General features: G+C 37.1%; 2 protein-coding genes across 4 annotated transcripts; both read right to left on the reverse strand.

Annotated features, from left to right (window-relative positions):
- Nucleotides 1–3848: 3848 nt before the first annotated feature.
- BDH2 (3-hydroxybutyrate dehydrogenase 2) lies at nt 3849–28076 on the reverse strand. 2 transcript variants are annotated; one of them, XM_060012832.1, is made up of 11 exons: nt 27982–28076; nt 24835–24952; nt 24362–24453; nt 23463–23541; nt 21827–21923; nt 20026–20134; nt 14081–14141; nt 12776–12889; nt 8770–8828; nt 8087–8179; nt 3849–5389 (listed from the first exon to the last, which is right to left on the reverse strand). In XM_060012832.1, the coding sequence occupies exons 3-11, from the start codon at nt 24431–24433 to the stop codon at nt 5336–5338; spliced, it is 738 nt and encodes a 245-aa protein (XP_059868815.1). In that variant the 5' UTR covers nt 24434–24453; nt 24835–24952; nt 27982–28076; the 3' UTR covers nt 3849–5335. The 2 variants fall into 2 exon arrangements, with proteins under 2 accessions (XP_059868815.1, XP_059868816.1); XM_060012833.1 differs by lacking the exon at nt 24835–24952 and having other exon boundaries at nt 27982–28052.
- A 4325-nt stretch (nt 28077–32401) lies between these two features.
- On the reverse strand, nt 32402–106132 carry CENPE (centromere protein E). Of its 2 annotated transcripts, XM_060011818.1 has the most exons (49): nt 106071–106132; nt 104480–104571; nt 102333–102422; nt 102098–102216; nt 100621–100740; nt 100108–100189; nt 99883–99950; nt 99743–99805; nt 94055–94106; nt 92477–92564; nt 92002–92131; nt 90931–91050; nt 89895–90053; nt 85498–85642; nt 84745–84833; nt 83973–84140; nt 80126–80200; nt 79782–79901; nt 77778–77900; nt 77531–77696; nt 76988–77142; nt 76178–76492; nt 75792–76064; nt 75479–75637; nt 72225–72428; nt 70110–70268; nt 67969–68259; nt 67685–67843; nt 66492–66782; nt 64970–65254; nt 64662–64820; nt 64149–64436; nt 63430–63717; nt 62701–62859; nt 61435–61593; nt 60462–60752; nt 59691–59849; nt 59203–59494; nt 57114–57217; nt 54923–55141; nt 52548–52745; nt 51677–51880; nt 49363–49581; nt 47083–47268; nt 41217–41329; nt 39680–39777; nt 37561–37744; nt 35641–35927; nt 32402–32893 (listed from the first exon to the last, which is right to left on the reverse strand). In XM_060011818.1, the coding sequence occupies exons 1-49, from the start codon at nt 106130–106132 to the stop codon at nt 32799–32801; spliced, it is 8124 nt and encodes a 2707-aa protein (XP_059867801.1). In that variant the 3' UTR covers nt 32402–32798. The 2 variants fall into 2 exon arrangements, with proteins under 2 accessions (XP_059867801.1, XP_059867802.1); XM_060011819.1 differs by lacking the exons at nt 59203–59494; nt 80126–80200 and having other exon boundaries at nt 57114–57221.
- Between the last annotated feature and the right edge of the window lie 38047 nt (nt 106133–144179).

Raw genomic sequence — 144179 nt, forward strand, 5'->3', positions numbered from 1 at the left:
CCCAATTACCAACAGGACTCACGAACAGTTAGTCATGAACCAGATAGTCAACGATCTCTTGTGATATACTCTGAGAATGCTTTAAATGAAGAAATGTTTTACATTACACTTGTAGAGCAAGAGACTTCAGGGGTAATCTAGTGTATGGGTAACAAACTCAAATACCTTCAGGGGCCAACTCAAATGTAGGAGTCTGTAGCAACTAGAGAGGGCAGAGCCCAAGTGAAGGCATTCAACTCACTGCCAGGCCCTGGATCTAATCGCATGGTTTCATTTCCCATCTAAAGAAACTGAAGAGATTAGCTTCAGGTGACTTTTAGAGGCTATACAGCAAACATATTACGCAGAGTCAATGCAGAAAACAGACACCATGCCAAATATTTTAAGCAGAAAGAGATTTTATACAGAGAATTAAGTGAATTGTTGAAAGGCTAGAGATTGTTGAAAGGGCTACAAGTGCAGGGTCTTGGCTGGGCCTCTAGGAATGACTTCCAGAACACTACTAGATGAGCCACCAGGGAATATACTATTTTTGCCACAATCAGGAGGCCTACAAGAACCAAGGAGTTCAAGAACATACTGTACCTGTGACCCTGAGAAGCTGGGATCTGGAAGCTGTCTGGACAGGGAACTCAGAGTATGTTCACTATCTCCCTCAGCTGCCTCTTGACAGCCAGAGGGCTGGTGATTCAATATGGCATGCTGAGTCTGGTTGCTGTAAGTCCCTCCCAACACCCACAGTTCTAGAGCCTGGACACTGGCACCTCGTGCACCTTCCGTGCTAACAGAAAACAGCCAAAAACATCAGGGAGGAGCAGGGAGTCTTCTGCCTTATCTCTGCCTTTGAAATCTCAGGCAAGTCATCCAGAACTCTAATTTACACCCAGAACTCTAACTGGAAGGGAGTCTGGGAAATGTTTTTAGCGTTCCTGTTTCTCCTGTACAAGAAGGCACACTAGCCACAGGTAGGAATGAGGGTGAGTTGCCCTCCTGGGGCAACTTTGTGTGTAGGCCCCAGGATTCAGACCTACATCACTGATTTTCCCTACTTATTCTATCATGCCTTCTATGGAAACCCTAAAAAGGCAAAAATCTAGTCAATAGGACTGTAATTCTAAAGACCTTAATATGCTAGAAAATATGTGAACCGGTCATTTTGCTCACATCATTAGTATAGGGTAAATCACACTACCTAATTAATCGTTAGGTATATTCTGATCCATTGGATTTTGAGCTCCTGGAATGTGGAGCTGGAATCCTAAGAATGGAATTGTATTCCATTCTTATTTGTATCTCCTGTCCCCAGGCCTGCTTGGCCCACAGAAGATGCACAGGTATTTGCCGAATTGATATGTTTCACTCTTGACTTAGAGAGAAAGAGTAAACCAGAATTTCATGAGATACTGTATAGCAGCAATAATATTAGGTGGAGGGCCCATTATAGACGAATGGGGAAAGGGGGTTTTAGCCTTTCAGAGAAAACAGAGGTAGATCTGGCAAAGTAAAGCACCTGCTGTCTCTAGCCACTGGTGTCCTGGATTTCTTTTTTTTTTTTAATTAATTAATTAATTTTTTGGCTGTGTTGGGTCTTCGTTTCTGTGCGAGGGCTTTCTCTAGTTGTGGCAAGCAGGGGCCAACTCTTCATCACGGTGCGCGGGCCTCTCACTATCGCAGCCTCTCTAGTTGAGGAGCACAGGCTCTAGACGCACAGGCTCAGTAGCTGTGGCTCATGGGCCTAGTTGCTCCGTGGCACGTGGGATCTTCCCAGACCAGGGCTCGAACCCGTGCCCCCTGCATTGGCAGGCAGATTCTCAACCACTGCGCCACCAAGGAAGCCCATCTTGGATTTCTTGATGGAAGAAAGTTAGTGGTGTCTTCCTGCTATTGATCTTTTGGGCAACAAAAAACACCAGAATCCAGGGTGAGATAACAAGGCTGACATAACAAGCTGATGCCTGGTAAGTAAAATAAAGCCACAGACTCAGCGAGCGCTTTGAGCAGGGGCTTATTTATATTCCCCAATCAGGAGGAATTGATGAGTCTTTGCACATGAGGGGTGCTAACCCAGGCCACAGTAGCAGCAACGTATGGTGGATTTGAGAACTAAAACAAAACGAACAAGAAAAACCTACTCCAATAACAACTAACGACGGGAGATACACACACACCCACACCCACCCACCACTCTGCGTACAACCAGAAGGTGCTGGGCGCTAGCTCCCAGCCTCTGGCCCGGCACTAGAGGATTGACGCCACGGCCGCCGGTTTAATTTACGCTCAGTGCTCTCCGGGGGCTACTCACCTAACGCTCTCTGGCTCAGGCAGCCGGCTCAGCCTCATGGATGCAAAAAGGGGCTCAAAGGCCTGCGGTGGAGCCCGGCGGAGCCGGTTTCCGGGTGGCGCATCGCCCCAGGCAGCGGCGGAGGCTGCAATTATTGCAGATAGCGGGGCGCTGGGCGCGCCGCCGGGTGTCTGCGGCCCCGCCTTCTCCGCGGCGTGGGCGGTTCCGGGAAGGCGGCAGGGCGCGGGCTGTGTGGACCGCTCAGGGAGCCCGGGTGGGTGGGACCCAGTAGCGGCCACCCCACGCGCTCTCCGCGGGTCTGGGGTCTCAGGGGGCGGGCGCGCGGCTTGACTGGGGGTCCGGAGAACCGCAGGTACACTTCCCGGGACCTCGGGGCGGCGCCGCGCGGTGGGCGGCCTCGCCGGCCCCTGGGGACCGGACGAGCGTGTCTCCCCGGGAAGCTACAGGGATGGTTGCCCAGCGCGCGCCGACCCTGGCGCCGTTTCGGCCGGCGATGACGAGCTCCTGGGCGAGGACGCGCAGCACTGCCTCTTGCGGAGCCAGGAGTGCGGCCCGGGCAGCAAATTGCTGGCTTTATCGTTCCCTTCAACATTCTGGATTTTCACTCCACCTTTTTAGTTGTGCTTTTTAGAAGTGTCTTCTCAGGTGGGGCGGGAAGACCTCTCTTCAGGTGACCAATTAAGTGGGATAGAAGACTTGTTCTCCCTTTCATCGCTTAACACTTGCCCTTCTTGCGTTTATGACTTTTTTTTCCATCAGCATTCATTTAATTCTGCCTTCCATTTCTGTGTCTTCCTTTCCTCTATATTTCCCTCCCCCTCCCCTTTCAACTAAGTGTGTGTATATGCGCGTGTGCGCCTTTCGGGGTAATTTCCATTTCCTACAGAAATAAAAATTTTCTTACCTGTTTTTCACTCCTTTAAGCAAGTGCCAATTTTAATCGCCGTTTTGCAGGCAAGAGGTACAATGTCACGTAAATGTCTCCACCAGGCAGAAACCACTCATTCTTCTCTCTTAGGTCCTCCCTTATGGAGAGAATGGATGAACCTAGGTTCCGTCTATTAAGCTTCTTCAGAGCACCTAAAATGATTATTTTCCTAAACAGAACTCTTCCTCTCCTAAAGCTCGCCAAAGTTTCTAGTGACATCCAGCTTCCTCTTATAACAGAAATCAAATATATTTTTCCATTTCTTTCAGTCATATGATCATTGATACATGACTTTGGAGAACATGACTTTGGAGAACATTGAACTTTTTGGCTAGTTTTTACTGTTTATAATGTTTTATAGTTATCTCTGGGAGAACTCACTCTGAGGGAGCATTTGTTAATATTTAGAGTCCATTTTGCAGTGTTCATCATGTGTTTATTTATTTACTTGGCTGTGCCAGGTCTTGGTTGCTGCATGAGAGGTCTTCCATCTTCCTCGTGACACGTGGGATCTTGAGTTGCGGCACGCAGGATCTAGTTCCCTGACCAGGAATCAAACCTGGGCCCACTGCATTGGGAACGCCGAGTCTCAGCCACTGGACCACCAGGGAAGTCCCATCATGTTTATTTATAATTCATTTTTTAATAGCTTACATGTACCTGTATAATGGCTCAGAGCATGAAGTACTTCATAAAAGCTTAAAAGCTTCAGTGTTCCATTACTTCACTTGATAAGAAGTTACAGCCTTTTGATAATGATACATCAAAAGAAACCCAAGTCATTTGGCCCAACTCCTTAATTTTACAAAGCAAAAAACTAAAATGGAAGAGAAATTGGATGACTTAGGTTCTAGGTAACCAACCAAGCTACATGTGGTCCAGTAGTGGAATACCTGGTCCAGAACCCTAAAGCAAATCTTAAAATCAATGGACTCTTCAGGAATGTTAGTCAAAATATCCTTTGCTGTCAGATTTATTTTATTTTGTTTTATTTTTTGCTGTTGGTTTTAACTTACCTTCATCAACTGCATGTTCTTCCTCATACATAAAATTTTAAACTTTCATTGTCCATTTCAAAATTTTCCTTTTTAATATTACAGTTCTGAGATGAAAGATTAACTGTTCATTTACTGAGTATCTACATGTGCATCATACCATTTGGTCTTTTGAGGTAACAACAAATAAAACACAAACATAAAACCCTGAAACTAAAAGAGCAAGAAAAAACTTCTCCCTAGTAATCTGTTATGGAATTATTTTCCATGAATTTAAATTTCTTATTGAAACTTTTATTTTCTTTAATTTTGTTTCCTGTTACATGATTTATTTCTGTTTCTTCATCCGGAGACTATTTCTAAGTTTCATGTTCTCTTGTCTGTTATCTCAGAATTTGGTGAGGAAATCTATACTTAATCTGAAAAATATTCTTCAAACTGACAATACTGTAAGGTAGTTAACTATATGTTTCTTATGTCCATGTCAAATACTGCTTATTTTAACAAAGACTTTTTAGTTAGACTAAAAAAAAAGTATTTACTTATAAGTGATGACATCCATTAAGGATAAACATCTGATGATTATTTTTCTTTTACATAACAGATCAACAATATATAGTCCTGAACCTAAACTCCTTTAAGTGTAAGTTACTGAAGCCAAACTCCTTTATACCTTTGGTGTTCACTTATGACTGTGTAAAATTTTAAAATTAGTACCCACATACAGACCAATGCAGAATCGTACAAAAATATTTGAATACGCAAAACAGAAGTAAAATAGAAATGAATAGCTTTTTTCTTAAAAAAGAAACTTCCTTTTTTCTTCATATTCACATTTTAATTTTATATACTTAGAAATTGAGGTTTATTCTTAAAATGTTCTTTTTGCAGTGAGTTCATTATCTCACCTATCTACAATGATTTCAGAAGAGATTAGAAAGAGATGAATATATTTAAAGAATCAGACTCTTGTGAACAATGACATCATCAAAAAGGTCTTATTTTCATTAATATGCCATTAATAGGAAAGAGAGGATGGGTGAGTTTTCTTCATAAGCAGGTTCACTGTAGACAGGAACGGCCTGCCTTCCCAGCAAGGAGATCCTGAAATCACAAGCTCCAGCCTCCATCAATGATAATAGGATTACCTGTTACATAGGCAGACTGCAGGGATAAACACAAGGAGATAGAACAATTAACCAGGTTGTGTTTCTTCAATTTTCCTGACTGAGATAGCTGAACAGTTTATCCTCATAGAACCAGGAAACCACACTTTTAACAAATAGAAATTAGGAAAATCTGAATTAAACTTCAGATGATTTAAAACTGCTGAGTGTTCTTGTGATCTGGATCTGACTGGCCTCTGGCTGGTGTTTGAGCACATGTCACATCATTCTAAGAGTGTCTGGACTCAGAGTCAGAAAATTAAGAAATTTTGTGATATAGAGCCATTACCCAAATTAGGATAAAGTATAGGCTAAAACGGTACATTTTCATTTTGAATCGCAGAAGTATTCTAACTAGCTGAGTTTTATGCCACTAATAAACCTTTGAACATAATCAAGTGTGTCAGTAACAAAGTAGTAATGTCAATTACCAAACAGAATTTTAAAAAAACGATGTATATTTAGTTAATCAATATACATGGGTAATTCCAGGTACTGAAGCACACTAAATGTCTTTTTAAAATTTATATGAGTAATAATTATTATAATCTATTAACCAAAAAAAAAATTCGATACTAGTTTCAGACATCCAAATCTGTACAAAACTAAAGAAGTTTAAAAATTACTGATATTTTTCCCCATAGAATTTTTCATTTTCCAAAGAATTAAAGCTGAAGTGATTCTTGTGGTAGAGGTTTAAAAATGTTTTGTTTTGTTTTGTTTTGTTTTTTGCGGTACGCAGGCCTCTCACTGTTGTGGCCTCTCCCGTTGCGGGACACAGGCTCCGGACGCGCAGGCGCAGCAGCCATGGCTCACGGGCCCAGACGCTCCGCGGCATGTGGGATCTTCCCGGACCGGGGTACGAACCCGTGTCCCCTGCATCGGCAGGCGGACTCTCAACCACTGTACCACCAGGGGAGCACCCCCCTCTGTTTTATGTCTGTGAATAGTACACGACCAGGGAACTAACTGGAAGAGAGAAGAGAGAAGGAAAGGGGAGTAGGCAGGAGTGAGGTGTGTTACTGATCAGTTAGCCCCTCTTCAGTATAACTTGGTGCACACCAGGTGGTGGTAAATGTGACAGATACAGAGGTTGAAATGTTTTAGTGACAGAGCAGTTACTACTTCTCAGAACTATTAACAACAGTTGTTCATAGCAGAGGAAATGACTAGGCAGATTATGAATGACTGAGTACATTAACCTTTCTGATTTCTTTGAATCTGTATCTTCACAAGAGCTCATTTGATTTGTGGGTACTGCTGATAAGCTAAATTGCCCTGGTTTAGCCAGAGCTTAGGTTACCAAATATTTGGGAATGTTCTGGCTTGAAATGTGCAACAAAAGGACCTTTGTCCTTTTAGAAAGATCTAGAAGAGTCCATATGTAAAACAGAAAGCTTGCCTTTTGAAAAAAACTTGGAGAAATTGGGGGTGTTTCTTGGTAGAGTGTCTAATAACCCCCTAGTTTATCTACTTTATATGATCAGTCTTCATATATTGAATTTTATTTTTTTTTATTGGAGTATAGTTGATTTACAATGTTGTGTTAGTTTCAGGTGTACAGCAAAGTGAATCAGTTATACATATACATATATCCACTCTTTTTTAGATTCTTTTCCCATATAGGCCATTACAGAGTATTGAGTAGAGTTCCCTGTGCTATACAATATATACTGAACTTTAAAACACTCTGTACTCCTGTTATGATGTCTTTCCTTCCAGCCTCTTCCATTGCCTCAGGCTTTAGGTGAATTTAAAACTAGGAACACAAATTTGAGTCTATTATCCATGTTTAAGTTAAAATATTTTTAGGGCTTCCCTGGTGGCGCAGTGGTTGGGAGTCCGCCTGCCGATGCAGGGGACACCAGTTCGTGCTCCGGTCCGGGAAGATCCCACATGCCATGGAGCGGCTGGGCCCGTGAGCCATGGCCACTGAGCCTGCGCGTCCGGAGCCTGTGCTCCTCAACGGGAGAGGCCACAGCAGTGAGAGGCCCGCGTACCGCAAAAACAAACAAACAAACAAACAAAAACAGAGGGGATGCCCTTGTACTTTATACCTTATAAGAAATATCTCTTATGAAAGTTTCTGCTTTCACAGCTGTTTGCCATTAAAAAATATACAGTAGCCGTTAAGGAAAAAACTGATTACTAAATAGGTGCAACGTGGAAAGAGAATTAGGAATTTCCATTCGTGATGATAAATAAGTAAAAATTCATAGGGAGAAAAAAGAGGTACTGGCATTGTTCTAAACAAGTCACCAGTAAAACTGAAAACACCAGATGCTAATTCTGTGTCTCCTGGACGCAAATCTGGTTAACCCTTTCCCCATTTCACCGGAAGCTCTCATAATTTTGGAGGTTCACTGGTTTGATTTACAAATCAAATTTACAAATGGTTCCCAAATTGTAATTTTTGAAAGTAATTATAAAATTGAGCAATTTAATTTTTTTCAATCCTCCACCACTTCATGTGCTATCAGATTCAGTGACATGTAAAGTTGAATGAGGAAGAGTTGGTGGCTCAGATCAATGTGGCCTTTCTATGAGCAAATTAAATCAGAACTTATTCCTATCTTGTAAAAGCAGCATCTTAGCACCTACATGCCATCACTCCCTAAATCATACTATTTTGATGAGCAAATTGTGGCCAAATGTGATTGAGGATAATGAACCCCCTGGGAAGAACAGTGCTTACTTCATCAGAGGCCAGGTACACGCAGAGCAGGGCTATTTCTTCTGCAGTTGCAAATCTTCCTGTTTTCTGTCTCTTTAGGAAATCGCTCAGTGCCTGGAACCAGAAACCATACCGGACATCAGTGATGTGAGCTGAAGTAACTCACCTGCAACACCTTCAGAAGGTCAAAGGCAAGAGGAATCTACAAAGGTACCACTGGCTTGTTGCCTTGATTAATTATACATGACACAAGATACAGGAGAATATCAATATCTTTAATTGTGGACCAAACAGGACTATGGTGACTCCCAATCTACTCAAACTATCTGTTTTATACTAAAACCTACAGAGACTGTGACAGATCAGAAAGATAATATTAAAGAAGAGGGCATTTTCATATTTTTTGAAAATGTGGTAAAATGCACATAATATAAAATTTACCATCTTAACCAATTTGAAGTGTACAGTTCAGTAGTGTTAAGTCCATTCATATTATTGTGCAACAAATCTCCACAATTCTTTTCATCTCGAAAAACTGAAACTCTATCCCCATTAAACAATAACTCCCCACTCCCTCTCCCCCAGCCCCTGGCAACCACCCTTCTACTTTCTGTCTCTATGGATTTGTCTCCTCTAGGTAAGGAAGGAGCATTTTTATTTTTTTTAACCAGAGGATTTAAACACATTTAAAATAGCAGATATACCTCTTCAGGATTTGGTCTGGCTTGTATTCTTTCCTGCAGAGATGGGGTATCAACCGTCCCTAAATCAAAGGAGGGCATTCAGCTTGGTTACTTACTTAGACTGAAAAAGAAATTGGTGATTAAATTTTAAACTTCCTTTCCATATGATACAACGATCAGTGAAAGCCTTCTCCATGACTTGGAGTGACAATTTCACCTCTACCTGCCTGCTTTTTATTTAATAGGCTTATAAATTCTTTAATAAATGTCTATGATTTTCAAAAACACAGACTATACTTCTTTGTGAAGTATATTAGGCAAAAAATGACACCCAGCATTCCCAGGACATACTTTAGTCACATCACATTGATATGATACTTTATGGATTTTAAGCACTGTTATAGGTATTATCTCAGTTAATCCTCGCAACAACCCTGAGATGTATTATAGATAAAATCATACAAGCACTATATCAGTATAAGGACCCAGACTACCTAATGATCTCAAAAACATTTTCTGCTGTCAGGTTCACTCTGGGGGGATTCTCAGGGACAACTCCACACCCATCACAGTCCTCGATAACTTAGGTGGCTCTTAATTTTCCTCATTATCTTGCCTATTTTCGTCGGTTTTAAATTCCTGTTTTAACCATTGTTTCATATTTCTCATCGAAAAAATATAACTTTATTTTACTTAAAAACAAGAAAAATAATAATGACTAAAAAATTTTAAATCCCACTTAGTTCACATTCTTTACAGAGCAAGTTCCCATACATTTCTGTTAACTTCTGTGATCTGCAAATTCTCTTCAGAGGGCTTTCTTCTGCTGACCGTACTCCCGGAGACCACATGATCTTTCTAAGTTCATAGCAAGTGACTTCACTGTCATACTCTCAGCTCCATCCTTAGACCATGCTCCTGGGTGTGCCATAGATTTGATGTTTGCTTGGAAATCATTTCTTTCTTTTTTTTAAAAAAAATTTTATCGGGATATAGTTGATTTACAATGTTGTATTAGTTTCAGGTGTACAGCAAAGTAAGTCTTTATACATATACATATATCTACTCTTTTTTAGATTCTTTTCCCATATAGGCCATTACAGAGTATTGAGTAGAGTTCCCTGTGCTATACAGTAGGTCCTTATTAGTTATCTATTTTATATATAGTAGTGTGTATACGTCAGTCCCAATCTTCCAATTTATTATCCTCCCCGCCTCGGAAACCATTTCTTAATTTTATTATCATTTGCCATTTCTCTGGAGAGACTGGGAATCTTCGAAATCTGCAAATCCTGGCTCCTTTTTGTTTAACAGCCCTTTCCTTAGCTTGTCTCTGTGCTCTCACATTTCACTGTAAGCAGGCGACACTTTCAATAGGCTGGGTGGGAGCTGCCTTGGCTACATCACCTGGTTCATCAGGAACATTTTCTACCCTCCACAGTTACAGCAGGCAATAGTGTTGATGAAATTTCTTAAACCACAAAGCGAAAATCTCTTTGTATCCAATTTCTGGTGATATTTTCCTCACTTGCCTCATCAACAGCCTCCTTAAAGTCCACAATTCTACCAACAGTGTGTTCAAGGCACCTTAAGCATTCACTTAACGCCCTCCTCAAAATCCTTAACAGCTTCCTCCCGCTGAGGCAAATGCTCACCGACTCTTACATATGGCCGGTATTCATGACTATTACATGAAAACTCTGTAGCAAGCCTATGCCTCGCACTTCATTCCACTGTCACCTGACTCTGCTGTGTCCCTGGCACAGACTGACACACCATGCCACTGTCCACACCAGTCTGGTGTTGAAGTGTTGTGACTATATCATCAGCACCAACCCAGACACACTCATTCCTTGTCACATTTTCTTTGTGACTGGCTCAGTGAGTCACAGCTAGTTCCTTGTTCCAGACAGTGGGAGAATATATTTTCCAATCTTCTGAAAAGTCCAGCTTCAAAACAACCACATTTTCCAAATCATTTTGCCATTTATTCCACTGGGAAAATGGCACCAAAAATAGCTAGACTCAAGTATCACCAACGTGTATGTTAAAACCCGGTGAAACTCTCTCTCCTGTAACCTCCTCTTTCTTGGTGTTACCTATGTTTACCGTTCTAGTCCAAGAAAAATTAAACAGAACACCTCAATCATGGAAATTCTGTCCCTTGTAGGTTATTTAGTAGTCTCCCCCTTTCCTAAGTCAGTGGGTTTCAACCTGAGGGGAGACCATGATGAATTACATCAGAATTTCCAGTGGCACTTTCCAAACTACACACGGTGTTCCCCATCAACTCCTTCTCCAAATGCTGGCATGCCCCTCAGGTTTTGAAAGGTCCCACAGGTAACTGTGAATTGCTTCTCCTCCCCAAAGCCACAATACCAGTTGTGAACTACTAAGAGAAACCTTGATTCTGGACATGCAGTACTGAATTTCTTTTCAGAGAGGAAGTTGATAATTCTTCCTAGGCAGACCTCATTTTACTCTCTTTGGTTTGCTGAGCTTCACAGATACTACATTTTTTACAGATTTCAGGGTTGTGCAATGCTTCTTCGAGCAAGTCTATAGGCACCATTTTTCCAACAGCATTTATCTGCTCACTTCATGTCTCTGTGTCACATTTGGTAATTCTTGCAATATTTCAAACTTTTTCATTATTATATTTGTTATGGGGATGTGTGATCAGTGATCTTTGATGGTACTACTGCAAAATGATTATGACTCACTGAAGGCTCAGATGATGGTGAGAGTTTTTTAGCAATAAAATGTTTTTGAATTAAGGTATATACATTGTATTTTTAGACACAATGCTATTGCACACTTAATCGACTACAGTATAGTGTAAACATAGATGTCCTTTCTACTCATAATAAGTTCTGCTTTCCTCCTTTCCTTTATATGAGGGGCCGGCATACTTTTTGGTCAAAAGCCAGACAGGAAATATTTTTAGCTTTGAGAACCATTTGGTCTGTTATAACTACTCAACTCTGACTGCAGCATGAAAACAAACTTAACCAATATAAAAGCAAACTGGGTGTGGATGTACTCCGATAAAACTGTGTTTACAAAACAGGTGGTAGGCCGGATCTGGCCTGTAGGCCATAGTTTGCTGACCCCCTCTTTACAGCATAAAGGAAGGTATGAATCCCTCCTTTTTGTTTATGGGCCACCCCAGGTGATGGACATGACTCAGTGGCTCCCTATGTCTGGGAGGCTCCTCTTTCTTCCTGCTGTCCTGTGAGCATGGTCTACGTTTCAATTTTCCCCTGACGAGGCCATCCTGGGCTTGCTTCTAAAACACCAAGCCCTGGCCAGTTATGTCTCTCAACCACAGGGTTTGGAATTGTCCCCATCCACACAAGTAGCATTTAAACCTTTTGCATCTGTTAAATCAAAATGGCATCACTTGTGCTAAAGCCCATGATACAAAACCTACATTTAATGCCTAACCTAATTGCAGTTTCAACCTTTACCAGAAATGTAATCTTAATCAACCAGTCTGGAATTTTCTGGTTAGCACCAATGAGGTAATTGGGCCCCTGTGGGTCCTCTCTATCCCCCTAGAGGAAGAAGAGGCAACCTGTAGTATAAAACCTGTGCCATCCCCTCCCCCTTAAAAAAGCAGTCCCAGCCCAGAATAACCTTTTCTTTTCTTTTGCCAATGACCTCCTTGCCCCACCCTTCTTTCTATGAAAACCTTCCATTTTTGTATATGGCTCCCTGGAGCATCCTTCTAGTTGCTAGATGGGATGCCACTTGATTCATGAATCGTTGAATAAAGCCAATTAGATCTTCAAATTACTTGGTTGAATTTTGTCTTTTAACACATCTGTGGGTTATTCCTAATGACTTAGGATCTCTTTCCCAACTTACCATTGGACTGTTATCTTAATAAGCCTGGACTCTTTTTTCTTTGGAGCTTTTCCCAATGACAATACAACATGTGGTAAACAAGCTTACAGATACTTTTCACAGTGGCAGCCGGGAGGTCAGAAAGGACAAGTTCATAGTCCCACAGTGCCCAACTCACCTGGACACACACAGTTGCACCGGATACCCTGCTGGATGAAGTCTGCAGCAACAGACTTTGTGAGACCAATCACAGCTGCCTTGGTTGTGCTGTACACACACCTGTTCACAACTCCTGAGAATGAAGGAAAGTTCAACCGTTGAAGGAATAAAAAAACACAGTCAACTTCAGGAAGCAGGAGACCATTGTCATGCTTCCTCACACTCCACCATTTTTAAGATTTTTTTTTTTGATGTGGACCATTTTAAAAAGTCTTCATTGAATTTGTTACAATATTGCTTCTGTTTTGTGTTTTGGTTGTTTGGCCTCGAGGTATGTGGGATCTGAGCTCCCCGACCAGGGATCGAACCCACACCCCCTGCATTGGAAGGGGAAGTCTTAACCATTGGACCACCAGGGAAGTCCCTGCACCCTTTCTAAAAATCGATATCAGATTTTCTCCTTTAATAGAGCTAGTTTCTGAATCTGGGAAAATAATATCATTATTGGCACAATTCAGTTGAGACTTCGGTGTTGAGATGCTGCACCTAAGTGATAGCAGTGGCTTTAGTTTTTCATCATCAGTTGCTAGAACGAAGAAATTTAGGGTAAAGCAAAGCAAAACAAAACACAACCCAAACAAACCCAGAGGCTTAGGCATTTCTTTGCATTCGTCTCCTGTGCAGGCTTACTGTGTACATCCTTGCTAAGAGAAGGAATGTTATCTCAGCAGTAACTACTTCATTTTCAACTCGAAATCCATCTGTGCCAGACTGTGACACTGTCCATCATCTCCACTTTTGCACTGCAATCTGGCCTTTCAACTTGACTTCTCATTTAGGGCTGGATCAAATGTCTTTGTGAAGCACTCCCCCACTCCACAGGCAGAGTTATGTCCCTGCTATTGTAACAGCACTTTGTACAATGCTCTGTTATGACCCTATCACACTGTAGAAGATGTACATTTGCCTGACTCTCCCCCCTTTTAGACTGTGAATTCTTTGGGGTTAGGGACATCTAGTGGGTGTCTAATACATCTTTTTTGGTTAATTAAATGTATAAAAGTTTCCTTCTCCCCGTTTGATCTTCATTTCCATATCCATTAGAAGGAATAAAAGGTAGAGCAAAGCAAACCAACTTATATTTAACTTTATGACTGGTTCAGACTGGTTCACATCTAAGGCAAAAGGACTGGTACTTAAGAAACTTCAGAGCAATTTATAAAAAAGCAGTTTTATGATCTCTGCTACGCTTGTTCCCCAAACCCTTAGCTCTTGAAGGTGTGTGAGTACGTGTGTCGTGACGCCCAGAGGAAGACACACCTACCTTTGATGCTCGATGCCACAGAGGACATGTTGATAATGTTGCCAGATTTCTGAGCAAGCATCTGCCAAAACAAAACAAAGACCAAAAAAAGATGCTACTCTGCAGGCTAAAACTACTACCTCTTTAAAAGATGCACGTTTACTTATGGTTTGCAGGACCATCATATTAGCTATTAACATTAAGCACTGTTAAGCATGTTAAGCAGTCTTTTTTTTTTTTTTTTTAACGGATTTTATTTTCTTTTTTCTTTTCTTGGCCACGCTACGCAGCTTGTGAGATCTTAGTTCCTTGACCAGGGATTGAACCCGGGCCCTTGGCAGTAAAATCACGGAGTCCCAACCACTGGACCACCAGGGAACTCCCTGTGAAGCAGTCTTAATGGTCTCACCCAATCATTGCTGGGAACTGATGGCTTGTGTACACATTGGCAGGAACATTTCCCAGGGGTTTACTGCCTTCCTGTGGCATAAAAGCATCAGCAAGACCAAGAAGGAACTCTGAGCTAAATGAAAGGCTAATGAATGTTAATGTTACTGTATGTTCCCGATGGAAAACTCTTTCTCCATTCATCACATATTCAACATATAGTTGCATACCTACTGTGGTCAGGTACAGTGGTAGGTCGAGGAGATTCAAAGAGAAATGACTCAGTCCCTGCCTGCCTATAGAGCTGCCAGTCTGATTGAAGTGGCTGGTATAACCTGCATCCAGCAAGAGGAAAGACTGTCACTGGGGAGGGGGCGGACGTGGAAAGAAGGGACCAGGCTGCAGGGCACGCAGAGGAGGTCTGATTTTTTGAAAGCTAGAGCGTTAATCAGAAAAATAAAAGAGAAGGGTATTTTCTTCCCAAGGAAGTGGGAAGAAGGGATGGGTCTGGCTGGAAGACAGAATGTGGGAGGAATAAAGCTGCAGAGGCCAGTGGGGCTAAATTCAGGAATTTTGGCTTTACCCTGAAGGCAATGCGGTAGAGACAATGAGGGGGTTTAATGCAGAGGGCGAGTGGCATGTTCAGATTTGAAGATTACAAAGATTACTATGGCATCTTGTAGAGGAGAGCACTGGAAGCTGATGCAGGGATTTAGGAAAGGAGTAATGAAAGTAGAGAGCAGAAACGTCTGTGGGTAACAGAGGTGGAGACAGCCGAGGTACGTGAGCAGGACTTGGTACATGGTTACATGCAGCGAGGGCTGCTCCCCGTCTAGGGCAGTGTTTCCTAAGAATACGTCCTTCAGAATCCCACACAGAAAGTGTGAAAGTCTTAAGAGGAGGGTCTGTGGCTGTCCTGTCCTCCTAGACAGGGTACACAGCAGCCAGTCAATATGTTTCCGTGAATCAAAATCTCTTGGGGCTTCCCTGGTGGCGCAGTGGTTGAGAGTCCGCCTGCTAATGCAGGGGACACGGGTTCGTGCCCCGGTCCGGGAAGATCCCACATGCCGCGGAGCGGCTGGGCCCATGAGCCATGGCCGCTGAGCCTGCGCGTCCAGAGCCTGTGCTCCGCAACGGGAGAGGCCACAACAGTGAGAGGGCCGCGTACCACAACAAAACAAAACAAAACAAAAAAATCTCTTGAGGTGCTAGGTTAAAGTGCAGATTGCTGAGCTCTGCCCCAGACCTAAACAAATATATCACTGAAAAAAGCTGCTATGAATTAAAAAATGTTTTCAGATGAACTTATATTTAATTAAAAGATGTATGTATGTTTTCAAGATGATATAGGTATATGCGAGGGCATGGGTCTCCACCCATCAATGTTTGGGGGGAAGAAGCAAGAGTTGGAGAGAATGCCTGCCTCGTGGGCACTAACTTACTGAAATCAGAGGCTGCAGGGATGACCATAAAGAACAAGGAGGAGGTGGTGAAGAGTTAAAATAAGTGCTGGGGGAGGTGGAGAACAGAGGAAGGAGAACCAGGATATGCTCTATCATGAAAATCAAGTAAAGAAAGAGCTTCTAAGACAGAGGAGTCTCAGTAGGCAGTGTAAAGGGTCAAAGAAAAAAGTCACTTCTGCTGGGGTAAGTTTATCCAGCAGCTTTCAAGGAGGTGTAGGAATGGAGAAGGTGAATAACTGGATGATCCAGGGATGAGTTTGCCAAGATTCTATTTTTCCTTATAGTATTCTTACTTTCTGTTTTGATACTTAGCTACTAATCGGTACCTAAGAGCAGAAAGTCTAAAACAACCCTAAGGTATTATGTTGAATGGATTAAAAGGATAAAAGGAGAGGCTGAGGTGACCCAGTGAAATCCAGAAGATGGCAGGGAAAGAAAATATTGAACCCAACTTGTTTGTCTATATAATAAAGAGAATCATAATGAAATGGGGTCCTCATAAAAAAAGACCAGGAAAATTAGTAAAATATAACAGTGTTGAAAACGAAGCCTTAAAATTATTCTTTCTTATCCAGTTTAGCAAATAACATAACCCATTTAAATTAATTTATTTTCCCAGTGTCACTGAGGTATAATTGATAATATATACAATCCATTTTTAATACATATGGAATACATGTAGCCCAATTTAATATATAAAGATGGGCTATTAAATAAGTTCAGTCTCTGGTCTTCTGAAATGCAATAAAATCCTCAGGCAGAACTTTAGAAAACAGTCACCTGGGAGATGCTACTGCTGCCCACTAACACTTGGACTGTCCACTCAGCCCAAGTCTAGCCGCTGATTCTAGAGCCCAGTCCTTGCGTCCTTCTGTGCTGCCTTCTCAACACCAGATCAGCACCTGCGGTCATGGTGTGAATGCTCTTCCTGGCTCTGCATGCAACAGCCGTCTCTGGCAGGTACAACAGTAAAGTGAAGTGCCTGGATGTAGTAATGCTGTCTAGGACTGATCTCCCAGAAGCTCAGGCGGATGCTACAAAGAGCTCTGAAGATTCCCTCTAGCTGCATCTAGTTAGTCCTACTGTGACGCAGCTCTTCTGCCCCCACTGACCAGAGCCCAGCTCCTAAACCTGGCAGACCTTGGCTTCTTGGGTCTTCAGTGATTCCATGCCTGACCTCCACCTGGACTGACAACCTAGATTCATTTCTTCATCCAGCAAATGTTTGCTAAGCGGCTCTACGTGCGAGAGACTCTGCTAAGATAGAGCAAAGGAGGAGAACACCCAAATATCCAAGACCTCCCCGAACCCTCGTAATGGATCCTCTCTTCTGGTGGACCTTGGATTCTACACTGACCTCTTTTCACAGTATTTTTAATTTGTTCTCTGCTTTCTGACTGCTCTTCCAGTCTTGGAATGGTTTTCTGTATGCTTATCCATGAACAAAAATTTCCTACAAGTGTTCCTATGTTTTGACCATCTGACTTTTCAAATCTGCCTAGACTCTAAATCCTGGCTTCCCCTGGAAAGTTCTATCTGGTATATGTGCGTCATGGTTAATGAACATAATTAGGGCTGGAAAGGACTGTGTAATCTATCACCCTCATTTTTTTTTTTTTTTTTTTGTGGTACATGGGCCTCTCACTGTTGTGGCCTCTCCCGTTGTGGAGCACAGGCTCCGGATGCGCAGGCTCAGCAGCCATGGCTCACGGGCCCAGCCGCTCCGTGGCATGTGGGATCTTCCCGGACCGGGGCACGAACCTGAGTCCCCTGCATCGGCAGGTGGACTCTCAACCACTGCGCCACCAGGGAAGCCCAATCACCCTCATTTTAAATGAAGAAATAGACACCGAGAGAGCACAGGTGCCATCTCCCAGGTCCCGTGGCGAACTTAGGGGCAGAACTCAGGTTGTTCCTAAGGTCTTCCAATGACAGATTCCAGAATCCCAGGTAAGGTCAGTTGGGGTCATTTTAACAAGTGACACCAACTCATTCTGACTCCCCATCCCAGTCATTAATAACTCTTAGGATTTCTTACAGATGAGTTTCATTGGCTCATATGGATTATTAAGATGCTTTAAATCACAGACAAACTCGCTAATTTGCAAGTTAATGTCTGGTATTTTAAAAGTTAACACTTAACAAGCTTAAATTTCAGCTCCACTGTATCTCACACCTATGTCCTTCCCTGATATTTGTCAAGCATTCAGTACTACAATGAGTCTCATATATGTGTAAGTCTTATTCACTTGACCTGAGCTTTCCTCTTTTACCACAGCCTCTGCTTTTCCTCATATCCTATGCTAAGGATTAGTCTTCAAAAAATACATTTAAGTTCCAAATAACAGATTCTCATGAACTCCAAATAAGGAAAAAAAAAGGCAATTTATATTTAAAAAAAATTTGCTGGTTCAACAGTCCATGAGCCAACCCAAAGATTCCTTCTAGGGGCTAAACAAGAAGATTAAAAAATTTTTAGTTTTTTTTAGTTACTAAGTCAATTTCTCTAATTTTCCTTTTAGCATTCATCTGTATCCTTCTTGACGTTAGGCCCAATGTCCAGAGCAAAGTATCTGCCCTGCCTTGTCATCAAAAAACTCTTCTCCTGGGCTTCCCTGGTGGCGCAGGGGTTGGGAGTCCGCCTGCCGACGCAGGGGACACAGGTTCGTGCCCCGGTCCGGGAAGATCTCACATGCCGCGGAGTGGCTAGGCCCGTGAGCCATGGCCGCTGAGCCTGCGCGTCCGGAGCCTGTGCTCCACAACGGGAGAGGCCACAACAGTGAGAGGCCCGCGTACCACAAAAAACAAAACAAAACAAAACAAAACTCTTCTCCTGCCCTGGGTTGGGCAGCATTCAGTATGTCAGTCATCTAATCCAGCTGGAATGGAAGAGAAGCATGGCTCTTCTGCATTTCACTAAGGTTCAACTTACAACCTTGAACTGAGCCGGTTCTGTACAAAGTCAACCTCGTTCATTGTCTGAGCCTGTGTTGTCTGCTACTACTGGCTTATAAGCTCATTTGAAGTCAGTGTTTTTCATATTTATACGCCCCCTCCCCCAGAGAACCTAGCGTGGTGCTTTCCATCAAAAGGCACTTAATGCTTGTTTGTAAAATAAAATGAGAAACAGTCAGGAGTTGTGTGCAGGCTGGCAAATTCAAGGGTAGCACACTCAGGAGGAATACTGTCTCCTTAGCACACGCTGTCTCTCACCTCTCCAGTACCTCTGTGGCTCAGCTAAAAGCAGGAGTGCAAGGAGAATACTCGGGGTACAGAAAAGCAATGGGGTACATCCACCTGGAGATGGGGGGGCCTAGATGCTGACATTCAAGAAGGGGCCCAACTTCAAGGGTTCAAATCCTGGCGCTAATCACTTGCTAGTTATATGACCTTAGGCGAGTTATCTAACCTCCCGGTTTCATCCTTCTGCACAGTGGCTGTGATAGTACCTACCTCATTTGACTGCTTTGGTCCCACATGCCCCCTTGCTGTTCCAATCCCTGGAACCCTCTTCCCAGATACCTGAACGGACAGCTTGCTCACTTCATCGGGACTTATATGAAAATTTCACCTTATTAATGAGGCCCTCCCACTAGACCTCACTGATAGCCTAGCTTCTTTTTTTTTTTTTTTTTTTTTGGCCACGCTGCGCGGCTTGTGAGATCTTAGTTTCCCAACCAGGGGATTGAACCTGGGCCACCGCAGTGAAAGTGCTAAGTCCTAACCACCGGACTGCCAGGGAATTCCCTAACCTAGCTTCTTTTAAGTTCACTGTACTTATAACCACCACACACGTTAGAGTTTATTTGATTACACATTATCGTATCTCGCCCCTCAAAATAGTACCTCCCTTATAGAAAGGACTTTGTTTAGTTCTCTGATGTGCCTTCTGCACCTGGAAAGCAGCCTGCCACATGGTGCTTAATATTCCTTGAATGAATGAAGTGGAAAGTTAAGTGAGTTAATTTCTATGAAATGCTTTGATATCAATGTTCACTACAGGTTAGTCATTATGTTCACTGTTATCACTCTTCAGAGTAGGGATCCTCTCTGGGTGTCCAGTATGGAGACCTACTTATCCAGCGGTACTCATCCTAGCGGTGGTGGTCACCTTACTTTAGGAAGAAAGGCCTTGATCATCAGGTACATGCTGCGGACGTTGAGATTCATTGAGAAGTCCCAGTCTCTCTCCCCACAGTCCAGGATGGTTCCATGATGGACAAAACTGGAAGTGTGATTAAACCACGGGGAAAAAGATGATCATTGAAAAACATTTCTATTCCATTTCCTTATCCTTTTTATTGTCATTTATTGGCTTAGACCATTGTCCTTTCCCTTAGCAAGATTAACAATTCAAACACAGTATCACTTAGTACCTTAGGTGAGGAAGTATCCCAACAACATAAGCTAAAAAAATTTATTTGAAGACAAAATCCTTCTTTTAAAAGAAGGCAGGAGTTAGAAGCCACCAAACATAAGAAACTCTGTACCTACTGAGCAGGAAACATCGCTGCCATTAAAAACAAAGGAGAACAGGGCGCTTGGCCTAACTCCTATTTCAAGATCAAGAGCGCCTTCAGGTGGCACAGATTAAACATTCTCAAGGGAAATCAAAACTGCAAGGAAAACTCAACATCTCAGGGTAGCAAAGTAATACCCCTACTGTACGGTTCTAACATACTGAGTAAACAACGTACAACAAGACAAAACCTTTAAAATAACCTTCACTCTTTTTGAAGTCACACTTCCTCAAGGAAGCTTTCTAAACATCAGTTAGAGTTAGAGTCCTAACTGATTTCACTGTCCCCTAGACCAAAATTATGTAATTAATTATAAAATATTGTCAGTTGTGATCCCTATGCACCACTGTATTTCTAGTTCAACCGAATGACAGCAAGAATCACATCCTCTATTTCTGTTCCCCTTACATTGCTGAAAATTTAACAGGTGCTCAGAAACTAATTTTGCTAGTTGTTTTTTTCATGGCTCTGGGTATATTCTCATAGGAGGAATGAGCAGGTTATTTATAAACTAGATCATCACAATCGTTACTTTAATTTCCGAACATTGTAACATATGATAAACTATGGATAAACTGAGACTTTTTTTTTTTTTACTCTGAATCATGATTGGGAAGAACCATAGAAATATATTAGAAGGCTCTAGAATTTTTCTACCAATGCGGCAGTACAAATGTAACACTACACAAGAAGAGTGGGATATCGGAGGTATCTACTGAGTTCCTGGTTCCTCACATCTACTGTCATGCCTGAGAAGGGACAGTGGGTACCAGCACTCGTTGTATCTACATGTAGCTGCCCCAGGTCCAGCTTTTCATCATTCATGCATGGTTCAGCAAGCTGGGTACCACCCTAATAAGTTTAATTAAGCCATTCTCTTTGTGCCGTGTATAAAGGTACAACATGAAGCTTCTTTTGCTGGGACTCATTGTCCCAGTAAGAAACACTGAGCTTGGGAGGTATAAAAGACTTACTAGAATATGCCAAAAAATTGGCAACATCTTCATTTCAATAAACTGAGTACTTGGCTTCTGGTGTATATATACTTCCTTTTAAAGGCACTCTACTGGAAAAGAGTTTTTCTTCTTATTTTATAAGTCCTGGTAGAGCACCAGCAACAAGTCCATTGGCATGAGCCTGTTACCAGCCCTGAGGAGAGCAACAGCGTTAGTACTGGTTGCCTTGCGTGACCTTAACGGCCTTTAGGCCCCAAGCCCATGTCAATGTCTATGGCTGCCTTACTTGTAATAAAAATTCTGTCCAAAAATCTAGCCACATTCCCCAAGGAATATATTATGGTTCACAGTGAATAATTTTGCCATATTATCAAAATTCTTTTAGTGAAAGTTGCAGAAAGCTTTCTGTAAGGAGAGTGAAATTAAAGAGCTATGAATTACCCAGCAACATTGAAGAGAACATCAAGTCTCTCAATGTCATTGGCGAACTGATCAATTTGTTTCTTCTTTGTGACATCAAGGACCCGAGTCTGAACACCTGAAAAATAAAACAAAGGACACTATTTGCCTATACTCATAAAGAATGGTTAGCCTTGAAGATTCAGCTGTTTCGAAGTGTGAAGATGGTAATATCTGTCCAGTGGGGCTTTGTAGGACTGTTGATCATTCGTAGGGTCTTCACAGTCTGAAGACTCTCAGTAAAAATCTTGACGTCCTCCCCACTTTGACCACCCAGTAACGTCTCTTTCTCCCTCTCTCTCTCTATTCTCTGAAACGAATGATTCAGGTCTTTCCTGAGTAAAGACTTCACAGTGAAGTATGAATGATCTACAACAGATGCTTCTCAGGAAGCCAGCAGTAATAGCTGAGAGTTGGCTCATTTTAGCCCATTCTTTCCCCCAGAGGTTGAGTCAGTGCTACAGTAGTGCTGAATTCTGTCTGTGTGAAGGGGAAGGGCAGGGGCGGTGGATAAGGGATTGTTTCTACTTGAGCACTTTACCTTTATGTTAATTCTATTATTTTTTAGAAATGACTCTGTTGGCCTAGGGTACCATCACTTACTTCTGGACAAAATTACAAGTAGAAGAAACGAGAAGCCAGAAGAGGGGATGAAATACTTGAAAGCCAGACATGAGAGATCCGGCATGGGGTCTGAGAGATACATACTGCACAGAAACTCCCTGAACATTCTCTAATGAAAGCAGCAGTCATTATTTTTATGCTTTAAATAAAAATATATATAGTTTATTATTCTCTTTTGGATATAGAAAGAAAAGGTTATAAACACAGACAAGACTGAAATTGAGTTTCAGAAAGACTTCTTTTCTTCTGTGCTTTTCTATTCTAACAGTTTGACTTTGACTTATAGGAATTATAATTCAGTTTAAGTCTAATGCAGTTAACTAGGTCAGTGAACTGATTTGTGTTTGATCACGGAACCTGTTCTATTTTGCTGGAATAGTCGACTTCCAGGTAAGTTCTCTTTCTTTCAGCGGTTCTGCTTTCTTTCAGAGTAACTCAAACTGAAGTCCTCTGGTATTGGAGTTAGGTTCAGTGTGGTGCTGTAAGGGGTAATATACACCTAAATAATCTGGGTAATCTCTTAGGGTTTCTGGTCATGATATTGAAACCAATATTCTGAAACTTAATTTTCGCCTGTTTCTTTTAACATTTTAAATGTAAAATTTACTAGATAATTTAAAATTATGCATATGGCTCACATCATGTTTCTCTTGGACAGCGCTGCCCTCAGACGAGGGCGGCACAGTTGTCATCAAAAGGTAACATAACGACTGTTAAATGTTCACATATGACTTTGTCATTAGCTACTGAATCCTCTGACATGTTGGATAAATTAAAAATTTTAAGTATACAGCTTAAATACTTTGTTTACATTTAAGTGTACAGATTTTTGTCTCTAGGTTCACAGAATACAAATTTGATATCAGAGAATCAGGCTCTAAAAAGAAGGCCAGTGGAGCTGAGCAGCTAAGGAATTTTCTTTCAACATGTAAGTACTAATGATTTATAATCCCTTGTAGACTGAATCCCAGATTCAAGCTGCGGAGTTGCTTACCTGGGTACTTTTCCAGTTCCTGAAGTTTGAACTCATTGATATCTGTGGCTATGACTCTGGCACCTTCTCTTGCAAAAGCCTGGTAGACACAATGCACAAATAAATCCTTTGTTTACATGGTTAAACTGCTCTCATGAACTGAAAGTCATTTAGCCTTTCTCTTTTATCTTATTTTCACTGTTGTTTTCCCTATAAGATGGGTGGAATTTCAAACTATCTAGGCTCACCTCATCCTTCCCATTGTTACTATTTTTATCATTAATTAGAACAACGTGACATACATTGTACTTGTCAGCTGACTTTGTCCCTTTAATACCAAATAAAACGTTTTTTTAAAAAAATAGGATTCTGTTATTAAACACCTCTCAAAATACTATTATTTTTTGATTTGATAGCATGCATTCTGTTTCTGAGCAGGTGAGTAAACTCCAAATAGTAAGAGAAAAATGGGTTATAGCAACACTTTTCGTCCTAATAACAGTGCATTATTAGCTCTGGTGGGGGGTTTCATGTGTGAGAAGTTGATATAAATTAGAAGGCAAAGGTAACTTGATAGTCTCAAAACTCTGGAGTCCTATATCTGGACTGACATAATTTCAGAAAGCCATGCACTTCTGTAGGGTCCCTGCAGTAAATTTATTACGGTGCAGAGGAACTGAGGCAGAGAGAGAAGTTTCTCAGGTCAAAGGTTATCAGTGATGTCACATAATAAACATGTGAGGTATTCATTCCTTTATCTGCCTGGAGTTAGGAGTAGCCACTTTTCTTTTTGTAACTTAAGACAACAGAAGCACTAAAGAAAAAAAAAAAAAAGAGCAGAAATAAATACCCATGGAACCCAGCCACATAATTCAATACCTCAAAAGTTAGTAAGCAAACAACAAAAGATAATAACTTACTAAGGTAGCTGCCCGGCCAATCCCCTGAGCAGCTGCTGTCAGGACGATGACCTTCCCATCAAGTCGACCCATAATGGAACCTGTGGTTTAATCTAAAGACGTGTATTTAATGGCTTACCCTGTAGCACATGGCCTTGTGCAGTAATGTCTAGAAGGAACGGTTCAATGCACTCCTTTAAGAACCTGATGACAGCACCTCTGTACAAATACTCCTACCACTTGAGAATATTCCCATCATTCTCCAAGAATGATTACTCTAAATACCTAGCTTTGCATATGAAAAACATTTAGCAAAAACCACTGAAGTGATAACTGGTGACAGACAGACATCGGACTTTAACCCATCTTCAGGTTTTTTCAGTACCCAGAGAAGTCAGCCTCTGATGCTGATACAGCAGCATCCCCTCACTACCGCCCACCCTCCCCGCTGGCCCTCCCTGCACACACTGCTATGGCACTGGGTGGGTCCTTACTACTTGGGGCTGCTTCTTGCTTCCTCTCTTGTAAACTTTTCTTGGGGTCTGCACTATTAATCATCTGTGTTTTTTCCATGTCCCTTGAGAAGATTTCACAGTTGGCCTCAGACAGTCACTGAAAAAAAAGAGTTGGAAAATCAGATCATGTCCAATACCCCCATTTTACAGATGAGGGAACTGATTTGACCTGCTCAAGGTCATAGAACTGGTCAACGGCAGAGCCAGAACCAAACTCAGGTCTCCTGACTCTTTTGCTATGTGAACATTCTACCCAACAACACTGCTGATCCTGTTTTAAAGTTTAAGCATTCATCAGTAACACTTTAACAGACGCAATCAGTAATTTTTAAAAGGGAGGACTGAGAAATTCTGACATAGGGGAAATATGATGTGCAGAAGATATTTGGTCAGTGCTTGGATTGTAGATCTCAGGGTGAGAGGAATGGCTAGTGATGAGGTTGGGGGTCGTGAAGAGTCAAATGATGATTAAATGAGGCTGTCTGCAAGGAACCAAGTCCCTTCTCTTACCCTGCTGTTCTTAGTGTGTGCCTCTGACCACACACCAACCACAAAATGGCTGCTTTCTCCCAAGGCATCGTATCTGCATTCCAGGCAGAAAGAAGGAAAGCCTGAACTCTTTCAGAGGCCTCACCTTTCTATTCAACGAGTAAGCCTTCCTCAGAAATTCTAGCCTGTGTTTTATTGGCCAGCTCTAGCAGTGGAGGCTAAGAATCTGAGTTTGTTTTCCAGGCTTTACAAAGTAAAAAGGTGGGGGTGAGGGCGTGAGTTGGGTGGATGTTGAGTGAACTAACTGAAACAGCACATGCACAAAATGACGTCCACAATCAGTCTGCTCAATTACCTGCCTGATAAAGAGTACAGGTAGCTAGCTAGTCTTGCCTGGAGGGCTCACATGATCCAGTCATTGCTTTTTGAACTTATCTCTGTTCTCTTCAGCCAAACTTGGCTTTCCGCTGTACCCAATGTGCACTCACCGGGATTTCAAGCCTCCACTCTTTGTGCAAGTTCTCCTTTCTGAGGGCTAGTTACTCCTGTGGGCAATGGGCAATGAGGCTTTCAAAAGCATGACATGATCAGATGTGTATTCTAGAAAGCTCACAGTGGAGAACAGACCTGGGGAGGGAGTGAGCAGGCGAGAGCAGGGGGTTTCCTTCGGAGGTGGCGGCAGTGGTGCAGAGACGGTGGAGAAACAGCAGGGACGGAGAGCAGGGGTGGATGAGGGAAGTGTTTAAAAGTTGACACAGGGTCTGGTCATCAGTGCACAGACTTCAAAGACATTACGTGGCTTGCCCAGTGTTTCACGGCTATGAATTCAAACCCAGGCCTCCAGACTGCGGGTCCAAGAGAAGACCTCGTGGTTCTAAATCCCCACGCAGCGCCAGGGGCCTGCGGCTCTGTGGAACAGGTGCCCAGTAACTGACCACGAGGCCGGCGCTGTGCTCTGAAACCCATCGGTGAGTTTGTGCAGAGGCCACCTCCCCCCTGGTCTTTCCCAGCCGATGCCTGAGTGCGGCACGAACGCTAAGGTAGGCCCACTTCTGGGACACATCGAGCTCCTCCCGCCGGCCTCGCGGACCCTCCCGCGCCGTGAAGGATGCGCCCACACGGCCCAGCCCAGCGTCCCTCGCTCCCTCCCTTGCACGCAGACTTCCGTCGTGGTCTGCTGGCTCTCCCAGCCTTACCTAGATCCCTACTCATTTTCTCTCGCACCAGCATTTCCCCTAATAAATCCCGTGCGTGTTGAACTCTCTCGGAGTCAGCTTCTCGGAGGTCTAGACTAACAGCGCGTTTTTATAAGAGCCGACTCCAGGGACTAGCTTACGACTTCACTGATGGTCTCTGATTGACGGAGAGCTGGGCTGTTACAATGCCTGACCTACTCTGATGCAATGAATTTTCAGCTTTTATTTTTCTTCTTACATGAGTGATACGTTTTTACTTAAAACTGGTTAAGAGTCGAAACTCCAATAATCTTTACCCTCCCCCAGTCTCGAGCATGATGTATTAAAAAGTTGCTGTTGTACACTATTGGCATTAGTGACTTCTGGGTCATGGGACTGTGAAGGCACATTGCAAATGTTTCCCTAGGAGGCTCTGACACCCACCGAAGAACTTACTAAACAACTGCTGAAGCACAGGGCAGCCGTTTTGCTCCCTATGAAAACCTCCCCCGAGCTGTCCTCCCTATTTTCTGGGACCAGATTTTCGAACCAAAGCCTTACTACTAGATATAACCGCACTATTATATTAAAACGGATTTGTTTGGAAAAATGAGTGCAAACACGGGCTGAAATGAGGTAACTTTCAAGAAATCCAACGTGAAAACCAGACATGATGGATTTCTTACTCTAAATATTGGAATCAAAGTGTTAAATTTTTTTTGCCGCGCCGTAGGCCTTATGTGCTCTTATTTCCGCCACCAGGGATTGAACCCAGGCCCCAGCAGTGAAAGCACCAAGTCCTAACCACTGGACCACCAGGGAATTCCCTCAAAGTGTTAATTTTTGATTAGCAGAGACACAGAGCATTTTCGGGATCTCTTTCTTCATAAGCCAGGAAAACAATGTCCACTTTGACACTGTAAAATCCTCTCCTTTGGCTATTTTGAAAAACCTACCGGAGTTTCAAACTTGTTAAAAACCCATCCGTATCCTGAACTAACTGCTAAGTTTAATCCTGAAAAAAGGTAATGTGCAAAACTAACATCTGAAAAGAAAACCTCTCCTTTTCCCTGGCCAAAGTTTCATTTAAAATATACTGGGAGAGCTTCCCTGGTGGCGCAGTGGTTAAGAATCCGCCTGCCAATAAAGGAGACACGGGTTCGAGCCCTGGTCCAGGAAGATCCCACATGCCGCGGAGCAACTAAGCCCGTGCGCCACAACTAGTTAGCCTGCGCTCTAGAGCCCACACGCCACCGCTACTGAAGCCTGCGCGCCTAGAGCCCGTGCTCCGCAACAAGAGAGGCCACCGCAATGAGAAGCCCGCGCACCGCAACGAAGAGCAGCCCCCGCTGGCTGCAACTAGAGAAAGTCCGCGGGCAGCAACGAAGACCCAGCGCAGCCAAAAATAAACATATTAATAAATAAATCTATTAAAAATATAAAATATATTGGGAAGTCTTACTTTATTGCAGCAAGTTGATGGCGTCCTCCGGATCACTGCGCGGGCAACAAACTTAAGACCTTTGTTCCAAATCAGGTCAGGTGCCTAATGCATGTTGGGATTTGTAGTTCAGGTTCCTCCAGTTTTTAGAAAATAATTCGCACATTCACATACTTTATATGTAATGTGCTGCCATCTAGTGGAGCTCAGGTAGAACTGTTAACTCCAATTACGTAGAAGGTGAAAAGTAGAACAGCATCTTACTTAGAATGTTGAAACTTAGAATGTTGAAATCATTTCCTTCACTAATTTAACCTAAGTCCTTCTCTCTCTTTTTTTTTTTTTTTGTTCCGGTACGCGGGCCTCTCACCGCCGCGGCCTCTCCCGTTGCGGAGCACAGGCTCCGGACGCGCAGGCTCCGGCGCAGGCTCCGCGGCATGTGTCATCTTCCCTGACTGGGGCAGGGACCCGCGTCCCCTGCATCCGCAAGCGGACTCTCAACCACTGACGCCACCAGGGAAGCCACCCTTTCTCTTTTATTAGCACCTACTATGTGCTGCTCTGGGAGCACTCAAAGATTGAATGAGCCAGGAATTGCATGTGGAAGTTAGCAACAAGATAGAAGGAATGCAGGTCACTGAGGATACTGGAGCCTTCCTTTCTGGACCCTGAACTAGATAGTTCAGAGGGAGGGAAATAAAAATTCTCTTGTGCTTTTTAAGGTATAAGTACAGTTATTTTGGCACACGCAGTCTATTCTAACACTAATATATACTTAGTGGCAGAATGCAGGCATCCTGAGTATACTGAGGGGGTTGAGTCTGGGGAACTTCAAAGTGCATTGTTGGGTAAGAGCAAAAAATCAGGTTTGGCTGAAGAGAACAGAAATATCAGATCAAAAAGAATGGACTAGATCCTGTGAGCCCTCTCTAGAGGATTAGTAACTCATCACTTTATCAGGTGTGTAACTGAGCCGAGACTGTTTAGGCTATTTTGTGTATGTGCTATTTAAGTAGGGCTCGCTCAACTGACTTCCCCTGCCTTTTACTTTGTAAAGGCTGGAAAACAACTATCAAATTCCTAGCCTTCTTTGCTACTAGAGCTGGTCAATGAAACATAGGCTGCAATCTCTGAGGGCTTCCTTCTTGGATAAAAAGATGATGCCTCTCTGAAAGGCTTTTGACTTTTGCTCCTTCCCTTCTTTCTCCTGGAATGCATCTGTGATGCATAGGGACATGGCAGCCATGTTGTGACTTGGTGTGAGGTCAGACGCATAAAGACAGCAGGGTGAGAGAAGGGACCTGGTTCCTTGAAGACAGCCTCAAGACAACAGCCCTAGACTAACTCCTCTGGATTTCCTATGTGAGAAAAATAAACTTCTTTCGATCACTTTTTTGCTCTTGGAGCTAAGTGTATTTACAATAGTCACAGTGGCTCAGAACAAAGACTGTGAAGTCAGAAGGATAAAGGTAAGTCCCACGTCTTTCCCTCACTAGCTAAGTCACTTAACTATAAATCTCAGTTTTCTCATCTTTAAAATAGTCATAGCACTTACCTCAGGGATGTTGTGAGGAAGGACTCGGCATGTAAAACCATCAGTACAATAAGTTACACTTGCACTTAATGATTATTAAGTTATAATGGATAGCAAACATTGCCCTTTAAAAATTAAAAAAAAAAAAACCCAAAAGTACCTTTTGGGGCCTAGACCAATGAGTTCATAGTAGATGGTCTTTTAATATTCACTGAATATGAATGGTAGGCTCTCAGTAATAATTCTGCCAGGCTCAAGAACATGTTTCTTATGAACAGTAAATATATTTTGTCTTCTCTGGTCCTAATTTTGCTTTTCAGATCATTTTAGTATTGTCTGACCATATTACTGCTTTTTAACCTTCTTGCAAGTTTCCATTGCTGATTTTCACTACCATTCCTTCATAAACACTCATCACAATATTGAAACTCAGATCATTAGAGGTTAGCAACATTCCAACATTGATGGAGGAACAGAAGAGCCAGCTCTCTTTCCCCAACAGACACCGAATTAACAACCATATATAGACCGAAATACTTTTGTGAGAACTTCAGAAGCCCATTAAGAAATTGCAGTACCCTGGGTGAGGGCAAAGCTGAGGACAGCCACACTGAAGCGGGTGAGAAGAGCCATTTTTTACTTGCTACTACCCCTCTCCCAGGCTAGCACAGCTTAGCCCCTGGCTCAGTTTCCCCATCATGGGGACTAGGGGGAAAGAGGAGAGTGGAAGATTCACCCAAAGTTCCAGCTTTTCAAGGGCTGCTTGAGTGACTGGTCACGCTCCCCTACTTGGAGTGCTGATGGAACTGGCATGGTTTGGCACCAGAGAGCCTGCCGTGCCATCAGAGGCTGGTGTGGCTCTGCACAGTCAGGACAACGTGCCCAGCTTGAAGCTTCATCCTTGAGAGGGAGGAAGAAGAGTAGAGTGTGTGTCTGGTGTTCCAGCTTCTTGGATGGCTGCACAAGTCACTGGTTTGTGTTTTGCCTGACTTGGGGTGCTGATGTACTTTGGCTGCCTGGGGGCCAATGAGAAAAATGGGCAGTGGGGTGGCTTCCTGCTGTAGCAACAAAGAACCTGCAGTACTGCAGACAGACACCAGGAGGAAGAGGTTATGAGCTCCTGAAGAAGGCGCTGGCAACCCTCTCAACTTGGCAAATCACACACACAAGCCCAGAGAAGTTGCAATCGCACCAAAAGGTTGATTCAGAGGACCCCAGCATCTATAAATGAGCTCACTGATGGTGCTCCCCTGTACGAAGCTAGAAGAGGTGGCTGTTTTTTTCAAATGCATAAAACCCAGCAAAAAGTCAGAAGGCACACAAAGAAACATGGCCCATTCAAAGGAACAAAATAAATCTCCAGAAACCAACTCCAAAGAAATGGCAATCTAAGAATTACCTATCAAAGAATTCAAAATAATAGTTTCAAACAAGCTCAGTGATCTACAAGAGAATGCAGACAACTAAATGAAATCAGGAAAATGATGCACGAGCAAAATGAAAATATTAACAAATAAATAGAAACTATAAAAAAGAACCAAACAAATTCTGGCACTGAAGAATATAATAACTGAATTGAAAAGTTCACTAGAGGGGTTCAACAGCAGACTTGATCAAGCAGAAGAATCAACAAAGTGGAACACAGGTCATTTGAAATTATCCAGTCAGAGAAGCAAAAAGAAAGAAAAAAGTGAAGGGAGCCTAAGGTACTTATGGGACACTAGCAAGTAGACCAGAAGAAGAGAGACGGGGATGAAGAGCTGATTTGAAGAAATCAATAATGGCCCCAAATTTCCCAAATCCAAGGAAGGAAATGGACATCCAAATTCAGAGTTAAGCAACGTTCTGCTAGACTGGAAACCTGACGACTGATTATATTTTTAATGGCCTTTAAACTAGTTTTATTATTCAGGTGAACGTACCTACTAGAAGTCGTAAAGAATCAAACCTGCAGTGCTGTTATAGCGTTCTGTTTGGGTAAGGGTGAAAAGGAGAAACAGGCCCAGGGGAAATTATAGGAGAGGACACTTTCCCCTCAGCCCTAGTGAATCCCTGTGACAGTATGTTAAGATAAGGGAAAATATCCAATCCAGACTTTAGAATGATGGCTGTGATGCAATTCATAATCTCTTCCTTTGAATAAATATTCTTACCAAAGAGCTTAAGAATGCCTTGAAATCACTAACTCTGTTCTGAACCTTAAGCATCTTGCTGTTCTATGTGGTTTTTCAAAGTTATATGCTATAAAATATCAAATACTCTCTAAAACGTAGTTCATAACCTCTTGTAGGGTCAGAGACCCCTCTGGGAGTATGATAAAAGCAAGTATGGACCTTAGTACCCTAGAAAAATGAATCCACACACAAAAGTTAACATTAAATTTCAGAGGTTTTACAGCCTACATGAAGAAGTCCACCTTAGAACGCCTTACGTATCTGTGGGGACCCCAGGTTTAGAAAACTTCGATGGAAACTCTGGTTGCTGTTTCCCCATGTCTAAAGTGAAAGGGTAAAATAAATCTATGTGGTTCTTCCACTTGGGAATAAATGTGCAATCGGGTACAAAGTCTAATAACAAACCAACCAATTCAGAGTGCTTGCATAGGGAGTGGGGTGGTTGGTAAAACACTGAAAAGTGAGGAACAACTTTTGTAGCTTATCACAGCAAAAGGAAGATTAAAACTAGAAAATGAAGAGGTCGTATCACTTGCTATTCCTTAACAACCTAAGTGTGGAATGCATGTATGTATTTTTACAGCAAAATTCTGAAAGTCAACAAACAAGAAGAGAAGAGAGCCAAACATACCCTGAGTACCCCACCGAGAAACCATCAGTTAATATTACATGGTGCCGTCATTCAGAACTAAGCAAACATTTATTGAATGTTCAAGGTACTAAAAAGGGAGTCTGTAATTTTGTTAATTAAATGATGTTTCATATTAATTTATGAATCATGCTTTGGAATTCTCTAAGTCACATGTGGATAACTTTACATTAATGAAAAAGTATACATTTTATGTATACGTGGAAAGATTGGAAATTTCCTTCCAATAACTTTATTCTTTACAAAACATATAAATAAATAAAACTATTCAACTTCTAAAGGATTACCACATTCAAGAAGAAGGTATTGCTATCACCATTCTAAATAACGGGAATGAATCCCGTTCCTTCACCTTCCAATTCTACCGGCAAAGTGAAAACTGAACTGAAATTAAGTTGGACTGTGACATCATTGCCAGGGATAAACGCAGGCATTTCCAAACATGGAACGCTGGGCCCCCAGAAAAGTGACAGAGAGTAATCTACTGAGTCTTGCACTCGGGCACATCTTTTCCAGAGGAGGCATGCCAAGGACCTGGCTGGGGATCCACAGTCTCTGCTCCAGCAATTTGTTCTACTGAGAGGGGAAAAAAAATAAAATCAACAACAAAAGTAATCTTAGTAAAAACATACACAAATCCCAAATACAACTAAAGTGAAAAGGATGTTTGGAGTAGAGATATAAGAAGAGATGTAAGAAGAATGGAACACAGCACTTAAACATGGTTCATTATTTTGCTTGTTAAAAAACTATATTTCACTTCAGCAGAGTTGAAGGTTTTTTTTTTTAATAGAACTTTATTGGAGTATGATTGCTTCACAATAGTGTGTTAGTTTCAGAGTTGAAGAAGTTTATTCCCCATTTTCTCGTAAGATGAATTGTTAGAAAAACCATATTGTACATAAAACCAAGAAGTAATAAAGTCTTATTTGGAATTCATCAATTTGAGATTCAAAGTGAACCAAACACAGATTAACTCAGTTAGATTTTCTTTTGTCCTATTTTTAGGGGGAAAAAAAAAATGGTGAGCTGTACAAATACTATGTATTTTAGAGAATATTTAGCCATCTTTAAAAAGTTTTCTTTGAGCCTTTAAAAAGCACTTCAACTGCATCTGTTTATAAACAATATCTATTTTCAAATTATTATATTCATGAAGGTAAATCTAGAACAACTGGTCTTGGAAATTATCTTAGGTGTTGAGATAATATAAATTTCCTTTTATAATTAAAATTTTTTTAGACTGACATTTTACTAATTCAAGCTGAGACTATGTCCTTTAATTCTGAATTGGTCAGTTCTTGATTTATATATCCCCCCAGACTATTCTTTTATTTTACTTAAAAACTGTACCAGAGAGACCCATGTATTGATTAAAAAACGTAAGCATTTTTATTTGAGGTTGGATTACTTCATATTATGCATGTGCCTTTGGCACTGTCAGATAAAAATCAATAGGTGATTATAAAACTTTATCAGTGTTCGAATAGACCCTTCTAAAATGGTGTGTGTGTGTGTGTGTGTGTGTGTGTGTGTGTGTGTGTGTGTGTGTGTGTGTGTATACAGCAAAAGTTCTATAGAAGTGTTAGCTAATGGAAGGTCCTCAAATGTTTGTTACATACTGTTCAATGAAGTGAATAGTTCAAAATTTTTCCCAAATTGCCTTGTTCCTTCCTATATCTCTAACAGCACTGTCAGAGCGCTGACGTGATCCAGTTTTGACGTGTAGTTGACGAGAACAGACTGATTCCTTCTTTGTCACAAAGTAGAGTTCTCATAAACCCTGGTAACCTTTGCTCAGAGTTTTAAATGATCTCTGGCAGCTGCCTCTCTTAATGTACAGTTTTGTTGCTTAGGTTTCTACAAGGGTGTTTCTGAGAGGCAGATGCACTGTCACAAAGGGCCGTGGCCATACACACGTGGGCACATGATAAATGCTATGTGGTGACAAAGACTGAGAAACGCCATATTACAGAGCTTCTCCGGACATGTTCCCCACCTCTGTGTATAGCACCTCCGCAGAGCTGGGGGCGATCCCCGACTCCACTCCAGTCCATCCGATCAGGTACCTAGCACTGCTCATTTTGCCCCCAAATCTCTCCCATCTGTCCACGTCTCTCCATCTCCATTGCACCTGCCCAGGTTCATGCTGTCACCCTTGCCCAGGCAACTGTCAAACTCTTGCTCCTATGATTTGTTGGTTACCTAACATCTGAGGTAATGTTTTCAAAATTTACAAGTCATCACGTTCCCCTGCTATTGTTTAAAGTCTTCCGACAGCTTCCTCTATATGCCTACAGGATCAGGTTTAAATTCCTTTACACTACCTACAAAGTCCTGCATGTCTGGCTCTGAGCTCTCTCTTTGGCTTCACTGACTACATCCACAGAAGCCTGTGTTCCTTGTGCTCTGGTCACAGCATATTTCTTTCAATCCTTCCCCTGACTGTGGTTCCTCCTACCCTGACGGCGGCTGTCACTGTCCCATCTGCCTGAAATGCTTTTCCCTCCCCGCTTTGTTAAGCTAACTCACATTAACCTCCTAGATCTCAGTTCCCTTTTTCAAGGCAGACTTCTGTAATATTTAACAAACAACAACCTATTATAAGTCTCATAGCCTTTTGCACTCTAGAATTTTACTTTTTTTGGTCACTTGATTACTGTCTATACCTGTTAGACTGTAAGCTCTAAGAGGGCAGGGACCATATCTGGTTTTGCTTATTAATGTACCATTAGGGTCTAATGTGTGACACAGAGTTGAAATAAAAAAATTCTGATCGATTAAATGAATAAGTAAATGATACAAGTCTATGATCTGGCTTGTGTAAAATGAATATAATACTATTGGAAATACTGGCCCATTGAATTGATAAGAAAATCTTTTTCAGTAAAACTGGTTTTGTTTATAAGGTAGTATCTTTATGGCCTTGGGAGAGTTGCTTGTCCATTCCAGGGGAAAGCTGAGGGTTTAAGAGGCAACCTTCACTTGGGGTTGTTTTCTTGCATTTCTAAAGAAATAATATCTTATTTTCAGATTTGATTTGCTAAGCAATGACTCACAAGTAGAATTTTTACATACCAAAGGGAAGAAAAAAAAAAAAGGCTTCACTTGGGGTAAAAAGTGACTACTGCACTTCAGAGCTGTGCTTTGGAGAAACTTTCTCCCACAGACACAGCAATGAAGTCTGTGCGCTGTGAGCCTGATCAACGCCATCCTCTCTTGTCTACACTAGCCCTGTGGGGATCACACATTAAAGAGAGGTTCCAACCGTTATCCGCCCCCCACCCCCGCCCCATTTCCAAGCAACCAGTATTTTTACCTACCTGGGCAAAGGCCTAAACTTGAGTTATCAAAATAGTGAACCGGAGAAGGTACTGGCAAAGACTTTGACCGGCTATCAAAAAACCAAGACTTTGGCGACTCCTTTGGCACAGGATCTTGTAAATTCCTTTCCTTGCACTGAGATGACATATGTTGTCTCTTTTTAGAGGCTGTTCCAGTCACTTTAGGAGACTTTGGAGAATTCTCACAAGTTACTTCTTTGTGAGCCTCTCTTTTAAGGGTTCTCTCCTTCCACGTTTTGACCTCATTGTAAAGATGCTGATTATTGCTTAAATGTGAGCGGTCAGGGCGGGGCGGGTGGGGTGGAGGTGGAGAAAAAAGGAGAACATAAGACTGCAATTCCTGCAACGTACTCATGTTTAAGTTAAAAAAAAAACTGCTTTAAATTGTGGTAAAATATACATAACCTATAATTTACCATTTAATCATATTTATAGTTAAGTTTCAACCTAATGCTTCCTGTTTGGACTGTTTCCACAGTTCAGAAAATGAAATGAGGTCAGTATAGTTTAAGTAATTGTAATAAACCTCCGAAATCATGGAGTTTTGAAAAGAAAGCTCAGAGCATGACATCAGGTTTTTAAACAAATCAGTGATATCGTCCAGGTTTATCTGTTGATAATTTGTGGCCATAATTCGATAAATCAGTCTGGGTAGATGATTCTAATGTACCTTTGTTATTTTAAAAGAAATAATTCACGGTACTTTTCTGGATTAGTTACAGTCTTGCTTCTCATAGGAAATGCCACCAGCATTTATCCAGTTTCTCCAGACAGAAACCTGGGCAACCATCCTAGAGGCCTTTCTCTCCTTTACGTGAGCCAAGTCTGTTGATACAACCTCATACTTACTTCTCAAATTCGTTTCCTTATTTTTATCGGCATTGGCACCATTCCAGTCCATGCCAAAATTATCTTTTGCTTGGACAACAATAAACAGATTCCTAAATTGGGGCCTCCTATACTGTGGTGCTATCTGATCTCAGCAGGCCTTGGCTTAAAATCCTCCAGTGGAATGAATCCTTCCATTGCGTTTTAGGATACCACCCAAACGTCCTCCCAATGACCTTTGGGGCCTGTGTAACCTGGACCAGTTACCTCTGGCATCTCATCTTGCACTTCACTGTCTCAGTCTCTATGCCCTGGCCACAGTGGATGTCTTTCAGTTCCACCAGCTGGTCACCCTTCCTGACTCAAAGCCTGTGCACATGCTGTCCCCTCAGCCTGGAAGGCTTACCCATCTCTCCTTTCACCTGGCCTAATTTCTACTCATTTTTCACATCCAGTCTTAAAGGTCCGTCTCTTGATCACCACCCCTCCCCATACCTAGAAAAGGTTTGATCCCTCTGTGTTATACTCTTTCATAATGTCCTATTTTTCGTTGTTGCTGTTTGCTTGATAGCACTCATTACAAAGGATTAGTTATTTGTGGAATTATTTGTTTAATGCCTATTTTTTCCCTCGTCTCATTGGTAGAGGTTAGCACAAGTTTCTAGTCATTGGTAGAAGCCAAATAATTAAATTTGCCAGAACTGTTTTTAAAGTAAAACTAAGTAGGCTACGATAATGGACCTAAGGGGTTCCTCCTTGAGTAAGAGCCTCATTAGCTTGGGTATACGGACTTGTGGTGTATTTAAGCTGCTCCCTCAAAGATCCTGCTTTACTTCCTAGTTCTTGGCTTAGTTAAAAATAGGTCAACTGACAGACAGCCAACATCTGGAATGGTGCTACCATATTCTTATGCCTTTTAAAAAAGACATATTTTATGTAACTTAAAAATTACTTTCTCCGTATGTGTGAAGCATTGCCAACTGCAAAAAACTATTTATGTATGGGTCTATATCATCCTCCCCGACACGTGAGACGTAAGTATAATTTCTATATCGTGTGAGCAGATCTTACCTTAACAGCTCATTCTTTTGCTTTATTAGCTGTTCATTTTGCTGCTTTAACTTGGAAACTTCCTTTTCCAGCCGTATATACTCACTCTTCAGGATAAGAGCTTTCGTGCTTTGTACAATGCCACTGCCACCTCCACAGGTGAAGGGTTTATTTGAAGGCTGAGGATCAGCATGTTCTGATACCACTGTGGGAGGCAAAAATACAGACAGGTGATAATTTTAGTAGTTCCAAATAAAGAAATAAAGAAAACATTATGAAAGGTAGTAAGTCACTATAAAAACCAATACACCACCATCTCCCTGGAAGTCATCCTTGCCCACCTCCTTCTCCCTTAACCTCACACGGCTATTTGGTCATCAGTTCTAAACAGCTCTCGAATCCTCCTGCTTCTCTCCACCCACCAATTCCACTCTCATACTCCTGCTGAGATCGTTCACCATCACTGTAGTAGTGGCAATCCTCCCCAGAGCTATCCTCCATTGATCTATCTTCTAGAGCAGTAGAATCACCTGGCGAGTTTCTTCCTACAGTGTGTGTGGGGTCCACCCCTGTCATTCAGTGCATCACAAGTATTCAACACATACCTGTTCACAAGATAAACCTTAGAATGATATTAGAGCATATATTATTAAGTATTCTACACTGTGTGTGTAAAAGTAACGTAAGGAACTGTTCTGTAAATTTTAGATAAAACTGCATACAAGTGTGAGGTGCTTATGAAATAGAATAATCCACTGGGTCATTGACGATTTATAAAAGGGGGGGAAGGTGTGTGTGGGGAAGATACTCAATGTCCATTTCCTTTTGAATTATTCTGAATTCAGGGACAATATGTACCTGAAAGTCACTTACAAATCAAGAGTAATTATCCTGACCCTTCTGTAACAACGAGGAATCCTCAGTTCTATTTTTATCCCTTGAAGTTTTCCAGATAGGAGCTATGATCATCTTTAACACTATCTCTAATTCTTTTTTTTAAATGAGTGGACAATACTACACACAAATATCATCTTACACTTGCTTGACCTTTAGAATTATCAGTGTGCTTTGTACACACAACTTTTAGTTTGATCCTTATTATATACATTGCCTTCAGGATTTCACACAGCCCTTAAGTGAGAGCAATCAGTTCAGAGGCCTGGCCCTGACTGCTAGTTCAATGCTTGTCTTACCGTACAAAGCTGCCCCAAGTACTGTTCAGCATTTTCTCTTTTCAAATGAAATATAAGAGATAGAAATACAGAAGAAGGTATAATTTGAGAGATATATATGCATAAATTTGATCATTAAACTTGAAGACTGTTCCTAAGATAAATTTCAAAAAGTTTGCAAGTATGCATCAACTATATTTTCAGTATCAAGAACAAATAGGATAATATTTAGTTATTTTTACTGTGAACTGATAATATTTTTACTGTGCACATGGTTACAATCTATTAAGACATGTGCTTGTATTTTTATTTGGAAGTGTACTTCTACCCTGACAGTTAAGTCATTCTTTTACAGTGCTGAAGATATCTTCACCAATAGGTAAAGATCTGATTATGCAAAAGTAAAATTTGTATTTTCTAAAAATCTATAATGGACAGACAGTTAAGATTACAGTAAACTAAGGAGATGTCACAGGATAAATATGAGCCCAATGAATTCATTTTAAAAAGAGTTTTTTCTTGGGGCTTCCTTGGTGGCACAGTGGTTAAGAATCCGCCTGCCAATGCAGGGGACACGGGTTCAAGACCTCGTCTGGGAAGATCCCACATGCTGCGGAGCAACTAAGCCTGTGCACCACAACTACTGAGCCTGCGCTCTAGAGCCTGTGAGTCACAGCTACTGAGCCCACGTGCCACAACTACTGAAGCCCGTGCGCCTAGAGCCTGTGCTCCACAGCAAGAGAAACCACTGCAATGAGTAGCCTGCGTACTGCAACCAGAGAAAAACCTGCATGCAGCAACAAAGACCCAACGCAGCCAAAAAACTAAAAAAATAAAAAGTTCTTTCTAAATCAGTGATTAACTTAGCTTTATTTTTGACTATCATACCTGTAATAGCAGTCTTCAAAATATGTAAGTGTATTGAAGTAAAATGGAAAGATCGGGAAATATCAGCATTTTCTACTTACTTGAGGTATCTTGGGCCTGTTGATTTCTTCTAAGATTTTCTCTCAATAGCCTTATAACTTCTTTTTGATATTCCACGGTGGCTTTTGTCGAAGCGATTCTATTAAGAACAATAGAAATATGTAAAAGCCCAGAAACTAATTTTTAATGAAGGAATAAACACAACTGCTGTCAAGAATTTTCTAATAAGACACATCACATAAACACAATGTCCTGGTAGCAGTAGATGAGCCCTCATGATACCCTCCTGGTATCATGCACCTCACAGCTATAACACCACCAAATTGGAAGTATTCTGTTTGGTTGCAGCAGCAATTTTTTTTTAACATTGAGAAATCAATTCTTTTAAAATTTCTGGAAGCCCAATAGCTATTAACCGGATATTGTGTAAAATTATATCTGGGGGCACCATAAAATAAATAATTGGTCTGTTACCATGAGGTCCTAGAAATACCTTGAAGGTACAACAATTACCAGAGCATGAAAGCAAAAAGCAGCTTCCTTTCTACATTGTCAGGAAAGCAAACCCTGGCTGCAGCTCTGGTCTAAGGTGATACAGTCAAAGGTCAAATTCTACTCATTGTTCCCTGGTAGAGACATTTTGTGAACTGTTTGCTTAAGGATTAATCAGCAATGATAAATCAGCAATGATACTCTGCTTTTCTTAGAGGCTGACAGTATCTGCTGATTCGATTCTGTAAGTAGAATTGCTTTTTATAATGAAGATCTTAATAGACCTAAGTTTCACTTCTTATCACCAGAAGCCTGGTTAGAACGAATGAAGATTCAGAGTGCTACATTTTAGGCAAAATTAGATATCATCATTAAATATTTATTAAAGATTTATAGGAAGAATTAAAAGTGTTAGGAGCCAGAAGGGATCTTAAGAAATCCTTTAATATAAACCTATCCTTTTATTGATTATGAATGTGAGGCCCAGAGAGATTAAACAGCTTGTGTAAGGTGATATATTCATTAGAGGCAACACATTTCTAATTTAGTTTCCCTGACACTGGCTAATGTCCTTTTCATTATGCTATACCACAAAGAACTTGAGGCACGTTATTACATATATAGTACTATATATAAATAAATCAATAAAAAGAGGCTATGCTCTTGGGCATTAGGTATTATAATTTAAAAGGAAATACAACTTTTTCATAAAAATACAATGGGAAGAACAAATAAAATTAAGAGAACCAACAGAGACCTTAGTCAAACTGCTAAATACACCACAGGTTCTTAACATTTACTTTCAAGCATAAAAAGGATATTTTAAAGCTATTTAAATATGATTGAGCAAGAAGCATCCAAAGACATAGTGTGATAGTAATCAGAATTGTGCTTATTTTAAAAACTTTGCATATGTAATGAGAATTTAATAGATTTAAAATCTGTGAATGTTTGTATTTATTTTTTTAAAAAGCAATAACAATATTTTCACATATTTAAAAAAGTTAACTAATGCAAAGAAAGTTATATAGTTTTGAAAGGAAATTTAAGCTTTTAAAGTCATGTTCAATTGAGGCAAAGACATACTCCTTTTCAAAATCCTTGGCGTTTTTCATCTTCTCTAGGTCTATTTTCACCAGCTTAGTTTTGAGCTCCTCAATTTCTTCTTTATAGGGCTTAGCTCCTAAAGCAACTTTGTCCTAAATTTTTTAGAGAAAAGAAAAATAAAATAATTTTAGAGCAGTTCTGAAGAGTTGTTAACTGCCTTGATCTGGTAGAAACATTTTAAAACAGCAATCTTCAAATATATAAAAAGCAGGGAAGGCACAAATGAACACTGAAATGAATAACAAATAGATATATGATGTGAAGTATAATCTGAAGCTCTTGGAAGCTAATACATACTTAGAGAACATATGACTTTTGTTTCTTAGAACAATTTTTTTCCCAATTTAAAAACAATCTACCTAAACAAATGAAACAAAGGTTGAAAACAATGAAATGGGCAGACGAAGGTTAATCAGGAAAATGAAAGAAAACGATGTCAGAACAGCAATATAAATATCAAACTGGAACTGAATTTAAGGCACAAAGTATTATGTAGCATAGTTGAGGATATTTTGTAGTCAAAGATGGTTCAATCCAGTGATATATCTACTTTCTACTCAGAGGAAAAAAAATCCATATATAAATCTTTTTCTTTAATGAATAGATTTCATTTTCAAAGTAATTTTAGGCTTATGGAAAAACTGAGCAGAGAGTACACAGAGTTCCCATAAACTGTGCCCTCCCCCTGCCCCAACTCTCCTGTTATAAAACATATTAACGTGGTATAGTTGTTACAAATGATGAGCCAATATTGATACATTACTATTAACTCAAGTTCATAGTTTACATCAGGGTTTATTGTTTGTATTGTATATTCTATGGGTTTTAACACTTGTATAATGACATGTGTTCATCATTACTCTATCATACAGAGTAGTTTCACTGCCCTAAAAACCCCCTGCATCCACCTATCCATCCTTCCCTCCCTCCCCTTAAACTGTTGGCAATGCCTGAACTTTTTACTGTTTCCCTAGTTTTGCCTTTTCCAGAATGTCATATGGCTGGAATCATCCAGTATGTAGCCTTTTCGGATTGGTTTATTTTAATGAACAATATGCATTTAAAATTCCTCCACGTCTTTCTGTGGCTTGAGAGCTCACTTCTTATTACTGCTGAATAAATTGCTCTTTTTATTGCTGTACCACAGCCACACAGTGGAATACTATTAGATATTGAATACAAAAATAAACCCATCTAAATTAGGAACCCAGAGAGCTCTCTCTTCCTCTAGGCTTTCCCACTCCAACCCCCATCAAAACATCTGTACACACAAAATGACTAGCAAAGACTAAAAAGATGCAAAGCTTCTCAAAATGACAGATGCTCAGCTTAAGGAGGTTGATGACTGGGTCAGATGAAGCCACTGTTTGCTCAGTCAGAGCACCAGTTCAATACCCAGGCCTTCTGGACCAGACACTGATATCAGGGACTCCCTGGGCGTGTGTCTGGCTGAAGTGGTGTCAGTTTCCCAAGAAACTGCCAAACTTTCCTCCGAAGTAGCTGTACTATTTGCATCCTGTCATGATGACTGAGTGTTCCTGTTGCTCTACATCCCCACCAGCAATAAGTGTTGTCAGTGTTCTGAATTTTGGCTGTTACGGTATTTTGAGATACCAAAGGTGTGTAGTGTTATTCTTGTCATTTTGATTTTCAATTCTGTAATAACATGATGTTGAGCATCTTTTCTTATGTTTATTTGCCATGTGTCTGTCTTCTTTGGTGGGGTGTCTATTCAGATTTGTGGCCTGTTTTTTGTTTGTTTGTTTTGTTTTTTGCAGGTACGCGGGCCTCACACTGTCGCTGCCTCTCCTGTTGTGGAGCACAGGCTCCGGACACGCAGGCCCAGCGGCCATGGCTCACGGGCCCAGACGCTCCATGGCATGTGGGATCTTCCCGGACCGGGGCACGAACCCGTGTCCCCTGCATGGGCAGGCGGACTCTCAACCACTGGGTCACCAGGGAAGCCCTGTGGCCTGTTTTTTAATCGGGTTGTTTGTTCTCTTATATTTAGTTTTAAGAGTTCTTTGTATATTCTGGATAACAGTCCTTTATCAGATATGTTTTGCAAACATTTTTCTCCCAATCTATGGTTTGACTTTCACAGGGCAAATGTTTTTAATTTAAATGAAGTCCAACTTATCAATTTTTTCTTTCACGGATCGTGTTCTTGGTGTTGTGTCTAAAAATGTCATCCCCAAACCCAAGGTCTGCTAGTTTTTCTCCTATGTCATCTTCTAGGAGTTTCCTAGTTCTGTTTTATATTTACGTTTATGATCAATTGAGTTAATTTTTGTGAAAGGTGTAAGGTCTGTGTTAAGCCTTGTTTTTTCGCTTGTGAATGTGCAATTGGTCCAGCACCATTAGCTGATAAGATTATCCTTTTCCACTGAACCACTGAATTGCCTTTGCTCTTTTGTCAAAGATCAGTTGACTATATTTGTGTGGGTCTATTTCTGTACCCTCTATTCTATTCCATTGATCTATTTGTCTATATACTGTTTTAAAAATTCAAAGAACTCCAAAAACAATTATCCATTTATGATATTAAAATTTTTTTAATATATTCTATAAGTGCAGAAGTTATAGTAACTTTTTACCACAATATAATGAAATAAATTAGTCATATATAACATTGTTTAAAATAATTCTTACGTAAAAAAAAATCAAAATTGGAAATACTGCCTTAAAATGAAAGACAATAAGAATTCCATATTTCAAACGTTTGGCATGTGATGAAAGCTGAACTCAAGACATACCGATCACCTTAAATAGTTTTTCTAATAAACTGAAAGTACAATTTTTAGTTAACATGATCTATTTATCATCTATATTTTAGATGGATTCTGTTAAGAAACTTTCCTTGTTCTACCAGAAAAAGAATTCCTTTGAGTATGAATTAAATTACATCAAATTTAGAAATTAATTTGGGAAAAACTGATGGATGTACAGTATTTAGGTTCCAAAACAGGAAATGGCCAAGTTTCAAATCTTAAACCACATTTTCTCCTACATTACTTTTTGAAGTTCTGTTGTTCCTTTCATATATGTTTTCCTCATCTTTTGTTTAGTCTCAAACACTTTATTTTAGATTCTGTGGCCATTATAAGATTTTTTTCCTATTGTGTAGGATGTCCATAAAGTTCTAGTGCAGTTTAAATTTTTAACAAATTCACTGCTATTTGACATAAACAATTTGTAAAGATACAACAGAGGAAAAATATAAAGACTTAAATGAAATTGTTAATGATTCATTTGTTCAAACTACTTTCTTCCATATTCCATTAATAAACCCTACATTACATTGGATAGGTATTTTCAAATAGTGGTAAATAGTTTTTTATTTTTTTATAATGCCAACTCTTGAGTTACATGCAAAAGACTGTATTTTATAGAATATTTATATAATACACAGACACAAATTTTTCAAAAATTCAAACTGTACAAAGATTTTTATGGATACCCTGTATTTTGCTTTCTTTCCCCAAGGGTGCTGTACAAGACACCCCAGACTCCGCTATATTATCTAAATGGTTGCTTCTGGTATGCAGGAAAGATACTTGTCTCTCCATAATATAGGTTCAATCTATACTGAATGTGAAGTTTGCTGCTCACTCCCTCTTTCTTTATGCCCTTTCTTCACTTATATGAGGAAATTAGAACCACTCTCTCTTGCACCCCACCTGCCCCTCTTTCTCTTTTACTCACGCCTGCTCCATCTCAGTATCTTTTAGTTACTCCGCATCTCTTCTCCATATGTTCATGCTCCCATCTAGTCTCATGACTTTTATATGCTGATAATTCCCCAAACTTACACCTCAAATTTATCTCTCTCTCTCTCTCTCTCTCAGACTCACATATCCAACTGCCTAAGACATATCTCAGCTTGGGCGTCCCCAATAGGCATTTCAAATTCAACGTGCTCCAAAGTGAACTCTGAGTCTGCTCCCATGTTCTCAAACTTGCTCTTCTGGCAGTCTTTTCTATCTCCATAAATGGCAAGTCCTTTTTCCAGTTGCTCAGGCCAAAAACTAGGGAAATCATCTCTGACTCCAAGAAATATGAGAGGAAGAGATGTGTGCCACTTCTGGGCTAGAGCCTTTGAGAGTAGAGATTTTAAGATATTTTAGCTTCTCCATCTTGTCCCTTTCCTGTGAGCCCAAGCATGGACAGCTTAAAACCTGGCTTTAATCACTAAGACGAAAACAGCACCCAAGGGTGTGGCAGAGAAACAAGATGGGAGAAATGTGGGCCTCTGATTGATCATGTGGAATGAAGCCATCCCCCAACCTGGAATTCAGGCTTTTATATGAGTTAGAGAAATAACCTTCCATCTTATTTGAGCCATTGCATTTTTGGTTCCCTTTGCTGTAGCAGCTAGCATGTCACACTAACGCACCCTTCTGTATTCTATCTTCAGAGGGCAACTTTTAAAAAATTAAGTAAGACCATAATATCCTTTAGCCAAAATCCTCTGATGATTTCCCATCTCACCCAGAATAAAAACCAAAGTAGTCTGCAAGACCCTTTATGGGTTGATTCTCTGCTACTTCTCACCTTATTTCCCACCTCTATTCTCTTGCTCACTCTGCTCAGGAGACAATGGCTTTCTTGTGGTTTCTTAAACATTTCTAGACTGTTTCTGTGTTGAAGCCTTTGTGTTTGCTATTTCCTTTGCCTAGAAGGCCCTTTCCCTACTACATCACTCACCCCGTCACTTCATGTCACCTTAAAGGTGTGGCTCTCCTCAATGCCCTTTTATAAAGTCACATCTCTTTCCCTTATACCCCAACTCTTACTCAGTATCCATGTACCCTTGTCTGGCTTAATTTTTTTCCATTGCACTTTTCACCATTTGACACACATATATATACTTCATTATTTTCTGTCTTCCTGAACAAGAACATAAACTCCTTGAAGGGAGAAACTTCTATTTTTTTTTCCCATTGCTGTATACATGGCATCTAGAACAATGACCAACACACAGCAGGTAACCAAAAATATTTGTTGAAAGAATAAAAGTGTGGTCATTTAATTATTTGAAATATTAAAAAACTACTATCAAAAATTCTAAAGCCTCACAGTTGATTTTCTTGGTTTTTAGCTATACCAACAATTGTTGAAAAACAAAACTGAGATTATTTTCTCTTGCCTCTCTGTTTCATGTCTCACTGAATGAATCAGAATTTTTAGAACAATGTTAAATAATGGAAAGAACAGACATCCTTGACTTACTCCTAATTTTAACTGCAATGAAGAGACACTGGAGCAGGAATAGCACAAATACTTATTAGGGCTGGACTCAAGTAGCACAAGTGTGAGAAGTGGCTGGGCTAAAAAAAAGGGAGTGGTAAGGATATGATGAATGAGGGTGCAAACTGTGTAAGGGCATTCATGGTCAAAAAGATTTATATTACTGCTCTTTATAAAGAAAATAGGTCAGAGTCAGCCGAAAGGCTGGGACTCAATAACAAGGGATTAAGCAGAAGAAAAGAGAATTTTAAAATGCACTTATCTAACAAAGAATGTCAAATATTTAGATAGGAAGCCTTTTTTTGAAAAATAAAAAAATAGACATTTTAAACTATAAAGAATAATATTTATATCTTTTAAAAATAATTTTTCTAGGAAGATAAAAATCATTATCTTGAATGAAAATATACTCCTGCATTTCATTTCTAAGTTGTCACTTGCTTCTTAGAAGTTTGAGTACTGAACTTCAGATATTCATAGATAATAGGAAGTTGAAGTAAAAGCTGAGTCCTAGATTATCTGCCAAATTCAACAGTAAAAGAAAAAAAAAAACCAAACAAACCCTTTTATTTATAAAATAAGTTTGTTAAATTACCTGAAGTATTTGGATCATTTTTTTTGTTTTTTCAAGGCAATCATTTGATTCATTAACTTGCCCTTGAAGTTTTGCTATTATGTCATTAGTCATCTCAAGTTCTTTCTGCATCTTTATAATCTTGCCTTCCTCATGCATAGCGCTTTCTTTGGCTTCATGGAGTGACGTTTCCAGCTCTTGAGTTTTCTATTAGAAAAAGTACACATGCTTAAGGTCTGCCATATAGACAGAGTCATAGTATATAAGGTTAAGACAAAAATAATCATATATAGAAATTAATTTTCACAGATTTCACTAACAAAGGATAGAAAAGAAGAGAAGCCAATGTCACTCAATTTACACATGTATTTCTTTTTATTTGTAAGCTGATGTCTTTCAGATTAAAAAATGCCCACATTTTACATTATAAGGTTTAGCATTTATTTACTAGTTAGCATGGTGCCAAGCATATTAAATAGGTACTTACATTTTAAATTACCACTTAGAGAAAGTACATTTGATAATTAGCTCTTTAAAGTAATACATGTCTTTTCTTTTATTTTTATTACCTACTTTTTAACTTGAAAAATACAAGCATATGGAAAAATTCAGAGGCATTTGATGAAGAGTAAGTTTCCCCACCTCAGAACCCTAGCTGACCCTGAATGAAGTAATGACTAAACTCTTTCAGGTGTATCCTTCCAGAAGTTTCCTATGTGTATCTAAGCGTAAGTGAATATTCAGTTCATAAGAACAGTCATACATACAGTAGGAAATAAATATATAGTTACTAAATATATAGTATACTAAATATATAGTTCTGCATTAAGAAAAAATCTAATAATATATTTTTCAGATCTTTCCATTATCGATACACATAGATCTCTCATATTTGTTTTCATGGATACATCCATCCATCCATTAGTGGAGATCATCCACTAATGAACACTTAGGTTATTTCCAGTTTTTTCCAAGTACAAAAATACTGGAATTTAAATACCTGAATTTGTTCATATTTATAAGATTATTCACATACATATATATGCAGGTTTTCCTGGAAAATGTGTTTTTTGACCTACTCAGAATTTATTTTTGTTTCATGAGTGGGGTAGAAATCCAGACTTTTTTTGCAGATAGCTAGGTGATTGCTCTGAATCAAACATTAAGTAAATCGTCTTTTCCCCACTGAGCTGACTGTTACCATTATCATATACTAAATTCTCATACTTATCTGAGTATGCTGCTGAACTCTGTTCTGTTCCAATGCTCTGTTTACCTATTTCTGCATCATTACCAAACTACTCTAGTCATCTACTCCTGTATCATTACCAAACTACTCTAATTTGGCATAATTACCAAACTAGTGGCATATTATTTCTTATCTGATAGGGCACTTCCTGGGTCACTAAAGACGTAATCTCCCTCTGCTTCGTTATCTTATTGCTTTGGTAGATGGGTTTCAAATTTCTGCTATTTTATCTCTGCCAGCTGACTGAGGTAGTGTAGTGCAGCAAATCAATCAATTGTATACTAGTGACCTTCTAGTTTCCACTGGTAGTGATTAAACTAGTGGTTGATGTTTTATTATAAGTATTTACTTTGGTAAAAATGATTATAAGTTATATAAGTGTATAAGTGTATAACTTATATACACTCTTGGGTGCCCTACTAAGTCATTTTGTGTGCTAACAAAATAAAATAGCATGTTCGCTTTACAGAGTCCCACGTAAGGGTAGTTAATAAAGTAACTGAATTATTCAAATAACATACTGATTCTTGGATACAGGTTAATCTGCTTAAGAAATCTGTTATATTTTTGGCCTCTTCCATTTTGATCTTGATTATAACATTAACCAGTATGAAAGACACTGATGATAATTAGAGAAAAACTAAATTGCTCTTTCCCCCTAAACTAGTTCTGTATACAGACACAGATTATATTTTAATAGAAAGTCACACGATTTAGGAAACTTACACTGTATGCTAATAATACTTTAAGTGTCTGTATCTAGTAATCAAATTAAGCTATGAGTTACTTCTGTTTTATAATCCAAAGGGAAGTTCTTATATAATGTCTAGCTTCATAATTAGTTGAGTGATAGCCACGATAGAACTATATTTAAAAAACAAGCCCATCACACAGGCACAAAGATGGTCCATGTTCCTTAACACATTCAATACTATAATTTTGCTCCGAAATGTTATATAAGACATGTTATATATAAATGTTATATAAGATGTTAAATGCATTTTTAAGTCTTTGATGAAGCTGCAAATTGAAAAACATAAGAAAGTACATACCTCTGTGGCTTGTTGTGTAGTTCTTGATGTAACATGAAGATTCTTATTGTCTTGTGTAGTAGGATTAACAAGGGCACCAGAGGTCAGGGAGATCTTCAAAGTTTGGTAGTTTTTAAACAGTTTTTCATTGTTCTCTTTCATTGATTTCAGATCATGTTCCCATTCTTTGGCTATGGTGGCATTTCTTTCTTCGAATTCTGTTGATTCATTCATTATAGCCTATTGGATAGTAAAAACACCATTATAGCTCTAAGATGAATTACATTAAAAAAAAATCCACTATGAAAATAATAGATTTCTAGGACAAGGCATAGGCCAAAATTATTCAGAATATTCCAGAACAGCACTTTAAAAGAATGTGAACATTCTTTGTGGTTTGCGTCAGTTCCTGAAATTTCAAATGATGTTGGATGTTGGTGATGAGAATAAAAGAATAAAGGCTGGAGAGCATTCGTGTTGATTTGCAAGATGATAATCTTACCTTATTAGATCAGTACTAATGTATGAAGAAGAATCCGAAGAATTGTGCAGGTTAAAGTTATTATGTATGTTATGACACATATCATATCATATATAAACATCAACTGACATCTAATAGCAGAGCATAACCAATAAACTTAACAACAAGCTATTTTCATTCCAAACCTCAGTGGTTCCAGGGAAAATCATTCACTGACTTTTGGCAATTAATCTGAAAACCTTGTATTTCTGTGCAGGGAATAATGATCAACCAATGTCTTCTTTTACATCAAAGCCTAACTAACTCTGAAATTACTCATATCATCTTTTTACTTCCTAATTCCTAAGGGATGTACTTTTTTGCTCTCATCATGGATGCCTTATTGGTCTTACCTATAAATTTCTTTGTGGTTTTATGGCAATTCTGTCAGACTTGGATCCTAAATTAGCTGTGTTCTTGCTGGCATCCTGGACCCTCCATGGCTCTAGACTATGGACCTCCCACCATACAGAATTACCAGTTCCTTCTTTCAGGGTGCTGGAAGAAGCCACATATCCATGCTGATCCATGCTGATCCCCACAGCAGGAATCCCTATTTTCTTTTCTTTTCCTTTTTATTGAAGTATAATTGATTTACAAAGTTGTGTTAGTTTCAGGTGTACAGCAAAGTGATTCAGTTATACATACATATGTATCTTTTTTTTCATATTCTTTTCCCTTATAGCTTATTACAAAATATTGAGTATAGTTCCCTGTGCTAAACAGTAGGACCTTGTTGAAGGAATCCCTACTTTCTAATCACAACTGGGCCTTCAACATTACAGAACAACATGGAATTATATGGAAATTATCTTATCCAAACATCAGTTATGCTTTTTTCCATTGACTGTGGACTTTTTTTTTTTTTTTTAAACAGCTCATTTACTATTTTGCTTGGGGTATTCAACAAATGGATGAACAATCCAGCCACAGGAAAACATTTTTTTTAAACATTATCTATATTTCAATGTGATTTTAGTTTCCAGATGAAGTTAAAGTCTTTGTCTGGAAATAACTACCCAAATGTAGGAATCTAAAACTAATATTAAAAGCTGTAATATTAATCCAGGTCCCTTTGTTCCAATTACATATAATAACAAGCAACTTTCTGATTACTGCATATTTTACTAGGTATATGAGATAGGGATTACTTCAGAAAGTAGAATGAATATTCTGAGCAGTGGAAAGTAAAACAAATCTATAAACTGGTCGTAAGCCATGTTGGTTCTTATGAATCTGTCCACTAGGACTGATCACCTTGGGAACAATGATTACAAACCACATTTTTGAACATCAAAGTTGAAGGATCAGGGCATGTGACAGTGACACCACTGCGACAAAAAGCATGTGAGGCCTTATTAATAAAGCAGCTGGCTAGGCTTGTCCAGGGCTTTCCTACGGTTGCTGCCTGTAGCCCTGAAACAGGCTCATGTCTCACCTTGTCTGAGCCTACTTGGGGAAAAGGCTCAATTCCTACAGAAGCAGTGAGAAGTGAGAAAAGAAAGAGGAGAATTGCAAGAGGATTCCGGATTCCACAGATTCCAAATCTGTGTGTAACAAACTGATTACTACACACCAAGATTTTGTTATAGTCTTTACAAGTATAAATATATATTTAATTATCCTAAGGAAGTGTAATACATTAGAGGCAGAAGATGTTTTACATAGTCAAATTTTTTTCACAAAGCCTATACAAATAAATTTTAAGAAAATACTTAAAATGAAGTTGCTTTAAGTCTTTTTACAAATGAGGTATAAAAATTAAAGCAGACAACAACAAAAAGAATGAGGTAGCACAAGAAAATTACTACTTACAATTATTTTGTTATTATAGAAGTTATTCACTTGAAAAATACTATCAGTTTCTTTCTGGATGCCATTTTTAAGCTTTTCTATATCAAAATGAGCATTCAACCACTCTTCCAAAAACCGGGTCATTTCTTTTCTATTGCTTAGTACTTGCTGAAATTCAGTCTCTATGCTATGGCAATCACTTTCTGAAAAATCCTTGAGAATTTCCTGAGAAAAATAAGCATTGAATCACATGAACATTAGAAAAGTTTTAATCTAAATATCATAAAAAGGGGAAAACACCTTATTGAACTCTTATTCTTAATATTTTGAAGTACTGTAAATATAATTCTAATTTAAAACTTTAGTTATTTGATAATAAAATTTTGGTGTATAGCCTATAATGGAGGCACGTCTACAAATCTGCATGTTAGAATTAAAATCCCTCAAAACTATAAAACTGTGACTAATAATCACAAAATATGAATTGTTTCTGGATGTAGTTTTCTGTGCATAAAACAGGCTGCACATGGTTTTGGGAATTGAATGCCAGCCTCCTACTGCTGAGAGAGAGCAGGACACTTCATGCAGAGTTGTAAGAAAAATGTTTCTGACTCCCAGTCACAGACCTAGGAAGTTTTAGAAGCCATTCGGAAACTTATCCTGGGGTTCCATGAATTCCCACTTGATGATATTACATCTATTTTCTGTATCTTTGGGGTTCTGAAAGGAGGCTAGACTATTACCTGGCACTCTTTACAACTGGCCAGCTGTCATTCTGCAACTGATTTTTAATTTTTGGTAAATAAAAATGACTCTAAACATATGAAAAGGTACTTTTCTACTTGATAAAAAGGCTTGGAATCTAATTAAACCCATTTTAAACAAATTGTACCTCAATATGCAGATCCATACTCTGGCTCAATTTGAGGCCCCTTGATTCTCTGGGCGGTACGTCATAATCTTGTTGAAGGTGCTGTATTTTAATTAGCAGTTCATTTTGCTTTTCCACTTCATCAATAAAAGCCACTTCAAGTTTATTGATGGATTCATGTTGTTCTTCCTTTATCTTTGTAACATGGCTTAACACATACTTGCAGAAAAACATTAAACAAATTGGGAAATGAAACTTGTACCACATTTAGATGAAGTTTTAAACCCCTGAGACTATGAGGCAGGATGGCATCTCTTATTATCTATATCCTCTGGTAAGTGAGGGAGAAGGAAAGAGCCTCTCTCTATCCCCAATTTTCTCTTCTCAGTAACTTGGGAGAAGAACTTCCAGGCCTCCATCTAGTTCCATATTTCTGACTTGCCCCTGGATATACCTCATGGATGTCCTATAGTTACCTCAAATTCAATAGATTTAAAATGAAAAAAAAAAAATAAATAAATAAAATGCACATGATTCCTTTCCCTAGAAACCCACCTTTGCCTATTTACCCCCCTTTTGGTTAATTATGTCATCAATCACCCAGTTCCCAGCTAGATACCTGAGATTCATTTTCAACATCCTCTGCCTACTTTGATTCGGTAACCAAAATGGGTATGACATGTCCCAAGATTTACTTGTCAAGCATATTTACATGTTTGGCTTTAAGGTGACAATAGTTTTTTTTTTTTTTTTTTGCGGTACGCAGGCCTCTCCCGTTGCAGAGCACAGGCTCCTGATGCGCAGGCTCAGTGGCCATGGCTCATGGGCCCAGCTGCTCCGCGGCATGTGGGATCCTCCCGGACCGGGGCACGAACCTGTGTCCCCTGCATCGGCAGGCAGACTCTTAACCACTGTGCCACCAGAGAAGCCCAAGGTGACAATAATTTGAATGCCATATGCTTCACGGATCTCCTCAATAAGTTCTGGATATCTGATTGCCAGGGTTTGTGGAAGAATATCAGGGCGTAAGGGGCAATTTACCTAGGAAGGGCAGATACCAGCTCCCTACTTCCTTAACATCCACCATTCCTTAACTCTTATAATTTGGCCTTTTCCTTAACTACTCAACTAAAACTGCTCTGACAAGATGTCACCAGTGAGCTCTATTATCAACAAGTTGAGGAGATCTCTTCAGTCCACATTCTAGCTGACCGAAGCATCTGCCACTCTTGACTACTTCATCTTTGACGTACTCTCCACTGACTTAAGTAATAGCACTGTTGCCTGGTTCTTTTCTGTCACTTTGACTTTCCTAACCTTGAACCCATGAGTTGCTCTTTTCTGCTACTGTCTCTTGCAGAACTATCTTTTCTGGAGTTTGGATCTTACCCGAACATCTCCCCAAACTCTCATTCCTCTATTATGTTTTCCGGGCGAGCTTACACATGTTGTGCAATCTATCACCTATATGAATCCCAAATCTATCTTTAGTCCTGACTTTTCTCCTGACAAGCCTCAGACTCTCGACTAAATGCCTGCTTGGTCTCCCGTCTTAGACGTTCTGTCTTAGGTATCTCTACCTCAAAACATCTCAAACTAAACACCTAATCTCTTTTCCCTCTCTATCTCAGTTAATGGTACCACTCTCCACAAACCTGGCTAAGCCCAAATCCTGGGACTCAATCTAAACTTCCCTCCTGTACCTCCACCACCAATCACACCAGCTACTATGTTAAGCTGCCAAATGTTTCTTTGATCTCGTCTGTCCTCCCCATTCCTATGAATCCTTCCCTAGCAGTAGAGTCGCTCATAATAGCGCATCTGGACCACTGTAACTGTCTCTTATCTCTTCTCTCTGCCACTAGGCTTATCCTCCACAAACTCATTTCTTCTCTGTCTGCAGTGAAGTATCTAAAATGATAATCTGATCATGCTACAGCCACCACCTTAAAATAACTGTCCAACGGCTCTGCCTCATTTACAAAAGGAACTCCAAGCTTTATCGTTTGAGTCTGTCTTCTACTACAGTCTTATCTTCCTTAACTTTTTATCTGGTATGTCATATAATCTAAATGTACTTCTATTGCTACACTTATTACCTGTTTATATGTCTGCCTAACTCACTATGAGATCCCTGAGATGTTATTCATACTTGTCTCCTGAACACCTGGACAGTGTCTAGGCCCATAGGCAAAGCTCAGGTTTTGTTGAAAAAACAGGTCCTAGGTGCATTGAGGATCTTGCACACACTGTTCTTAGACCCACATAATCTTTAATTCAGTAGTAAATACACTAAATAACAAGTATGTCAACTCTCAAAGCAGGACTTAAACACTAAAGTTTGTAATAGAAATTTACAGTGATATTTACAAAGATAGTACTAAAAAAGATGGTACCTGAAGTTTCTTCATGACTCTATGAAATTCCATGGAACATCTTTGGTTTGCAGTGAGAAGTTTTTGAATTTGCTTGCTTTGTGGACATGGAAGTGCGAGGTTTGCTTTTACTCTAATTGAAAGCTCTTTTTGTGTTTCGATTTCCTTCTTCAAGTCAAGAGACAATCTATTTAAGCACTCATAATGATTATCCATCTCTGAGTATCTCTTAAGAAGCTCCTAAAGAAAATTAGAATTTATTCAATTTACCAATTCATTCTAATTTAAGAAGAAATAGTCTCAGCCCTAGGATTGCAACAAAACTTAATTCTTTAATACTTTTTGTAGGAGAAAAATAAATTTCGACCTTTGTGTTTATAAACAAAAATGAACTCTTTTGTTGATTTTGGATTATAGAAATTATTGTGGAAATTTAAAAGAATTTAAACAAATATAACAAAGAAAACCAGAAGCAACCATTGTTATCATTTTGCTGCATTTTCTTTTGGTCTTTTGAACATCCATGATTTGAAGGAGCATTTATTTACAAAGTCTGAAGAGAAATGTGAGTGAATTCAATCTAGTATGTATTGTAGCTCAAGGCTGAATGCTGGCCTCTATGTACAGAAGGCAGTGTAAGTGAGCAGATACGTGACTAAGAATCAAACTAGTTATATGTCAACTTGGTGGAGCCTCTTCACGTATTTCTATTATCTGCCTAGAATCCGAGTTTTCTAACCTGTTATCAGAGTTTGTGTTCAGGTTCTAGCTCTGCCACTTGCTGACTGGGGAAACACTGAGTCATTTTCACCACGACAAAATGAAGACTACAATAATTGCCACAAAGTTTCCTAGGGGATCAAATATTAAATAATATCTATATCTATGCAATCTATAAAATATATAGACATTATAGTTTAAAGGAAATAAAATTATATTTGTAAAAATGCTTCTATGCCCAAGTTTCACTTTGTCAGACCTGGTTTCAAACCCTGATTCTACTAATTTACTACCTATGTGACCTTGGGTAACCACTAAACTTCCTCTCTGAGCCTCAGTTTGTTTGTTTATAAATGGAACAATAAAACCCATCTCATGAGGTAAAGCACCCAGTACAGTGCCTGCATGTGGAAGACACTCAATGAGCCTAGGCCCATCAACACAAATGACGAGAGGCCAGGCAAGTGATCCCTTGGTCAGAGTACAGGTGGAAGAACACATTAAGTTCAAGTTGCTACAGTCATGTAATAAATAACATGTTTAGTTCAGGGTGTTAAGTTATAGAAGGGGCTTCTGACAAGAACGAGCTCTCTTTTTTATAATTTAAGGAAAAGCTAGATAGATGTTCAGTAATGTGGGATGTTGGAGGGGGGATTCTTCCTTTAGTCTTAGAATGAATCACATTATGGCATGGAGCAGCACTGTATGGTCATTCATTTGTACTTTTAAGAAACACATACTGAATGCTGATTCCTGTCAGGAAGTTTTCTAAGTGATATAGCCATAACCAACACAAAAAAGTTTTTAGGGACTTTGCATTCTAATAGGGGTGAGAGTAAATCTGTTGGCTTTACCCTCAATATGTATTCAGAGTCCGAACACTTCTCACCAGTTCCGCTGCTACCTCTTTGGGCTGAGCCACCATCACCTTTGCCTGGATTACTGAAATTAGTCTTTCAAATGGTCCTCCTGCTTCCACTCATTTTCAATAACATTCCTTTAAAATGTAACTCAGATCATGTCTCTCTGTACTCAAAATTGTCCAAGGGATTCTCCATCTTACTCACAGTAAAACCCAAAGTCCGCTTAAGGCCCCACAGCCTGCCTCTTCCTCATTAACTCCTGACTTCACTTCTAACCGGCTATCCTCCTTCTTGATGTTCCTGGAACCCACCAGGCAGGCTTCTGTCTCAGAAGCTTTCTACTTATTGTTCCCTCTGCTTATATTGCTCTTTCCCTGTATACCTGTGTGGCTTGATCCTTTACCTTTCTCAGGTGTTTGCTCAAACATCACCTTTCCAGTGAGGCCTGAAAATCACAAACTCCTCTGTTTTCTGTGTGTGGTGTATGCACATATATATGTACACATATACATACTTGTACTAGATTATAAAGTTTAGAAAAATATTGAGCATTATCTATTCATTCCACATTAGGCCTTTGGAAGGGTATTACAAATAATCATTTGTAATATTAACAGGAGAGCACTTACTTTTATCCTGAAGCACTTTTCTCTCAGGCTTTCTATAAGGTGTTGGTTTCCATCACACAGTAATTTTTTTTCATATTTTACTACCTCTCCGTGGTTCTGTTGATTCTGCTTTGATACAAAGAAATAAGCAAGGCTTCAGCTGTAACTATAGTAACATATAATGTCTAATCATATACTTTGATTACATTTTTATATCTTTTCAATAATGGAATTAAATATCACACATGTAACTCAAAAGCAATGTTAAAAATACTCAGAATATGAATAACAGTAACACTAAGTCTTATGCTGAGTGACCTCAACTCACTGGAAAAAGTGACCTCAACTCATTGGAAAACCTTCACATATTTTTTGAAGATAGGATTTGTTGCTTTACTATCTACAGTTGCAAATTGGATTTTAGATATATCTCTGGTTCCTACTCTTCCAAATCTCTGTCTTAGAATCACTGCTGCCAACTCATATATGCTAGCAAAACCAAGTATACTACCTACGGTGTTCCAAGCCCTGTTCATATATTCTTTCCAGCACCCTGGAACAGAAAATTCATATTCTGTTTATATTTTGTATTTCTGATTAAAAGTGCAAAATAAAACATTGTTCAATAAATATTTTTTGAATGAATTAAGTCTATAAATTTAGTTAGAGCCCACATAAAGGTGATTTCCAACTGTCTGAAATTTCTACTGAGATTACAAGTGGTATTGCTTTCCATTTTATTATTTCTTTACTATGAGATAATGATGGACATGAGAATGAAATATGAAAATAAGATTTTTATAGATTTCATACAATTTCTTATTTGTCTGAATTTTATAGAGGGATTCAGTTCAGTTCTTTAAGATATGTGATTCTGAATATCTATAAATAGACATATTAGTAGAACTTCCTTTCTTATACTCATCTTGCTTTTCTTCCTTCTAACTTCACTAACAAGAGCCTATGTTTAAAACTCTATCGTGTAGAGGTAGAGAAATGAGATATTTAATCTTTTACAAATATTTCTCCACTGAGAATAATGTTATTTCCTGGTTTAAAAACCCTTTTAAAAATTACACTGAAGAAAATAGTCTGCTTTATTTAGCAATTTATTTCTTAAAACTAAAGAATTGGGAGGGGAGTTTGGGGGAGAATAGATACATGCACATGTATGGCTGAGTCCCTTTGCTGTGAACCTGAAAGTATCACAACATCGTTAATCGGCTAGACTCCAATAGAAAATAGAAAGTTAAAAAAAAAAAAGGTATTTTCTGAAAAACAAAAACATTAATTTGAAAAGATACATGCACCCTAATGTTTATAGCAGCATTATTTACAATTGCCCAGATATTGAAGCAACCCAAGTGTCCATCAACAGATGAACGGATAAAGAAGATGTGGTATATATATATATATACACATACACATACACATTCACAATGGACTACTACTCAGCCATAAAAAAGAATGAAAATTTCCCATTTGCAACAACATGGATGGACTTCTAGGGTAATATGCTAAATGAAATAAGTCAGACAGAGAAAGACAAATACTGTATGATATCACTTACATGTGGAATCTAAAAAATATAACAAACTAGTGAATGTAACAAAAAAGAAGCAGACTCACAGATATAGAGAACAAGCCAGTGGTTACCAGTGGAGAGAGGGAAGGGGGAAGGGACAATATAGGGGTAGGGGATTAAGAGGTACCAAACTATTACGTATGAAATAAGCTACCCGGATATACTGCACAACATGGGGAATAGGCAATATTTTATAATAACTATAAATGGAGTATAACCTTTAAAAATCGTGGATCACTATATTGTACACCTGTAACATATAATATTGTACATCAACTATACTTCAATTAAAAAAAATGTTCTTACCAAAAAAAAAAAAAAGTGGTAATATCTGAATAACATCATTTTGGCTTCTTTTAAAACTGTATTTTCTATTTGTGTGAAAAATTATAATTAATAGTTTCCCTCATTATTCTTTACTGTTTGTAGACGTTTCCAGGAAATATAAAACAAAACACTGTTACCCTTTCCAAGAAAGCTTGATTCTTATAAATAGTTACTAGATAGGGGAAGATTCTGAACTCTCTCTAGCTATCATTTCTCTCAATGTTTCTCTGAATTGGTCTCTTTCCATTTTGAGAGACTCTTTTATTCTCTTTAGCTCATCTCTTTCCTTAGCTACAATTCTTATTTCTTCAAGGCTTTCATACGGTTTCTTGGTCAAGTGTAAGTTATCCATTGCTACATTTTGCACAGATAAATTTTGGGCGTCAAATTGCTTCTTCAATTGTTCCATTTCATTCACTTTTTTATGAGTTTTATTGACATCTTCTTCCATTCTAACAAGTTGAAGCTCTTTTCTCTGAAGTTCTGGTATCTTGACATAATTATAAAACAAGTTAGAATGCGAACAGAATTCCTTTAAGAAAGGAAAATAGTGTCTATGTATATGTACATATAGTATAGTACATGTACATATATATCTATATTGACATATCTGTATCTATGTCCTTTCTCATTCCATAAGTAATTTTGGGTACAGTTATTCCCCCAAAGAAGAGAACAACACATACCTTTCTTGGTAATTCGTCTTTTGATTTATTTAAATCCTTCTGAATATTTGAAATCTGAGGTGTCTTTTCTGAAACTTTCTCTCTGAATTTATCAATAGTTTCTTGGTGTTCTTTCAAATGCATATGGGCAATTTTTAGTTGCTCTTGTGTTTCCAGATCCTTTGTTATTAGAAGAAATTGAGAAATATAATATAAAGGCACATTACCTTTTCTTAACAATGAACTAGTTAAACAAAATCTCAAAAAACACATGTTCATAGTTAAAAACAACCTCCATGCCACCCCCAAATTAGAACAGTACAAAAGGACATAAAGTCCAAGTGTCTGTCCCTAGCCTCACCCATCGCAGTCCTGTCACACGCTGAACTCTGCCACTTATCTTTCAAATTTCATACCACTTGGACATCTTTCTAAATCAGTATCACATAAAGAGTGTCCCATTCTTATGCTTAGTTTTCTACTATACAAACGAACACCACTTAGCCAGTGCCTTACTGGTAGATACTTGGATTGTTTCTGATTTTGTTCATCACAAACAATGTTGTAGTGAATGCTGCTGTATTTCTGTCCAGATATGTGAATATATTGGTAGGATGAATTTCTACAAAAGTGCTGTAGCAAATGTATATGTTGATAATTTTTAAAATGCTATTGTCAAACTGCTTCCCTAAAAGGTTATAACATTCAAATTTTCACCAACAGTATCACTTATTTTCAAACTTCTTACAGTAAAAACATGTTTACTTGACAGGAAGAAAGAGCACAACTCACTCTAGCTATGGCTTCTTGCAGGTCTGCCTTGAGTAGGTCTCTCTCCAGTTTCAGAGTCTCTTCTACTCTCCTTAGGTTATCTCTTTCTTTCATTACAGATTTCATTTCTTCAAGGTTTTCATGAAGTTTCTGAGCCAAATTTAAGTTCTCCATTTCTATTTTATCCAGAGTTAAACTTTGGGCCTTGAATTCTTTCTTCAGTCGCTCTAGGCCACATATTTTTTTCTGTGTCTCACTAACCTCTTCTTTTAATTTAAAAAGTTGATGTTCATTTGCTTTAAGTTCTTGGACCTTAAGATAATCGTAACGTTAGGATTAGATGGCTTCTTAGGGAAGGATAAAGAATAGTTTCTAAGCTGATTAAGACAGCTTTCCCATGTCACTCATTAATATTCTGTGTAATTCCATACAGGATTTACTTTTTTTTGTGGTGTAATTTACATAACTACACACTAATCTTATGTGTATATGGCTCAACTACTCTTGACATATGTATACAGCTATGTAACTACAACTCAGATTAAAATACAACTCAGAATTAATACAGAACACTTACTTACCTTACCATAAGGTTCCTATGTGCCCCTTCCTAGAACAAACCACTATTCTGACCTTTTTCATCCCAGATCAGTTTGCCTACTTTTAAACTTATAAATCACAATGTATTTATCCGTTCCCCTGTTGATAGGCATTTGGGTTGTTTTCAGTTTTTTTGCAATTATGACTGAAGTTGCTGTGAACACATTGGTATGTCTTTACGTGGAAGTGTGCACTTTCTTCTCTTAGGTACGTAGCCAAGGAGTGGAAATGCTGGGCCACACGCAGGTATATGGTTCAGTGCTAGTAAAAGCTACCAAGCTGTTTTCTAATGTGGCTAAAGCATTTTACATCCCTCAGGGATTTTAGGCATTACTTTTTATTCTAGGAATAAATCAGGTATCCAAACATATAAGCGTCATGACCCCCTCAATACCTTTTCTTGTAATTTAGCATTTGAATTTTCTAAATCCATTTGCATATTTGATATTTCTTCTGTCTTCTCATCAACAATCCTTCTGAGTTTATCAATAATTTCCTGGTGATCTTTCAGATGCATGTGAGCAATTCTTAGTTCCTCTTGTTTTCCAAAGTCCTTTATTATTAGAAAAAAATTAAAAACCAATGATACAGCTTAATGTTAACTAGTATTTTCTTTTTAATGAAAGTGATACATTTTCTTAGTAAAAATAATACATTTCTTATTTCTTACTCCACATATTTGATGTTGTTAGAAAGTTATTGACCTCCCCACAATGTACTCATATTTTGCAGAGGTAAACATGCTATACACATACTATTCTACAACTTGCTTTTCCCCCTAAGAGTTATTTTGAGCTTCCAAATTAGAACATTCAAATCTATTTCATTTTTTTAAGGGTTGCACGTATCCTGACATATTGCTTATAACTACCCAGTTTCCTTGTGATAGACATTTAGGTTATTTCCTATTTTTTGTCACAAATTGCTATAATGAACAACCTTATGGTATATGTGTGTGTGTGTGTTATGAATATACACACACATACATATTTTTCTTTACCTTAAAAAGTGAAAGTGTACATGTAAAGTCCATGAAGAAAATGCTGGTTACAGAATTTAAAATGTTCAAAAATAATACCAAATTACCTGCCTAAAAGGCTGTATCCTGTTCCTTCTCACCAAAAGTACCACTCATTTCAAAGAAGCGTTCACTGATGTAAGGAAAACATCACATTAACTCGCTGGGAAGAGGAACGAGTGTAACTTACTTTAGCTTTTGTTTCTCTGAGGATTTCACTGAGCTGGTCTTGCTCCATTTTGAGGGTTCGCTCCATTCTTCTTAGGTCATCTCTTTCCTTAGTAACAGATTTTATTTCTTCAAGGTTTTCTTGAAGTTTCCGAGTCAACCTTAACTTCTCTGTTTCTATGCTTTCCAGGGTTGAATTCTGGGCCTCTAATTGCTTCTTCAACTGCTCTGTTTGATATGTATTTTCCCTGAGATCATTTTTTACCTTAAGAAGTTGACGTTCCTTCTCCAGAAGTTCTTGGATCTTGAGATAATCATACAATAAGTTAGGATATAGATAGATATAGAGAAAAAGCTAATAGTTTCTAAATTGAATACGTAAGTCTCTATGTATATTAGGCTAACTGATATCCTGTTTCATAACACAAAAGACTTGATTCAAACTCTCAGTTACTTAGATATTAGTAGAAATACCTGTGCTTTTAAGGCAGTATTTGTGTTTTCTAAAGCCTTTTGAATATTTGATATTTCATCTGTCTTCTCTGAAACAATTCCTCTGAGTTTATCGATGGTTTCTTGGTGCTCTTTCAGATTCATTTGGGCAATTCTTAGTTCCTCTTGTTTTTCCAAGTCCTTTATCATTAGAGAAAGAAAAATAGTACGTCCAGAATAATACAATTCAACCGTGTGTGAAAGGTACAGGGTAAGAAGTAAAAATTCCCCCCTCCTTAGGCATCCCAGTTCTCACCCTCTAAATGACTTTTAGATGTCAATATATTCTAGATACACTACTCTGTATAACGTAACCCTTCTCTCTATCAGGATACTTCCAAATCAGCTCTGTCTTGTTCTTTACCTGTGGGTTGGTATTCCATGGTCTGAATGTGCTGTATTGATTCAACCAGTCTCTACTAATGGACAGTTAGAATTTTTCCTGTTTCGGGGTTTGCTTTATTTTGTTATTGCAACTTGTACAAATATCTTTGCACAGTTGTGCTAATGTGTGTGGGATAAACAGCAATAACTGGACTTTTTGGGTCAATGCAGACACTTATTGAAAACTTTGGAAGATATTATCATATATCCATCCCTCCAGCCTTCCCCAAGATTGGACCAATTTTACAACCTCACCAACTCTATCAACCATGGCTCTTTTAGGACACGATGTCATATTTACTAGTTGGGGGAAAGATGGTAACTCACTCTAATTGTGGTTTCTCTTAGGTTTTCCTTGAGCTGGTCTATCTCTACTTTGAGAGTCTCCTCCACACTCCTAAGGTCATCTCTTTCTTTTGTAACAGATCTTACTTCTTCAAGATTTTCATGGAGTCTCTGAGTTAACCTTATGTTCTCCAATTCTGTATTTTCCAGGGTTGACTTTTGGGCCTCAAGTTGCTTCTTCAAGTTTCCCATTTCACATATTTTTTCCTGAGTCTCACTGACATCTTTCATCTTAAGAAGTTGATGTTCTTCTTCTTGAAGTTCTTGAATCTGAGAAAATCATAAAACAAGTTATGACATAGACAGAAAATTTTAGGAAAAAGAACTGTCTCTAAAATTAAGGTAATCATCTTTACATTTTAGTCTAACATATGTATTATTTTCTTCTGTAAGGGATATGACGAACACAATAATCAGATGTCATTTTCCAACTTAACAAGACCTACCTTTGCCTGTAATTCAGTATCTGAAATTTCTAAGTCTCTCTGAATATTTGCTCCTTGGCCTGTCTTCTCTGAACTATTCCTTGTATTAATGGTTTCTTGGTACTCCTTCAGAAGAATGTAAGTAGCTTTTAGTTCCTCTTTGATTTTCTGTCCCTTTATGATTGGAGGAAAATTAATCAAACTTAGTAGTGAACATCATCATTATCACTTGAACACTATTTTTATATCCAAAAACATTATAAGAGGGAAACTTACTTCAGCTACAATTTCTTTAATGTTTTCTTTGAGTTGGTCTCTTTCCTTTTGAAGGACTTCCTGCACCCTTTCCAGATCATCTCTTTCCTTACTTATGGTTTTTATTTCTTCTTGACTTGCCTGAAGTTTCTCAGTCAACTTGAGCCTCTCGCTTTCTATTCTTTGTAGTGATGAATCTTTGGCTTTGAGATGTTCCTTTAACTGTTCCAGTTCACTCATTTTTTCCCGAGCTTCACTGCTTTCTTTTATGGTAATCAATTGTTTCTGTTTCTCATGAAGCTCTTGGGTCTTAAAAATAATAATAAAATAAGATAATAGCCAAAAATATACTTATGTGCGCACACACAAAAAAAGTGTGTTTATATATGTATATATATACGTGTATGTATATTTTTTAAGGAAAAAAATCTAGTATGTCTTCTAAAACAATTTAGGAGGTACACAGTAGTCTTTGTAATCCAGTTAGCTACCTCCCTTAAGTTTTCTCCCACTGTTCCTTTACTCCCAATTTACCTTTTTCTGTAATTCATCATTTGTTGTTTCTAATTCCTGTTGAATGCTTGATATTTCAGTTTCCCTCTCTGAAAGATCCACTCTCAATTTACCAATAGTTTCCTCCTGTTCTTTTAGGCAACAATGAGCAACTTCAAGTTCCTCTTTGGTTTCTAGGTGCTTCATTATTAAAGGAAATTGCAAGAAATTTATGAAAACGTTATAACCATTACACTGTAACTAATTCCTTTCCCCAAAGGTTTAGTTTTTACCAAGATGTTTGCTTACAGAATACTAAGCACACACACACGAAAAAGGATGAAACCTACTTTAGCTGCCATTTCTCTTATGTTTTCTTGGAGTTGGCTCCTTTCAGATTGAAGAACTTCTTGTAGCCTCTGTAGGTCATCCCTCTCCTTAGCTATAGATTTCACTTCATCATGACTTTCTTGAAGTTTCTCAGACCACTCAAGCTTTTCCATTTCTAGCCTTAGTAGTGCTGAGTCTTTGACTTTGAATTGCTCCTTCAATTGCTCCATCTCACTCATTATTTTCTTAGTCTCATTGTCTTTTTCTTTCATATGGAAGGACTGTTCCTCTTGAGATGCTTGAATCTTAAGAGGATCATAAAACAATACAGTTGGTGCCCAGAGATACTTTATTTTATTTTAGGGGTAAAGAAACAAGGATACTTTCTAAAACAATTAAGTCAGGGATTTAACAGCTCATTTACAGAACAATATTTCCACTCACCCACTCTTCCATTATTCAGATATTTAACACATTTATTGAGTACTCATTGTGTTGTCAGTATCTTATTAGAGATTGGAGATGAAACGGGAAACGACACTTTACATGATCTGCCTTTTTGAGACTTACGCACTTTAGAAGGAAAGATACCTATTATACCGGATCTTACCAAACAGAGGTGCTGGGTTCTTTCAGGCTACCAGTGGCAAACCTAACCTATTGTGAGTGCTTAGGAAGGGCTTCCTAGGGGATGGAAAGCTTCAGTGGAGATCTAAAGATGAGAGCACTTGTTAGGCAAAGAGGACTATGGAAATACTACAGGAAGGGAGACCAGAACATCTGAAAGCCATGAGATGCAGAAGAGCAACAGACTAGAGTTGCTGGAGCACAATAAGCAGGAGGAAGAATGAGATGAAACAGGGCTAGAAACCCGCAAGGTCTGGGATCTAGGGTCTCAAAGGTCATGTGAAGAAGCACGCTGGTGTGTATTTCAAGAGCAATGAGAAGTTATTAAAAGGTTTTAAGAAGAAAAGATCACTTGGGCCAGAAAGGGGAATGAATTAGAGAAGTATGATATGAATGGGGAGACCAGGTAGGACGCTATTGCACAAAGCCAGAGAGAGGTAATTGTGACTTGGATTAGGGTATCAGCAATGTGGAGAGAAGACTGGGAGGATTTCACACACAGGTACACACCTTAATATCAACAAGGTTTGGTTCTTGTATTACAGAGTGAGTGGAGAGGGAGGGATAGTAGTAGGAATGATTCCCAGATTTCTGACTGGATCAGTGAGGAAGATGGTAACGCGTTATGGGATGCTGGGGAAATAGGTTTAAACAAGGGAAGAAAACAGTGTTTTTGACTTTATCCTTTCCTGTAATTTAACACTGCTTTTTCTAAATCATTTTGAATATTTAAGAAAACAACTCATTTTCCATAGTTTCTTAGTATTTATGAGCAATTTTTAGTTGTTCTGTTTCCAATCACTTCATAATTAAGAGACATTTAAAGAAAATTGGTAGGAACATTACAAATGTCATTTTTCCCAAAGACTTATTTATTAAACACTTATTAAAATGGGAGGAAAGGATGAAACTTACTTTAGTCAAAGTTTCTCTAATTTCTTCTTTCAGTTGGTCACATTCAACCTGAAGTGCTTCTTTTGTCATTTTAAGATCGTCTCTTTCCTTAGTGAGAGATTTTATTTCTTTGTGACTTTCTTGAAGTTTTTCAGTCAACCTGAGACTTTCCATTTCTGCACTTGCCAGTGTTTTTGAATCCTTGGTTTTGGATTGTTCTTTCAATAGCTCTGGTTCATCCATTGTTTCCTGAATATCACTGACTTCTTTCACATTAGCAAGTAGCTCCTGTTCCTCATGAAGCACTGGGACCTTATGATATTCATAAAATACCAAGGTTACTATCTAGAGAGTGTTATCATAATTTTTTAAAGGGAAAACATGAGGCTACTTTCCATAGCAATGGAAGTGATTTTGAACCTTCATGGCCTACCATGGGCCACAAACTCCTATTTATACATTTTCTCTTGATTCCTACTCAAGCTATTATTCATGACTTTTCTGCTAGTAATAGTCTGTCATAATTGTTTTTTTTCTCCAGTTTACAACCACAGTACACTTTACCAACAAATTATCAATCCGGTCAGTTGCATGCTTCATTTCTATACCAGTTCCCAAATGCAACAGGAGAAAAATCAGAATTGAGCAGATTCTATCTCAATAAATGAATGGCCCCCATTCTCAGATGAATTCTAATGCTACTTCACAAATTTGTTATGTGTACAGATTGATTCCCCCTTTCCATGATCACTAGTGGTACCATGTAGCTTTGCATAGCATATTTCTGCATTTATCATACTGGAATTGAGAGATTTTTTTATATGCCTATATTGGGGAAAAAGAACAATATCTTATTCATAGCCACAGTCTCAATGCTTGGCACACAGTAGGCTTTTAACATAGGTTGGTCCAGTTATCCCAATGTTTCATTTTCTCCATAGCATTTGCTATTATCTAAAATTATCCTGTTCATTTGATTGCTTATTTATTGAGAACCTCTTTCCACTACAAAGTAAGTTCTATGATCACAGAGATTTTGTCCACCTTGTTCCCATTTTATTTCTATAATCCAGGACTGTACCTGCTACATTAGACACTCAACAAATACTACCCAATAAATGAATGAACCATAACTCAGTCACTACCTACTGCTTATTTTTCTTTCAGAGAAAGAAAGGAAGAGGGGACAAGGAGCAAAGGAAGAAAAGACAAACCTTTTCTTGCAATTCAGTATTGGATTTCTCTAAGTTCTTCTGAATATTTATTATTTGAGCTGTCTTCTCACAAATGTTTCTTCTTAGTTCTTCAACAGTTTCTTGGTGCTCTTTTAGAAGCATGTGGGCCACTTTTAGTTCTTCTTTTGTTTCTAGACCCTTTATTAGCAAGTTAAATTTAAAGAGTAATTGTAATAACATCATCCCAACATTGCCTCCCCCTTTCCAACTGACTCAGTTCTTAAAGAAACATTTAATAGATGAAAGAAAAGGGTATGACTTACTGTAGCTTCAATTTCTCTTATGTGTCCTTTAAGCTTATTTCTTTCTATTTCAAATGACTCCTGTAATTCCTTTAGATCATTTCTTTCTTTGGTTATGAATTTCATTTCCTCAGAATTTTCATGAAGTTTCTGAACCAACTCTAGCCTCTCAATTTTTATACGTTCCAATGTTAATTCTTGGTTCTTTAGTTCATTCTTTAAATTTTCCATTTCATTCATCTTTTTCTGAATCTCGGTCATCTCTTCTTGTACACTAAGAAGTTGTTGCTGTTTTTCTTGGAGTTGTTGGCTCTTAAGAAATATAGTTTTTATAATTACCATTTTGTCTATATCCTCCTAAAATTCTTATGTAAAATGTACTTTGCCAAACTGAAATAATCATTAGCATAGCCCTGCCTACTACTCCAGTATAAACAGACAAGTAACACTAAAAGTAAAGTAACCTTTTAGATAGTGCTTACAGTGGGTCAAATAGGGTCCCACCCCAAATTCAAGTCTGCCCATACTCTGAGAATGTGATCTTCTTTGAAAATAGGGTTTTTGCAGATGTAATTACTTAAGGACTGAGAAGAAATATTCCTGGGTTAAGGTGGGCCCTAAATCCAATGAGAGGGTCCTTATAAGAGACAGAAAATGACACACAGAGACACAGAGAAGGTCATAGGTAGATGGAGGCAGAGATTGGAGAGATGCAGCTACAAGCCAAGGGTACCACGGACAGCTGGGAGTCAAGGACAGGAAGAGGCAAGAAAGGATTCTTCCTTAGAGCCTTCAGAGGGAGCTTGGTCGCCAGCATCTTGATTTTGAACTTCTAAGAGCCAGAATTGTGAAAAAATAAATTTCTGTTGTTTAAAGCCATCAAGTTTATGGTAATTTGATACAGAAGCCCTAGGAAACTAACAGAGTGTCACTAGGTTAATCAAAGAAGTAAAGTGAAAATGAGAAAAATTTAAAAAGAGACTAAATATGCAGATATAACTGCCAAGTAACTATAATTCCACTTCTCCTAAAAACTTGGATAATTTACTTTCATTCCCAATAAGGTCCATATCGGGTGGCCCAAACAAACAATGAGGCATTAACTTTTACATAAACTTACTGATTTCCCTTATTTAGGAGGAATATGAAAGAGATGTAAGGTTTTAACATATTCAGTTAAGTTATAGTAAAAAGGATGAGAATTAAGAGAACCCACATTAGGAAAAAAAAATACAGAAGCACAATGGAAATCACAATATATTATCTATAATGCATGTGGCACTACTACTAGAATATACAGAAAGATCTTGGTGGGTGCATTTTAGAATTACTTGGGGAGTACAATTGTTACAAGGGTCTTAGCTCTTCTATAAATTTTACAATAGCACCTTATTGTAAATATCTAAGAGATGGTAATACAGTCATCCCCTGGTATCCATGAATCCCTGTGGATACCAAAATTGGTGGATGTTCAAGTCCCTTATATAAAATGACATAGTATTTGCATATAACCTAAGCACACCCTCCAGTATACTTTAACTCATCTCTAGATTACTTATAATACTGAATACAATATAAATGCTACGTAAATAGTTGTAAATACTATGTAAATAGTTGCCTGTGTGTGGCAAAATTCAAGTTACACATTTTGGAATTTTCTGGAATTTTTTTCCCCTGAATATTTTTGATCAGTGTTTGGTTGAATCCATGGATGCAGAATGTGCAGGTATGGAGGGCCAACTGTAGAGATAAATTTTACATTTTAGAGAATAACTAATATATCTCTATAAGGGCAGAATCTTTGTTTTGTTGACTAATGTATCTCAAGAGCCCAGAACAGTGCCTGGCCCATGGTGGTACTGTATGAATGTACAGTACTTGATGAATGAATATATCAAATGATTCGTTTAGATGAATGAAGGCCCCCTATCTCATTTAAAGACTAAAAAAATATAATCCTCACAAAGGATGTTAATTAACATCTCAGTAGGAGTTGAAATTGTCCAAAATATTAGCATTAAGATCTGTTCATTGGCAAGGTATGTATTATTTCTGGAATTTAGGTCTGCTGGAATCAAATTTATTACCAAAAAAAAAAAAAAAAAAAAAAAGAAAAAGTTTAGTCAGAAAAAATGACCAGGAATATAACTTTAAAAAGTCACCTTTTCCTTCAGCTTTTCTTCAACTTCTGCCAGTTTTTCACAGGTCCTAGAAAGCTCTTCTTCTTTCTTTATGGTATGGCTCTTTTCTTGTGCAACTATCTCTTGTTGCTTTTTAAGTTCATTTCCAAGAATTCTTAATTCTTCCTGGTTTTCAATGGTCTGGAATTTAAAAAAAAAGCTGAGATTAAAATACTAGCTTACATTTATGAAATCAGGTAAAAATCAGCATTTGCCTTAGCCTGAAAATGAAGAAGAAATCATGGCAAACTACATTGGAAAAGACTAATTAAAAAAAGTCTTAACTTAATCATATAAAGGTCAAGAATCTGCTTTTTTAATACTGTTTCTTTATTGCCCATCTTACATTCTTATCATGAGAATTAGAACTGGATTTTGTATTGTCATGAGAGGTTTGCTCATTTTCTACCCCTAAGCCAAAAGAGACTTTCTAAGCTTCTGTTGACAACAGATAATATATGAGACATATATATATATATATATATATATATATATATATGGTTATGGGCTTTTCATATGCTGGAATGACTTTGGTTTTTTTTTTTTTTTTTTGCGTTAGGCGGGCCTCTCACTGTTGTGGCCTCTCCCATTGCGGAGCACAGGCTCCGGACGCGCAGGCTCAGTGGCCATGGCTCACGGGCCCAGCTGCTCCGCGGCATGTGGGATCTTCCCGGACCGGGGCACGAACCTGTGTCCCCTGCATCGGCAGGTGGACTCTCAACCACTGCGCCACTAGGGAAGCCCATGACTTTGGTTTTATACATTGCTTAATAGCAAGCTCAAAATGGCAGCATCCTTTGCTAGCATAAAGTGGGTTAATCCTAGTTATTAAGCTTAAACAGTGACTTTCTCAAGTATCAATATCACAAAAACATCACAAGCCAGAGACTGAGAAACAAATATGACTTTTATCTGTGTTCTTATTTACATTCAGCAATTTTAACCAAACAGACAATCCCAAGGAACATGGAAAACTGCACAAAAGGTCAGGTTCTACTGTGATCCATAGCAAACTTCTCAAAATATTAATTTCAATCTAGACACATTATATTGTCCCTAAATTTAGAAACAAAAAATAAAATAGGTTTGAAAATATTGGCAAACATTAACAACAAATAATTAAAAGTGAAATAAAAAAATTACAACAGCGTAAATAGAAGAGAAACATTTAGGAACAACTTTAACAAAATATGGAAAAGACCTGTGCACTGAAATCTATAACACATCACTGAGACAACAGATAATTTATAGAAAGATACACAATGGGCAATAAGCCATTTCATGCTAATAAGCATGAACAGATGCTCAATATCTTTAGTCATTAGGGAAAAGCAAGTGAAAACAATAAGGTACACACCCAATAGAATGGCCAAAATTAAAAACACTGATACTATGAAGTGTTGGTGAGGATGTGGAGCCCTCAGTATTCTCTTAATTTGCTGATGGGAATGTAAAATGGTACCAACTACTTTGGAAATCAGTCTAGGAAATTTTCATCAAGTTAAATATACCTCTACCTATGAGCCAGCTATTCCATTTAGATAGTTACCCTAGAGAAATAAAAAAAGAATATGTTCATAGAAAGATCTGTATATGAATGTTTATAGCATCTTTATTCAAAATAGCCAAATAGTGGAGATAACTTAAATTTCTACCAATAGGATAAAGTCTAAACAAATTGTGGTCTGTTCATATGATGGAACACTACCCAGCGATAAGCAGGAGAAGAAAGAAGACACAAAAGAGTGTATGCTGTGTGATTCTATTTGTATGACGTTCTAGAAGGGAAAGGCAAGTGAAAACAATGTGATTAAGTGATTAAGGTAAAAAAAAAAAAAGGACAGTGACTATATGGGGCAGAGGGTAAGATTAGGATCAAATAGATCAGAACTCAAGGGAACTTTTTGGGGTGATGGAAATATTCCATATCTTGACTGAGGTGGAAGGTACACAAGTAGAGACATTTGTCAAAAGTCATCAGACTGCTCTTGCATCAGATACATTTATTGCATGTAAATTATACCTCAATAAAGTTGGAAAAATCTAAAATGTACAAAGACAAAACTGTATTGCTAAGTATACAGTGCTAAATCCTACCATTTCAATGCTTTCCCTTAGGTCAGTCTTCAGTTGTTCCTTTTCTGCTGTAATACTCTCTAACATTTGTTGCAGTTCATTTTTCTCCTGTATTAAAGAAGATATCTTTCTCTGTTGCTCAATTAGCTCATTGTCCTCAACATCTGCAATCAGTGCTTGGGTTTTTTTGGCTTCCAAATTTTGTTTTTTATCTATGTCAACCATCTAAAATATAAATACATTAAAGAATTTCTTAGTTAATAATAATTTTAATAATAATAAAAATAGCCAACATATATTACTTATTATGTACTAGGCACTATTTTGATATATTGACACGTTTAATCATCACTATAACCATATGAGGTAGGTACTAGTATTATCTCCATTTGACAGATGAGGAAACAATACCAGGGAGGATAGGTCACTTGCCCCAGGTCACCCAGGGAAGAATAACCAGGTTTTGAATCCAATAGTCTGGCTCCAGAGTGTGCGCTCTTGTGCCTGTTCACTGATAAGAACTACCTGGACAGCTATAGATAATTAACAATTATCTTCACGTATGATGGGTTAACCTGACTTTATGAAAAAGTAAGCCGCCTTGAACTCTATCACTTTATGTTTTTCCTTAAAAGTTGGAAATCATTCCCTAGCCCCTATTCCCAATTAATCTTTATTTTCAGAGGCAGTCATACTCACCAAAGCTGGAGTTTTATTACATGTAGAGGGCAAAATACTTTTGGTAGAAATATATCTCACATTATAATAGCATAATTCATCTTTTCTTAATATACAATTTTCATTTACTGCTTAAGAAAAGCATGTTATATAAATTCATTTATCCATAAATAAGTCTTAACCAAAGGTAACTTAAAATGTGAACTCCTTGGTAAAAGGAGATAAAGACTGACATTACAATTGTTGGCATGAAATTAGAGTGTCACTATATAACCTTATAGTAGCCCAATAAATACATTCAGTTCCATACTGGCCACATAGGTTTTAAAAAGTTTTTATAGTAATCTATAAGTAACATTAGAAAAAAATTTGAAAAATAAAGAGAAAAAAATGTCATCCAATGTCACCAACACAACCACTATTAGAGTTCTAAAATATTTCATTCCAGTATTTTCCATTAACTTTTTTTAAAACATAGCCATCATAATTAATTTACATATATAGGATTCAATTTAGCTTTTCTTTTTCACTTAGATCATGTGCAGTTTCCCATACTGCTACGTAATCTTCAAATTAGTATTTTTAGTAGTTGCTCTATTCTCTAAAGTGGATATGGACAAACCATATTTTGTTTAGTTAACCTCTTAGTGTTGGCAATATTCATGAGCTTCTGACAATGGTGCAAACAGAGCTAACTACTGGGTTGGCCAAAAAGTTCGTTTGGTCAATGAATACATTGTTCAATACATTTCTTGGTGAAAATGAAAAATGTGTCTTTTATTTTTACTTAAAATCAAACAAACTTTTTGGCCAACCCAATACATGAGGTGGGGAACATATAGGCTTTGGAAGCAGTTTGTCAGATATTATAATTCAGAAGCCTGCATCTTTACTCCTAAACAAAGGAATATACACAAAGACAAAGCAGATGGAGAGGAAGTATTCTATAATGATGCCCAAGGTACATTTCAAAACTGAACTCAGCCTAGGAAGTATTTCAGCTACCATGATTATGAGTAAAATCTAATTTCTGTTGAGACACACTAGAGAAATTGCATTTCCAGAGAAACACATCAAGCAGGACTGAAAACGGGTACTCCAAGGGATTCCTGATAGACCTACTTAATGGAGTTCTGTGGTACCCAGATGAACAGAGGGCCCCTGGAAATTCCCAGACCCACTCTTTTATCTACATGGGTGATTCCAGCATGAGCAAGGTTATCACAAGAACAAGGTGATCTCAGACTTCCAGCCCAGGTTTCAAGATCTCTAATGAACAGAATGGCCCCAGAGAATCCCATCAGACTCTTTTATCACCATGGACACTTCTAGCATGAACATAATACTACAGGAGCCAGTAGGTCCCAGTGAGTATAACTCTTCCTTTCCCTCACTTCTCCTCTACTGCTTCCTTCTCATGGGGTCCTATGATTGCATTTTTCATTTGTTTAAAAGCAGCTATACATTGTTGTATCTTATTCTAAAAAAAAACTGTTCAAAAAACCTTCCCCCTGTGAAAGTAGAAGTTATAAATTTCAAATCAAGGTCAAGAACCTTTGGCCCATGGTTGATCCAAATTATAGATAAGCTGAGAACACAAGATAATAGTGGAAGTGAAAATGCTTTTCTAGGAGAGAAGGACTCAAGAATAGGGAGAGAGAAGAGAAAGCTCATTTTCCAAGGCAGGAATATTGTGTGCCTGGGTAAAGGGGGAAAAAAGAAGCTAATTAGACTATATCAAAATTTAAAGCTTCTGTGCAAAAAAGGACAAAATCAACAGAGTGAAAAGGCAACCTATGAAATGGGAGGAAATACTGGCAAATCGTATAACTGATAAAGGGTTAATAACCAGAAAAATACAAAGAACTCTTACAACTCAGTAACAACAAAAAACCAATTTAAAAATGGGAAAAACTTGAACAGACATTTCTGCAAAGAAGATAAACATATAGCTTACCAGCAGTCTGTGATATTTTGTTATGGCAGCCTTAGCAGACTAATATACCTCCCTTTAAAAAGTCACCATTAGCATCCTAGTTTTTCTTATATATAATTGAATAACTAGTTAAGTAGTTTTTCTCCTAAGGTCTCAGGACAAAATGAACCATTTTACCTAGAATGAATTATTAAGGCAAGATTTAAGCATCTAATAGTAAAATTACGGTCCAAACCCTAAAAATAGATACAAATACGATACATACATTGATTCTATAGCAAACTCTAAACAAATATAGTATACAAAATCCAACATAAAACAAATATTTTAGCCATAATTAATAATAAGCACTGAATCTTTCTTACATTCTTAGGATTCAGAGGGGCTTTTAAAGATGTGTAAATTACAATAGGCCTTAGAAAAGTATCAGCTCAAAGTCCGAACTAGTATTTTTTTGTCTTTTCCTTTTCAAATTGATTGTAAGCAGTTATATTTGAAGTTATTTCAAAGACATGAGGCTTACGCGTGTAAATTATTCTGAGCTATTACCACTGTGAATAATAAATAAGATTGAGATGACTGTTCTGCACTTAAGTGTTTGAGGTTAAGGAGAAAGCGCATAGACAAGCATACAAAAACTTTGAACAGAAACACCCTTTACCTTCTCCTGAAATTCATCCTCAGTTTCTCCTAAGTTGTCCTCTATATGCAAATTCTTGGAAGTTTCCTCAGAAATTTTCATTTTTAGTGTGTTAATCGTTTCTTGGTGTTGTTTCAAAGACTCAAGAGCATTTCGTAGTTGTTCCTGGGTGTCTATATTCTTTGTCAGAGAAATAGAAAATAATTTCCATTAGAATGTGAAACAATGAAAATAATTTTATAGCTATTGCTTGATCATAAATAATAAATGATGGCTCCTGTAATGTTCTTAAAGAGGCTCTGAGATTTCAAAGTTTAATCAGTCAAAACCTTACCATGTTTATAGTATCCTGAATGTCACTTTTGAGTTGGTCCCTCTCAATCTGCAGGCTCTCTTGGAGTTGTTTTTGATCATCCTTTTCTTGGGTTAAGGTTTTTACTTCTACTAAGGTTTGTTGAAGTTTCTCGGTAAGCAGCGTTTTCTCCTTTTCTACAGTGTGCAGCCTAGAATCTCTACTTTCTAATTGTTCCTTCAGCTCTTCCACTTCTTTTAACCTTTTTTGATTCTCAGTTGTTTTCTGCTGAAGTTCTTGGGTTTTGTGAGAGAGCTTTAAGATAAGAAAAAGTAAATGTGAAAAGCAGAGCATTGTGCGACGTACACGTGGAAGCCAAACCCCATTAACACTAAAGATCATTTCCCTAGAGGGTGTCTTGTACCAACCTCTGTCTTCAAAGCATCCAAATTTAAACCAAGTTCTTGAGCTTCTTTAGAGAGATTTCCTATTTCCTGTTTCAATTTTGCATTCTCTTCAAGGACCATCTTATACTTTTGCTCAAATTCAATATGATGATTTTTAACATCTTGGAATTCTTGATCAGTGCTTTCATAATTCAACTGGGAAGTTGCTAGGTCATTTTTAGTTTTCCCAATTTCTTCAAGTAAATCTTGAATTCTACTTTCCTTATGAGCTACTTCAGAAAACAATTTATCTTTTTCCGATGTTATTATACAGAGCTCTTCAGATTTATCATGTATCTATGGAAAAGAAAGCAAACTTAGCTATGTTAGCAATATATGATCTACTTAAGCAATTTTCAGGAAAAAACTTTCTCTGCCTCACCTCAATTTCAAGACATTGAAATTAAGCAAAGGTTTGACTGAGGAAAGGCAATATTTTTATTGTGACATCTCTTTAACAATATATTATCCTGTTTAACTTTACCTTCAAAGTTTTGATTTCTAATCTCTGGTTCTAGTAAGGATTGCATGGAGAAGGACAGTAGAAACACAATCAGCATGTGCCTTTAATTCCTCACCTATCATTTTAAAGTGTTTTCTAACTTTCTGGTGTAGCAGGCATTTCATGGTTTTTCTTAGAATTTGACTTATATTTCTATGGCTAACAAATTGAGTCAGGCATTTACAGTCTCTTGGCTGGTACTTTAAAATAAAATATGGCAAAATATTTAAGGCACTATTGCAAAGGTTTTTATTTTAAGGTAAGAGTTGTTTGCTTAAAAAAGTGTTTACCTCCTTCCTTAGCATTTCTACTTCTGAAGGTAAAGATTTCAGTTCTGAGAGCAAATTAACTTCTTTGTGCAAAGCTTCATTTTCTTCGACTTCCTTATTCAGTGCTTTCTGGAGATGGGTAATTTTCCTTTCCAATTCCATATTAGACAGTAAATCTAGGAAATTTTTAGTAAGTTAAATAAAACAGCTTGCAGTTGTTGGGTAAATCTAAATTACATACATAGTTAGATTATTTAACCAGATTATATAAAATTTATTAAAGAAAGAGCCAGTGTTGGTAAACCACTCATCCAATTGTTAATCACCTTGTCCAAGATTGGGTTCAATTTATTTGAAAAATAACTTTTAAACCCTTATGGTTTGAGGTCCAAGGAAACATTTATAAATACAGATACCAAATGACATTAAAACTTCATATTAAGCTATTAAAAACACCAGAGAATAATGGATTTTTAATTACTGCAATATAGTTGCAAAATCTTTTAGGTACATTTCTGTATAAAGTCAGATTTGCAAAGAGATAAGTCTGAAATGATGAAATACCTTTTGGAACTTTGCCATCTATAAGGGAGGTGAGTTTTGTTATTTCATTAAAAGAAGATTGTAATTCTTTCTCTAGATCAACTTGCATTTTCTTTTTCGCCTCCAACTGGCTTTGATATAACTCAATATCATTTTCCATTTGCTTGCATGTACTTGCAAGTTCTTTCTATTGAGAGAAACACTGCAGATTCACAGAAATGTACTGATCATTGCAACTGTTTTTACAAATATTACAAAAATAACTTACCATTTTTTCTTTCACCTTTAGATTTTCACTTCTGAGAAAGGCTGATTCTCTCTTGGCATCAAGAGCTACGGTTTCAGCATCAAGCAGAGTCTGTTTCATTTGTTTTAAGTCTTCAGTGTTTTCCTATACACATGACAAAAGGGATTTTGTGAAATCTAACTTTGTTAGAGTTGGAAAAGACTTAACACGTACATGTATGTTATTCCTAACAAATCAAAAATGGTTAAAATATGCGAATTGCCAAATGTATTTTTGGAATAGATTAAAAAATTAACACTTCAAATAGTAAAAATATTTTAGGGAATTCCCTGCATTCTAGCGGTTAGGACTCGGTGCTTTCACCGCTGGGGGCCTGCATTCGATCCCTGGTCGGGGAACTAAGATCCTGCAAGTGGCACAGAGTGACCAAAAAAAAAATATTTAAAAAATTCTGGCTATATTTTTCAAAAGGATAAAAGCATTGTATAGAAGTACTATAATTCTGTTATTGTTTAAAAAGGTTAACACAATTGTTGCTCAGCTAGCCTCTTAAAGTTTGATATGTATTATTTTAAGTTACTCTCTGCAAAACATGACAGATGACTAGCTAATAGTTAAAATTAAGGATGTTAAATCACAAATTGAAAAGAAAAAGATAAATAATCCAACAGAAAAATAGAGAAAAGATATGAACAGGCAACTCACAGAGGAGAAAATGCAAATGACTGATAAATACATGAAAAAAAATCCACAGTCGGGCTTCCCTGGTGGCGCAGTGGTTGAGAGTCCGCCTGCCGATGCAGGGGACGCGGGTTTGTGCCCCGGTCCGGGAGGATCCCACATGCCGCGGAGTGGCTGGGCCCGTGAGCCATGGCTGCCGGGCCTGCGCGTCCGGAGCCTGTGCTCCGCAACGGGAGAGGCCACAACAGAGAAAGGCCCGCCTAACGCAAAAAAAAAAAAAAAAAAAAAAAAAAAAAAAAAAATCCACAGTCTCATTTTTAGAAAGAAGTGGCATTTCAACATGACTTGCACTTACATGAATTCAACCGTATGTACTTGGCAAAATATTAATGCAAACATGCATGCATGAATGAATAAATTGGATGAATAAAGAGAAAAAATAAACATCAATTTAAAAAAATGGGCAATTCTATTTGCCATTCTATCAACAGATACTCCAGGATGATATGAAAGTGCCTTTCTTCCCAGGGCCTCAGAACAATGAGAACACTTTTAAAAAGAATCACTTGTCATTAATAGAAGGTAGCAAAAGAGTACTAATAGAAGGTAAGAAAAAGTACTCTGAAAAACTCAAATGAAAACAAAAGAAGAACAATAGAAACTAATATTCTAAACTTTCCAGCTAGTAACTGTTGCCTTTTTAAAAAAGTTAAAAACTAGAATCCAACTGATAGTTTCTTGAAGTAATCAGGTGGATTGAAAGCAAATAGGAAAAAAAAGTTAATTTCACCATGAGATTCAATACTATTTAATGCCATGATCTTATACCAACTAAAATCACCTACAGCTATAGCTCTGAAAAATATCAAACTGTTAAAATAGTTACATAATTATAATGAGAATGCATTAATATCTATTAATGAAATTAATGAAATTTATGAAATCATGCTCAATTACATGTTTTACAGTTCTAGTTACTAATCAATGTCAAGTGCTTACCTGAAGATATTGACTATACACTTCTGCACTTGTATAAAACAATTGCAAAACATTAAAATTTTTTGAATTACTCATTTTTAATGGAAGCTCATCTCTAACTTACTTATATTCAATCAAAGGATAATATCCTTAACTCTCTATGATTCTTTATCCATAAAATGGCAATGATACTAATAGTGCCTCTCTCATAGGGTTACTGACAGGATTAAATAAAATACTATATTTAGAACAATTAGAACAATGCCTGGCACACAGTAGGCTCAATATAAACTTTTGCGATGATGATGATGACAGTATACTACAAATGCCAAAATGATGACACAACAAAATAAACCTGATTTTTACCGATGAGTATGGCAAGTCCATTTCCATACTTTCTGACTTCTGAGAGTCTATGTATTTCTGTAGCTTCTTAATCTGGTCTTCCTTTTCTCTAAGCAGCTCTACTTTTGAACTTAGTATATCCTAAAACAATTAAAGGAGAATGAAACAATTTAATTGGGTTTTAATTCTAAGGAATTAAAAAGAAATTATATTTAATAGTTTAAATTGGTAGATAGTAAAATTCAAAACGTTGATATTTAAAGAATATAATTCCTTCTATTTTCTGAAATCATGCTCAATTACATATGATATATGTTTTATAGTTTTTGTTCCTTATCAATAGAAATACCAACATAAATGCTCACCTCAAGATCTTGATTATACACTTCTGCATGCTTAACTAAATTCTTTAAGTTGGAAATTTCATGAATTAGTTGCATCTGTAAGAGCATGTGAACAGGCAACAGAGCAAACCAATAGTTAATAAAGCAAAAAAAAAAAAAAAGATAGCATTCATTCACCGCTTTAGAATCACCAAACACAATAAGAAAGACTGGGAGATCAGTCTAGTTCAACTACCAGAGATCAACCGTTCAAGCTACTGCAATGAAGCACCTCATTATTTAAAAATAAATAAATAACTAAAACCCAAACTCAACCAACCAAACAAAAAACATCCCCAAACCCCACAAAACAAGCAAATAAGAAAAAAGCCTAAGCATGACCCCCAAAACAGTTATGTCATGTTAATAAAGCTACAATAAGGTCAAAAGCAAATTAGTACCCACCACTGTATAAGATAGAGTGGTAATCAAACCTTTATAAAAAACATACTTTAAATAGATTTTTGTTTTGGGTAAGCTAAGTGCAGAAATGTATTTATTCTATAAGATTTTTTTCTCTTCCCATAAATTATCCACCTAGCTTTATACTGGCATACTTTTTAATGAGTTGTGACTTGGAATTTAGGTTTGGATTATGACAGTTTCATGTGGTACCTTTATAATATTATTATAAGAAAATAATATTTTCTTCACCAAAGCTAAAGAGATATGTATGGCATTATCAACTATTACCTTGCTGGTTTATTCTACAGGAAATACTGGAAAGATGATGTTATTGCTTTATATTGTTCAACTGTCTAAAAGTATAAAGAATACTTAAAGATACAAGTACTTCTATTAAAGTTTCCTTTTTATCAAAATATCTGTAGCATTAAATATTTGAGTACCAGAAACTTGTGTTCAAAAGAAGTAAACTACAGTTTAACAAAGATAAACATAATTACCCTGAGAATTATTTAATCATTATCAGATGAGTCCTTAAAGAGTAAAAGCAAATTCTAGTCAAATGTAAGGGACTTACAAAAATAGCACCTTGTTTAAATAATATTTTCTGGATGTCTAGTTCAGTCCTGACTAGTTTTAGATTTTAGATTAGTGCTGGTTTGACATTCGTATTTTAGGTCGGCATGAGTCAACAGAAATATAATGTGAGCCAAATTTATAATTAAAATTTTTCTAAAAGCTACCTTTAAAAAAAGTAAAAAGAAGCAGGCAGAATTAATTTTAATATAATTTATCTAACCTAATATATGCAAAATATTATTTCTTCATCAGTATTAAAAAATTAATGTAATATTGTATATTCTTTTTTTCATACTTAAGTCACTTGAGACTGGCCCCATTCCAAGTGCTCAATTGCCATATGTGATGAGTGGTTACCATTGTTCAGCAAAGTTTTAGACATCTGTATTGATTATAATTTAAATTGGCTCTATCTTTTACCTTTTCTTCTGTTTCTAACTTTTGTGCAAGAAAACCACATTTGTCAGGAATGAAGAACTAAATAATCAACATTAATCTTTGAAAACATCTAGAAAGGAAAGTTCCCCCACTTCTCATTTGCAATCACTCTTCATTTTAAGTACTGGTTCACACAAACAGAAAAAGATTAAGTCACTTTTGAAAAGAGCTGAGTACACTCTCCCAATGATGTTTAAGATGCAGAGCATAGAGAAAGTACATGATATGATAGGGTTAATCCACTGTTACAAAGAAAATATTGCATATTTCAACTGTAATTTTCAGCAGGTGAAATGAAATAATTAACTTCTTAAACATCTCCAAGTTGTGAAAATTATAAAATTAAATCAAGTTAAAATAGGTAGAGAGATGAAATTTCTCTTGTTCCCTGATCGTGATAATACTTGCCCTTGTTTATTCCTTTCTCTAAAATTACTATTCAAACATCTTATATTACTGTATCCCCACTTGAAAATTATCCACAGCTTTAGTGATTTTTGACAAAACCCTTAGGAAACTAGGGCAATGGCCACATATTCTAAGGCCGTAATTTGACCTTTACTCCGTTCTGGTTAAACTTTTCCCCAAAATGTAGGTTTCAGAACATATTTTGTTGCATACACCTACACTTGTATTTGTAGTTTAACATGAAATGCATATTGTAAAACTGTCTTTGAACAGAGTAAGTTTATATTACTTAAACTTTTAGGTTACCTCACAGAACCTAGAATTTCAATGTGTGTCCAAGTAAAAGTAAAGAGAATAGGATTATTTTCCCCCTTAACTGTAAAAAGAAAAAAAAAAATCGAGATGTTAGATTCAAGGCATATATTCTGTGTTATTTTGTAATCTTTTCGTGTGTGAGTCAATTCAGTGAGCTTTGATTTTAATAATTAATTGAATGTATAAGTGATGTAAGAAAAATTAGAGAAATTACTGCTACACATATGCCCAAAGGTAATTTTATACCTTATTTTTTATAAGATATATACAAAAAAATTAGGTGAGATTTTGGAGTTAGAAGGGGACTTGGCAAGCTCCCGATCTAACTTCAAGGAGGAAGATACACAAAAACGTAAGCCCTGAGAGATGTGATGACTTGCTCAAAGCCTTGCCAATAATTCGTGACAGGCTCAAATCTGTGGTGAGCTAATAAACAGCAGAACTAGGGCTTCATTCCAGGTAGTTTGCTCCAGAGACCGTGCTCTTAACCACAACACTAGAGCACCCCCTCTCAATAAAACTGTTTATGAAGTCTACTGTTCTTTTCATGAAGTTTTACATTCTGTGAATTCACAAATTTTAAAACAAATTAAATGAAAGTCTGTAGAGAAGTTATAGACTTTTGCCTCTCAGGATATAATACCTATGAAATGTAGGAGTAAATGTAATTTGTAGGTAGAACAGAAATAATAGTTTTGGCACAGAATTTTTTTTTTCTTTTTAAAAAAGAAAAGTAGGTGAGAAACTTTGATACTGAGGAAAAGGAACTGTGTCCCTTTGGGCTCTCCATACAGAAATAAGTAGCTGCAAATTAACTCATGTTTTACCTACATCAAAACACCAGCTCTTATTTTTGAGGGGATTCGTGGATCACATCACAAGTCTGATAACAGCTATGGATTCTTACTCCACAAAACTGAATATGCACTCCAAAATTCTATAGAATAATTTCATAGGGTCTATGAACTCTAGGTTAAAGACTCTTCACACTAAGAAATTGCTTGAATTCTTCTGGACAGTTACCAAGTCCCCAAAGTCTGATGGTTTATGGATTACATTCTCTTAACATGTAGCCTAATATTACACACTTGAAAAATTTAAGTGATCCATTTCATTTCTAAAAATTCCATTAAAATTATTTAGTATTAATTATACTAATTTTCACAGTAACTTTCTTATATGGAAAAAGAAATGTGCAAAATTAGCTTCCCTAGCTATTCTAATGTTCTAGCTATTTAGGAAAATATTTTCTAAAGAAAACAAAATCCATTAATAGGTAGTATCCATATATAAAACATTCAGCAACATATTAAAATTCATGTCGGTCTCAGTAGGAAATGGCTACGTTCTAGGCAGGACTTCTGATATGTTAATAAATTAAATATTTTAATATACAATTTATAAGGAAATAACTTCTTCAAGACAAATCCATCAATAGGCACATTCACCAAACCTTCCTAAAGATGTTCTTAATTTCTTCTTCTTGTGCATAAGCACAAGTGAAACAAATATGATTCAACTCTTTTAAAATAGAAATAAATTATTTCTCAAATTCTCTAAATTGTGTATACATATGGAAAATGGTTGGATCCCCAATATCTCAACCTTAGAAATACCTTTAAGAGAATGATACTTCATTTAAATGTGTGGTTTTAGTTTAGTTTCATATTTCCACATCCTTTACCTCTTGATCTTTCTCTGCTTTTCTTTCTAGAGCCTCAAATTCATCCAAATCATTCTTTTCTTTTAATTTCAATTCCATTTCTTCATTTTCTCTTCTTAGTTGTTCATAGTCTAACACCAGATTATCATAGTTTGCACGAAGTGAACTCAGTTCACTTTCTAAGTTTTCCTATTGCAAACAAAACCAAATTTCAAGTCAGAGAGAATTCCAATCATATATTGTTTGTTTCCTTAACAAAATTTGGATTAACCAAATAATTAATTTAACCTTGAATCGTTTGGTGGTTTAGGCCATTTTCTTCTTCAATAACTTTTTAATGGTCTAGCTTGATCCAGAGTGATAAAGGATCTGCATTTTGGTAAATTAGCTAACTTAGAATAGAAGATGACTATTTTGAAAGGGTTAAAATTTAAAAAAAAAAATCATAAACAAATGCTCTGTCTGTGTCTGACTAGAAAAGTTGAGTCAGAAGTAGGAGGTAGCGCTCATAATGGGACACAGATCCTTAAGCTCCTTAGTAATAAAGCTGATAGTTTAACTCTCCACCTGTCTGACTACTATCTTATTTCTCAGGTAGCTCTGAATCTAGGAAATGAAACTGAGGGATTATTTATTGACCTTTAAAACTCTAGTGGCCTTAATTAGAAGCAAAACTGTTACTGAAATTAAGTCAGAGCTAGAAATGTGTTACAACAACAACAATAAACCCCGATAACAAATGAATTTTAAAAAGAGTAAAAGGATAATACTCTGTAAAATACATTTAAGTTACCTGACTTAGTAGCTTTGTTGCTGGATTCCACTCTATCTCAGTTAATGTATCAAGAGTGTTACTGAAAATATCAGACTCTGAACAGACAGCTATAATTAGAGGGAAAAGAAATTTATCCATAAACTTGTTATTAAGTTTCTTAAAACTCAAAGATAAAAAAAAATCTGATCAGAGGTAATAAACTCAAATTAGCTAATACGTGCTCACAGTATGATCATAGACAAGAATACATTAACAACAAATGTGATCATTTAAATTATTATGTCAATTAAGATCACTGGTTAGAATGAGTGATAACACACAGGGGTCCTTAATACAATATAGGTAAAAAGGACAAATTCTAAATTTGAGATTTGATTATTTTAAGTAGATTTAAAAATGCCCCTAAAAAATATTTATAACTATGTTGGAGACATAATTTTGAAACGGATTCCTGTGTAAACACCATCCTTTCAAGGTTAGCAGAGTTTAAGGCTGATGTTTGTTATATGGATACTAATTTAACTAGATAATAATTAGAATAAAAACATGTGTTTCAACTATAATGCATTATTCTTAAGAAATCTAGAAATAGAGAACGTCATGAACGTTCACTTTCTTAAAATTACTTATTTTTATCATTATCTCCATTGTAATTACACCTAAAATACATACATTTTATTTAAATGTGTTTATCACATTAATTGAGTTATAAATAAAGTCTCTCTTTATAGGGATGTTTTTATAATTAAAAGTAATTGAAAAAGTACTCACATTCATCAATTTCTCCTAAAGTTACAGCAGCCTTATGTGTTTTTGTTGTTACATTCACTGGCATATTGAATTCATTTACATAGTTTGAGTCTTTCATTTTGTTAATTTTGCCAAGGCACCAAGTAACTCTTCGTTTTTTTTTAGCCTGAAGAGAAAGAAATCAAAATTACCTCACACAGATCTGGGCTCAACATCTTAAAACAAGGGAACTAGTTTCCATTTTAAAAAACCATTGGGACTTCCCTGGTGGTCCAGTGGTAAAGAATCCACCTTCCAATGCAGGGGACGCAGGTTCGATCGCTGGTTGGGAAACTAAGATCCCACATGCCGCAGGGCAACTAAGCCTGCGCCACAACTACTGAGCTCCTGCGCCTCAACTAGAGAGCTCCCACGCTGCAAACTACAGAGCCCACGTGTTCTGGAGCCCACACGCCACAACTAGAGAGAGAAAACCTGTGGCCACTAGACAGAAGCACTGCAACAAAGAGCCCACGCGCGGCAACAAAAGATCCTGCATGCCTCCGTGAAGATCCTGTGTGTCGCAGCTAAGACCCAATGCAGCCAAAATAAATAAATAAAAACAAACAAACAAACCCAAAACAAACAAACAAAAAACCCCATCGACTTGGCAGAATGTTTACTAAATCTACTTTAATATCTTACCAGTTTAAGGATAACCTGAGTTAAGAAAACATATTCAAACTTTTCAAATCAGTATTTAACCCCATAATAAATTTGATGAAACTACTATTTAAATTACATATTTTATTAGAAGGTTTACTTATAAGCTTTTCTGGAATGTAACTGAAAGGAATCGGTTGACTCTCAACTCTTCAAGTAACCTGGGGGTATACGGAAGGGACAGCTGTTGCTGCCCCCTTAGAGCTACTGAAAGCACTTTTGGGTGCCCAGTTCTGTTCCCCTCAGTTATCTGTTCATCTGTCATCTTCCCTAGCTCCTTCCTCTTAGCTGTACGAATGCTCAAGCCTATTTATCTGCTTTTGAGTTTTAAAAAAAACAATCCCTTGCCTCCTCACTTCTCTCTAGCTACCATTTTCTTTTAGTTTCTACATTGTCTTCTTCCTCATCATCTATCTACTTCTTCCTCATCCCTTCAGGGGCATTTCCGTCTCCTGATTCTTATCCCACCCAGCTAGCTGTCTTCATCTCTCATTCTGCTTTGCTGGTTTCTCTTCCCCTGCCCACTTCCTAAGTGCTTGTGTCTTTCCATATTTCACAGCTGGCATTCTTCTCTTGTGTCTCTACTAGTACAAGCATTATCTCATCTTATTTGATCCTCTCAACAATCCTCTATTACTACATCCATTTTATAGTTGAGCTGGGTGTCCAGAAAGTTTGGAGAAGCTGAGTAGAGTCATACAGCCAACTGGAAGCTGAGCCCATGCCTGTTAACTTCAGAGCCTATCCACCAACCATTCTACTGCGTTGCCTGTCAACATTATCTGCTGTCCCCAGAATATTCTGCATGCTTTCATGCCTCTACCACATATTACCCTTTTGCTTGAAATAGCCAGCCCTTTCCACAGCCTGCTCTGCAAAAACCAAGTTGTATATACATGTTTGACTCCAAAGACCTTCCCCTCAACTCCACGTGCTCCCAAAGCCACTCCTGGACCTTGTCATTATCTCAAACTCAAACCCAGACCTGCTCTTAGTACAGTGGCTATCCTCCACTTTCTTGATCCAGTTAATTCCATTATAGTTACTTAGCTTACAAGGTACCTTACTTTATTCCTGTTTTTCTCTTCCTATCATCTTAGATTCCATAGATCATCACTTCAACCATGTTTTTGGGTCAACAGCCTCAAATTATTTGACCCAATCTCTGTTCCCCAAACCTATTCCAACACAGTGTACACACAGATGAATTACACTGTCTTTTAAGACTTTATCAGCCTCCTGAACACTGCCAGGGCATACAGTCAGAAGACTGGCTGCCACCATCACCTGGGTCCTTAATGCTTCCCGGTAAGACTCCTTTCCTCCTTGTTGGCTTTCTTTTCTATTCCCTATAAAGGCTATACTATTTCAAACTCTTAGCATTGTCTATGAACTTGTGTCTCCACCATCTCCTGCTATCAGAGCAGAAAAATTAAACTTCCTACTTCAGAAAGACAATAAAAGCCTAAACTTACAAAAGCATTACCTGAACTGATGCCTATCCTTTCCTCTGTCCTTGTTATCATGAATAGATGTTTCTCCTTCTAAGGCCAGACCCTTCTACTGTATTCAAGATCCCATCCCTTTGGGTCATCTCAACCCACTGCAAGGTGGCTTTCACTACCAGCACATAACTCAAAATTGCTTTTGCAAATGAGCTTCTTATTTCTAAATCCAAAGCATTTTTGTCTATGTGTATCTTACTTAACTTCTCAGCAGAATGTGACACTGCTGACCACTACCTCTCTGAAATACTCTGTTCCCTTGGTTACCACATTCAGCTGGTTTCCTTCTAAATTCTGAGCTAAACATGGGTTCCTTCAGGGATTCTTCTTTATTGCCTTTACCTAAAAAGTTTTTGTTTCATGGGGTTTTGTGTCTGACCCTCTGTTTTTTCCACTTTCAACATGCTTCCAGAGCAAGCTCACCCACTCCCAGGACTCTAAGTTGGATCTGCAGTAGTTAATGCCAAATTGATACCTCCATGTCAGACCTTTCACATTTTCGACTGCCTGACATCTTAAAATGGAGATGTCCTGAATCAAACACTGAGCAGCTCCACTGCTCTTCATTCAGTGTTCCTCAACTCAGTGAATATGCTACCAGCTACCCAGAAAGCCTAGTAATGCCAGCAAGTTATTTTGGATACCTCCTTCTCCCTTTCCCTGCCACTGTGTCTACATAATCACAAAATCCTGTTGAGTCTACCTCCCAAATAGCTCTCCAGTTTATCCAATTTCTTCCACCTCCAGAGCCACAATCATTGCAGAGGCCCAATCTATCTGATGTACATAATAGCCTCACCTTCCCAAAATGCAATTCCGATTATGTTCCATACAAGGCTTTTCCTTGTCCTTAGCATAATGCAACATTCAAGTCCTTCACTGAGGTTTTAAAATGCCCCTGCCACCAGAAAGTCCAAGAAATATACTGTTTTCCCACAATTTTAAGCTTCTGTACATTTAAGTGTTTTCCTGAAACACTATTCCTTACGCCTTCCACTGGGCTATTTCCTACTCATCACTCAGTCAACAAATTGATCTAGAGCATCTTCTAAATACTTAGAATGGTGACCTGAGCATAATGTCTATTAATAATTATCTTAATAGTATATATTTATTGAGGATTTGCTGAGCAGAAAGTATAGTGTTAAGCATGTACTGTATGTTACTTCACTTAATTCTCACAACAATCCTATGAGGTGGGGATCAAGCTATATATCACAGATAAGGAAACTGCAGCAAAGTGTATTTGAGAAATTGCCCATGGTCAAGTGTTAGGAACTGACAGAACAGGGATTCAAACCCAGGTAGTTCAAATCCAGAGGCTGTGCTCTTAAGAAAATATCTGTTGGATAAATAAATCCCTACTCTAGTAAAAATAAAAACCACAAAAACTGGAAGCCAGAATTTTGATCAGTATGTTTATCTATATTCTAGATCAATTTCCTGATACTAATATTTCTGTTTCTTTAAACAGAAAATATTCCCACATACTCTAGACATCTGTGGTTTCCAATCCCTAATTAATTTTATTTGAAGTTCTTAAGAAGCATATTGCAAATAGATTCCTTGAATATACTCTAGACTCTAAACCATGAAAGACTCCAAATAGCCAAAACAATCTTGAGAAAGAGCAAAGCTGGAGGCATCATGCTTCCTGATTTCAAACTGTATTACAAAGCTATAGCAATCAAAACAATATGTATGATAGTGCCATAAAAACAGACACATAGACAAATGGAACAGAATAGAGAGCTCAGAAATAAACCCTACACATATATGATCAACTAATTTACAACAAAGGAACCAGGAAGACACAATAGGGAAAGGACAGTCTGTTCAGTAAATGATGTTGGAAAAACTGGACAGCCATATGCAAAAGAACGAAACTGGGCCACTATACACAAAAATCAACTCAAACTGATTAAAGACTTGAATGTTAACACCTGAAACCATAAAACTCCTAGAAGAAAACATAGGTGGTAAGCTTGAATCCTTGAATTAGGACCTCTACATTAGGGATCAGTATTTTTTAATAAACCTCTTCTCTTAGGTGTTTTGTTGCTATATAGGTAAATAGCAACACAAAAGTTCTGGGTTTCTTGAATACACTTTATCAAAAGATAAGAAATGTATAACTATGTAATAAAGACATAGGAATACCCGTTCTATTCTCTGTATACCAAGTTTAAGTTGTCATCTTTTAAATTCTACCTTTAATTCCTGTTGTGATGTGAGGGAAGAAGAGGTCACCAGCATCCGTGTTAAGTTTTGAATTTTCTCAATCTGCACTTTTTGAAGTAAATCTTTTTCTTCCAAAAGTTGTGCCATTTGGTCTTTTTCCATTGCCTGAGCTCGAGTCTCTAAAGAAACCTACAGAATGTAATATTGGGTTATGTTAATAACAAATGTAGCTAGATTTTAAAACTTTGAAAGCAGCTTAAAAGAACAGAATAGAAATTTGTATGTGAACTAAGAGAACTTTAATTTTATTGAAATAAAATATACCCTACCTGCAGAACACCAATACACAGTTACCATAATCAGTAATTTCTCAAACTAAAAATAAAGTCAAATATACATTTCTTCTCATGTCACTATTCTATATGCCATTACAATGCTCTTAAAGCAATTCTATTAGTTGCCTAAAAATATATAAATAGTAGGCAGAGAAGTCATAAAAGCAGAGATTTGAATACCTACAGCAAAGGAAGAGATGTTTTCATAAGACTATCATTTGATATTTTAGCTTATTCCTAAAAAGATCACTAAAATGCAAGATTTATATAAAATAGAGGACCATAATAGTTAAAACAAACAATGACAAGTGATTATGCTATCTTATTAGATTGCTATCTCAGGGTTGGAAGAAAAATTCAAGTTAACGTGAAACTAGAGAAAGTAGTTTTAGGTACCTATACATGATCTCTCTTTTTTAACCTAATTCCCTATGTATAATTTGTGACAATTAAAAAAAAAAAAATATCTCCACTTGGCCCACTTGAAAATATCAAATTTTCCCCTTTGAAAATGAAAAACGAAATCTAAAATAACTTCAAGAAACAAATCTTTCAGTTTATAGTAAATTAAACTAAAATTTTTATGAGTTGACTTCTTCTTAGTTGAAAGCTGTTTTAAATTTAGGTTGCAAAACTCAGATATTGATGACTTAAGAATCTCTGGGCGATTAGGTAGATCTCAGTTCTAAATCTGTCCCTACTCTTTACTGAAATACATGGTTCACACATACCTCCTCTAATTGCTTTTTAAGATCCATTATTTCTTTTCTGTATCTTTTCAGGAGAGCTTCATCATTTGATACCTCGTTAACGTAAGGAGTATTCTTCATATGTTTAGCAGTGCTGGCAAACTGGGAAAAAATACAAGAGTGTTATGTGCTCCACACACAAAAATTAAGTAAATTAATAATATTTGGTCTTCTTGTAATTAAGTTTTGTAAAGAAAAATCAGTACTCTTCCCAGGTAGTTTAATACTTTTGAGTACAGAGTGCATTTTATGTCCCTGTAACAATGCCTGTAAGGCTCCAGTCAAAAGCCTCTCTCCTTCCTTTGAACGCTATCCTACTTACTAGCTACTTAAGTATTAATCCAAGGCAATCGTGTTGGAAGACAGGTCTTATCTTCCCTATAAGACTATACATTCTGTGAAGCCAGGGACACTATTTTCTATCTGTTTTCTCTGACAGTACCTCGACCCAGTGCTCAGTAGCTATTTAAAGCAATGTTTCTTAGAGTATGAGTATCAGAAGTTACTTTAAGTGGGTACATGAAGGTATCCATTATATAAAACATTGAATCCTTCATTGAGACAGCTATTCTACTGACAATTCAATTCCCCCCTACTCGCCCCTCTCCTTTAAACATAAAATGCAGGCCTTAGGCTCAGTGCAAAGGCAGGCAACAATCAGCTAGCAGGAATTTAGGAATTATTTTATTATAAGCACATACACATGTTTTTTGGGTCACCTTCTATTTGTTCCAAGTGATACTAGTTTTTCATTTACGGAACTGATATAACGTTTCCTTTCATAATCAATTAAGTAAAAAAGTGAGTTTGTAAAAGAAAAATATCAAGTCAATTTCAGTAAAATAGTGTTGGATGTGGCAAAAATTGTGGAGGTGGGATATGAATGATTGAATTTTGGGAAAATTAAGAAATGCTATTTAGCAGACAACACGTAATTTTATTTTAACAGGTAGTTATGTGAATTAAAAAAACTCTACCTATTTTTAGCAGGTAATTTTTCCTTCTTAAAGATGATATCCCCTCCTATTAAGCTGAGATAAAAATCACACTCACCTGGAGAGTAGTAAGAGTTTCATCAAAAGACACTGGAGTAATTGTGCAGATAATACGTGTTTTCGCATTTCCTCCCAAGGAATTCTGGAGAATTCGTGTTAATTTGCTATCTCGATAATTTATGAAACCACTTAGTGAGAAATGAGTTTGGGAAGAAAAAGAGTAAGAATTTTTATATAACAAAAGTGGTTGGTTCTTAATGTAGAACCTTAAAATAGCTACAGTTAAAAAAATTAATTATTTACAGGTTGCATGAGGCAGATCAAAACTACTAACTAAAAAATATTTAAAATATAGAAAGTAAATTTAGTAGGACACAATCATATGTATAAGAAGCCAAGCATGATCACAGAGTCATGAAAGCTTTTGAATATATGAAATAAGAACATTTATTTGAGTGTCACTAAAATATTACAATTCTCGACCTAATGAAAACATAAGCATTAACAGATAGAGTACAGTGGGATAAACATACCCAACTTGTCCATCACTAAGTTTCTTGATCACTTGTCCCAAAATAAATAAGCTTCGATTTATATTACAGCCTTCTTTGAGTCGCAAACCTGCATTTATTAAACAAATATAAAAACTAAAATTGAGCCCTGTACTGGATGATGAACTTATCAGTAAATTATGAGAGAAAGTAGAAAGTAAAGGGACAGATGTTGAAGTCCATGCTTTGGACTAGATCTGAGCCCACCTTTAATACCACTGGTGGAGGAGCTGTCTCCCTAACCCTCCCCCAATTAGGTGAATCAGAAAGGTTATCACCTGAGAGAAATGGCAAAATGAAAAAGATGACTAAGAAAAGAATAAGAGAGAGGGAAAGCCCATTGTCTAAAAGAGCTCCTCTAATTCCTCCATTCAAATCTATTTTTTCCAAACCTTCAAATACAGGCAACTATAGGCTCAAAACCAAAAAAAAGTTCTCATTTTAATATTGTGAGTATGTTCACATGACTCTAACATTAAAAAAAAGTACCTGGAAAAAGCTCTTTTCCAGTTTTATGCCCCAACCAGTTCCTGTTCCCTCCACCAGTAAACCATGTTTATTATTTATTCTTCTAGATTTGTAGAAATACAAGTTCATATATATTCATTTCTCCCTTTTCTTTTTCAGACAAATAGTAGCATACTATACACAGTATTTTGCACTTCGCTTTTTTCACTTGGCAGTATATTGTGCATCATATCAGTAAACACTGGTCTTTTTCATAGCATAGAATTCCATCGTATGGATGTATCAGAAATTATTTACCTATAACCCTGTTGAGGGATATGTAGGTTTTCAATCTACCATGTATACAAAAAATACTGCAATAAATAACTCTGAATAGCTGTTATTTCACAGGTGCATTATTCAGTTATTGCTGTAATATTGCTGCTTAACAAGCCACCTTAAAACAACAAGCATTTATTTCCCGTTCATGGGTCTGGTTTGGTGGATATAGGCCATGCTCAGCTGGGTGTCTTTATGTCAGGCTGCAGGAAATGAACACAGAGAGAGGCTTGACCTCTTTATGATTTTGCACCTTCCCATCTAAGTATGCTTTTCCATTTGTTGAAGTATTTGGTTATGTCCTTCAGGTCTGTTTTGAAGTTTTCTTTATTTTGGCCCTGTGCAATTTTTGTTGAGTTTCTTCCTAGGTATTACACCTTTTAAGCCATCATTGTAAACTGAGTCTTTTTGCACACTAAATATTCTAACTGGTTATTTGTATTATAGAATTATTAATGTCTGTATATTAATTTTGTGCCCCACTTCCCTTCTGAATTTTCTTACCTGATATGGAAATTTAGATGGTTTTCATGGTACTCTCACGAGCTTTTCAGCTATACAATCCTATCAACTCTACAGTTCTAGTTTTTTAATTGATGCTATAGTAGCCCAAATTAGATAATTAGCCACATACATAAGCTGCTTTTTACATGAAGGACTTTTATCACAAAATTATTATTGTGATTATTAGTTTCTAAAATGCATGGTAGAACTTTTATTCTGTGAAAGAACAGGAAGACACTCAGACCAACATATTTCATAAGTTTTCATTACCTTCAGCACCTGTTTGAGCAGCTCTTTCACTGCCAGCAAGATCAACCAAATTCTGTAAGACAGATGATAATAAACCTTTAGGAAGCATAATGAGATAAAACCCAAACTACTGAAAGAACATTTAAAACACATAGTTTACTTGAACACCCCATCTGTACCCTCATCTTTCACCCCACTGTTCAGGCCTTCCCTTGTCAAACCGATCTGTAACCCTTGTTCCTTCTTTGTATCCTCCATAATGCCACCAGAATAGGTTTTCTATTTACTACACAAAGTTCAAAACCTTATCATATGAATGTGATTCTTTGCAGTCTGGCACTTGTGTGGCCCCAGCATTATATCTATTCATTACTTACTCCTAACTCTAGCTGAACTACTCACTACACCCTAAACGCCTCATGTACTTCTACACTCCTAAGTGCTACCTTTTGCCATTCTCTTTGTTACTTCTAAAGTTCTAGACCGCCCCTAGTCTTTATTCAGGACCAAAGGCAAATGTTACCTGCTCAATGTAGCTTTGCTGATTTTATCCTTTCTCCTCCCATACCTTGAATGAGTTGTTCTTTTGACTGTACCCAGAGGTCATTATAGATGACTTATTCTTACAGCACTTATTGTGTGGAGCTAGTCATTTGTCTCTGACTCTACTGTAGCATCTTTAAAAGCACGGACCTCTTTCATTTCACAAATATTGTTGGAAAAAAGTGACTGTCATGCTTCAGGCAGTATGTTAGGTGCTAGGGATATGGCAATGAATTCGACAAGTAAGGTCCCTGTCCTGATAGAGCTTATATTCTATATGGAGTGGTAAGAGGAGAGGAGGAAGTTGCTGAGAAGACAGAAGAAGACAGATAGGAAACATAACCTGGTAAATGTAATACAGATAATTTAAAGAGAGTCCTGGAAGAGGAAAGAAGGGACAGAGTAGGTTCTCTGGACTGAGTGGTAGGGGTAGACTTCCCATTAAGCTCAGATCTGGAATGACAGAGGGAGGCAGCCATGTAAAACCAAGGGAAGCACAGTGCAGATTAAAAGAGCAGCCAGTACACTCAGTCACAAAACAGAAGTGAGCTTGGTATGCTCAAAAAATAAAAAGGGCAACCTGGCAGAGTTGGTGAAGTGGCGATGGAACACATAGCATAAGAGAAGGAGGTAGGAGTCAGATTATGCAGAGCTTTGTAAGTAGGGGTAAGAACGTTGGATTTTCCAAGCACAATGGGAAGCCAAGAGAGGGCTTTAATCAAAAGAGTGACGTATCTTGATTTAACTTTCTGAAAGATCAACCGTGGTATCCTAGATGGAGAATGAACTGGAGAGGGGCAGAAGTGGCAGCGGTTAGCCCAGTTAGGAGGCTAGTGCAGGAATATAAGTGAGAGATGATGGTGGCTTGGGCTAGGGACGTCGTAGTGGAGACAGTAAGTAGTGGAGGGATGTCCTCTTTGTTTTTTAATCTGAGAGCCCAGTAAATATTATTAATGCATTAAAAGAAAGTCAGAGATTTAAGTTATCTCTCTCTTTGAGGAGTAGGCAGGTAATTATGTACTCCTGCTTTACAGTCCTGTCTCAGATACTGCTTTCTCTAAAATACTCAAAGAAGTCTAATCGTTGTTATATACTATCTAGTACAAGTGACCTAGATACATAATAAAGGGGAAAAGTGGTGATGAAAGCATGAATTAAAGTAAAAAGATGAGGACAAGCATTAGTGTTCAAAGGCACTAAGAAGCTCAGTCTATTTATAAGAGAGGAGCTTATGTGGACCAGAAGGAAGCAAAGTAAGACTGGTTAAGCCAGATCTTGTCCAAGGAAATGCCACAGCAAAAGTAGTGCTTAGTAACATTAGAAATCTGCATAACAGACCAAAGAAAGGAAGACGAGAGTCCTAGAGGCCAGGCCCAGGAGAATGACAGAGTAATTCAAGAGAGATGAGAACCTAAATGAGTATGACACCCAATGGAATGATGACAGGTAGGATCAGGAAGAAATGGTGATGACTGGAGAAAAGGGAAAGAAAGAAAAAATGAGCCAAAATAGACTTGGGTTTCCAGCCTAGGTGACCAGGATAATGCTAGTATTACTGGAAAAAGGAATATTCATTAGAATAGGAAGAAATTAATTTGGTTTTAGATCCACTGAAGTTTGAGATAACAGTGGGACAATCTTTAGAAAGACAGGAATTAGAACTCTAACTCAATGGTGAAAAACTGAAAGCATTTCCCCTAAGATCAGGAACAAGACAAGGATGAACACTCTCACCACTACTATTCAACATAGTTTTGGAAGTCCTAGCCACGGCAATCAGAGAAGAAAAAGAAATACAAATTGGAAAGGAAGTAAAACGGTCACTGTTTGCAGATGACATGATACTATACACAGAGAATCCTAAAGATGCCACCAGAAAACTACTAGAGCTAATCAATGAATCTGGTAAAGTTTCAGGATATAAAATTAATGCACAGAAATCTCTTGCATTCCTATACACTAATGATGAAAAATCTGAAGGAGAAATTAAGGAAACACTCCCATTTACCACTGCAACAATAAGAATAAAATACCTAGGAATAAACCTACCTAGGGAGACAAAAGACCTGTATGCAGAAAACTGTAAGACATTGATGAAAGAAATTAAAGATGATACAAACAGATGGAGAGATATACCGTGTTCTTGGATTGGAAGAATCAATATTGTGAAAATGACAATCCTACCCAAAGCAATCTACAGATTCAATGCAATCCCTATGAAATTACCAATGGCAGTTTTTTTACAGAACTAGAATAAAAAATCTTAAAATTTGTATGGAGACACAAAAGACCCTGAATAGCCAAAGCAGTCTGGAGGGAAAAAAACGGAGCTAGAGGAATCAGACTCCCTGACTTCAGACTATATTACAAAGCTACAGTAATCAAGACAATATGGTACTGGCACAAAAACAGAAATATAGATCAATGGAACAGGATAGAAAGCCCAGAGATAAACCCATGTACCTATGGTCAATTAATCTATGACAAAGGAGGCAAGGATATACAATGGAGAAAAGAGAGCCTCTTCAATAAGTGGTGCTGGGAAAACTGGACAGCTACATGTAAAAAGAATAAAATTAGAACACTCCCTAACACCATACACAAAAATAAACTCAAAATGGATTAGAGACCTAAATGTAAGACCGTACACTATAAAACTCTTAGAGGAAAACATAGGAAGAACACTGACACAAATCACAGCAAAATCGTTTTTGATCCACCTCCTAAAGTAATGGAAATAAAAACAAAAATAAACAAATGGGACTTAAGGAAACATAAAAGTTTTTGCACAGCAAAGGAAACTATAAACAAGACGAAAAGACAACCCTCAGAATGGGAGAAAATATTTGCAAACGAATCAACGATCAAAGGATTAATCTCCAAAATATGTAAACAGCTCATGCAGCTCAATATCCAAAAAACAAACAACCCAATCCAAAAATGGGCAGAAGACCTAAATAGACATTTCTCCAAAGAAGACATACAGTTGGCCAAGAAGCACATGAAAAGCTGCTCAACATCACTAATTATTAGAGAAATGCAAATCAAAACTACAATGAGGTATCACCTCACACAGGTCAGAATGGCCATCATCAAAAAATCTACAAACAGTAAATGCTGGAGAGGGTGTGCAGAAGAGGGAACCCTCCTACACTGCTGGTGGGAATGTAAACTGGTACAACCACTATGGAGAACAGGATGGAGGTTCCTTAAAAAACTAAAAATAGAATTACCGTATGACCCAGCAATCCCACTACTGGGCATATACCCAGAGAAAACCATAACTCAAAAAGACATGCACCCCAATGTTCATTGCAGCACTATTTACAATAGACAGGACATGGAAGAAACCTAAATGCCCATCAACACACGAATGGATAAAGAAGATGTGGTACATATATACAATGGAATATTACTCAGCCATAAAAAGAAATGAAATTGGGTTATTTGTAGAGACATGGATGGATCTAGAGACTGTCATACAGAGTGAAATTAAGTCAGAAGGAGAAAAACAAATATCGTATATTAACGCATATTTGTGGAACCTAGAAAAATGGTACCGATGAACCGGTCTGCAGGGCAGAAATTGAGATACAGATGTAGAGAACAAACGTATGGACACAAAGGGGGGAAAGTGGTGGTGGTGGGATGAATTGGGAGATTGGGATTGACATGTATACACTAATATGTATAAAATGGATAACTAATAAGAAACTGCTGTATAAAAAAATAAATAAAATAGAACTCAGAGACATTAGAAACAATAAACATTTGACCATCGTCAACACAGAAATGGTAACAAGGGCAAACAAGGGAAGAAAAGCCACAGAACACTCCTGTGCTTTGATTAGGAGCGTAGTAGGAAAGAAGCCACAAAAGGGAATAAAGGAGCAGAGCTAAGAGCACCTGGATGTTACTATTCCAGAAAGGCCAGGAGACACTCATAAAAAGACCACCTCCAAAGAGCCAGAAAAAGACTCTTTGGGGAAGACTTCTTTCCAAGAAGATACTTAGAGTAAGTGGGAAGTCTGGAGTGTTGGACCAGATGGTTTCTATGGTCCCCAGATGATGGAGCATCAAATAATATAATAAAAGACACCAAACAGATCACTGAATATGTCAAGCTAAATTATAATTAAATTTAATTATAATTAAACTTAATTTATAATTAAAGCTAAACTATGAGAGAAAAGTTAAAATTGTAGTGATATATCACAGGCTAGGTTTGGAAAACAAAACAGAAGTTAGGTTTTATGTTTTTCGTTGTTGTTAAAGACTAATCTACTAAAATAAATGCTATACTTGTATAGTAAAATAACTCAGGTGAACTAGAATTAGATACTTAAGACTCTGATTTTTCAAAATCTGAAAAACAAAAATATTATAGATTTATTACTTTTTCCCCTGAAGTTTTCAAATCAAATCGAAAAATCTTACATCATATCCCATATCAAACTAAAGAATTTAGGCCTTGAAGACAGAATAAAGCAATAATGGTAAGGAATAGAAAGGAAGCACAAAAAAAGAGAAATGATACAGTGCAGCATGGAGGAATGTTTGCATAATGCTTACATTCACTTATCAACAAATAGGTATTGAATATAAACTATGTACAATGCGTTGGAGTTACAAAGATGAAGGAGATATCACTCTTCCTTTCAAGGGATTTATAGTCTAAAACACTGTTTATAATACAAAGCTTATTTTCTTATTGTACTTAACTATGAACTTGAATAATCTGATTTATTTTTTAACTATCTCACCCAGGTTTTTGTTCATCTCATAAGTATCAATACCATTGGCAGAGACCAAAAAAACCCTCAAAACCCCAAACACAAAAAAATCACCAAATTCCAAGATTACTTTAACTCTTAAATGTGCATGGAATCAACCCTTCCTCAATTACTAGTTAGGGAAAGCCTCAACTCCTACAGTTCTTACATCTAAAGTTCAGGAAATGGCAGCTATAAGATCACAGGAAGTAAGATTCTCTGAACTCTTCCCACATTTCCGCTAGTAATCTCATGTTAGTGATGAGACTGAACTACCAATTTATAGATGCTTTTGCCAATTAGTTAACAGTTCTCATGAAACCAAACATACAGCAGCTAAATTAAATTTTGGTTCGGCTCATTTAGTACTTTATCACGGTTCATCAATACTCACCAAATGGGACACCTTGACAGATCCTTCAAAATTAGGTTCACCTTTCTCTCTACTTTCCAAAATCTAGAAAGAAAAGGCAACTTGTAGAAAAATTAGTGTATTTTTAATTGGAAAGACCAAATATAGAGAGAATTACCTACCATCCTAAAAATGGTATGAGAACGACTACTTCTTTGATTCATTTTTGTAATTCCATAATGCCTGTTCTCTGTAAAAGAATCATATTTCAGCTGTGTATATTACAATCCAAAGAAAAACACTGACTTGTATTTAAGTTTAGAAGTGAAAAGTGTGATTTAAAGCCTAAATACATCAATTAAATAGTTTTTACACGTGTTTTGAAGAAATACAGTATAAAGTCTTACTCTCTCCTTTTGTGATCCACTTCAAAGCCATTTCTGATGTATAAACAACTTCTTCTGTGAGATCAGCCACATACACATTCCTCTGAAACAAGTTTAATTATGGGAAAAGTAGAGAACTATAAGTCACTTAAAATTTTGCATTTCAAAAAGAAAGTGCAAAGTATTATAGAATTCATTTGTGGAAGTTAAGAGTAGAAAATGGGCACTTCTGTACAAAAATAACAACTAAATCTATGCTATTTACAATTTATTTCCTGTACCAAAACACACCGAATTCTAACCTGAGACTTCCAGCTTGCTCTTTTTAGGCACTTATGCCACAACATTATAGCTGTCAATATTTAAAAACTATACATGTTACTTAAGAGATAATCTCTATAAATGTTTAAGAAAGAAAATAAAAAACAAATGATAGTAACAGGAGACACTTTAAAATATATAGAAATTAAAGGCAAATGTTCAAGAAAAATAATCCCAATGAGTAACTCTTTTTTGAGCCACTCTGTTACTTACATTGAAGTCTTCCCGAATTATTAAAGGCTTCATTTTCTCAGTGTCACAGAGTAAGTCTGTAATGGTTTCATTGTATATCTCCATGTAAGACACACGTAAAAGAAATTCCCTATCAGGAAACTAGAAGAAAAAGATATGTGAAAACATATCAGAAAACATCAGAGATCATCCAATTATGAAAATCTAATAATGAATGCTTATGTGCTAATATTAAATATTAAAATATTCTTTGAGAAACTATCTTTTAAAACTTTTTATTTATTTATTTATTTTTTGCGGTACGCGGGCCTCTCACTGTTGTGGCCTCTCCCGCTGCGGAGCACAGGCTCCGGACGCGCAGGCTCAGCGGCCATGGCTCACGGGCCCAGCCGCTCCGCGGCATGTGGGATCTTCCCGGACCGGAGCACGAACCCGTGTCCCCTGCATCGGCAGGCGGACTCTCAACCACTGCGCCACCAGGGAAGCCCTAAAAATATTTACTTATTTTTTAGTTGATGTATAGTTGACCTATTTCACTATGTTAGTTCCTGGTGCACAACATAGTGATTCAATATTTCCATACATGTCAAAATGATCACATGATAAGCCTAGTTACCATCTGTCACTATACAAAGATGTTACAATATTATTGACAATATTCCCCATGCTGCACATTTCATCCCTGTGACTCATTTATTTTCTAACTGGACATTTGTACCCTTTAATCTCCCTCACCTATTTCTCTCATTCCTCCAACTTCCATCCCCTCTGACAACCACCTGTTTGTTCTCTGTATCTATGAGTCTGTTTCTGTTTTGTTTGTTCATTTGTTTTGTTTTTTAGATTCCACATATAAGTGAAGTCATGTGGTACTTGTCTTTCAGGAAATTATCTTTGTAAAACAAACAAAAAACAAAACTTCCCCGGTGCTTCTATATTGATAACAAGCAACAACAACAGTAAAGCATTTTTTCAGAAATAATGAAAAGTATAGTATCATAGAATTATAACAGGAAAATACCCAGTCCAATTCTCTAACCTCAAAATGAAACCTACATATATTCAAGAAATTAAAAATAAAGTAATGATGAAAAAACTAATTTAATACCAGCTCAACTAATTAGCTTGCCTATTCTGACCTTCTGATTCCCTCATCTTTTATCTAGTCTACTTTTTACTGCTCCTTAATAATCACTGGTAGCTAAACAAAGGCAATGAGGACCTAATCATTATGATAAGATTTTCCTGTTCCTTAATGCCCACTTTTTGGTGGGAGTACTGTTTCATGATTCAAAGGAAAGAATGAAAGAACTTTAAGCTTTGTAGTTAATAAGTTTGTGGGAAAAAAATGAATCTATGCTATGCCTTCCTTCTTTCCTCATGGATAATCAAGAGATAACTATAACTATACTTCATCATTACAAGAGAACACTAAGGTTGCTATCCTATTATCACCACTTTTACCTGCATGTACTAGAAATTTAGCTAAATTATTTACCTTCTTAATTTTTTGGAAAATGTCATGAATTGCCCTGGGTATTACTCCCAAATAATCTTGTGACCCCAACATAGTATATGTTTTTCCTGATGCAGTCTGCCCATAGGCAAATATAGTACCTGCAAAAACAAAACACACACATGCAAAGATTAAAAATGAATCTATAGTGTATAAAACTATCAATACTTGCTAAACAGACCCCCAAGACTGAAATGTTTTTGCAGTGAATACACACCATTGTAGCCTTGTATGGCAGAATCTATGATTGGTACTGCTATTTCTTCATACACATTTTTAGTAGTTTCATTACTATGAAAGACACGATCTAAAAAACAAAACATAAAAGTTAAGTCAAACAAATTAACTGTTTTCATTCTGAATTAGTAGTTGCCCACAGAAATAAAATTGTCAGGATATGGTATGATAAAAGATTTAAGACACAATATTTCCTTCAACTTATTTGTCCTCTGAAAATACTCTTCTCTTTAGGTAAAATGTGTTGGTCCTCACACAGAAAAAATACAAGTCTGTTACCCTATGTGCTTTCAAGAGGCAGTAGGGCATGGTGGCTGAACATGGGGGTCCAGAATCAGACCGCCTGCAAATCTTGGTTCTGCCATTTACAGTGTTATTTTGGCCAAAGGGGTTGATGTCTCCGTGCCTCAGTTCCCTAATGTGTAAAATGGATATATATTATCTTCCTCATAGAATTATTGTGAACATATGTTAATACTTTGGAAGTATAAACTATTACTATTCTTTGAGAAATGTTAATGTTTTTAACATACCTAGCAAGAAGGTCTAGCTCAAACGAAACCAAAAAACGCAGATATTTGGAAGAAAAGTACTGACCAAAGCTGAAGTGCTGCTAAAGGCTGGGTTTAGAGTAGCATTTGCACTGATAAATTCACAAGTCCAGGATGTGGTTCTCTGCTTTTGTTAGCACATTAAAAATAGACCACTCTTTTAGCAGTGCCCTCACATTAAAAAGCTCACAAGAAATGGATTTGTAAATCAGGAGGGTAATGTACTGACTTACAATGAGAAATTCAGTGATCACACTGCTTGCACCATGACCACACATCTGCCCTATGGGCAGAACAATATGGAAAACCAAAGTGCCCTCTGTAGGCTGCTTAAGGGTCATGATTTTAGAGCAAGGAGAAATGGCAGGGTGATTCAAACTTTAATGTTATCTGTTTCAGACAGCTGGATGAGTCCAAAACCTGCATGGGCGTATATGGCTACTGAGAATCTGTGGTACTTAGGTTTTATAATCTCTGGCACATATTATCTTTTAAAAATTATGTTAATACCACCAAACATTCCTTTACCAGGAATCATTTTCTCTTCTGCGTATCTTTGTGGCTTTCTAGTTAAACACTAATTGGACAACTTAATCACTTACTCCTGAGGTTGGTGACAGGCCGTCACTGTTGCTCTATGGTGCCTAAGTGGCAGCATGGTAGTGTGGCTGGAACACAGATCTGGAGCCTGACTCTTTCATTTGCTGGTTGTGTGACTCCAGGCCTCTCTGATTCCTCATTAAAATGGGAAGGTACCAAATTTATATAAGCTTATTAGGAGGATTAAATGAGTTAATATATATGAAGTGCTTAGAACAGTGCCTGGCACATTGTCAGCACTATATACATGCTAAATCAATACACAAATCAACCTAGTTAACTGTTAGGTCCTCCAAGTCCCTTTGTCCTAGCTAACTCTCACTCATCCTGCAGGTCCCAGTGTAAGTGGTACCATTTCAGACACCTAGATTAGTTAGATCCCTGCTATAAACTCCCACAAAGCTTATGTCATCATAAGTGTAAAAACTTGTTTAAAGCCTTTCTTTCCACCAAATAAGATCCACAAAAGCAGAGATAGGTCCCCACTGTATTCTACCAGACAAAGAAGGAATATCTTCACTATTTATTCTTTAAAAAGTTTTGAAAAACAACTGGAAAAAAAAAAAAGAAAATAAACAACAAAAAAAGAAACAACAACAACAAAGAAACCAAACTGGAAGATCTTAAAGATGACTTGACATTAAATAACATATTTTGGGCTTACAGAGTTTTACGCCACAAGTACGTTGACGAATAAGAGGAAAAATGTTAATTTCAGTTAAAAGGCACTATGACTATAACTGTGTTTAATTTTTTATTTACTTATTATTATTTTTTATTATTGCTATGTTTTAAGTGTCAGTTTATTATCTTACTTAGCATACATGAATGAACAATTTTTCAAAGTTTCCACTGAAGCAGTTTACTGAAGGCTTAGTTTGATCTTTAGTGACAAATCCAGTGTTATTCATAAGGCTTTTGTACTCATAACAGAAAAATGATACCAGGTTAACTTTTGATGCTGTTATAAACTTACCAAAATTGAAGGATTTACTCCCATCAACTTGATAAATTGTATTATTGTCAGTTTTCCAGTAAACTTGAGTATCTTTTCCAAGCGCCTCTTCTCTAAAAGAATAAAAAAACTGCATTTTAGAATAACTGGTCACAGAAGTTGTGTTACATGAAAGATAACTGAAAAGACCTCATCTTCTGATGAATATTTTAAAAGATGGTAATGACGTATACCATAAATAGGATAAATGTGGAAAATCCACCTTTGAGGGGTCAAAGGTGGATTTTAAATGGGGCTTTGTGACCTCCTGCACTTTCATGGGAGTTTCTTTGTGAAGCTCTTCACTTCCACCTTCCAACGCAGTACTGGCAGCTGAAAAGATACGTTGAAAATGCAACTCTGGTTATGTCCCTCCTGCTTAAAGCCTTTAAAAACCATCTGAAATCCTTAATTTGGCACATGACACCTGGATCATTGTAATTTCTCTCTTCGAGCCATATCTTCCTCTAAATTCCTATATACACCCTAACTCCATACAAATCAACTGCCTGAAGGTCACTCCAAAATAAGATTCGACCCCTCTCTGCCTGGAATACCCTGACTTATGTTTCCATTAACTAACTTAACTGTTCTTTCATTCATGAAAAGTATCAGGAGTTTCCTACACAGCCCTGTCCCTCCCCTAAACTGTCTCACTTAAGGACTAAAGACTCCTCTAGCAAACATTCTCCACCTGTCTATCATAACACCTGTCATGATGTATTATAATGCTTTATGTAGATTTCTTCTAATGCATTAATGAGCTTCTTAAAAATAGGAAATTCCTCATTTTGATATTTTTATTTATTAAACACCCAGTAATGGTTAACAAATGTTTCTCAAACAAAATGTGTCAGCATTCTGGGGCAAAGGCCCGAGACAGGCAAAGCAAACAGACTTCATTTTCATTTCTGCCCCTTCCTGTTTTTTCTCTATAGCATTTATTACTCCAGTATCATCACTTAATATTCTATATTTTTCACTTTATTTTCTGTCTACCCCTTTAGAACGTAAGATCCACTGGGCAACGATGGTAGTGTGTGTTTAGTACAGTACACTGAACTAAAAAAAAAATCAATTTTGATGAATATCGGTCATTCAACCTTCGGAACGTGGAGTTCAGTCACTGAAGTGTTGAGGGTCTACCGAATACAATGGAAGAAGACTGACTAGTTCTTGCGCTCAAGGAGTATACAGTAAAGGGGGACAGAGCGTCAGTTAAATGTAAAATGACTAGCTGTGAAGAGTGCCAGTAAGGATTTTTCCTATGCGACTTTCCTGGGGGAGGGATGGGGAGCGCAGATGGGGGGACGGCAGAGCAGCGCAGGGAGTAGGGTTTTTAATGTCGGCGAGCCGGAGTTATAGACTTAAGAGAATCCCACAGCTGGAAAGTATCCTCTAGATCCTCCGATCCTGGCCCGTCACTTTACACATAAGAAACCAAGGCACAAAGCGGGTCAATGGCCGAGTTTCTAGGCAGCGGAGCAGGAAGGAGCAGCGAGGACTCACTCCTGCGGCTCGGGCCCGGGCCGGAGGCCGCAACGGGAACCTGGGCAAGGTCTGGCCCACCTACCTGCTGTTGAGCGGCCGAACCCGCACGCAGACGGCGACGGCGACGGCTCCTTCATCGGCCATCCTGCCGGGCTGGATCCCAGGAAACTGTACAAAAACCTCCGCGCCCGGCGCTTCTGAGCGTAAGATCCACCCCGCCTTTAAATTTAAAATTTCCCAAACGCCGCGTCTGATTGAGCCGCGGCCTCGTGACGTCATAGGCCGTTCCATTTGCGTCGCGGCGCGGGGGACGCCGGGCCGGCGGCGTGTCCACGGATAAGGGTTGGGGGAGCAGTTATAAGGGTCTGGAGGAAAAGGAAGCTTGAGGCTCGCAGAGAGTGGGTCCGGATAGCCTGTGGCCAGAGGCTCTCAAGGTAATAGCAGAGATAACTATTGTTTGCTAAACGCCGTTGAAGTGCTGGCAGCCGTTTACAAACGCAATCCTCCACCCCATCCTTCAAGAGTTTGCAATCTGTGGAAAAACAAAGCCGAGAATTTTTTCTTCACTAACAAAAGAGAATTAGGACCTTTAAAGAATTACACTGTTTTTTTTTTTTTTTAATTTAAAACAAAACAGGGCTTTCCTGGTGGCGCAGTGGTTGAGAGTCCGCCTGCCGAGGCAGGGGACACGGGTTCGTGCCCCGGTCCGGGAAGATCCCACATGCCGCGGAGCGGCTGGGCCCGCGAGCCATGGCCGCTGAGCCTGCGCGTCCGGAGCCTGTGCTCCGCAGCGGGAGAGGCCACAACAGTGAGAGGCCCGCGTACCGAAAACAAAACAAAACAAAACAAAAAGATACTTCAAATGCCAAGAGTTGAAAGTTACTGCCCAGCCCAGAAACAGAAGACTCGTGTGCTCCTTGGAAACTCTTGAGTTTAAGTCTTTCCTTTTCCTCTCTTTTTGCGGTACGCGGGCCTCTCACTGTTGTGGCCTCTCCCGTTGCGGAGCACAGGCTCCTGACGCGCAGGCTCAGCGGCCATGGCTCACGGGCCCAGCCGCTCCGAGGCATGTGGGATCTTCTCGGACCGGGGCACGAACCCGTGTCCTCTGCATCGGCAGGCGGACTCTCAACCACTGTGCCACCAGGGAAGACCCCTCTCTTTTTCTTTAAACTCCTTTTTTCCATTTTCTGTGAGTTCCTAAGAGGTTGACTTAGGAAAAGAATTATTGAAGACTGGAAAAAACTCGTTTAGTAGTGAGGTGAAACACTTTTTTAGCAGAAATGGGAAAGTGATTCTAAATAATTCTTTCCCAGAAATAGTGCTTGGTTTCCTTTGTTTTAAATATGTGTCATAGTAAAGTATAAACATTTTATTTAGGAGTAGTTTCAGTTTTAGTTGATTTAAGAAGGATCAAGAATTATCCCCTTTTCCCTCACCAAAAATATGACCTGCAGTTACTAATAATTGTTCATTATTTAGAGGATTAGAAAACTATTGATTTAGTAAAACTATTTTGGAAGGTAATCTGGCAATATTAATAAAAAACTGAATTGCTGTCCTTTATGCCAGCAATCCTGCTTTTAAGGATTCATTTATAGATGTATGAAGAGTCTTGCTATATAGCCATATAGCTATTACTGTAGTTGCAGCATCACATATAGTTAGCAAATGACAGGAAACATATTGTGTCAATTAATAGGAAATGGATGACATTTTATCACTACAATGAAACATTATGTGGCGAGTATAAAGAATGATACAGCTCTTTATGTGTACTTTAGAAAGTCATACAAGATGTTTCATTAGCTGGAAGAAACCCAAGAGGCAGAATTGTGTGCACAGTATGGTGCTATTTGATATTTTCAAAGGATATTTATATGTCTGCCTATGCATACATAATTTCTGGAAAGATACACAGAATATACCTAGTTTCCTTGGAGAGGGAGGACTAAGATAAAATACCTATTTTTCATTGTATACTATTCTGTAATTATTAATATTTTATGCATGCAAATATTAAGTAGTTTCATTCAACTTAAAGAAACTAGCTAGTAGAAAAAAAGTAACTAAAAATGAGTTTGTTCATTCAAGATTTGTTTTGGTTAACCAAGAGTAGCCTAACCAAAATACTACGCTTTTTTTGAGGCTGAACTGTGAAAATACTTGGCTGTATCTAATAAGATAATACAGAGTTAAAAAAAGTGTGTTTTAACTGATTTTTAAAAAACGGTGGGCAAATATTGCACATTTTTAGCTAAAAGAAAGGAGCCTGTGAAGAGGAGGAAGGGACATATACTTAATGAAAGAAAGTCTCTAACAAAAAAAGGGGAATTGATTCAAGAGCACAGAGGATTAGCCTTTCATATTTGTGCTCATGATTGATGCCATGGCTGTTTTTGTTACCATGATAACAGCTGACGTTTATTGAAGATTTACTATTGCCAGGGGCTCTGTTATATGCTCTACATGCATTTTTTTCATTTACTTTTTCAAATATGTCATGAAGAAATTTTCATTGAGCACCTACTATATGCCAGATGTGGTTCTAGGCTTATGAGGCACAGAGTGAATAGACTAGAAAAGTACCTGCTTTCGTAGAGCTATTATTCTCTATGAAACGTTCTTGTGGGAAGAAGCAAACAATGCATAATAAATGTGTAAGTAACTTATGAGGAGAGCATGGGCCACTGTAGGTAGGGTACTCAAGAAAGGCCTAGGGGGGATGGTTGAGGCCTTGTATGTTAAGAATTAGCCAGACTTGGGAGGGTGGGAGAGAGGGCTTACCAGATGGAGTGACAAGTAAGTCAAAGGACCCAAGGCTTGTGTAAGTTTGTCATGTGTCTGAGGCACAGAGGGAAGGCCCCCGTGGCTTGAGCATTTGGGGCAATGAAGAAATGTCCTGTGGGATCTTGTCATGTTAAAATGTTATTCTAATAGTGAGGGGAAGCCTATAGAAGGTTTTATGCAAGAGAGTGAAAAGGGATTCACTAATTCCTTCAAACAAGATTTTCTTTTCTATTTCATTACGAAAATAGAAGCAGCCAGAAGAAACCTTGCACTGATTCCTGCCAACCTGTCTACCCACGTAACGTCTGTGCCCATTTACCTCGTCTTCCAGATTTTAAATAGATGAAGAACTGTCTGTCCTCCACTCTGAAAGTCTCTCCACGTGTGCACTAGATCCTACCCCTTCCCTCTTACTCTTGTCTGTCTCGCATAGTCATTTCCCCCGCTTTAATAAACCGGTCTCATCAGCAAACATATGCCTTTATTTCTCCCATCTTGGATATTTAATAAATACTACAAACTTTCTAATATCAAAACCTGCTAATATCAGAACTTTCTAATATCAAGTTTTCCCCTCAAAACCTGCTTGCTCCACAGTTTTCTCTGCAGGTTACTTTGCGGCAAATCCACTCTTTCAGTTACCCAGGTCATAAACTATGGACTCATCATGCTTGACTTCTTTTCTCTCAGAGTTTACATTCAATGTGTCTGAATGTCTGTTGGGGCTACCTAGAGAATATTTCAGAATATGAGCATTTATCACAACTTCTGCTATCCGCCAGGTCCAAAATACCATCTCTTTCTGGTCTTCACGTTCTACGTTTGTGTTGCCCCCTGCTACCCCCCAACTCTGGTCTATTCTCAACCTAGCAAATTGAATGATCTTTTAAAAATGTAAGTTAGGTGATGTTAATCCTCTCTCAAGACCCCCAGTGCCACCCCACCTGGATTTTTTTCAGGATAAAACCTATAGTCTCAGCTGTCTCCCAAGCCTCACGTGACCTTGCCCCTTGTTGCCCCTCTGGCCTTCCCTGCTGCCACTCTCCCTTTTGCTCTCTCCCCTCTAGCCACAGCAGCCTCTTTGTAGTTTATTGGATACTGGACTGGCTCCCTCTTAAGGCCTTTGCACTGGCTACTCTGCCTGGTGGGCTCTTACCCCAGATTTCCATGTTTTCTTCTTCCATTTAATTCTGGCATCTGCTCAGATGTCACCTTCTCAGAAATCTGTCTGTATAAAATAACAACTCTCTTGTGTACTACTTCTGTTTCTTTACTCTTCTTTCAAAATATTACTTATGTCTTTCTGATATAATATATATGTATTAATTTATGTCTTCTCCCACCAGAGTGTCATCTCTGTGAGGTTAGAAACTTAGTTTTTTTGTAATAAATTTATTTTATTTATTTATTTTTGGCTGCGTTGGGTCTTCATTGCTGTGCGTGGGCTTTCTCTAGTTGCGGTGAGCGGGGGGCTACTCTTCATTGCGGTGCGCGGGCTTCTCATTGCGGTGGCTTCGGGCTCTAGAGCACAGGCTCAGTAGTTGTGGCGCACGGGCTTAGTTGCTCTGCGGCATGTGGGATCTTCCCGCACCTGTGTTACTTTATTACTGTAAAATTTTCTTAACCAAAATTTGGTGAATTTCACTAGTCAGTCTACCTCACATTTTGTTTATGATTCTAAATTGTCTTAAATTGTGTCTACAGTATGTTCTTGTCCTTTAATTTGGTGAATGTATTAAAATTCTGTGTCCTCAGCATTGGCAGCTGGATTCTTAACCACTGCGCCACCAGGGAAGCCTAGCAACTTTGTTTTTATTTACTCCTTATACCCTGCCCTGGAAAGATACTTGCAGTTTAGTAAACATTCAATTTAAAAAATTGCTTATTCAATTACTCAATAAATTGATATATTTATTACTCAATAATATTGCCTATAAATTAAAATATTCAATTGTTCAATAATATTGACATAATTTCTGAAAAGATACATGGAATACACTTAATTTCCTTTGGAGGGGAGCACTGAGTTAGAAAACAAACCTACCTTTCATTGTATACTATTTCATAATTATTAATATCTTAGTGAATGTTGATTACTTTCTCCCAAATTTAAGAGATTAGTTAGTAGATAAAAACTGTAAATAAAATAGTCTACTCTTTTGTAGTCCATTCAATATTGCTTTGGTTAAGCAAATGTGAGCTAGTATAGACTACTTTTCTCACAGCTAAATTGTGAAGATGCTGGGTATATCTAATAAGATAACACAGAGTTAAAGAAGCTATGTTTTCATTTAAATTAAGTGGTTAGGGAGGGCAAAGAAATTTGTTAAAGATAAACAAGGGCATATTAAAAATTTTAAGAGTCTGTTTGATCAAAAGCTGATTTGAATCAGGCAGCATCCAGTCTAACAGAAAGGGGCTCCAAGGACCAGTATAAAATGAAAGACTTTTATAGGCACAAGGGGACAGGAAGTTATACTGGGCAAAAAGGGGGGTTGGTAATTGAAAAGTTACTTTCCTTTAGGGGATGGCCAGTTTCTATCAGTCAGATTACCTAACTGATTAGGCCATTCCTGACTGACTGGCTTACGATTCCATTTCTGGGTGAGCTAAAACTGTAATTAAGTTCAATCTCAGTTTGTGGATATGGGGCTTAGCATAAGTGACTCCATTTTGGGCATGTTGTTTTGTTTTTAACAGATTAAAGAACTTGTCTGAAGTTAAGGAACTTCTGGAGAGAGAGGCTTAAAATTTGGATGCATACCGTTTCTTTAAAAGGTAATCAAAATTTTTATTGATTAACTTTTCTTCTTACCTGAAAGATTAATACATGCATGTGATGAAAAATTTAAGTAGTACCAGAAGAGTCACAGTGAAAAGAAATCTTCTTCCCACGTATGATCCCCAGGGTGCTAGTTTATCTCCCCAAAGGCAACTGTGCCATGTTCTAGAGTACTATCTTCAAATTAATCTCTAGACACACACATATATGTATCTTCTTCTATATTGCATATCTTTTACACAAATGATACCTGCTATACATGCTGTAGTGCATTTTGCTTAAAATGTGATCTTTGCGTACGTATTTTAATTCAGTTTAAAAGTAAACTGAATTTCTGAGGCATGTTAATTGCATATACTTCCATGTTGACATTTAAATTACTGGGGTTTTTTTGTTTGTTTATTTTGTTTTGTTTTGTTTTTAAATCAACTTTGGGCTTATTTCTGCTGAAGCTGCAGAGGGCACTGTAATCCTTCCGAAAGCATGACGTAGCCTTGGATAGTGCTTTGCAGTTCTTGAATGTGGTGTAAATTTTAGGATTTGGAGAAGATCCTGCATCATTTCAAATTACTTACTTGTACTCAGTTCTTTTATGCATCTCATATAAAATTAATTGCAGTATATTTGTATTATGCCATCACCTTCAACAGGAGTAATTTTTGTTTAATAGATACTATGTTTAATTTCCAAAGCACAAGCCTTATTTTAGTTTTGTGACAACTATTTGTGATGATCGCAGACATAGTATCCTTTTCTTTTTAATCATGGTTACACAGGGTTTGTGTGGCATTTTGGAAACTGCCCTGACCTGGGTCAGTCTAATTCCACCATTTATAAACTATTGCCTCACTAGAAAATCATTTATCTCTGTGATTCACTATTTTCTCATCCACAAAATGGGGAAATTGGTATTTCTAAGGTTCCTTTCAGCTTCAGTAATTGTATAATGTCTTCATAAAAAAAGAAACTTGTTAAAATCGAGTACGGATGAGTGTCAGGTAGAATATGGACGTGTGAGGGAGTGGGAAAAGCGATCTAGGTTACAGACAAAATCTAAGGTAGTCATAGTGCCACAGAGACTGATGGCAGTCCACCAAAATCCATTCCCCTCTTCCCGTCCGGAAAGTAAGGCTACCCTCCCAGCCTGTCTTACACCTTGTCTGCTACTTCTAGGACTAGATAATAAAAACTTCACAGGTGCACTTTTCCTCCCTTGTCCTTGGTGAATATCCCTCCTCTTTCCCTCATTGACTGTTCCAAACCTTGACCACTCTCCTCAACCCTGGGTCCCATCTTCAACCTTACTGAGAAATCACAGCTGTCAGGCAAGCCATGTCTCATCTCCCAGCCCTCCCACCCCTACAGCCTGGACTCCAACTGATCTATATCCCCACCAATTCTTGCCACTTTTCATGCCCTTCCTGAGAATGAGGTGTCTGCCATTTCTGAGATGGATTCTTCCATTTATGCTCTCGATTCTTTCCTCTCAGTCTCCCAGGACTTTGCTTCAGCAATTATTCTTTATTTCAGAAAAATGCTAGAAAACAACAAAAATAAGAATCATCTGTAATTCCAGTACTCTAAAAAATTATCTAGGGCTGTCAAGTGAATATTCCTTACCACCCACCCATCAAATTTCATCTTCCCTAAAGTGGCTTATGTTAATTAAGTTCCTTCCAATCTTATTTTGAATAGATGCAAGAAATCTATATAGAGAAGCAGCCACATTTATATTTTCAAGAATGGAATCATTCTCTACTTATTGGTGTGCAGTTTGCTTTTTACACTAACAAACCAGCATGTAGATCTTCCTTATTTTTGTCTGCCTAATATTCGATTGTATGATTACATTGTAGTTTATTTAGCCGATCTTTTATGGAAATTTAGATTGTTGCCAATTTTTTCATTATAGCTTATAATACAAAATCCATCTATGTATTGATACATCTTTACACTTTCATGATTTTATTTTCATAGAATAGATCGCTAGAAGTTGAAATATTGACCCAAATGATATGCTTGTTTTAATTATAATAAGTACTACCAAATTGCTTCCTAAATAATTTATATTACAGCCAAGAGTATGTGAGTGTTCATTTCTCCATTCCTTCACCATCACTTGATATTATCAGTATTTCTGATACTGATAAAATTTTTTCAATTTTATGGGGAAAAAGGATATTTTATTGTTTTAATTTGCAGTTCCCTGACTGCAAATAGGATTAAATGTTCTTTTATTGCTTATTAGTAATATTTATATCTTACTTTTTGAATTCTCTATTTGGATTAAATAGTCCTTTGCTTCTGTGCCCATTTTTTAAAAATATGGATTGTATATCTGTTCAGATACTTTGCTTACTTTTTAAAATTTGGCTGTTTGTTTTCTTACTTTTGAGTCTTAGGAGTTATTTATATATCCTAGATACAAGTCCTTTACCAGATGTTATTTACATATATATGCTCCCAGTTTATGATTTGTCTTAACAATGTCTTTCACACAACAAATGTTTGTAATTTTTATGAAGCCCAATTTATCATTTCTTTCTTTTGTGTATTGCACTTTTGGTGTCATATCTAGGAACTGTTGGCCTAAGCCAGGGTCACAAAGGTTTTCTCTTATGTTTACTTTTAAAGTTTTACAGGTTTAGATTTTAAATTATGTCTATGGTCTATTTGGAGTTAATTTTTATATAAGATGTGAGGTATGGATTTATGTTCATTTTTGGCACATGCATAGTCATTTGTGCCAGCACCATTCATTGAAAATATTCTCTATACTACATTGAATTGCCATTGTACCTTTCTAAAAAAGTCATTTGATCTTTTTGTTTATGTCTGTTCCTGGACTCTCTATTTCATTCCATTGATATATATGTCTATCTTTAATTCTTATTGTTTTAAGCTACTAAATTTTAGGGCAGTTTGTTATACAGCAATATATACCTGACAGAGTCACTGTCAAGAACGGTGAAATGTCTGAGATTTTACCCTTCTTGTAAGCTAACAAGTTAGCCTGCCACAATTTCATGGATGCTGGTAGAAGACCCAAGACTTCTGGGTCAGGGATGAGGAAAAGTTTATTACTTATAAAAAACAAAAATTTATTACTTATTACTGCAATAACAGTAGCCAGAATATCAGCATTTTTGTAGTTTTTTAAAAATTTTTATTTATTTATTTTTGGCTGCATTGGATCTTCATTGCTGCGCTTGGGCTTTCTCTAGTTGTGGCGAGCGGGGGCCACTCTCCGTTACAGTGTGTGGGATTCTCATTGCAGTGGCTTCTCTTGTTGCGGAGCACGGGTTCTAGGTGCGAGGGCATCAGTAGTTGTGGTGCACGGGCTCTAAGCACGCAGGCTTCAGTAGTTGTGGCACGTAGGCTCAGTAGTTGTGGCTCACGGGCTTAGTTGCTCCGTGGCGTGTGGTATCTTCCTGGACCAGGGTTCGAACCCGTGTCCCCTGCATTGGCAGGCAGATTCTTAAGCACTGCGCCACCAGGGAAGCCCCTGTACTGGTTTTTTAAACCCCAGTTCCCACAAGACATTGCAAAGAGGGTCAAGTGACACTTGCACACACAGTGGATTTAATCACAAAAGAGGAACCCTGAGCTTAAGAAATCTATATCTTTTATAATGGGTAGTAAGTAAGTATGCCTTTTCTTTGTTCTGCGGTGAGACATCTTCATTTTCCAAGGCTTTTTCTTATACAAATATCCTTGAAAAGATATGTTGGAATAAAGGGTACACAGTGCTTTACTTACAAGATCTACAGAAACATGAGATCTATGGAGAATTGTCTCCCTACATTCATGGTTACTTCTTTCCTGAAATATTGTATGTCCAATAGAAACAAAATGAAAGCCATGATACCTACTAGCCACTTTCAAAAGTTAAAAAGAAAATCAAGTGAAATTAACTTGAATAACATTTTAGTTAACCAAATATATCCAAACTATTATCGTTTCATCATGTAATCAGTATACAAAAGCTTTAATGAAATATTTTTACACTTTGTTCTTCATACAAAAATCTTCAAAATGGGTGTATTTTATATTCACTGTATGTCAAAATTCTGATGCTAAATTTTGATCAGCACACTTAATCTTGTTGAGAGTTTATAAAACTTATCATTAAAAAATAGATTCACATACTCAAGTTATCTTAAACATACTTAAAAGTTTTTAAAAAACTGAATCAATTATCAGTTTTAAAATTAAATTAAAAATTTAATTCCTCAGGTGCACTAGGAAATTTCAAGCCCTCAGTAGCCGCATGGGACTGGTGGATACTCTGTTGGACAGTATAGCTCTGATCCCTTCGAGTCTAACATATGTCCCTTCCCTGGTTCCCTTCTTTCTGGCCATTGCTCTTTGGTCTCCTTGGTAAGCTCCTTATCTTTGCTTTATTCTTAGATGTTACGGTTCCCTATGGCTTCATTCAAAGTCCTCTGCTGTTTTTATTCTCTGTCCCCATCATTGTTTTAGTTACCATTTGTAGGCAGATAACTCCCAAATCTATATGTCTAAACCAAAATCTTTTCTAAGCTTTAGAAATATACATCTGACTCTTTACTGAACATCACATGAACATCTCAAAATTTCCCAAACTAGCCTCATACTTTTCATTAAACTAGCTCTGTCTCCTTTGTTGTAATTTTCAATTGGTTTACAACAACCCAGTTAATATCTAAGAGAAAAAAAATTGAAAGTCACTTTTAACTCCTACTCTTGCTCAGAACCCACAACTAACAAATCAACAAGTCCTATGGGTTTTTTTCCTAAGTATTTTTTGAACCCTTGCCTTCTTGTGCATCACTAATACCACTGATATATTTCAGCATCCCCTTCCTTTTGTGACTAACTCCTATTTTTTTTTCCAGAATCAGTTCAAACACCATTTTCTAAGAAGCCTCTGGTTTCTTATCCTCTGTGTTCCTGTAGTACCATAGGTATTACTTATAACTTGGCGCATCATATGACTTCCCAACAGGCAGTAAGCTCTTTGAGAGTTGGGCTCAGTCTCATTTTCCTTATATCCTAGTTTTTAAATTATTTAAATGCTTGATGTATATCTTTTTGAAGCATCAGTTGATGACAGTTATTACGCCCTCAACATCTTCATGATATTATAAGAAGTGGAATACACATACTTTAATACTTGTAAAAAATGATTGTCCCCAAAGAAGTTATTTCTGTTCTGAGAGAAGCATGAAAATACCATGAAGTAAGTTTCTTCCTAAAAATGTTAATTGATACACTACAACTAGAATGGACCATAATACATAATCTTTTTAAAGATTTTTTTGAGGTGGACCATTTTTAAAGCCTTTTATTGAATTTGTTACAATATTGCTTCTGTTTTATGTTTTGTTATTTTGGCTGTGAGGCATGTGGGATCTTAGCTCCTTGACCAGGGATCGAACCTGCACCTGCTGCATTGGAAGGCAAAGTCTCAACCACTGGATTGCCAGGGAAGTCCCGTAATACATAATTTTTTAACATTTAGAGCCATCTCTGAAATGCAATCTCTGAAATCAGTATATATCAGTAATATTGAGAACCACATCATTTTATTCCAGAATCTATGAAGGGCATTGCATATGTAATTAGCAGAACAAATTGACAAGTGGGGCACATACATTAACATTTGCACGGTGGGTAAGCGTGATTGTTTTGATTATGATTTCCACGTATCTGTTTTTTTGCTTCTTTGACTTTTACAATCATTAACGTATACATCCCAGTACAAGAGGATACACTGAATTTTTATAATAAAACAATTATTTAATTTGGTGAAGTGTAAGATCTGCTCAACAGTAAAACGCCCTGGTTTCGCTTTATTGTTCATATGTTTCTCTAAGTATTTTGAGGAAAACTGTTTAGTTTGGTTTTTGAAAATTTATTTTTGAAGTTCTTTTGCAAATGTATGTGTGAGAACAGCCTGAATTTTCTTAGTGCACAGAATAGTAATGTTTATTTGAAAACCTAATAGTAGTGCTCATTACAGCAAAACACTGACCTCTTTGCCAGAGTGTACCCTTGATTGTTTATTTTTCAATTCCTTCTAAACAAGTTTGTAATTAGAATTTTCTGTTTGTGAGATAACCTGTCATCTTGTGAGAAACTATTGGAGAGTTAACTGAAAGTGGAAGCAAATCCCAAGGAATCCCTAAAAAATAGCTCACCCCCTTTACCTGGCTTCTTCAGACTGAAAAAAAACCCCAAATAAACCCACTGATAACAACCCAATCCTGTAGGAATTTATGCATCTATTATTTGGAAACAGAGTTCAATGCCCACATTACCTAGGTAAGATATTTGAAAGCAGCTGCCTCAGAGGAACAGGAGTGGGTAATAGATAAGGAGTAGAAACTGCTGTTTCTGTTTTAAGCTTTTTCACACAATTTGATTTGTAAACTCGGTGCACACAGTATTTCAATAAAAATAAAACTTAACGTAGAACAAGAAAATTTATAAAAAGAAATTATCAACCCCAAACCTGGGCATTAGTTCCTGTGTTTTCTTATACACTAGATATACACCCATTGAAAGAAAGCTGGAGTGGTTCTCCTTGAGTGGGGCTTCTCTCAAAGCCCCTCCTGGATATCAGTGGCTGGGGCAGGAGTCAGTCATGAGCAAGCAGCTGGGGGGAGTCATTACTTGTATCAAGGGAACCACAGGTGAGAGATTCCTCAAACACCCACAAAGAGAAAGAGTTCTTCCCAATGTAGTCCTTTCCACTCTGCTTCCAAAAGCCAGTATGATGGACTGATGTTTCCTGTCTAAAAGGGGAATGAAACTAGAAAACCACTATTTCTGGGATTTTCAGACATGTGTATCCTTCATAAAACCCTGGTCTCTACTCTGAGAAACATTAGAGCAGAATCCAGTTGCATCATCCATGTCCTTGATCTCCTTTGCTTGATAATTGAAGAAATAGTAAAATAAAATGAAAATAACTCTAGCTGGGTCAAATTACCGTTCTTACTAATCTTTGCCCCTTGACCAGATTTTGTCATTCAGCTTAGCATGATTGATGCTGGGGACAAAGTTGCCAGAATGAATTCATGATTTATGACGAGAGCCGGGAAAAATGGAGACAAGGATAAAATCCCCCCTCCTTTGCCTACCTTCTGGGTGTGGCATGCTATGAGCCCATTGCCTTTGGAGGCATTGAGCTCTGGGTTCTCATCAGTGAGATCCATTTGGGTAGCCAGACAACTCAGAGGAAGTCTCCAGGTAGAGTAAAAGGGAAAAGAAAGATAGAACTTTTGCTGGCTTCTCTGGATGATGTGGGGGGCAAGCTGTTAAGACAGAAGGCAACTCATGGATCTAATGACCCTCTGTTAGAGCAGGTGCCTCTAGATGGGTTATATCACCTTTTCCAGATGATGACTGTGGATAGTATTTTCTGGAATTAGATTGTCTGAAGCTATTTTATTTTCATTTTCATTCAGGATGACTTCAACCTACTAATAAGTGAATATTGAGAAAGATCAGGAGCTAATGATTAGTTTACCTAATTGTACTTGTTATTCAGTTTTATTTCTTTAATCGTTCCCAAAGTAACACGAGCCTTATCAACTGTATTTTTTTTAAGTGACATTATTCTGTTTTACTGTCAAAGAGTATCAAGCTTTAAAAATAAATGTCAAGAGCCTAATCAAATTTAATCAGAAAGTCTTTTTACCAAATGTATAAATATATATTGTACATTGTATACAGTGCTCACAAGTGTCCATTATATATAATGCTCACATTGACATAAGATTACCAGCTCTATCTCAATACACCATGTCAAAATGGACATTGACTAATTTTCCTCTTCATGAATAGGTACATACATAGTGATCATTATCTCGAAAGAAGTATCAGTGAATTCTGTCTTTGGGCTTCCTTCAGCAAAGAGCTCACAAAGCAAGTATTCGAGCCAAGCTTACCAAGTGTGCTACAAATTCAAACTGGTCAGAAACCATCGTCAGAAAACTCCTCCTTACTTTTTGCCATTTTAAATGGTTCAGAGTACATACCAGCTGATTCCTGATTGAGCTTTCCTGACACCATTGAATATCCTCACTTCCTCTTTTCGTATACAAAATTGAGGGCAATGAAGTTGAGGATCATTTTCCAAAATGACTCTTCCTGCTCTAATATGCTCCTCCTTTGATTTCCATGAGAATATTTCATTCTCTTCCAAAATTCTTTTTAAAAATGTATTTTAATTTTTATTTTTTAAAGTATAGTTGATTTACAGTGTTGTGTTAATTACTGCTGTACAGCAAAGTGATTCAGTTATACATATATATATCTATATTCTTTTTTAAATATTCTTTCCCGTTATGGTTTATTATGGGATATTGAATATTGTTCTCTCTGCTATACAGTAGAACCTCATTGTTTATCTATTCTATATATAAAAGCTTACATCTGCTAACCCCAACTTTCCACTCCACCCTTCCCCCAACCCCCTTCCCCTTGGCAACCACCAGTCTGTTCTCTATGTCCGTGATTATGTTTCTGTTTCATAGATAGGTTCATTTGTCTCATATTTTAGATTCCACATATAAGTGATATCACATGGTATTTGTCTTTTTCTGACTTACTTCACTTAGTATGATAATTTCTAGTTGCATCCATGTTGCTGCAAATGGCATTATTTCATTCTTTTTTATGGCTGAGTAGTATTCCATTGTATATGTGTACCACATCTTCTTTATCCATTCATCTGTCGATGGACATTTAGATTGTTTCCATGTCTTAGAAATTGTGAATAGTGCTGCTATGAACATAGGGGTACATGTATCTTTTTGAATTATAGTTTTGTCCAGGTGTATGCCCAGGATTGGGATTGCTGGATCATATGGTAATTCTGTTTTTAGTTTTCTGAGGAACCTCAGTTTTCCACAGTGGCTGTACCAACTTACATTCCTGCCAACAGTGCAGGAGGGTTCCCTTTCCTCCACACTGTCTCCAGCATTTGTTATTTGTAGGTTTTTTAATGACGGCCATTCTGACTGGTGTGAGGTGGTACTGCATTGTAGCTTTGATTTGCATTTCTCTGATGATTAGCGATGTTGTGCATCTTTTCATGTGCCTTTTGGCCATCTGTAGGTCTTCTTTGGAGAAATGTCTATTTAGGTCTTCTGCCCATTTTTGAATTGGGCTTTTTTTGTTATTGTGTTGTATGAGCTGTTTGTATATTTTGGAAATTAAGCCTTTGCCTGCTGCATTGTTTGCAAATATTTTCTCCCATTCTGTAGGCTGTCTTTTCATTTTGTTTGTGGTTTCCTTTGCTGTGCAAAAGCTTGTAAACTTGATTAGGTCCCATTTGTTTATTTTTGTTTTTATTTCTATTGCCTTGGGAGACTTCTTGTCAACTGTACTGATGAGGTCAAGAAACATTATATCAATCACGTATTCCAGACTGATCCTTGGTAATTGAGTATCTCTTTATGCCAGGAACTAAGAACTTAGGATACATCTTGATCAAAATAGATAAAAATAGATTTGAAATTCAAGAGATTTGAAATTCCAACTACATTTCCATTGCCTGTAGACCTATTTTTCTTCTCCCTGCCCCCCAAATGCACACACTATTTAAAATTTAAACTATTTCATGGTAAATGTTGAAATACAAATATATTTTTAATTTGATTGTTTCCTATCACTCCTACTTTTTTTCTGGTAAAGGCCATCAAGTATATTCTTTTTGAATTTTTGTTAGGTTTGTTTATCATTTTTATTTGAGCTAAGATGTTATATTCTAGGAGATGTTCTTAGCCACTAGATAGCAAAAATTAAATGATCATTTATAAGATTTTGATTTTATGTCTCTTAAGCAAGATGTTTTTGCTTTTGAAGCATTATGTACACTCCATTTTATTTCTTTAAGTAGTGATTAATAAAGATGGATTTTGTCTTATATAGTAACGAAGATGGTTCCCTTATTCTATAAGAAGTATTATCTAATAAATATAAATAGAGGGAGCAGGGATTATAAATTCATGCTTTTGGGCATTCCCTTACTTCACTCCACTGCATCCAAGCATATTATTCATGATGAATACACCATAAGAGAAAATTAAAATAAAATAAGAATTTCTATAAACCAGAAGTGACACAGCAGTATACACGAATGAAGAGAATGAAGCCAAGGATCTGCTGGGAGTTCAGCTCTCACGAGGTAAAGGGAAGAGAGCAAAAAACCAAGCCAGGTTTGGTTTCAATCCAGGGACTAAAACAGCAGCAGAGGAGACTGAATATTTACTAGGATCCCTGCCTGAGGTTGTGACTTATGCAAAGCCTGAGTCTGAGGAGGTTTCTGGATGCATGTTTTTTTGTTGTTGTTGTTTGTTTGTTTGTAATCTCATGCTAAATTGTTTATTGGCATTGTTATATACAGAATCCTGAAAGAAGTGTTGTTCACTTAAAGGGAATGTATTAAATTGGGAACTCTGCAATCATGTTTTCTATGAAGGAGCCGAGTAAATTTGGAGGCTCCGATATCGTATTCTTTAAGGTTCGCATGATTTGATTTAAAGACTATTGTTTCTAAAACTCTTTTCTGATAGAAAACTAAGAGACTAATAAATATGAGTGAATTTAGTTTCACTCCCTCTAGTGAAACTGTTACTAAAATAACTTAATCAAATTCTGAATTGTTTTGTTATTTGCACCAGGCATATGAGTGGCAGAGTTAGCTATCTTCCTTCTGTGATGTTTACTAAGGTCTGGAGCCAAGCTTCCCTCTTATGCAGCAAATTGATTTTCAGTATGCCCAATATTATTAGGTGGCAGGAGCTCTGAGCAGCCAGTATGCTCTTTGGTTCTGGACTTCCAAACTATTGGGCAAAAGAGAGGTGAGTGGAGAAAACAGAGAGTCAACAAGAACCTCCAACTAGAGAAAAATCTCCAAAATCCAAATTCCAAAACGTGGGAAATTAATTTTAGGAAACACATCTATCAAAATCAATAAGTGGAAGATGAATTCATCCTAGATGCATGAAAATAAAAGAATAATCCAATGGGCTTCCCTGGTGGTGCAGTGGTTGAGAGTCCGCCTGCCGATGCGGGGGACACGGGTTCGTGCCCTGGTCTGGGAAGATCCCACATGCTGCGGAGCGGCTGGGCCCGTGAGCCATGGCCGCTGAGCCTGCACGTCTGGAGCCTGTGCTCCGCAACGGGAGAGGCCACAACAGTGAGAGGCCCACGTACCGCAAAAAAAAAAAAACAAAAAAAAACCGAATAATCCAAAAAGTCACTCAAAATAAGTATGTTTATGATCCTCAAAGATACGAATAAAGGAATAATGCAGAACAAGAAAAAGGAAAAATACAGGAAGAAATGAAGTAAGAACATGTGGATATGAAAAAAAATAGAAATTTTGGAAATGGAAAACACAGTAATTGAATTTAAAAAAATTTAGTCTTGGGGAAAAAGGAAAAGAACTATACGAACTGATGGAAGGCCTATATGGTGGAAGTATAGTGGAAATGGGGTTAGGCTGGTGATGTAGAAGGAGGAAAGGATTATGTTCAATCCTTTGTATGTCGAGTTATATGAGTATATGAAAAATCAAAATAAATGAAATAAAACCCATATGAGCACGTAGGATAAACCCTAGACAGGTCAAAGTCAAAGAGAGAATCATTGAACTCTAAGATCATACTCAGGAATTTTCTCAGAATTCAGTCTAGATAGATAAAGTAATTTTAAAAATATGATTAATTAAAGGAAGTGGAGGAAATGGAGCTAAAGAGGCTCCAACATTCATACTGAAATCTAACAAGAATTCCAGAAGAAGTGAGTAGAGGAAATAAGAAGAAATATCCAAAGAGGCAATGGCTGAGGAATTTTCAAAAATTGAAAAAGGTGGAATTCATTAGATTGAAAATATACCCCATCAGGTGGGAGGGAGGGATAAATTGGAAGATTGGGATTGATATATACACACTACTATATATAAAATAGATAACTAATTAGGACCTACTGTATAGCACAGGGAACTCTACTCAGTACTCTGTAATGGCCTATATGGGAAAAGAATCTATATGGGAAAAGAATCTAAAAAAGAATCTACCTATATGGGTATATGTATATATATATATATATATATATATAAGAGATTCACTTTGCTGCACACCTGAAACTAATACAACGTTGTAAATCAACTATACTCCAATAAAAATTTAAAAAAAAGAAAAAAAAAGTAAATATACCCCAAAGGGCGAGTAAAGTAATTAAAAGTAACTCTGTACCTAGCCATAAATTGTGAAATGGGGGAATATCATGAATAAAGAGAAAAGTCTTAGAATCTTCCAGAAAGGAAGAAGAGGATTAACAATTAGACTGAGAACAGACTTCTCACTAGCAATAGTATACGACTGAAGATAATAGAGTATCCTCAAAATGCTGGGGTAAAATAGCTACCATGTAGAATTTCATAGCTAGTTAATCTATGACAAGATTAAGGGTAAAAATATAGATATCTGCAGATACAGAGATAATAAGAGAATTTATATACCTACAGATATTCATTGAGAAAACTACTAGAGCATGTGTTCTAGAGGGAAGAAGTGGAATGGAAGAAATGACAAGTGCGTGAAGGGGCAAATAGTAAAATATCGTTCTGTTCTTCTGAATGAGAAAATATATATCAGGCATATGCTTTACATACAGTAAGTGCTGAATTAACATTAGCCGTTAGCACTTACTGTATGTAAAGAAGCATGTGCTTAATATACATTTTCTCACTTAAAACAATATTTTGTATATGCATGGTTTCTAATTCAAGGGACAAAACATTTTCTGTTATTTAGGTTATAAATACTATTCTATCATGGTTAATGTTTTAGCTGTCAGAGGTAATGAGTGGTATTTTTTTAAAAAACTATGTGCCTCAAAAAGATATATACATTTACCAGAATGGCTAAAGTTAAAAATAATGATAACACCAAATGTTGGTGAGGATCAAAGGAATTGAATCACTCATACATGGCTGGTGGGAATGTAAAATGGTTCAAGAACTCTGGACAATAGTTTGGTAGTTCCTTAAAAAAAAATTAAATGTGTACTTACCATATGTCCCAGCAATTGCACTTTTGAACATTTATCACAGGGAGATGAAAACAAGTTCACACAAAGTCCTGTACATGAATGTTCTTAGCAGCTTTGTTCATAATAGCCAAAAGCTGGGAATAACTCAAAGGTCCTTCAACAGGTAAATGAATAAACAAATTGTGATACAGTCATACCATTCGGTACTACTCAGCAATAAAAAGGAACCAGTGATACATACAGTCACTTGGATGGACGTCAGAGTAATTATGCTGAGTTAAAAAAAGCCAATCTCAAAAGGTTACATACCTTATGATTCCATTTATGTATAATTCTATTTATAGTGGAATACAATTACAGAGACAAAAAACAGATTGGTGGTTGCCAGGTGTTAGAAATGGGAGGTAGGAGTAGAGTGGGTGTGCTATATACAGAGGTGAGCGGGAGACTTGTGGTGATGGAACAGTTCTGCATCTTGATGGTGGTGACCATACAAATCTACACACATGATAAAATTGCATGGAACTCCATCCACGTATGAGTACATATAAACTAGTGAAATCTGAATGAGCTCTCTAGATTGTACCAATGTAATTTCCCTGGTTTTGGTACTGTACTATAAGTTATGAAAGATGTTATCCTTGGGAGAAACTGGATAAAGGGTACAGTACAAGGTAGCTCCCTTTACATTTTTTTTTTTTTACAATTTCAGGTGAATCTACAATTATTTCAAAATTAAAAGTTAAAAAAGCGATTTACTCAATGTTTAGCAGTTTCACAATGATTATCCTAACCTTTGTGCTAAAAATTTTGAAAGCAGCCCTGAATCAATATTTAACAAGATAAGTTTTCATAAATGTAGACGGTGGACTCTTCTTGCTCTAGGTAACACAGTCATAAATGATTTTCTTTAAAAAAGGTGGGTTTTTTTGCTCATTTAAATAAAGCCACATTGCTTTAGGAAAAATAATTTATTTAATTTTTAAAGATTGCCAGTTATGTAGGACTTCAAGGTGGGACTGTGTCTTATTAATCTTTGTTTGCTTCCACAGGCAGTAACAAACAAAACACATTAATCATTTCAGATAATCAACATATTTGCTGATTTCTTAATTTTGCTGCCCTGTTCTGCACTGTATTACTCCAGATGTATAACAACTCCCTTCTTCCTTGATGTTCATGAAAAAACAATTTGACCAATTTACTATCAAAGCCATTTGTGTGGGCAACTAATTTTTTAGGTGGGAATAAATGAAGATGGTTTACATGACATATGCAACTTAATATTGAATATTTAAAATTTCTCTTTTTAAAAGTTCTTTGGTGCCTTCTCTCATAGGCCAGTTATTTTTGTAGTCTTTAGCCTTCTGCCATGTTATCTTATCCCTTTCTCTCCATACTCTTTACTCTTCTCTCTTTTATATTCCTTCTTGCCCATAAATTTCTGCATTAAAAAAATGCAGAGCAATTTCTTGATTTCATTGTCTTTCTCCAACTTATCTGTCCACAGTTTCACGTTTCATTTCTAACAAAGCTGATTCCTCCATCAGTGGAGCTTGAGTGCCACCTATTATAATACTTCCAGCCTGACTACTGGAATTTTAAAAACTGCCTATAATACTTTTGGAAACAGTTTGAGGTACAAATAAATAAATTAGACAAAGTTATGTATATACCACACAGAAATGTGTACATGTGTGCATCAAAAGAGACATATAAAAATGTTCATAGCAGAAGTATTTTCAATGGCCAAAAAAGTAGAAACAACCAAATGCTTACCACCAGTAGAATGAATAAATAAATTATGGTATTTTCATATAATGAAATACCTAATGAAAATGAATGAGGTACTGCTACTTACAGTGAGGTGGGTAAAACAAATTTGATGATGAACACAAAAAGCTGGACACAAAAGAATACACACTGTTTGATCTATTTTAAATAAAATTCAGAAATAGGTAAAACAAATCAATAGTGTTAGAAATCAGGACAGTTTTTTCTTTTGGGGAAGAGGAGCATTATAATTGGAAGGGGGCTTGATGGGGACTTCCAGGGTGCTGGTAATTTTCTTTTTCTTGGTATTTGTGGAGATTGCAAAATCTCAATGTACATTCACTCTGTGAATGTGCACTGAGCTGGCCCTTGTAGTTTGTATATTATGTATATTATACTTCAGTTACATAGTTTATTTTTAAAAAGGTGAGTTAAATATTCTCATTTGTTTCACAGTTGACCAAGCTAAACTTAAAATATTGTGTTATTTGCCATTGAATCAAAAGTGGAATGCAGGTCCAGTGCTTCTGTACCACTAGTACTGTTTTCAACTGTTTTTGGACACTCTTTACCCTTTACTTTTTCTCTGAAAGACCATGGCCATATAATTTAGGCTTTGTGGGCCATATGGCCTCTGTTGCAATTACTCAACTCTGCCATCAGTGTGAAAGCAGTTATAGACAATTTGTAAATGAATAGGTGTGGTGGTATTCTAATAAAACTTTATTTATAGACAATGAAACAAATTCATTTAATTTTTATGTATCATAAAATATTATTCCTATTTTGTTTTTTGTTTTTAACCATTCAAAAATGTAAAAACCATTCTTAGTTCCTGGGCCATACAAAAATGGGTGGCAGGCTGGATTTGGCCTGTGGGCCTCAGTTTGACAGACCCTGTTGAAGGAGGTCTGTTTGCAGTGTTGATATGAATTGCAATTTATGTCCATAACTTATGTATTTCTTTATATACATGGGCATGCTACACTGTGAGGCTCTTTAAATTGTAAAATTTCCAGTTTATTTAGCACAGTCACTAATTTCATGGCTCATAGGTTAAGCTAGAAAGTTTTCTGAAGAACAGTTTTGTCCAAGGTCTCTCTCTCTTGTGTTTTCTTTCATTTCTTCTTTTTGCATTTAATGTGAATAAACAAAATGTTCTAGGATAAGAACAAAAGGATTTATCAAATGTCAACAGCTGTTGAGCCATCTGTTATAGAAAAAGAGTTTGATTAGCACCCTGGGGCAATCAAGCCATTTTAGCTCTGGATGTACTAGAGGAAAGAGGAAATAGAAGGTATAGCTAACCAGTGATAAGTATCACTATTGACAGCATCTTATTTGGAAAAAAGATTTGGATAACAAAAGAAGTAGTAATTTGAAGACTTCTGATAAATTATAATTCTTATGAATTTTTTAATTCATTTTGGTAAAATGAAAGGAAGTCATGGCATATGAAAAGAAAGAGCTGAGAAAATTACTTATAAATTTGTAAAAAAAATTTGATGGTCTATACGCCATTGATTCTCAGTTGGTTTCCTGGGGCATACATGCTATAAATCTTCTACAAACATGGTCCTGGATTTTGCTCATTGAATTTTGGTTACAACTGAGAATAGAAACTATTTCACCAAATGCCTGGCAGACTGAACCCGCAGCTGTATGATAAGATGTGGTGAGGAGTGGGGTACAACTTGCCACAAGGAACATATGAGAGGTGGTGTATATTACCAAGTTGACACAAAGGAAATGCTCGTGTTTATTAGAACAAGTGAGGATTTGGCCTGGTGAGGTTATAGGATGGAAGTCAAGGCAGTAAGCACTTCAACCCAAACAGCAAGATAGTGCTGAAGGTCATTTAAGGGCATTCTGTAGTAATAGGTGGATACAGTTGCATTCCTTTGAATATACAGCCAAATATTCTAGTATCCAAAGTGTGCTATGAACACAGTCATTGTTTAAACATGTTTCTCAACATAGCCACTATTGGGACTTTGGGCAGAATAATTTTTTGCTGTAAGAATAACCTCACATGCTTTGCAGGATGTTTATCATCCCTGCCCCACCCACTAAATGACAGCAGGATCCCCAGTTATTGGGACAACCAAAACACCTTCGCATCCTTCCAAATGTGGTGTGGTATCACCACTCCTGACCCTGAACCATTGGTTTGAAGACTACAGTTCTGTGTCACCAACTTTACTCACAGTGGACTTTTGCCAGACTGTTGGTTAGATGGCTATAATACCAGAGTTTGCAACAATAGACAACTTGGCAATAACACATAAAGATAGGAAATGTTTCTTTCACCCTTCAGATGAACAAAGCAAAAAAGACACATTAAATAAAAGATGTACTATCCCTAAAATTAAAGTACATTGTTCTTTATTCTTTCTCTATATACAAGGCTGGTACAAGTAGAAGGTTGTGTATGGCTATTTCTAATAAGCACAGCTTTTCACTAATTTCAGGACATTGATCCTACTCTTCCTTTGTGGGTGATACATTGTTTTGTACTCTTTTGTCTTTCTTTCACATGTCAACCCTTCAGACATGTGAATTATTTAATTATGGCTTCCACAGGTAAATCACTTTTAGTTATTTAGTTCGCATGAACTAATACCTTATGTAAAGTAGTTTCCATACACTTCATTGTCCTTGTCACTGTTATTTGTCAATAGCCTTCCTAAAGTCTGTTGCCCAGAATTAAACCAATCAATGTGGCTGTCCATTGTTAGGTTACAGTGAGTATTGAGTACTGTGACCCTCTTTGGTCTGGATGTTAACTTCCTGTCAACGCAAATGAAGAATTGTATTTTAGATATCATGAGTTATTATTTCTTAATGTTGTAGTTTTGGTAATTTAAAACTTTTTTGGTTGTTTTTATGGAAATTAGTTACTCTTTTTCATCTTGTACCTGAGTTATTAAGGTTTTATTCTTATGTTTCAGACTTTATGTTTTCCTTTCATATTTTTTCATGTTGATTTTTAGCTTACTTAAATTTATGAGGAATAGTTTGAATCCTTATTATGTCACCCATTATGTTAACAATCTCTTTTATAGTCGTGTCAAACACAGTTTTGAGAAGCATACGTTTATGTCTTTATTCAAATTATCAATAAAAATGTTGGACAGGGTAGAGCCAATAATAGAGTTCTCCAGCAAATCAATAGACAACACTTTCCAGGTTGACACTAATCAGCAAAGTAGTTATTATTCTCAATAAGCAAAGTGTTAACAGTGATTTCCTCTGAAGAGTAGGGTTTGGGAGGAGGTGGAAAATTTTAACTGTCTATATTTATTGGTTTGATGTTTTTCAGTGGCTGTTTATTTATTTAGAATAAAAAAAATAGGGCTTCCCTGGTGGCGCAGTGGTTGAGAGTCCGCCTGCCGATGCAGGGAACACGGGTTCGTGCCCTGGTCCAGGAGGATCCCACATGCCGCGGAGCGGCTGGGCCCGTGAGCCATGGCCGCTGAGCCTGTGCGTCCGGAGCCTGTGCTCCGCAACGGGAGAGGCCACAACAGTGAGAGGCCTGAGTACAGCCAAAAAAAAAAAAAAGAAATTAGTAAAGAACCTAGACACTCTTTTTTTTTTTTTTTAACAGATTATGAGGTAAAATTTATATGCAGTGACATGCAAAAATATTAAGTTCAGAATTCCATGGATCTTGACAAATGTATGTCCCTTGCATAAACACAAATCTACCAAGACAGAGCATTTCTATCACTTCAGAAAACTGGCTCCCCTAGGTATGCTTTTACTATCTCCTTTTCTGACAGGGCTTCAATTCTTTCTTCTTCTTTTTTTTTTAGTGGGTTCAATTCTTTCTTGATGGTGTTTGTTTTACTCTTCTGATTCACAGTAATCTATGTTTCCCTAGTCTACATCAATCTAAGCTAAAAATAGGAGTTCTCAAACATAATAAAGGAGTGTTCCAACCATTATAAGCGAAAGCCACACCAACTCAAATTCATCTGATATTTAGTAAAATAGTAGGTTATGTAATCAACAGGCAAAATCAATAGTATTCATATTTACACATAATAACCTGTTGGAGGACATAATAGGAAAGGAAGAAGATCCTGTTTATGATGAAAAATGGAATGAGTTTAAGTAGATTATCTAGGCATGAACTTAACAAGAAATATTCAGACCTGTATGAGGAAAACTATGTGACATCTCCAAAATGCACAAAATTAGATTTGAACAAATGGAAACACACATCATATTCTTGTCTAGAAAGACTGAATATCATATATATGACACTTTTTCCTAAGTTAATTTATAAATTTAATGTTATCCAGATGAAAACTGGAGCTATACTAGTTGATTAAAAATTTTATTTGGAAGATCACTAAGCAAAAATAGCCAGGAAAACCCTAAGAAAGAAGAGAAATGACTGGAAAGCTAGTCCCAGCAGATATTATTGCTGCATGAATTCCACAGACTAATGTAATAGACAAACTAATGTAATTGGACTAATAGAATAGAATAAAAAATCCAGAAATAGTCCCAAATGCATACAGAAATTGATATAGGATAAAGATAATATATCTAAAGCAGTGCTGTAAGGTGGATATTTTAATAAATATATTTGCATAGCTAAATAGCTATATGGAAAATGATAAAATTTGATCCTTCCTTAAAGCATACACCAGGATGAATTCCAAATGTATCAGGGAAATTATACTACTAATATGGGAGAATTCCTTTGTAATTCGTAAATGGGAGACTTTCTTGGTTAAGATTTTAAAAATCTAGAAGAAATAGGGTAATGACAGATAAGTTTGCACCAAAATAAAAAAGAATTCTTGCACGAAAAAAGCTATAAGAAAATTAAAATAAAAAACAAACTGGGAAAAGTATTTATGAATTATATTACAGATAAAGGGTTGATATCTCTAATATAAAAAGAGCTTCTAAACATACAGTAGAAGACCAGTAACCCTAAGAAAAACTGGCAGAAGTTAACTAATAAAAGTAATAATAAATGCTAATTGTCCTAAATAAAATTAAAAGATATTCAACCTCACCTATAATGAGAAATGCAAATTAAAATTACACTGACATACAATTTCTCAACCATCAGAAAAACAATAGTAAAAATTTTGGCAATATACTCTATTGGCTGGTAGAAATGCAGAAAGATACAAACTCTATGGAGGGGAATTGGCAATATGTAGCAAAGTTGTATTTGTATTTTTTCTTTGACCCAGCAACTCCAGTTCTCGGAATTCATCTCAGATATATGGACATTGCAAAAGTAAAAAAGAACACATACACAGAGCTTTTCATTGTAGAACTATTTTCAATAGAAAAAGATTCAAACAAGTCAAGTATCCATGAATGAGAAATAGTTGAATAAACTATTATATTTAATATATTAACTTTATTATGCATCCACATAATAAAGTACTATGCTCCTGTAAAGAAGAATAAAGAATATATTTATACACTGCTTTGAAATGAGCTCCAGGGTAGATAATTAAGTCAAAAAATCAAGGAGAAAACTGTGTATATTATGCTTACTGTTTAAGGAAGTAAATTATTTTTTTTTTGGCTTTTATTAGAAAAATGAAAGAGCAACCCAAAGCTAAAAGGAAAAAGTGTTATATAGAATAGGATTTCTCAACGGCAACACTACCTAAACTTTGGACTTAATAATTCTTTGTTGTAAGATTGTCTGGTGCATTGTAGGATGGTTAGCTGTATCCCTGGCCTCTACCTGCTAATGCCAGCAGCTCCTACCTAGTTGTGACAATCAGACATTGCCAAATGTTCCCTAAGGGACACTATTTTCTCACTTGAGAACTTCACTGATTGTGGAAGAGACAAAGTGGAAAGGTAGAAATGGAAGCTGGTCTTCTCAGAATATATCCTTCTTTTTTTTTAAGATTTGACTTTGGAACCATGTAAGTGTTTTATAATAACTATATAGTAAATTAGTCCAAAATAAAAAGCAGTTCCTAAAAATTGGAAGCAAAATGAAACAAATTGAGTTGCTAGGTTAACCACACAGAGAGTAGATATTTCAAGTGACTTTAAAACATAATAATTTTACTGTACAACTCTAATGAATGTACTGTAAAGAGAAAAAGAACTGCAAAGAAACATTAATTTTTCTTTTTTTAGTAATAAGTGTTAGCCATAATATTGATACTGTTGTTCAAAACTAATTAATAACTAATTATGTTAATGCTGTTAGGAACCAAATATTTTTAGCAAAAGAGAAGAGACATATAAAAGTACAAACAAAAAATTAAGTAAAAGCATCTTATCCTAAATTTAGGTTGGAGATATTAAGATGAGCTCATGATATATTTTCTCTTAAAACAAGTGTTTCCTAGCCCTGTCTACTGAAAAAGTCCTGAGACGTTACTTTATAGTACCCAAGCTGTGGTCTTTAAATAACTCTTTCCTCATAAAAAGGAACCAGAGTTTCTTGCAGAAATGAGTGTTTCCAGGTACAGGGCAGAAAAATGTACAAAGAGAGTCTGAAAGATTTTGCATACCAGAAACTGAGGAAGCACCAAATCCTACTATGGACAATGATAAAAATGACAGAGAAGCCAAAATAAAGAGGCTTCACCAGACAAGGAATAATAACTGTGTTAGATTAAAGCACAACAGATATGTTAAACTTCATGACTTCATAATGATGCTCAAATTAAAAGCTTCATTGGTTACTTTTGGAGAATGTTACAGAGCCAACTCATTATTCTGAAACTTGGTAAATAAAGGGAAAAGGTTCAAACACGCATCTGTCTTTGCTGTATGAAGAACCTCAGAGTATTAGCCATATAGTTAATATGGGAATGTTTTTCTTTATTGAAGCATTCTAAATAATAAATTAAAAAAATCAAATAATTAGAATATTCTCATTTTCTAATCTCTAATGAGAAATAGATCTAGGCAAAGACCAGCAGTAGATGCAAAAAATATTTTAATGAAAGAATCAGGCCAGCAACACCAAAACTCACAAAAAGAGGGACAAGCAAATATTATATACTTCCTAGTAGATATACATAACACCAACTATGATGTTTTCTTGAAAACATATCGACCTGAATGTGAACAGACTTCTATATCTGACTACCCATTTACAGGAAATATAGGAGACAGAATGGCATAGTACTAACTGACATCATGGGGGTACAATCAGCAAAACCTAGAATGTGGAAAACTCTATAGGAGTAGCAGTCTTGTTTCTTCAAAAAAAAAAAAAATTGCAAGGAATAAACGAGGGAGAAGGAACGTATGAATTAAAGAGATTTAAGAAAGTCAACCAAATGCAACATTGAACCTAGCTCGGTCCTTGATTGAGACAAATCAACTCTAAATAAAACACTAATGAAGCAATTGGAGACATTTTAACATTGACTAGACATTTGATAATATTAAAAATATTATTGTTAATTTTTTTGGAGGGGGTACCTGGATTATTGTTAATTTAAAGAGAATTATAATGATATTTAAAAAATATTTAAAAATTATTTTTAAAAATTTATTTATTTTTGGCTGCATTGGGTCTTCATTGCTGCACGCAGGCTTTATCTAGTTATGGAGAGCGGGGGCTACTCTTCGTTGTGGAGCACAGGCTTCTCATTGCAGTGGCTTCTCCTGTTGCGGAGCACAGGCTCTAGGCATGCGGGTTCAGCAGTTGTGGCTCACAGGCTCTAGAGCACAGGCTCAGTAGTGTTGGTGCATGGGCTTAGTTGCTACACGGCATGTGGGATCTTCCCGGACCAGGAATCAAGCCCGTGTCCCCGGCATTGGCAGGCAGATTCTTAACCACTGCACCACCAGGGAAGTCCCAGTGGTATTTTTTAATAAAAAATAATCCTTTTCTTGTAGACACATATATTAAAATATTTATGGGTGAAATGAAATGTCTGATATTTGCTCTCCATTGGAAAGGACTACTTAGTTCTGCCTTATTGGCCCCCCAGAATTTGTTTAGAATTTGTAGTTGGTATCTGAACAGCTCAGGCAAGTCAGGGTAACATATTCATAAAGATCGTACTCCTTGGAGAAGATAAAAATGAAACCATTTAATGGATCTTTCTGCCTTTCCTTATTATCCATTAACATTCTGTTATCTATCTCCAGCAGGGAAATAGACATTCCTTATTTATTGCTCCCCTGGAATTAGGCAAAAACATCCAACTTGTGTTCATGTTTCCCCAAATTTCAGGACATTCTGGAGTTAAACCTTTCTGGAGCTATTTAAAGGTTTTATGTCACTTCTGTAAAGTTTGTGTTTAAAACTTTGAGATCCTTTCATTTCTCAATAGATTTTAAAACCTGCAGTTTGACTGTATTTGACTATGTCCAGTATGTCCAGGATTTCCTTCCTTTGCTATTATTTATTCCAAAATGAAGAGGTTATTTCCTACCTAAATTTCTATCTTGTATATATAACAAAGTAGTTTAAAATAAAATGTTAATAGCAGTTTAGCGTATGTTTTTAATTTTGTGCATGAGGATATTATCAGAAAGGCAAGAAATGGGAGAGAGAGAGAGAGAGAGAGAGAGAGAGAGAAAGAGAATTTCTGATGCAGACTATTTTTTTAAAGAAGGACTTGACATTAGCAGATATCCAGATATTGAAACACCCTATCACTACTGTCTTTTGCCTTTGTGCTGGATCTGTAACCTGTGTTAGGGACGTGTCACTCCTTTCTTCCATGTGAGAATCTGTAATGACATTATTTCTTTTTCTCCTTCATCTAAATGCCCTCAACTAGACTGGCATAGTAGGGCTTATGAATTAGCAAACCCTATTCTTGTATGACATCTGGGTAGCTGCTGTTCAGTTTTCATTTCCAGAATCATGATCTTCAATAGAAGCAGAAGGAGCAGTACCACCTGTGCCCCCAAACCCTCCATTTTCTAAGTAGAGTTTCAAGGTTGCTCAAGCTGAATTCCACTACCTTCTGACCATGTTGTTTTTCACAGTGAATCAGCAGAAATGAGTCTACATCCAACGTGGGTTTTATATTTTGCCCGACTTACTTTAGAACTATTTCTTCTCTATTAGATTTAAAAAAATAATTATTGTATCTCTATCATGAACATTATTTTGTAATAGTTTAGTGATCTAACTAATGGAGGCCCTTTAATTCCTTGTGTCAAAAGTTTGAATTGATTTAAAAATTTTAATAGCCTTTATTCCATATACGATTATGGAGAGGCAGCACATTTTAATAGAAAGAGCACCAAAAAGAAAAAAAAAAGGAAAGAACACCAAAATGCATGTCAAAAATAAATGCTGACATTCTGGCTCCAGAATTTACCAGCAGTGTGACTTGCTAGTACACCATTAAGCTTCTCTAACACTGTAAAGTAGGAATGATATTTGAGAGTTTTATTATATCAAATAAAAAAATAAATGCAGAAGTAATTTGCAGACATTTTATGTACATATGCAACTATAAGTTGGTGTTATGACTATTGATGTATCAGTCCTTGAGGCCATGGTTAATTTTTTGTTGTTGTTCTTCTATTGTTTCCTTCCTGCTCACGATTAAGCATCATCTCCATCAGGACCTTTCATTATTGGTCAGACTTCTGCCTTAGAGGCAGGGTGCTGAGACAGTCTCCTAAAGTTGGGTTTTCATTTTGTTCTATAATTTACTGATTATTTCCTCATTTGTCAGGTTCTCATGGGGTGTCATGAAGATTAACAGAAAGGTGATAAAGCAATCTAGATTTTTTGTATTGGAATCTCTCCTGAACCCATGTATCGGCTCTCTATGTCCATGGGCTCCATGTCCACAGATTTAACCAACTGTAGATGGAAAATATTAGAAAAAAATTCCAGAAAGTTCGAAAAAGCAAAACTTGAATTTGCCACACATTGACAACTATTTACATAGTATTTACATTGTATTTACAACTATTTACATGGCATTTATCTTGTATTAGGTATTATAAGTAATCTAGAGATGACTTCAAGTATATGGGAGGATGTATGTAGGTTTATGCAAATACTACACCATTTTACATAAGGGACTGGAGCATCCTCAGATTTTGGTATCCTTGAGGGACCTGGGGATGACTGTAGTCCCTCTTTGGTTTTCAGTATTTCCTCTAACTCAAGTTCTTTAAAATTGAAGTCATTTTCTTACATAGATGTCCCACTGTGTCCTCTGTCTTGATGAATAACATGTGATGCACCAGCTAGCCCAAGCCAAAAATCTAAGATTCATCTGTATATTTCATCAATGATTAAATCTTATTAGGTTGATTTCCTTAAATTTTTTTAAAGCTTGTGATTCTCTATTCCTCTTATCACTGCCTTGGTTCAGGTACTTCCCCTTTTATTCTTGAATTATTGCAAACAGACTTTTAACTCTTTTTTTGTCCTATAGAATCCTTTGTCCTGCCACCAATTATTTCTCCTCATTGGTGCCCGTAGGTGCTTTTTGGAATGCATATCTGATCATCTAACTCCCTTGAAATGTTAAGTAGTAATGATGATGAACAAGTGGCCTTATTCCTGACTTGTGCAGAAATTCATCTAATGTCTCCCATTAAGAATCAGGACAGATTAAAGAAGCATCCAATGAGCCCTGTTTTTTTGTTCTTGGCTGTGCCGCGCTGCACACGGGATCTTAGTTCCCTGACCAGGGATTGAGCCCCTGCCCCTTGCAGTGGAAGCACGGAGTCCTAACCACTGGACTGCCAGGGAAGTCCCGAGTCCTGTTTTATTAACTATTTTCTTCTTTTTAAAAATCCCGAATTACTATTAAATTTTGCTAAATGCCTTTTCAGCACCTATGGAGATACTTGTATGATTTTTCTCTCCTCTAAACTATTAGTGGATTTCCTAATACTGAACGATTTTTGCATTCCAGTAATGAAACTCACTTGGTCATCCTGTGTTTTCCTTTTAGTGTACTAATAGATTACATTAACTAATACATTATTTAAAACTTTTTACATTGATAATCATAAATGGGATTAGTCTGTAGTTTTTTTTCCTGTATGAACTTTGTAAATTTAGTTATCAATATTATCCCTAATTTTTAAATTGAAATTTAGTTTTTCTCTCTTTTATATGCTTTGAAACAGTTTAAATAGCATTGGAATTGTATGATCTTAAACTATCTCGTAGAATTCTCTTCAGAAACATTTGGGTCTGGTGCTCTTTATTGGGGTAGCTCTTTTATATTTTTTTCTTATTTCTGATGAAAATTGACTTATTTAGTTTTTGTTTTGTTTTGGTTTGGTTTGGTTTTTCGCGGTACGCGGGCCTCTTACTATTGTGGCCTCTCCCTTTGCGGAGCACAGGCTCCGGACGCGCAGGCTCAGCGGCCATGGCTCACGGGCCCAGCCGCTCCGCGGCATGTGGGATCTTCCCGGACCGGGGCACGAACCCGTGTCCCCTGCATCGGCAGGCGGACTCTCAACCACTGCGCCACCAGGGACATATTTCCAGATGATATGATTAAAGTTTAATGGTATTGGTGGTTTCTCCATAGATATTTTATTTTTATAAATTTATTTATTTATTTGGCTGCATTGGGTCTTCATTGCTGCACGCGGGCTTCTCATTGTGGTGGCTTCTCTTGTTGTGGAGCATGGGCTCTAGGCGCTCGGGCTTCAGTAGTTGTGGCTCACTGGCTTCACTAGTTGTGGCTCATGGGTTCTAGAGCGCAGGCTCAGTAGTTGTGGTGCACTGGGCTTAGTTGCTCCGTGGCATGTGGGATGTTCCTGGACCAGGGCTCGAACCTGTCTCCCCTGCATTGGCAGGCGGATTCTTAACCACTGTGCCACCAGGGAAGCCCTCCATAGATATTTTAAATCTTTTGGTTTAATATAGGAAGAATCACTATGAAGTAATTGATCAAGTAATGTTTTATGTGGCTTATAGCAAATGTGCTACTGTACTCAGAAATGATTCTAAGAATAAAGAACCCATGATGAGAGTACACCAAGAGGTATACAGAGAAGCATTGTAGCTAATAGAAAGAGAATTGTAATAAGGGCAACAGGAGTTGGGTATAAGCGCTGACTCTGCTAACTGCTGGCTGTGTGAATGTGCACTAATCACTTGGCATCTTTTACCTGTAAAATCAATGGATTGTCCTAGTTGATCCCTAAGACTCTGTTTTATGTATTATGATTTTAGGTTTTAAACAATTTTCATGACTAATAAAAATGTTGAAATGATAATCGTTCAAATAGCTAGCTAATCAGCTCAGAATGATTGATGTCTGAAAGGTTAAGTATAGATAAAGGTTGTGTGTGTGTTTATGTGTGTGTGTGTGTGTGTGTGTGTGTGTGAGAGAGAGAGAGAGAGAGAGAGGGAGAGAGGGAGAAGGAAACTTGAAAAGGATGACTATTTCTGTAAAATGCAAAATGGAAGTAAAATTATGCCATAATCTAATATGAATTTTATAATTGAGTTACTTTGCAAGTTTCACTGAAATTGAAAAATATTTGGATCAAATCTAAAATAATATGAGCATCTCCAAATTCTTTTTACATATATATATATATATATTTATTCTTTTTAATATTCTTTTCCATTATGGTTTATCCCAGGACATTGAATATAATTCCCTGTGCTATACAGTAAGACCTTGTTGTCCATTCAGTCTATATGTAATGTTTGCATCTACTACTAGTAGAACTAATAGTACTATATACGACTGTTTGCATCAAATACTTTTTTATTAGGTTAATTTTTATTGGGTTAAAATTCAGGTGGAATGAGATGGGAAAAGGAGAGTGTGGAAAAAAACATTGGAAGAAAGCTGAAGCTGGAGGACTTAGAAGCACCATTTAATTTGTTAATTCATCTCTCTTGCCCAGTATCTGTCACAATGCCTGGCTCATGACGGCTGCTCAATAAATTTCTGTTGGATTAAATTGTGTTGATAAATGTAAGTAAAAATAAAATATAGAATATGTCAGCCACTGTTTAAATGTGATATCTATTCTGAGATATTTATGTTTCTATAGTATATGTAGTTAAATTTTGCTTTGCAGTACTAACATTTAAAGTTTTTAAGGTTTTTCTAAAATGAAGCATGTTGTTTTAAGTTGGTGGTTGGTACTTTAGTCTAATTCATTCAGTGTTTTACGTAAAATGCAGATTAATTTTTCTTTTTATCTAAAAATGTAAAACACCATGGTACATAGCAAAATTAAATAGTAAGGGAAATATTTTTTACAGTGTTTTTAGCAGGATAAACACAAACTTCTATAATATTTTGCACTCTCCTCCCTAATTCTTATTGTTATTCACTTATTCCAACTACAATTTCATCCACAGACTCTAATTGGCCTGCATTTAGTAATACATTTGAAATACTTGGAGTGGTAAGCCCCTCTTGGATGTCTGCAGTCCTCTGGACTGTCAGTCACTCTGGGTAAATGCTTCTGTACGTCTTCCTGGCTACCACCTGCGGGTAGTAATCAAATCAGTCCTCTGACTCTATCTTCTGTTGAAGTAATTCCTCACAGATTTCTACTTCTCTTTCAGAATTCTTTCAGCTTTTGTGTATCGTAAACCAAAATTCTCTACTTTTCAAGAGGAGTGGAAGCTAGTAATCTGTTTTGTTCATTGACCTCTGCTTAGAGTCATTGACCCAATATTTACGTTTAATATAATTGCATGCCCATATTGCTCACTCATTTTTTATGTTTTTAAAAATTTATCTAAAATTCAAAATTGTTGAGTAGAGAGGTTATGTGTCTCATGAAGTTTTTGTATTCTCAACAGCATTTATTGAGATTTACTCAATTTATAACTGATATTTGTTGATTTACAAGTGAAGATGGTTTCAGGTTTTCCTTACTTTTCTTTTGTGAACCTGTTCAGCAGCCTGTAATGAATATTTATTAATGGCTTTCAATACTGCTGATCTGACAGATTTAGAGATAATCTCTCATCCAGTTTCTCTTTGACTGCAGAATGGATGAACAGAGCAAATTCTTTATTGTGCTTGGGTGACTCATTAAAATATTTTATAAACATAATACCAGAAATAATAAAATCATAAAAACATAAGCCTGGCTATTATTTTGAAGAGCTTAACATTTTTTTCTATACTTGGCTGTGTCAGAATGTCATTCCAGAGAGAAAACTTCTATTTCTTTCTACATAGTTTATAGAGGATGAGTCTTGTCTACAATAAAAATATTATTTTCTTGTTAAAACTCTATTACTGGCAGAAAGTATCTGGTCTCAGTTATACATATGGAAAAAACTAATCTTTTAGAAAATTTATATTTTACCCAACCTGATTTCTACTTAGTTTTTTGTGTACCACATAGTTTACCCAAATAGAGCCACTGGTTTCTCTGAAATGTTTGAAAGGCTCAATATTGCATGTGGTTTGTGGTGTATATTAGTTAAGCTTGCAAGTATAAGAAAGTATATCATACTTATTAATTATATATCCTCTTGCTCCAGTTTTGCTATGGAAGACATGGAATGTTGAGAGTAATTGGAATACTAATATAACATATTTTCATATTTTTTGCATATCCATTACAACTTAAATAATTTTCAGTTGACATTGCCAACAATTCTCCCATTATGGGTTGTATTTTTCCATAATCATGCATACAAATGACCACTATTGGACACCGATGCTCTCCGTATTAGGTGTTAGATCTTTAAAAACTCATGGCCTGCCAAGTTTTGAGATATAGCTGGGAATCTAATTTGAGGATGTCTGATGAGAAAGTTATGCTGAGGATGGTGATGATTATTACTATTTTTAGTATTGCCGGGATAAACTGCGCTGTGGCTGAATCTCAGGTGATTTTTGCTGTCCCTCAGCTTTTTTTTTAAAGATATGTTTTCTTCCAGCTTTATTGAGATATAGTTGACAAATAATATTGTGTTCCACGTGATGATTTGATAGATGTGTACATTGAGAAATGATTACCCCAATAAGGTTAGTTAACACCTCTATCACCTCATATAATTACCTTTTTGGGGGGGGCGGGGAGGTGAGGACATTTAATATCTACTCTATTAGCAACTTTCAAGTGTATAATAGTCTTGTAAACTATAGTCACCATGCTGTACATGACATCCCTAGGAAGTATTCATTCTGTAACTGGAAGTTTGTACTGTTTGATCAACATCTCCCTGTTTCCCTCACTCTCCTAGCCCGTGGTAACCTCTAGGTTGGGTTTAGTTTCTACCCTGCTACTTACTAACTCTGTGATCTTGAGCAAATTACTTAAGCCATGCCAGTTCTGTGTGTGTTTTTTCACTTACAGAACTCTGGAGTGGATATTAAGAGAATTTTGGGAAAGTCCTTGCTATACAACAGACATTGACTAAATGTTATTTGTTTCCTTCCTAGTCTATACTACTTCTTGTAGTCAAACTATTTTTATTCCTTGGATGATACCACAAATTAATAATTCACCTCAACACAGTGTGTATATGATACTGCGTTAGTGCTGAATGTCTGATGTGAAAATTAAGCCCTTTCTTAGAATCACGGTGGGTTGTTTTCACATATCTTAGGCTCTTTGTTTTACCTATTGACTACTAGACAATTAGGATCATTTACAATTCAGTCTTGAACATGTTCAAAAGTCACTGAACTTAAGCTGAAAGGCTAATGAGCTTAATGAGTCTGTTAAGGATTTGTGAAGTTAGAACATTTTATCCTGTAGAAATTTTATATCCCAATTATTGGGGTTATAATAGAGCCAACATATTAACTTGGATTGGAAAATGAATTGTTTTCAGTCTTTTTGAGGACACTGAATTCCAAAGATGTATTGACTCTTCAGAACACTTATGTTCATAATAAATTAATGATTGAGAGGGAGTTAAGGGAGGAGGTTCACCAAAGAGTAGAAATCTTTTTCAGTTCTTTTACTCCTCCCCTTACCTAGTTCCTTCCCACCCCGCCTCTCAGCCCACTGTCTTTTATGGACATATATTCTTTTGTTCAGTGAGACATATCTCAATAGATGTTGCCAGGAGCAGAGAAATCACTATAGGGGATAGTACCACTACCAAACAGATACTTACATCCAGATGATTTTCTAATTATTCAGGGTAGATATTTTTGAGTAAAGAGCTCTCTAGTATTTCTAGTCATCTCCAGATTACAATCTCCACACTGTAATAGTCCAGTAGACCAGGTAGTTTTCATTCAGTTCCCCAAAGTGAAGGCACATACCACTTGTAAAAGAGATAATTTTAGATAGTATACCTGAGGGACATGGCATTAAGAAAACATCAAAATCACAGATTTTTGAACTTTAACAGTTCCTCTAATTAGTGAAGAAAGAACCTCAGTTTGATGGCAGCATATATTTAATAACTAGTACTACATAATGTAGCTTTTTTTTTTTTTTTTTTTTTTTTTCGGTACGTGGGCCTCTCACTGTTGTGGCCTCTCCCGTTGTGGAGCACAGGCTCTAGACGCGCAGGCTCAGCGGCCGTGGCTCACGGGCCCAGCCGCTCCGCGGCATGTGGGATCTTCCCGGACCGGGGCACAAACCCGCGTCCCCTGCATCGGCAGGCGGACTCTCAACCACTGTGCCACCAGGGAAGCCCTTTCATTCCTTTTTTAATGGTTACTTTTTGGTTTGGCGAAGTGATGCTGTATTTCCTTTTATGGCAGTGATATAAAGTTTCTGTTTAAAATACATTTAAGTTAAATGGTGATTTAGTTGATTTAAGCATATATGTTAAGAAAATAATTATATAGATCATTTAAAGCACAAACTGTGAAGATACTGTTGACAGCAATTTAGCTTTAACCTGTATTAGTGCTTTCCTTTACAATTAATGTATCTTGTCACCTGAAACCCAGAACTGGACACAATGCTTCTTGAGTGAAGACTACTATTAGCAACTCGGTTCTGTGAAATATACTTCTATCAATACCATCTAAGATTGCATTAGCTCTTTTGCAAATCTCGTTATGCTTTTGTCTCATATGAACTTGAAGTCAACTAAAATCCTTAGATACTTTTCATAAGAACTGCTGCTAAGCTGCGTTTTCTCCTCAAGATACCAATACAATTGAGTTTTTGAAGTCTAGGATACAAAGTATCTCAATGACGGTTAAATTTCTTCTTGATTGCTACATACCAGTGATTCAGCCTATTCAGATCCTTTTGTATCTTGATTTCCCTTTTTGATTTATCAGCTATTATCCCAGTACTGTCCTTCTGAAAATTTGTTAAGAATGCTTTCTTCGTTTTCATCCAAGTAATTGCTTTTTTTGTTGTTGTTTTCTTTTTTTTCTTTTTATTGAAGTTTAGTTGCTTTACTATGTTGTGTTAGTTTCTAATGTACAACAAAGTGTATATATGTATGCATATATCCCCTTTTTTGGATTTCCTTCCCATTTAGGTCACCACAGAGCACTGAGTAGAGTTCCCTGTGCTATATAGTAGGCTCTCATTAGTTATCATTTTATACATAGTATCAATAGTGTATATATATCAATCCCCATCTCCATCTCCCAATTCATCTCACCCACCCCTTCCTCCTTGGTATCCATATGTTTGTTCTCTCCGTCTATGTCTCTATTTCTGCTTTGCAAATAAGATCATCTATATCATTTTTTTAGATCCACATATATGTGTTAATATATGATATATTTTTTTCTCTTTCTGACTTACTGATTTTAAAAAGTTAAGCAGGAAAGAGCCAAGGGTTGAAAACTACTGTATTTCATTAGAGACTCCCTTTAGGTTGATGCCAAACTTTTGATCATGGGAAAATTCCTTTAAATTTATAGATGAATAAACTAACAATTCAGTGCCTCTATCTTTAGTTGTACAGGTTGT

The sequence above is a fragment of the Delphinus delphis genome, chromosome 5 (genome assembly GCF_949987515.2).
Source record: "Delphinus delphis chromosome 5, mDelDel1.2, whole genome shotgun sequence".
Taxonomy (NCBI): Eukaryota; Metazoa; Chordata; class Mammalia; order Artiodactyla; family Delphinidae; genus Delphinus; species Delphinus delphis.

What these genes read in the sequence shown, in the direction of transcription:
- BDH2 (XM_060012832.1), bottom strand. Translation starts at nt 24,433, where the DNA reads ATGGGTCGACTTGATGGGAAGGTCATCGTCCTGACAGCAGCTGCTCAG. An exon ending in GGAACTGGAAAAGTACCCAG is followed by an intron (nt 21,924 to 23,462) that starts GTAAGCAACTCC and finishes TTTATTTTTCAG; the next exon opens with GTGTTCAGACTCGGGTCCTT. An exon ending in GTTCTCTTCAATGTTGCTGG is followed by an intron (nt 20,135 to 21,826) that starts GTAATTCATAGC and finishes TCACACTTCCAG; the next exon opens with TTTTGTCCATCATGGAACCA.
- CENPE (XM_060011818.1), bottom strand. Translation starts at nt 106,132, where the DNA reads ATGGCCGATGAAGGAGCCGTCGCCGTCGCCGTCTGCGTGCGGGTTCGG. An exon ending in AAGCAGAGAAAGATCAAGAG is followed by an intron (nt 80,201 to 83,972) that starts GTAAAGGATGTG and finishes ATGCTCTTACAG; the next exon opens with ATGCAACTAATTCATGAAAT. An exon ending in AGATGGCAAAGTTCCAAAAG is followed by an intron (nt 77,143 to 77,530) that starts GTATTTCATCAT and finishes AAAATTTCCTAG; the next exon opens with ATTTACTGTCTAATATGGAA.